Source organism: Rhinatrema bivittatum, chromosome 1, assembly GCF_901001135.1.
Source record: "Rhinatrema bivittatum chromosome 1, aRhiBiv1.1, whole genome shotgun sequence".
NCBI classification, from domain to species: domain Eukaryota; kingdom Metazoa; phylum Chordata; class Amphibia; order Gymnophiona; family Rhinatrematidae; genus Rhinatrema; species Rhinatrema bivittatum.
In genome coordinates, this window is record NC_042615.1 from 824,031,276 (window position 1) to 824,165,113 (window position 133,838).

General features: G+C 45.6%; 1 protein-coding gene across 1 annotated transcript; it reads right to left on the minus strand.

Annotated features, from left to right (window-relative positions):
* Positions 1–16,199: 16,199 nt before the first annotated feature.
* Positions 16,200–77,594, minus strand: LOC115082480 (killer cell lectin-like receptor subfamily B member 1B allele A). The gene is made up of 7 exons (XM_029586706.1): positions 77,461–77,594; positions 77,258–77,371; positions 43,250–43,348; positions 41,063–41,155; positions 35,537–35,685; positions 25,226–25,317; positions 16,200–16,723 (listed from the first exon to the last, which is right to left on the minus strand). The coding sequence occupies exons 1-7, from the start codon at positions 77,537–77,539 to the stop codon at positions 16,522–16,524; spliced, it is 828 nt and encodes a 275-aa protein (XP_029442566.1). The 5' UTR covers positions 77,540–77,594; the 3' UTR covers positions 16,200–16,521.
* Between the last annotated feature and the right edge of the window lie 56,244 nt (positions 77,595–133,838).

Below are 133,838 nucleotides of genomic sequence, written 5' to 3' on the forward strand. Positions count from 1 at the left end.
TGATCATCTCACATCATACCCCTTTCCAGATCATTTATAAATATATTAAAAAGCACTGATTCAAGTACAAATGCCTAAGGCACGCCACTGTTTAACTTTTTCCACTGTGAAAACTGACCATTTAATCCTACTCTCTGTTTCCTGTCTTTTAACCATCTTGCAATCCACAAAAGTACATTGCCTCCCATCCCATAACAGTTTCCATGATTTTTCACAGCACTGAAGTCAGGATCACAGGTCTATAGTTTCCCAGATTACCATTACCCAGTGTAATCCCGATATTTAACATTACCCATGTTAAATATCGGGATTACACTGGCCACCTTCCAGTCTTCAGGTACAAGGAATGATTGTAATGTTAGGTTACAAATTAATTGAAATAGGTCTGAAATTTCATTTTTTATTTCTTTCAGAACTCTGGGGTGTACACCATCTAGTCCAGGTGATTTTCTATACTTTGGTTTGACAATCTGGCCTACCACATCTTCCAGGGTCACCATGATTTAGTTCGGTCCATCTGAATCATTACCCTTGAAAATCATCTCCAGATCAGGTATCTCCCCACCATCCTCTTCAGTAAAGACCATAGCAAAGAATTTGTTTAAACTTTAGTGATGGCCTTATCTTCTCTCCCTTTAATCCTTCGATCAGACTCTCTGCTTTGGATATATTATAAAAAGTATTTATTATGAGTTTTTGATTCTACGGCCAACTTATTTTCAAATTCTCTCTTAGCCTGTCTTATCAATGTCTTACAGTTAACTTGCCAATGCTTATGCTTTAACCTATTTTCTTCTAAAAGATACTTCTTCCAATATTTGAATGAATATCTTTTTGCTAAAATAGCCTCTTTCATCTCACCTTTTAACCATGCCAGTAAACATTTTGCCTTCTTTCCACCTTTTGCCTTCTTTCTACCTTTCTTAATGTGTGGAATACATCTGGACTCTGCTTCTAGAATGGTATTTTTTAAATAATGAACATGCCTCTTGCACATTTTTAACCTTTGTAGCTGCTCCTTTCAGTTTTTTTCTAACTAATTTTCTCATTTTATCAAAGTTTCCCTTTTGAAAGTTTAGCACTAGAGCCAAGGATTTGCTTATTGTCCGCCTTCCAGTCATTAATTCAAATTTGATCATATTATGATCACTATTGCCAAGCGACCCCACCACCGTTACCTCTCTCATCAAATCCTGTACTCCACTGAGAATTAAATCTAAAATTGCTCCCTCTCTCATTGTTCCTGAACCAATTGCTCCATTTATTCCATCTGGGAACTTTATCTCTCTAGCATGTTCTGATGACACATTTACCCAGTCAATATTGGGGTAATTAAAATCTACAACAATAATCAACAGAGTCGTAAGGTTACCCAAGCAGAAATATATCAATCAAAAAATGGGAACACAAAAGTCAATTTTTCAAATAGCCTCAATGAAGGTGTCAGCAAGCCTGTCGTTGTATTTCTATCGAAACCAACCGGTCTTCTCAATCATTCACCTTCAATAGCATTTTATTCTATATACTTTTTTTGGATTTTTTTTATCTATAGAATTTTTGTAAAAAGAGTGTTTAACCACAGTCCAGGAATTTTTCAAGTGCTTGAAATGGATAGCACCGGCCATCCTTTGCTCCTACCATGTGACAGGGGCCGACCAATGGCACTGGTAGCCCCTGTGACATAGTAAGGTCAAAGGCTATCGGCGGCATTTTGAATACCGGCAGCTGACGGTGCGAGTGGGGGAGATTGATCCAGGACCCCCTCTGGACCACCAGGGACTTTAGGCAAGTCTTGGGAGGTCAGGAGGGTGGGAGTTTATTCATTCAGGATTCATTGCATTCGTGGGGGTTCGCCATACGTTTCGCGAACTCAAGAATGCAACGAATAGGGACCTATATGTTGCAGATTGTGCATTCGTTCACAATGAATGCACATCCCTAATCGCTATACTCTTCTCCAACACACAAGGGATTTCTACCCATAAAGATTCAATTGTGCATTTAATCTCTTGCAAGTTTTTTATCCTGTTAGACTCTATGCCAAACTGAACATAAAGCACCACTCCACCACCAACTTGCTCCTCTCTATCATTGCAATATCATTTATACCGTGGTATGGAACTATCCTATTGGTTATCCTCGTTCCACCATGTCTCTCAGTTGCCAATTAAGTTTATGTCATCATTCAGTGCTATACACTCTAACTCACAATCTTAGACTTTTGGCATTAGCATACAAACATTTCAAAGTGTGTTTTTTGTTTGTATTAACATACTTCTTTTCAGTTGACAAGGATAAATTTGAATCTTTTAGCTCAGGTGAGTCTTGAATATAGGCCCTTGGACTACTTTTCTTATTACTGAAATCTCTCCGTTGGGATGCCCTAACTCTAATGCTTCATTAGTATCCTTCAGATACCTCTTTCCGATCCATGCACTGCTGAATGACTGTTGGCTTTCCCCTTTGATTTAGTTTAAAAGTTGCTCTATCTCCATTTTAAAGTTTAGCGCAAGCGGCCTGGTTCCACCCTGGTTAAAGTGGAGCCCATCCCTTCAACAAAGATTCCCCCTTCCCAAAAGGTTATCCAGGTTCCTTAAAAAACTGAATCTGTCTTCCCTGCACCATCGTCTCATCAACACATTGAAACTCCAGAGCTCTACCTGCCTCTGGGGTCTTGAGAGTGGAACAGGGAGCATTTCAGAGAATCCTACTGTGGAAGTTTTGGATTTCAGCTTTCTACCTAAGAGCCTAAATTTGGCTTCCATAAGCTCCCGCATACATTTTCTTATGTCATTGGTGCCCATGTGTACCACAACAGCTGTCTCCTCCCCAGCACTGTCTAAAATCCTATCTAGCATGAGGTCTACCACCTTGGCACCAGGTAGGCATGCTTACCAGGTGATCCTCAGGCCCACCAGCCACCAAGTTGTCTATATTCCTATTAATCGAATCACCAACTATGATGGCCAACCTAACACTTCCCTGCTGGGCAGTAGCTCTTGGAGACACATTCTCAGTGTGAGACGACAATGCATCACCTGGAGAGCTGGTCTTTCCTACAGAATCATTTCTTGCTGTACCTGGTTGATGTCTGACCAGGAGACCTTCCTCCTTCAAAGCACCAGGTTGCAGGACTGGAGTTGGGACTTGGCTACTATGTCCCTGAAGGAATCTTCTATATAACTCTCTGTCTGTCTCAGATCCTCCAGGTCTGCCACTCTAGCCTCCAGAGATTGGACTCATTCTCTGAGAGAAATGAGGTCTTTTCACTGTGAGCACACATACAACCACTTTTTTACTGTGGGTAAAAAATCATACATTTGACACTCAATGCAAAAGATTGGGAGGCCCCTCTCTTGCTGCTGGACTGCTTCCTTCATCTTAAATTTGTTCAGTTCCTAGTTAAGTTTGGGTTGCTGTGGAAGTAGGAATGCTTAGTGTATTAGTGTGTTCATTATTTATCTGGTAGTGACCTACAAGGAAATGATTAAACTCTTGATAAGGCATGGGGAATTTCTGAATTTAAGTTAAAAGGCTGATTATTATAATTGGGGTTTTTTTTAGTGTGAACGTGTCACCTGCCCATAAATTAAAGGATGAGCTAGGAGTGAGGGCTGGGCAGGGAAATCAAAACACATAAACCCCTGGTTTTTGCCTTTCCTTTGACCTGCTATTTAATACAGACAAAACTTTTAATTTCTAAAATTTCCCCAAGCAATACTTTCCGGCTCTTTTCAGCCACCAGCAAGGTGATCCTCTCCTCTCAGTGCTTCCTCTGGATTGTGAAGTTTATTTCATCCACTGTATCGTTCTGATGAAGACAATTTCAAAGTAAAAGTGTCTCCAAAACAACAGGGACACTTTAAAAGTACTGAACTTCATTCACAACATACGACAGCGATTCAGAATGATATCCAAAGTCACGCCTGTATTTTATAAAACCCGCAGCGGGAGCCGCACAGTTTATAAATGTCCACGTGTCACCACCCTGATAATGTATGCGTGTATTTCAGTACATGAATATTTTTATAACAAAGTGATCCGCATAGTTTGCACACTGGTTTTATAAAAGTATACACATATATTATTTGTCTTAAATATAATTATAACATATCTGCATAATAAGCCTCAGTTTATGCGAGGCAATAGCTATTTTGTAACATTGGCTGATGCATGCTCGTACCTTACATATTACTCACTTGTGCACATATTTCCAAGCACCAGTTCTCCAAGACCTCTTCTAGTTGACCTGTAATACAGGCATCCAGGACGTCACTCACTCTCATCCGCCCTTTCACATCCAAATTATAACAACGACAACTACTATTGGGTTAACAGGGCCGCAGCTTTATTACAACCCGGAGGCCCGAGCCTCAATTAATTAACATTACAACTTTTCCACCACCATTGTAACCGTCCGCCGCTTATCCAGCAAGAAGGTCCTTTCCAGCCACGCGGCTCGACCAATTGTGGCCCCCGCACCAAGTTCAGACTCCCACCACCTGCCAGCAAAGGAGCCAACCCGGTGGGCCACCGCCGCCACCAGCAAGTAGCCAGGCCTGTCAGCTGACCCCCGCCGCCTGCCAGCAAGGAGTCCGCAACCAACAACTCCACGTTGTCCAGTATTCCCCAATAGCCAGGTAACTCCATACAAACATGTAACCAGTGTATAAGCAGCACTGGCTCGGGCCATCCGCTGCGACAAAACACATCACACACAACAATAACCAAAATAAGGGCGGGTGGGAGGGAAACTGCTGCCTCTCTCCCCGGAGCAGCGCGCCGCAGTCCCTATCGCGCCTCGCTGCACGAACCCCGGCCGTTAGCCCAGCCCTCCCCTGGTTGCAGCCGACCAATCCTGGCCAGCCATCTCCACGAGGACTCCAACTAACAGCCAATCCCCCCTCACCTCCGCTACTAGCTGCCCCCCCTCCTCTCTCTCCGACTCCTCTCGAACCTTTCACCTTAACCTGACCTCACTCGCCTCTAGGACCCCCTCCATCCTCAGGATGCCCTTCCCGGACGTGGCCAGCTCCCGAGTGTGCCTGGGCCTGCATTACTTTGGCCTGCAGGCTATTACAGCCCACAGACCTCTCCATCTTCACCAGTTTGTCCATACTTTCCATGAGTTCACTCACATCTTCCACCCCTTGCTGCAGACTGGAGCAGCAGTGAGCTGCTCCAGGCAGTGAGCATGAATATGATTTACTCTCTGCTGGGGCTTGCCTGACACTTGGATTGGGTTGGTTTGGGACTGGGAGGCTAAGTTCACCACACTAACGCCAGGGTCAGGGTAGGCGGTAAAGTAGCAGGTTAAAGACACGGCAAGATAGCAGGTAAAAAAGGAGATAATCAGGGCGCACATTACTGTATGGGAGGGAATAGCTAATCCAATCGTTTACATATCATATACATGCTGTGGGCGGAAAGAGATACGTGTCGAGTTCAAAAAGCGGTAAGGATCGGTAAAAAAGGATAGTGAATCGCGGGTTAGACTTACACGGCTAAATTGTGAGTACACAGCGGGTTAGAAATGGGGTAACTGTGGCAGCGCTTTACTGTATCGGCCTAACAGAGAGGAGATACTCTCCCGCAATAGAAACAGAGGCACACGTCCTCCCTATCCAGCTCCAAACACCATCTACTATGCCATTCCGGCCACTCCTACAGGGTAATTATAGCAAATGGCTCAGTCCACTCACTACTTAAGCAAGCAAACTATGTCCTGCTTTGCAAGGAGCTTCGACCTTAGTAAAAGTGTCAATAGCATCTTCCTGCAGAAATTATGATGGGCTAAAGGCAGGTCGGATGAGGAGATTACTTAATGAGTTCCATCATCTTTCTGAGAAGCATCAGGAGAACCTATCCAAAAATGTTCTTCAGATACAGTAGATAGGGATGTGCAGTCCCAAAATTTTCCTTTTTTCGTTTCAGGTTTTATTTTTCATTTAGATTTGGTTTGATTCATATTCCAAACTAAAAAAATACATAAACTGGGACCCTCCCTCCACCCCCCAAAAAAACTGGTTTCTGGTGGCACTCGATAGTCATTCTGGGCCAAAAATAGGTCTCAGGCATAGCACCAAGGCTTGATCCTGGCACTGAAGCCAGATATGATCTTAACGTCCCGGCTCTTGAAAAAGGACGCTTTGCACTTTAAGGATGTCACCGGAGTGACATAACTTTGGTGCCTTCCACTGGTGCAGCTGGTAGCATTCTGCTGTATGGATGTACATTTCTACTTTAGTAGTCATATATTTCTTTTACCATATATCATAATAAGAACATAAAACATAGGAAATTGCCATACTGGGTCAGACCAAAGTCCATAAAGCCCAGCATCCTGTTTCCAGGCTAATCCAGGCTACAAGTATCTGGAAAGTACCCAAAAACTAAGTATATCCCACGCTACTGAAGCTGCTAATAGCAGTGGCTATTTTCTAAGTCAACCACATTAATAGCAGGTAATGCATACAATGAACCAGTGGCACCATGCTTCAGGTGGACAACATCATTTTTCAAGTACCAGAACACAAAGAAGACCTCTGGAGGACAGGATCTAGGCCTTGGTGCCAGAACCGGACCTCAGGGCCAGGAACCAATTCCAGACTTGAGCCTCAGCAATGAGGTCAGGCCTCAGGGCCTAGCCCCACCACCAAGCTTAGGCCTCAGTAACAGGACCAGGGACCAGGCTTCAAGGCCAAGCCCTAGCAGTGGATAGAGGCTTCAGAACCAGGATAGGGCATCAGAGCTGGGCCCTGGCACCCAGCCAGGACCAGGCCTAGGCCTCAGCTTGAGACCAGCCTCAGGGTTGGACCCCAAATCCAGGCCTAGGTTCTGGGCAGGACTGAGCCTAGGCTTTGCAACCATAATCAAGCCTCTGGGCCTAGACAGACTTTGGTGCTGTCTGACACCAAAGTCTGACACCAGTGCATGTCTGACACCAATGTGAGACATGTTCTTAGTAAATCCTTGTATCCAGTTATGAAATTAGTATTATTCTAGCACCTATTTTGACATCAATGTGAGACATGTTCTTAGTAAATCTTTGTATCCAGTTATGAAATTAGTATTGTTCTAGCACCTGTTTTGTTAATGAACTCTCTGAACTTCATTAACCGTTTGTGGATATTCCTATGCATTGAAACTCAGACAACATCATTTGCATCCCATGAATCCTGTGTCTATGAGAGGTGGTGACATCCAATCAAGATCGATCTTGTACCTTACTGAACTGAATATTCAACGAGTTTTGAGTCGGAGAAAAGGGACTAATTTATTTATTTATTTATTTATTTATTTAACAGTTTTTTATACCGACCTTCATAGTAAATTACCATATCGGATCGGTTTACAGTTTAACAAAGGGAAAAAACAAGAGTAACAAATTCACGTAAACGAAAGATAACAATAAGTAGGAATAAGTCAAAGTTACAATCAACAGGGGGAGAGAAACTTGGAAGCTTGCAACAAGCTGGAAAGAAGATAGGCCGGTAAAAGAAATTTTACCATAGAGTGTACAAGTTAAAAACTTAAGGATGGTGCTTTAACCTTAATGTCTCAGAGTCCATTTATTTTTTCTTTGAGAAATGAAGTGCCAGACCGGGTAGGAATGAAGACCAACTAGTGATTGTCTGGAGGTTCAGGGAAGGCTTGTTGAAAGAGCCAGGTCTTAAGTCCTTTTCTGAAAGTTAAAAGGCATGGCTCCAGTCTGAGGTTTGATGGGATACTGTTCCAGATCGATGGGCCTGCTATCGAAAAGGCTCTGTCTTTGGTCGTAGCGAGGCGTGTGGCTTTAGTGGGGGGAACATTAAGAGTGCCTTTGTAAATGTCTCTAGTTGGTCTGATAGAGGAGTAGAGTTTGAAAGGTATTTCCAGGTCAAGTTGAAGTTGATGATGGATAGTTTTATGGATTAAGGTGATTGATTTGTATAGAATTCTGTAATTTACTGGTAACCAGTGTAGGTTCCTGAGAATTGGTGATATGTGATCGTAGCGGCTGGTACTGGTTAACAATCTTGCTGCCGCATTTTGAATCATCTGCAGAGGTTTAGTAGAGGATTTGGGAAGTCCTAGTAGAAGGGCGCTGCAGTAGTCTATTTTGGCGAACAGTAGCGCTTGGAGGACTGTCCTGAAATCGTGGAAGAATAAGAGAGGTTTAAGTCGTTTTAGGACCTGTAATCTGTAAAAGCAATCTTTCGTTGTTGTATTGACCATTTTCCTGAGGTTTAGTCGGTTGTCTAGAATCACCCCAAGATCTCTAACCTGCTTACATGTGATGTGAGAGTTGAGTGGTGTTGGTTGGTGGATATTGTTATTAGGGATGTGAATCGTGTCCTCGATCGTCTTAACGATCGATTTCAGCTGGGAGGGGGAGGGAATCGTATTGTTGCCGTTTGGGGGGGTAAAATATCGTGAAAAATCGTGAAAAATCGTGAAAAATCTAAAAATCGTAAAAACGCAAAACCGGCACATTAAAACCCCCTAAAACCCACCCCCGACCCTTTAAATTAAATCCCCCACCCTCCCGAACCCCCCCCCAAATGAGTTAAATAACCTGCGAGTCCAGCGGTGGTCCGGAACGGCAGCGGTCCGGAATGGGCTCCTGCTCCTGAATCTTGTTGTGTTCAGCCGGCGCCATTTTCCAAAATGGCGCCGAAAAATGGCGGCGGCCATAGACGACCACGATTGGACAGCAGGAGGTCCTTCCGGACCCCCGCTGGACTTTTGGCAAGTCTTGTGGGGGTCAGGAGGCCCCCCACAAGCTGGCCAAAAGTTCCTGGAGGTCCAGCGGGGGTCAGGGAGCGATTTCCCGCCGCGAATCATTTTCGTACGGAAAATGGCGCCGGCAGGAGATCGACTGCAGGAGGTCGTTCAGCGAGGGTTCCGGCGCCTCGCTGAACGACCTCCTGCAGTCGATCTCCTGCCGGCGCCATTTTCCATACGAAAATGATTCGCGGCGGGAAATCGCTCCCTGACCCCCGCTGGACCTCCAGGAACTTTTGGCCAGCTTGTGGGGGGCCTCCTGACCCCCACAAGACTTGCCAAAAGTCCAGCGGGGGTCCGGAAGGACCTCCTGCCGTCCAATCGTGTTCGTCTATGGCCGCCGCCATTTTTCGGCGCCATTTTGGAAAATGGCGCCGGCTGAACACAACAAGATTCAGGAGCAGGAGCCCGTTCCGGACCGCTGCCGTTCCGGACCGCCGCTGGACTCGCAGGTTATTTAACTCATTTGGGAGGGGTTCGGGGGGGTTCGGGTTTTAATTTAAAGGGTCGGGGGTGGGTTTTAGGGGGTTTTAATGTGCCGGCTCACGATTCTAACGATTTATAATGATAAATCGTTAGAATCTCTATTGTATTGTGTTCCATAACGGTTTAAGACGATATTAAAATTATCGGACGATAATTTTAATCGTCCTAAAATGATTCACATCCCTAATTGTTATCTTTTGAGGAGATGAGGAGAAGCTCTGTCTTAGAAGTGTTAAGGACCAAGTTTAAGCTGTTGAGTAGATTGGTGATGGAAAGTAGGCAGTTATTCCAATGGGTGAGCGCTTTTGAGATTGATTCTGTTATGGGGACTAAATTACCCAGATGGACTTTGAGTCAGACATTATCTGAATGAATATTATCTGAAATAGCCTTTGCTAATGGTTTTTCCCTATGGCTTTTCCACACATTCCCCAAGCTCTTCCAAGAGAGCTTTGCTAACATAACTTATTAGGGATGTGAATCGTTTTTTGACGATTTAAAATATCGTCCGATATATTTAAAATTGTCAAAAAATCGTTAGGGCCACGATACAATACCAATTCCCCCGATTTATCGTAAAAAAATCGTAAATCGGGGGAAGGGGGAGGGCAGGAAAACTGGCACACTAAAACCCCCTAAAACCCACCCCCGACCCTTTAAATTAAATCCCCCACCCTCCCGAACCTCCCCCCAATGCTTTAAATTACCTGAAGATCCGGCGGTGGTCCAGAACGGCGGCGGTCCGGAACGGCCCCCTCAATAGAATCGTGTTGTCTTCAGCTGGCGCCATTTTTCAAAATGGCCGCCGCAAAATGGCGGCGGCCATAGACAAAAACGATTCAACGGAGGAGGTCGTTCCGGACCCCCGCTGGACTTTTGGCAAGTCTTGTGGGGGTCAGGAGGCCCCCCCAAGCTGGCCAAAAGTTTCCTGGGAGTCCAGCGGGGTTCCGGGAGCGATTTCTTGCCGCGAATCGTTTTCGTACGGAAAATGGCTCCGGCAGGAGATCAAGTGCAAAATGATTTTCCGTTCATCTTATAGATGAGAGTAGTGCAATGGAAAATTGATAAATCAGGGGGTCATTTCTCAAGTCACAATATTTTATCACAGGAGTAATAGGCTCCTCCACAGAAAAATATTGTGGACATTTCCCCAGTGCGATAAAATATATCATGTGGAAAAAGTGTGAAAATCCATGATAGTGGCCCGCTTTGCAAGGGGACTGCAATCTTCTAAAAGAACCAGAATCAGTCCTACCCTGAGCCCCACCCAATGTGCAAAAAACGTACTTGGAGTTCTTCGAAGACTCCCACCACCTCTAACAATGGCATAAAATCAGAAACATAAAAAAGAAGTTTATGATTTTTTAGTGAAGTCTCACCCCCTAACCAAACCCTCCCCTTTCTGAATCAAGCCCCAGCATGTTACAAACCCCACCCTCAGTTCCAACCCCCCAATGTCCCAGACACCCCTCAGACTCCACCCCAGCAGTAGAAATGATCCCTGGTAGTCTGGTGGAGAATGGAACAGCCTCCAGGTTCCAGACTGGTGGTCAGCGCTATCTTTAAATAGGGTATGGACTGGCCTTTGCCCCTATCATATGATGAGGTAAAGATTGTCCAGTGCTGTTTCGAAAGATGGCATTGGCAGACCCAGAGAGTAGGGACTTAGCTGGGCCCACTAAATGCCAAGGACTACTTCTAAATATATGAGGGGGTCTGGGGATAGGGTGGGTCACTGGACTACCAAGCACTACTAATGGTGTGGGTGGCCATGAGGGGGTGGAGGGATCGATTGCCTTGGGGGATGAACCTGGGAGGGATCCATTCAAAAGGGGAGGGGCTTGGGGAAGGGCGGGGCACAACTGCATAATTTTAAACTTATATTTTTGTATTATTTTCTTCTAGGCCACCTCTAGGGGGTTGGGCAGGGGTCTTTCAGGATGGGTTTGCTCATTGGTGGGAGCTGGGTTAGGGCCAATTCTTCCCTTTTAGAAGCATCCCTGGGGCATCGGGATGTGCATTAACATCCCAATGCCCCCTGGGAGATCCGTCAGCTACACCTCCTGTAAAGGGCGCTAAAATAACATAGCCTCCTATTTCCCGGCAAGCTGCATTGTTTTTATTTGCATAGGTTACATAGGCATTAGCCAGGGCTTAATTAGTAGATAAAAATGAAGTGAAAGTGTGAAGGGTGAGATGGATAGGGCCAGGGCCGGGTGTGAATTCTCTCTCACACACCCACCCATTCCTGAGCAGATTTATCACACCCTGAACATGCACCATGAGCACTGGTAGGGAAGGATGGGTGAGGGTGGTATGGAGGAGAAAGCAGATAGGGAAAATGGGGCTCTCTCTCTCTCTCTCTAATCCCCCCCCCTCCCCGTGATCCTGATCCTCCATCCCCAGCTCCCCCAAAAATGTCCTTGTGGTCCTTTTTTTCCATCCTCCCCCTCCCGGAGGTCCTAAAGCCCCGAAAATCAAACCCCTAACCCTGATGATCCCTGAGCTCCTCCTCTGCCTGGAAAATCACCCTCAGCAAACTCTTCTTCTCTCCTTCCTTGGCCAGTAAAGTACAGACCTCCCCTCCCAGCCCGAATCCCCTGCCTCACCCTTGCTTTGGGGGGCAGGAGCAGACTGGTGTGCACGCTCTGCTGACCTCGATGTCCGCTTCCCATATCTGCTTCATCTTCCTGGTGTCGGTAGCCACAGGGCTTCCATACTGAGCTCACATCCAATGGCCCATTTGGTGGGTCAAGGTAGCATTTACTCCACCTGAGGGCGGGATCCAGGTCTTTTTTTTTCACTTGGATGTTTTACCTTTTTCTGCAATTTTGCTACCATTGCTCGCGATGGCTGCGACCGGAGCGGGTTTGGTTGCTCCGGTACTTTCTTGCTCGCTGCTTTCGCAGCCTCTTCTTTTCTTACTTTTTTGCTGTGAACCAAGTTCGATATTTTCTCTTTCTCCCTGGCTTCGGAGGGGAAAGATTTGTTTTGTTCCTGACACAAGTTCCCGCTCTGTTTAAACAATGGGGGTGGAGCCCAGCATGGCTGGCGTTGATCTCCAGTACCCCCTTGGGGTATTTTGATGGAGGGTGGGGGCACTAGGGGTGTGCATTCGGATTGACCGCATTAGTAAAACGCAACTCATATTTTTTTTTTACTTAAAAAATTGATTCGACATAAACGATCGGATTTCCCACATATCGAACATAGATATGTTCGATATGTGGGAAATCGCGATTGTTGAGCCAAAATAAAAATATAAACCCCCTCACCCTCCTTAATCCCCCCCCCCCCCCGACTTACCACAACTCCCTGGTGATGGAGCGAGGAGTGAGGACGCCATTTCTGCAATCCTTGGCGAGAAGCATGTGACGTCGGCGGCACGTCGAGTGACGCCGGCGTCACGTGATTCCGGCGAGTTCGCGCCGGACGGCTCGTTCGGCCCAAAAAGAACTTTTGGCCAGCTTGGGGGGGTCAGGAGGCCCCCCCAAGCTGGCCAAAAGTTCTTTTTGGGCCAGGAGGCCCAAAGGTCAGGAGGCCCCCCCAAGCTGGCCAAAAGTTCTTTTGGGCCGAACGAGCCGTCCGGCGCGAACGAGCCGGGAATCACGTGGCGCCGCGTCACTCAGACGCGACGTCACGTGATTCCCGGCAAGTTCGCGCCGGACGGCTCGTTCGGCCCAAAAAGAACTTTTGGCCAGCTTGAGGGGGTCAGGAGGCCCCCCCCAAGCTGGCCAAAAGTTCTTTTTGGGCCGAACGAGCCGTCCGGCGCGAACTCGCCGGGAATCACGTGATGCCGCGTCACTCGACGTGCCACCGACGTCACATGCTTCTCGCCAAGGATTGCAGAAATGACGTCCTCACTCCTCGCTCCATCACCAGGGAGTTGTGGTAAGTCTGGGGGGGGGATTAAGGAGGGTGAGGGGGTTTAAATTTTTTTTTTGCACATATGTACATATACCCAACTCATTGGATTTTTTTTATGTCCATATTGGCCGCAAGTGGGACCCCCTTTCGGACATAAAAAATATGAACATAAAATTTTGCTCTGCACATCCCTAGGGGGCACTGCTCATCTTTTCTCTGTTAAACTGTGTAGCTACCTTGTTTTTTTTATCTCTGGTCAGCGTTCACACACTCGTCTCTTCGCCTGTTGAAAGGGAGGGCCCCAGCTGGGAGGGCCTGTTAGTTATTGCTGAGTAATGGGCCACAATTAACCGGATACCTTTGTCACTCAATGGTGCTTTGGGTGTCCACCCCTGGGTGTCTCAGTCTGTCTAAGGGTCTTGCTGGGTGTTGCTCGCTGTCTCTGTTCTGGCGCACTTGTTAATAAGGCAAACCATAAATCAAGGTTTACTATTTTTCATAAGACCGTACATAAAATACAAAAAGTTTAATCACCTACTCAATACCATCTTAATAATGGTGAAGACCCAAATCCATAAGTAAGTTAGTGACATCTATTGAAGGGAGAAGCTTTCAGAGGCTAAGGGGTCCGTTTTTACAAGGCCGCGTGGGCGTCCATGTCCGCGCAATTCCCGGCACGCGCTTATGGAAATCCAATTCTATAACATGCGCACCTCACTGCATGCATCTTATAAAATTCGATACCCACGCGCACATGTGCACCCAATTTTATGTCAAGGGCGCGTAAATGCACGCAGGTCCCTGCTCACATGTGCAAGGGGGAGTATTTTATAAAAAACGCACGGTGAAGAGATAAAGGAGTGGACTGAAAGGGAACTTTCCTGTCTGCCTAACTCACCTTCCTCCCTTTTCCCCTCTCCTCCCTGACTCCTAAACCCGGCCTACCTACCCTAATTTATTTTGTTTTACACCTTATCTGCTCCTCCGAGCAGAAGTAAGTTGTGTGCGCTGGCCAGCTGCCGGCACGTGTTTCACCAGGACAGCACAAAATGGCAATGTCCTGGCTGGACCCCTTCCCACTCCTGCCCTACAAAGACCCTGATCCTGGCCCCCTTTTAAATGCTGGACACTTCCGTGTGTACAGGGCTGCTATGAAAATGCGCTTGGCATGATTGCAGCCCAGCCACACACATATCTGCTGGTATTACATAGAAACAGAAACTTAGAAATGACGGCAGAAGAAGACCAAACGGCTCATCCAGTCTGCCCAGCAAGTTTCACACTTTTTTTTTCTCATACTTATCTGTTACTCTTGGCTCTTAGTAACCTTTTGGTTCTATTTCCCTTCCACCCCCACCATTAATGTAGAGAGCAGTGTTGGAACTGCATCTAAGTGAAATATCTAGCTTAATTAGTTAGGGGCAGTTACCACCGCAATAAGCAAGCTACACCCATGCTTATTTGTTTACCCAGACTATGTAATTCAGTCTTTGTTGGTTGTGGTCTGTATATAGATCCACTTTTCTTCATTCCCCCTGCTGTTGAAGCAGAGATTTATGCTGGATATGCATTGAAAGTGAAGTATCAGACTTTCTCTCCTGCCATTGAAGCAGAGAGCTATGCTGGATATGCATGAAGTATCAGACTTTCTCCCCTGCCGTTGAAGCAGAGAGCTATGCTGGATATGTGTGAAGTATCAGTTTTTCTTCTCCCCTGCCGTTGAAGCAGAGAGCTATGCTGGATATGCGTGAAGTATCAGTTTTTCTTCTCCCCTGCCATTGAAGCAGAGAGCTATGCTGGATATGCATTGAAAGTGAAGTATCAGGCTTATTTGGTTTGGGGTAGTAACCGCCGTAACAAGCCAGCTACTCCCCGCTTTGTGAGTGTGAATCCTTTTTTCTTCTCCCCTGCTGTTGAAGCAGAGAGCTATGCTGGATATGTGTGAAGTATCAGTTTTCTTCTCCCCTGCCGTTGAAGCAGGGAGCTATGCTGGATATGCGTGAAGTATCAGTTTTTCTTCTCCCCTGCCGTTGAAGCAGGGAGCTATGCTGGATATGTGTGAAGTATCAGTTTTTCTTCTCCCCTGCCATTGAAGCAGAGAGCTATGCTGGATATGCATTGAAAGTGAAGTATCAGGCTTATTTGGTTTGGGGTAGTGTGACGGGGTCACTATGCTAGACTAAGATAGGAAGAATAAAGCTAGGAACCAAAGATTCAAGGGAAAGGGGGGGGAGGAAAGGAAAATACAGCAACACCAGGCTAGAGACGTCCCTTGGTTCCTTCCCCCAGAGGTTGTAGGTCCAGAGGAGCCACAGGTGTGGGAAATTAAGGGTGGAGCTGGTGAGGCCAATCCATGGTTTCAGGGGGAGGGCCAAAGTAAGGAGGGGCCGTTCCGAGTAAAATGTAAGGGTTGGGGTGTTGTTTTTTTTCCCGATTCGCAGTTTTTTTCCTGATTTGTGGCTTGTTTTTTTTATTCGTTTTTCCGGTTTCGGGTTCAGGTTCCAGTTTCGTTTTTGGAAGAAAACAATCCGTGGGAAAATGAAGCGCCCGAACTGAAACTCGACCCGAGCCAGAAAAAAGAAGCTCATCGCTACCAAATATGCATCTGGGTATTTTCTGCAAGCTCCTGATCTTTGTCCTTCCACTTCCCCCAGAAAATGAATTGACACAACATCAATAGGCCTCAAGTCCTTAAGTAAAGTAAAGGCCTCAAAGATATATGCTGCCTCTTCTTTCCTACGATGGGTGAGAATTCAGTTTACCTATAGCTCCATAGAATAGGCACACCCAGGACTGACCAAAACCACAGGGGGGAGACCAGGGAATGGAGCTTAATATGACATGACGTCATAAAAATGATGAAAAGGAATATTGATGGGGTGTTCATAGCCTTATCACAGAGGGAGTGAAGCCAGATACTAGAAATAGTGTATAAACAGGAAAAAAACTGATCCACAGGGTTACAGGCCAAAGCCAAGCTGAGACAGCAGCTAGGAGCAGGCCCTGAGATAACATTTACCTACAAAGCAAGGGTTAATGTACAAGCAGAGTGAGAGCAAATCCACACCTGGTCATGCACATTAGTTGTTTATAGTAGAAAGGCAACCATAGAAATTTTGACAATTATGTAACCGAGTTTAGGGGTTGGAAATGTACAAGTAAAAGAACCTTATAATGTCTCATTATCAGTGAAAATCATTTGAGAGAGCGATTTATGCTGGAGCTTTGCATAGCACTGTCTCTCCTCTCCATAAGACATACTTTATCATGAAATATTCAAAAAGAGAACATTTATTCCACAGGAGTTAGCTCTGAGCATCTATTTCGGTGTGATTGAGATTTATCTGTATCTGGTGCACGGAGAGCTCACATGATATCCAGTTCCTGCCCTCAGACCCTCTGCTAGGTTTGCACTTTCACTTTAGTTACATTAACGAGTTTTACACCATTAATCATTATCACTGTAAGATTATAATCCTGCTCCACTTGCAGCTCGAGAGCAGGTTTCTCGCAGATCCAGCGCAGTTCATCGTCACAGTCTCGAGGTTGCAGTGCGTTGGTAGCCACAGCCTCACAAGGAGAGGAGGAAACTCCAGTGGGTTTTCTGGTGTGAAAGATTTAAAAACACAATTCAGTGTTTGCATTTCTGCTTCCTGCAGAGCACTGGGGAGATAACAGGAAAGCCTCTGGGTCCCTGATTGGGGCCCCTCTTCTTTTTAAAAGATAAGGGTGAGGACTAGGGATGTGCAGAGCAAAATTTTATGTTCATATTTTTTATGTCCGAAAGGGGGTCCCACTTGCGGCCAATATGGACATAAAAAAAATCCAATGAGTTGGGTATATGTACATATGTGCAAAAAAAAAAATTAAAACCCCCTCACCCTCCTTAATCCCCCCCCCAGACTTACCACAACTCCCTGGTGATCGAGCGAGGAGTGAGGACGTCATTTCTGCAATCCTTGGCGAGAAGCATGTGACGTCGGCGGCACGTCGAGTGACGCCGGCGTCACGTGATTCCCAGCTCGTTCGCGCCGGACGGCTCGTTCGGCCCAAAAAGAACTTTGGGCCAGCTTGGGGGGGGCCTCCTGACCCCCTCAAGCTGGCCAAAAGTTCTTTTTGGGCCGAACGAGCCGTCCGGCGCGAACTTGCCGGGAATCACGTGACGTCGCGTCTGAGTGACGCGGCGCCACGTGATTCCCGGCTCGTTCGCGCCGGACGGCTCGTTCGGCCCAAAAAGAACTTTTGGCCAGCTTGGGGGGGTCAGGAGGCCCCCCCAAGCTGGCCAAAAGTTCTTTTTGGGCCGAACGAGCCGTCCGGCGCGAACGAGCCGGGAATCACGTGACGCCGGCGTCACTCGACGTGCCGCCGACGTCACATGCTTCTCGCCAAGGATTGCAGAAATGGCGTCCTCACTCCTCGCTCCATCACCAGGGAGTTGTGGTAAGTCGGGGGGGGGGATTAAGGAGGGTGAGGGGGGTTTATATTTTATTTTGGCTCAACAATCGCGATTTCCCACATATCGAACATATCTATGTTCGATATGTGGGAAATCCGATCGTTTATGTCGAATCAATTTTTTAAGTAAAAAAAAAATATGAGTTGCGTTTTACTAATGCGGTCAATCCGAATGCACACCCCTAGTGAGGACCCCTGGGGGCCCTTCAGAGAGTTTCTCTGTAGAGAAATTCCTCCTGCTGACAGCTCCCCTCAGGCTCTGGGGCTGGGAGTCTGCTCGGACGGGGATGTCATTCTGGAGCTGAAGGAAGATTCTCATTCAGTCCTGATTTCTGACATCTCCTCCTGATTTATCATGACATTTGCAGTCCTGTGTCTTCCGTTTGTACTCAGTACCGTAAGCAGTGCCATGCACCATGAGAGGAGGTCAAGAAGCCAGGACTCTGCCTAAAAACTGGGTCCCATCACAGCCCTGACTATCAGGGGTGAAGGAATGCGAGTCCCACTGCCTCCTGCTCCTGCAGAGATTCTGCCCATAAAGCATAGGCTCATCTCTGGGGCACATCAGACCCCTAGCAGTGGGTTATGGAAAAAGCTGTAATTGTGTTTGTTTTAAGAAATATATAAAGGTTGCTGCTTCCTGGGGCTCCCTTTATAGTGGAAAGAGGGTCCTGGACACGGGAGAGATGCACTGTCATTAGAAGCACATTGCTATGACAGCACCTGGGGCACTCTGCACTAAAGCTCAGCATGCATATTATATATATAAGAAGGTTGCTGCTTCCTGGGGCTCCCTTTCTCTTCTCTCTATAGTGGAAAGAGGGTCCTGGACATGGGAGAGATGCACTGACATTAGAAGCACATTGCTATGACAGCACCTAGGGCACTCTGCACTAAAGCTCAGCATGCATATTATATATATAAGAAGGTTGCTGCTTCCTGGGGCTCCCTTTCTCTTCTCTCTATACTGGAAAGAGGGTCCTGGACACGGGAGAGATGCACTGTCATTAGAAGCACATTGCTATGACAGCACCTGGGGCACTCTGCACTACAGCTCAGCATGCATATTATATATATAAGAAGGTTGCTGCTTCCTGGGGCTCCCTTTCTCTTCTCTCTATAGTGGAAAGAGGGTCCTGGACATGGGAGAGATGCACTGACATTAGAAGCACATTGCTATGACAGCACCTAGGGCACTCTGCACTAAAGCTCAGCATGCATATTATATATATAAGAAGGTTGCTGCTTCCTGGGGCTCCCTTTCTCTTCTCTCTATAGTGGAAAGAGGGTCCTGGACACGGGAGAGATGCACTGACATTAGAAGCACATTGCTATGACAGCACCTGGGGCACTCTGCACTAAAGCTCAGCATGCATATTATATATATAAGAAGGTTGCTGCTTCCTGGGGCTCCCTTTCTCTTCTCTCTATAGTGGAAAGAGGGTCCTGGACACGGGAGAGATGCACTGACATTAGAAGCACATTGCTATGACAGCACCTGGGGCACTCTGCACTACAGCTCAGCATGCATATTATATATATAAGAAGGTTGCTGCTTCCTGGGGGCTCCCTTTATAGTGGAAAGAGGGTCCTGGACATGGGAGAGATGCACTGACATTAGAAGCACATTGCTATGACAGCACCTGGGGCACTCTGCACTAAAGCTCAGCATGCATATTATATATATAAGAAGGTTGCTGCTTCCTGGGGCTCCCTTTCTCTTATCTCTATAGTGGAAAGAGGGTCCTGGACACGGGAGAGATGCACTGACATTAGAAGCACATTGCTATGACAGCACCTGGGGCACTCTGCACTAAAGCTCAGCATGCATATTATATATATAAGAAGGCTGCTGCTTCCTGGGGCTCCCTTTCTCTTCTCTCTATAGTAGAAAGAGGGTCCTGGACATGGGAGAGATGCACTGACATTAGAAGCACATTGCTATGACAGCACCTAGGGCACTCTGCACTAAAGCTCAGCATGCATATTATATATATAAGAAGGTTGCTGCTTCCTGGGGCTCCCTTTCTCTTCTCTCTATAGTGGAAAGAGGGTCCTGGACATGGGAGAGATGCACTGACATTAGAAGCACATTGCTATGACAGCACCTAGGGCACTCTGCACTAAAGCTCAGCATGCATATTATATATATAAGAAGGTTGCTGCTTCCTGGGGCTCCCTTTCTCTTCTCTCTATACTGGAAAGAGGGTCCTGGACACGGGAGAGATGCACTGTCATTAGAAGCACATTGCTATGACAGCACCTGGGGCACTCTGCACTACAGCTCAGCATGCATATTATATATATAAGAAGGTTGCTGCTTCCTGGGGCTCCCTTTCTCTTCTCTCTATAGTGGAAAGAGGGTCCTGGACATGGGAGAGATGCACTGACATTAGAAGCACATTGCTATGACAGCACCTAGGGCACTCTGCACTAAAGCTCAGCATGCATATTATATATATAAGAAGGTTGCTGCTTCCTGGGGCTCCCTTTCTCTTCTCTCTATAGTGGAAAGAGGGTCCTGGACACGGGAGAGATGCACTGACATTAGAAGCACATTGCTATGACAGCACCTGGGGCACTCTGCACTAAAGCTCAGCATGCATATTATATATATAAGAAGGTTGCTGCTTCCTGGGGCTCCCTTTCTCTTCTCTCTATAGTGGAAAGAGGGTCCTGGACACGGGAGAGATGCACTGACATTAGAAGCACATTGCTATGACAGCACCTGGGGCACTCTGCACTACAGCTCAGCATGCATATTATATATATAAGAAGGTTGCTGCTTCCTGGGGCTCCCTTTATAGTGGAAAGAGGGTCCTGGACATGGGAGAGATGCACTGACATTAGAAGCACATTGCTATGACAGCACCTGGGGCACTCTGCACTAAAGCTCAGCATGCATATTATATATATAAGAAGGTTGCTGCTTCCTGGGGCTCCCTTTCTCTTATCTCTATAGTGGAAAGAGGGTCCTGGACACGGGAGAGATGCACTGACATTAGAAGCACATTGCTATGACAGCACCTGGGGCACTCTGCACTACAGCTCAGCATGCATATTATATATATAAGAAGGTTGCTGCTTCCTGGGGCTCCCTTTATAGTGGAAAGAGGGTCCTGGACACGGGAGAGATGCACTGACATTAGAAGCACATTGCTATGACAACACCTAGGGCACTCTGCACTAAAGCTCAGCATGCATATTATATATATAAGAAGGTTGCTGCTTCCTGGGGCTCCCTTTCTCTTATCTCTATAGTGGAAAGAGGGTCCTGGACACGGGAGAGATGCACTGACATTAGAAGCACATTGCTATGACAGCACCTGGGGCACTCTGCACTACAGCTCAGCATGCATATTATATATATAAGAAGGTTGCTGCTTCCTGGGGCTCCCTTTATAGTGGAAAGAGGGTCCTGGACACGGGAGAGATGCACTGACATTAGAAGCACATTGCTATGACAGCACCTGGGGCACTCTGCACTAAAGCTCAGCATGCATATTATATATATAAGAAGGTTGCTGCTTCCTGGGGCTCCCTTTCTCTTATCTCTATAGTGGAAAGAGGGTCCTGGACACGGGAGAGATGCACTGACATTAGAAGCACATTGCTATGACAGCACCTGGGGCACTCTGCTCTAAAGCTCAGCATGCGTATTATATATATAAGAAGGTTGCTGCTTCCTGGGGCTCCCTTTATAGTGGAAAGAGGGTCCTGGACACGGGAGAGATGCACTGTCATTAGAAGCACATTGCTATGACAGCACCTGGGGCACTCTGCACTAAAGCTCAGCATGCATATTATATATATAAGAAGGCTGCTGCTTCCTGGGGCTCCCTTTCTCTTATCTCTACAGTAGAAAGAGGGTCCTGGACGTGGGAGAGATGCACTGACATTAGAAGCACATTGCTATGACAACACCTGGGGCACTCTGCACTAAAGCTCAGCATGCATATTATATATATAAGAAGGTTGCTGCTTCCTGGGGCTCCCTTTCTCTTATCTCTATAGTGGAAAGAGGGTCCTGGACACGGGAGAGATGCACTGACATTAGAAGCACATTGCTATGACAGCACCTGGGGCACTCTGCACTAAAGCTCAGCATGCATATTATATATATAAGAAGGTTGCTGCTTCCTGGGGCTCCCTTTCTCTTATCTCTATAGTGGAAAGAGGGTCCTGGACACGGGAGAGATGCACTGACATTAGAAGCACATTGCTATGACAGCACCTGGGGCACTCTGCACTAAAGCTCAGCATGCATATTATATATATAAGAAGGTTGCTGCTTCCTGGGGCTCCCTTTCTCTTATCTCTACAGTAGAAAGAGGGTCCTGGACATGGGAGAGATGCACTGACATTAGAAGCACATTGCTATGACAACACCTAGGGCACTCTGCACTAAAGCTCAGCATGCATATTATATATATAAGAAGGTTGCTGCTTCCTGGGGCTCCCTTTCTCTTCTCTCTATAGTGGAAAGAGGGTCCTGGACTTGGGAGAGATGCACTGACATTAGAAGCACATTGCTATGACAGCACCTAGGGCACTCTGCTCTAAAGCTCAGCATGCGTATTATATATATAAGAAGGCTGCTGCTTCCTGGGGCTCCCTTTATAGTGGAAAGAGGGTCCTGGACACGGGAGAGATGCACTGACATTAGAAGCACATTGCTATGACAGCACCTGGGGCACTCTGCACTAAAGCTCAGCATGCGTATTATATATATAAGAAGGTTGCTGCTTCCTGGGGCTCCCTTTCTCTTATCTCTATAGTGGAAAGAGGGTCCTGGACATGGGAGAGATGCACTGACATTAGAAGCACATTGCTATGACAGCACCTGGGGCACTCTGCTCTAAAGCTCAGCATGCATATTATATATATAAGAAGGCTGCTGCTTCCTGGGGCTCCCTTTCTCTTATCTCTATAGTGGAAAGAGGGTCCTGGACACGGGAGAGATGCACTGACATTAGAAGCACATTGCTATGACAACACCTGGGGCACTCTGCACTAAAGCTCAGCATGCATATTATATATATAAGAAGGTTGCTGCTTCCTGGGGCTCCCTTTATAGTGGAAAGAGGGTCCTGGACACGGGAGAGATGCACTGACATTAGAAGCACATTGCTATGACAGCACCTGGGGCACTCTGCTCTAACGCTCAGCATGCATATTATATATATAAGAAGGTTGCTGCTTCCTGGGGCTCCCTTTATAGTGGAAAGAGGGTCCTGGACATGGGAGAGATGCACTGACATTAGAAGCACATTGCTATGACAGCACCTGGGGCACTCTGCTCTAACGCTCAGCATGCATATTATATATATAAGAAGGTTGCTGCTTCCTGGGGCTCCCTTTCTCTTATCTCTACAGTAGAAAGAGGGTCCTGGACACGGGAGAGATGCACTGACATTAGAAGCACATTGCTATGACAGCACCTGGGGCACTCTGCTCTAAAGCTCAGCATGCATATTATATATATAAGAAGGCTGCTGCTTCCTGGGGCTCCCTTTCTCTTATCTCTATAGTGGAAAGAGGGTCCTGGACGTGGGAGAGATGCACTGACATTAGAAGCACATTGCTATGACAGCACCTGGGGCACTCTGCTCTAAAGCTCAGCATGCATATTATATATATAAGAAGGTTGCTGCTTCCTGGGGCTCCCTTTCTCTTCTCTCTATACTGGAAAGAGGGTCCTGGAAATGGGAGAGATGCACTGACATTAGAAGCACATTGCTGTGACAGCACCTAGGGCACTCTGCACTAAAGCTCAGCATGCATATTATATATATAAGAAGGTTGCTGCTTCCTGGGGCTCCCTTTCTCTGCACTAAAGCTCAGCATGCATGTTATATGACATGCTATGAAGACACCACAACGTGCATGCTCATTGGATTGCTGAAGAAATTAGTAGGGATGTGCAGAGGGAATGCATACATTACATTCGGTATTCGTATTTGTCGGGGGCAGATACGTTGCATTCGGAAAAGGGGGCCCCCGATCCTTCATGCGTTCCATTCTTATTTGTTTCCCGGCTAACATTTAATTAACTACAACCCCCCCCCCCACCCTCCTGAACACCCCCCCCCCCCAAGACTTGCCAAAACTCCCTGGTGGTCCAGCGGGGGTCCGGGAGCCATCTACTGCACTCACGCCGTCGGCTGCCGATATTCAAAATGGTGCCGATAGCTTTTGCCTTTACTATGTCACCTTACTATGTCACAGGTCGGCCCCTGTGACATAGTAAGGGCAAAGGCTATTGACGCCATTTTGAATACTGGCAGCCGACGGCCCGAGTGCAGGAGATCACTCCAGGACCCCCGCTGGATCACCAGGGAGTTTTGGCAAGTCTTGGGGGGTCAGGAGGGTGGGGGGTTTGTTTAAATTTGCTCCTTTAGACGGCCGGATATAATGAATGTGGCCCTATACGTTGCGGATTGCCAATACATTGCAACCAAAAGCACACCTATGCAGAAAGCCTAAATAGGTTCAGACTCATCAGCTTGACAAAGGGAAGACTGGCAAGAGATAGGATAGAGGTTTATGAAGTCACAAATGTGTAGGGGAACAGGGAAATAGGGAATGAACATTAACCCTGTCAGTTAACTAGGGAACACTCCATGAAACAAATCAGAGAACGTATTTTTTTCACTCACTGCACTATCAAGCTGTGGAATTTGTTGCTGGAGTCATTGATCAAGGCATATGTCAGAGATGGGTTTGAAAATAATTTGGACAAGAACCTGGAAGAGAAGTCCATAAACCGTTATTCGCCAGGTGGATTTGGGAAAGTCACTGCCTATCCCTGCATGAGATCTGCGGGGTACGTGGGACCTGGATTGGCTACTGCTGGAGGCAGGATGTTGTTGGGTTGGTTGTTTGGTCTGACCCAGCACGTCACATCTTATATTCTTATCTGTATGTAAATGATCTACATCTGATACAAATTACATTTTACTGGGTACATGTTTGTTTATAGCATGGTCTGCTGTCCTCCAGGCTCTATTTATTTACCACTGCTTGTTAAGACATAAAATGTACCAGCTTCTCAGAATGGGTGTTACATGATAGGATGCCCACAGGGCCAGCACAATAACATCTAACACTGGTGGGGAGGCCATGCTGTCAGGTCCTCTCCCCAGCACACATTCCCCTCTAACTCACAACATCTACCCCCAACCTAAGCCACAAGGGACATTGGTGCCTCCCAAACCTCTCCCTAAGTATAGAATTCAGGGTCCCCTCTACCCCCACTCCTTTACACCTGGTGTCCTGGTGACTCCCCCACCACCCATGTAAAACCAAGGCCCTTTGGGGCTCCCTCATTACATTGAGAGCAGAATCAAGGGGCCTCAGGGCGGGAGGGAGTTAGGTACTGTCCTGCCCCATCTTCTCATCAATGACTGGGGGGGGGGGGGGGAAAGGCAGCAGAGGGAGCCTGCTATGAGGAGGAAGGGTCCCAGGGGTGGGGGAGGCAGAGAGGTCACGTGATTCTATACTCAGGGATAGGGGGAAAGGTGGCACCGAGGCTTCTTAGTCCATGAGTTATGGGGAGTTTGGAAGGGCACATGCTGCTCTTACAAGGCATTATTTTAGCAGGTGTTAAAAAAAATTGTTGTTGGATAAGCCACCTAGTGCATAAACTTACCTTGACTTTGCTCCATTCAACCAAAACCATTTGTTATCTTTCCACCTCAGAGCAATCCAGTAATAATCAGGGGCTGAAATATTTATGGTTTCCTGTAAATAAAAAACACATCTCAATGAACCTTCATTCCTTGCACCTCCCTGTGAATAATGATGACATAGGTAGTGGTGGTGAGGAGGGAGCACATGTGCCAGCTACTGCACCACCCAAAAGCCCCTGGAGATGATTAACCAGGGTGTGGCCTAGGGTTATATCTCCCAGAGTAAAGAAAGAAGTGCCATGGACTACATTTCCCAGCTTCCATAGCAACCTGGATACATGGGATTCTGGGGAGGAGAAGGGGGACTACACATTCACAGGTATGAACTGCAGAGAGTTTGAATCTCAAGGGAGGGGGGGAAAGGGACTGCAATCATTGTTTGCAGATGAGCTAGAAGTGGAGAAATCTACTCCTGAACCCATGGAAGTGAAAGCGGCAACATTTCCAGATGTGCAGGAAGAGATGGCGGTAGGCTGAAGTTGCGCTGGTTCACAGTGCGCTTCATTTATTGTTGGGGTGAGATACAACTGCAGTGGCTGTTTGGGTTTATGAATAGGGTTTAATCTGAGAAAAGCTGAGAGGAAAATGCTTATTTTTGTTCTCCCACTTTTGCTGTAGAAAGGGATGGTTCAATGACTGTGACTGTGATTATGAGCAGTCCTTAATGTAAGTATTTCAGGGTTTATTTGCGAGAGCAGCGCTGAGGGAAAAGCCTCATATTCTAAATCACTGTACACTTTTAATGCAGGAGGGGGGCAGGGTAAGTGCAGTGACTGGGGACAAAGGCTGTTGCAAACCACTGCAGAGCTTACCTAGAAAAGCAGTGCTAAACGAAACAAGTTTTTACTTTTTGTTGCAGAATGAAAGGCCTTGTTCAAGTTCATGTGCCCGTAGCCTCAGAAAGAACTTGGGTGACTCAATAGTCTGATTAATATGAAAAGCTGAGACTACTTTCGGTAGAAACTTTGGGTGGGTGACGGGCATTGCTCTATTGTGGAAGAATTGCATATAAGGTGAGTAGTGAACCAAAGCCTGAAGCTCACTGACTGTGCTGGCGGAAGTGATTACAACAAGGAATTATACTTCCCATGTGAGAAATCGGAGAGAAGACAACTCCAAAGATTCAAAAAGCAGCTTCTTAAGTTAGTGTAGAACTACATTAAGGTGGCTTGAGAAATGGAGGTTTCATATACTCTAAGCCTTTCATAAACTTGGAAATCAAGGGATGAGTGGAGATTTGCCAAACGTCAACTTAAACATGGGAAGTGGCTATGACACTAAGATGTACTCTCACTGATGAGGAAGAAAGAAACAACACATATTGGAGGAGTTCTCTTGGCTCACAAGCAAATGGGTCCAGAGGTTTGATGGCACCAGGATGAGATGCATCTCCATTTAAAGCTGTAAGATCTTCTAGTAGGAGATTTTCTGGTGAACACTAGTACATTATCTGTTTCTTTGGGTAGGAAAAATGGGACAATCAGTGAGTGCTCAAAATCCAGGCTGTTGATTTACAGAGGGCAGGTTTGGATGACATAATAGGCCACTTTCCTGATTCAATAAGGATGGGTCAGTCCCTAGAGAGACTGGAGAGTAATGGACAGTTGGAATAGTGGGAACCATACTTATCTGGGCCTTGCTGAAGCAATAAGTATCAGATGGGACCGATCTTTTAGTACTTTTTGTACTCTCTTGCCTATCAGTGGAATTGGTGGGAAAGCATACATGATATTGGTATAACGTAGACTTACCGCCTAATCGGATTTCCTCTATGACTTTTCCCTCTTACCAGCCCCTCCCCCTCCCCGCTCCCTCCCACCACTAGTGCCTCCTACCCCCTCCCCCCACTCCATTCCTCCCCAGAACTTTTGCACATTTGAACTCCCTCAGCATACGAACTCCATTGATAAAGATAATGATGTATAGAACGTACAAAGTTCTTATTCTGCCCTTTCTGCCTTTTGCTTTGCTTTCAATATCTGATATATAATGCCTCATACTATGTACATAGTTCCTCCTTTACAATGACTACGATATGGTATTTTTTTGTTTATTGTATTTCTTCCTTTCAGTTCAATGTAAGCCAGTATGATGTGCCTTACGAATGTCGGCAAAGCCTATAAATAATAAATAAATAAATAAAATCAAATTGAGCTGAAATATGTCCTGAGCAGATCTGTGTTAACTGGGAAGAAGGGACCAGAATTTTCCCAGTTCTCTTTCATCATGAAGAGGTTGATGGAGGGTTGTCCCCAAAGGTTGAACAAATTGTTGGCTATTGACTGTTGGCTTATTGTTGATCCTCAGGAGGTAGGTTGCGTTAAGAACCACTCGATGATTGCACACCCATTCCCATATATTTATTGCCTCTTGACATAGGGACCATAAGACTCTGCTTCCTGGTTTGTTGACATAGAAACATAGAAATGATAGCAGAAAAGGACCAAATGGTCCATCCAATCTTCCCAGAAAGTGTTTTGAGGTAGTAACTGCCACTTTCTCTTAAGGGTAGCAACTGCCGCTCTATCCCCAAGTCCATAAAAATTGCAGCTAGCAACATTTTTTACTCAGTGATGAGCTTCTTGAAAATTCAGACAGTGCTGCTTGCTTGATGTGCTTTGCTTATGGACCTGGTAATAGAAGCAGGCCTGTGTCTTTTTCCCTTATGTACGCATAGCAGTCCCCCTGACCATAGAAGTCTGGACCCTCTTGGTTGTTGTCTGAATCCAATTCCCCTTTTCCCCTGCCACTGAAGCGGGGAGCAGAGTTGCAGTTGCTTTAAAAACATCAAGGCTTATTGGTTAAATTTAGTAATCTCCACGCCTTCTGCTAAGGATTGTAACTGCCACACCAGCAAGTTACCTCCATGCTTGCTTTCTTCATTTCCTTTAGGACTTGGCTGTCAAAGCAGTATTATGCTTTTTCCCGTAATTCTGTGTATCAGTATCCCACACCACGGAAGCTGGGGCCCTTGGTTGTATTCTGAATCCAATTCCTATTTCCGGCTAAGTGTGGGACAATGTTGCAGTGGCATTAAAAATATCAAGACATATTGGTTATGTCTTCTGCTAAGCGAAGTAACTGCTGCACCAGAAAGTTAATCCCCTGCATGTTTTCCTCATTCCCATCCTCTAGCCTTTAGAGATCCACAATGTTTATCCCATGCCCCTTTGAATTCTTTGACTGTTTTCATCTTCACTACTTTCTCTGGATGGATAACCCATGCATCCACCACCCTCTCCGTGAAGAAATATTTACATAAGAACATAAGAAATTGCCATGCTGGGTCAGACCAAGGGTCCATCAAGCCCAGCATCCTGTTTCCAACAGAGGCCAAAACCAGGCCACAAGAACCTGGCAATTACCCAAACACTAAGAAGATCCCATGCTACTGATGCAGTTAATAGCAGTGGCTATTCCCTAAGTATAATTGATTAATAGCCATTAATGGACTTCTCCTCCAAGAACTTATCCAAACCTTTTTTTGAACCCAGCTACACTAACTGCACTAACCACATCCTCTGGCAACATATTCCAGAGCTTCATTGTGCGTTGAGTGAAAAAGAATTTTCTCCGATTAGTCTTAAATGTGCTACTTGCTAACTTCATGGAATGCCCCCTAGTCCTTCTATTATTCGAAAGTGTAAATAACCAAGTCACATCTACTCGTTCAAGACCTCTCATGATCTTAAAGACCTCTATTATATTCCCCCTCAGCCGTCTCTTCTCCAAGCTGAACAGCCCTAAACTCTTCAGCCTTGCCTCATAGGGGAGCTGTTCCATCCCGTTTAACATTTTGGTTGCCCTTCTCTGTACCTTCTCCATCGCAACTAATGTTGGTTCTGAGTCATCCCCCCTAGAGTTTCATTTTGTGACCCCCCCCCCCCCTAGTTGTATTGTTTTTCTTTCCAATGGAAAAGACCATGGTTACTTGATTGTCATTTTATTTATTTATTTAATTTATTTATTTATAGCTTTTTTATACCAACGTTCATTTGCACATCACATCGGTTTACAAGGAACAAATAGATAAACATTGTGAAAGAATAAGAAATTAAGAATAAGATAAGAGAGTCACAAATTAAGGGTGGTTAAGTTGTAGACAGAGGAGGTTAAGGGTGCGCAGAGTGTGATTAAACATTTAAATTGCATTTTTATATACATTGTGTGTTGCGGTCTCCACCGCTTCCCCTCTGTCTGCTGTGTTTGATACTCACCTCCAACGGGGGAAACGCCGCTCCCGCGGCTCCGCTAGGCCCCAGGGCGTCCGCCATTGCCAGATCATCTCGCTGCTGCCACGCGCGTGCGCAAGCACGCACGTTATGGACGCACGGTCGCCAGAAGTCTGGCCCCGCCTGGGTTAACGAAGCCAAGCCCCAAGCCTGATTTAACCAGCGTTCGCCTGCCTTCTCATTGCCTTGCAACGAGGGTCACTACTGTTAGTAGTTCTTAGTTGCGCTTCTCCAGTTCTGCTTTCCGTTTGACCTCAGCTTGTTCCTGACTCCGCTTCTGCCTGCCGCCCGCCATTGACCTCAGCTTGTTCCTGACTCCGCTTCTGCCTGCCGCCCGCCATTGACCTCAGCTTGTTCCTGACTCCGCTTCTGCCTGCCGCCCGCCATTGACCTCAGCTTGTTCCTGACTCCGCTTCTGCCTGCCGCCCGCCATTGACCTCAGCTTGCTCCTGACTCCGCTTCTGCCTGCCGCCTGCCATTGACCTCAGCTTGTGCCCGACTCCGCTTCTGCTTGCAGCCAGCCTCCGACCTTTGCCTGTTCCTGAGACTGCTTCTACTGGCTGCCAGCCTGACTTGGTTCGTCTCCGTTCCTACTCACCACCCGTTCCAGTTCCATTGCACGTTACTGACTCCAGTCCTGCCTCCTGCTGGCCTCAGTTCACCATACGCTGCAAACTCTGTTCCTGTTATCTATCTGCTCCGCTCCACGGCAAACTACAGACCCCGGGCCTGTTCACAGACTACTGCTATTTCACAAGCCAGAGACTCTATCTGACCACCCCGCTCTGCTGGGCCTTCCTGCTTCCTGGTTACTGACTCTGTGGTTACTCCTTGCCCAGGCATTCTTCTATAGAGACTGTATCTGTGCTCCTAAGTCCCAAGGTTCTAGGACCCTACGGGCTCCTCCTGGGGGGTTCCTGGTTCCCGGGTGAAGACCTTGGCCTGTGGCTCCGCCTCCCGACCTACTCTGCCTTCAGGGTAGTTCGGCTCAAGGGTTCACATCTAGTCTGCAGTTCCCAGACTGCAAGTTTGCAAGGCCATGGACTCGGCGGAGTCTCCCAGTCTGCAGGCTATCCCTGGGATGGCGCAGCGCCTTCAGCAGCAGCAACATTGTATTGACACTCTCGCTGCCACTGTGGACCAATTGGTCTCTCATCTAGAAGCTTCTACTCGTCAAGGGCCTTCAGTACCAGTCGCTGTTTCCAATACCCAGTTGCCAGCTCCCAGCAAGTACGCTGGGGACAGTAAGTCCTGCCGTGGGTTCTTGAACCAGTGTCAAGTACGGTTCACTCTGTTACCTTCCCAGTTTCCTACAGAAGCAGCTAAAGTGGCCTATATTTTTTCTTTATTGGATGGCAAAGCGCTTGAATGGGCTTCACCCTTGTGGGAGCGCTCCGATCCTCTGCTACAGAATCTTCAGGAATTCCTTCTTCAGTTTCGCCTGGCCTTTGATGATCCTGCACGCCAGTCCACAGCGGCTTCAGAACTCCTGCATCTCCGACAAGGCACGCATCCGGTAGCAGAGTACATTATCAACTTTCGAACCCTGGCCATGGAACTGGCTTGGCAGGATGATTGCTTAAAAGGGATTTTTCTTGAAGGCTTAGCTGGGCGGATTAAAGATGAACTGGCAGGACGGGAGATTCCTGAGGAGTTGAATGACTTAATGGACATTGCGGGCAAGGATGACCGCCGTCTTCAACAGCGGGACAGAGAGACTCGGTCGGCTAATAGGAGTCAGCCGCGCCTACACGTCTCCTCCAGGTCTCCTCTGCAAAGGGCTTCCCCTGCTGCCAGCCCTGCTTCTGAACCCATGCAGCTGGGCCGGTCACCACTTACTCCGGAAGAGAGGAGCCATCGGCGCTCCTTAGGCCTCTGCATATATTGTGGAGGTAAAGGACATTTCCTGTCATCATGCACTGAGCATCCGGGAAACGGCCGTGCCTAGGTTATACCGAGGAGCTACACCTAGGCGCTACCGGATCTGCTCCTCTCTGTACTCTTCCTGTCACCCTCAAATACCCCGGTGGGGAGATCCAGATTTGGGCCTTTGTCGATTCTGGAGCTGAGGGGAACTTTATTGTGGCCGAGCTGGTGACACAACTAGGCCTGCCTACGGAACCAAGGAATCCTCCTCTACACATCTCTTCGATCCGAGAGACCTTGCTGCCTGGAGTTATCTCCCGTTCCATGAGACCAGTGACTTTTCAAACAGGTCTATTTCACTCCGAGGATATTTCTCTACTCATCCTGGAACGAGCCGTGCATCCACTGGTGCTGGGACTTCCGTGGCTTCGTCAGCACTCTCCCGTCATCAGATGGGATGACTTCCAGCTGGTCAGCTGGGGTTCCGCTTCCTCGTCCGCTTCCTCGTCCTCCCAACTCTCTGCATCTCTGTTCCTCGCACCTCCTGCCAGAGGCCTACCAAAGTTTCCAAGATGTCTTCTCCAAGGAGATGGCGGAGATCCTTCCGGAACATAGACCTTTTGACTGTCCCATTGATCTGGTTCCCGGTACCACACCGCCTCGTGGGCATGTATATCCTCTCTCATTGCCAGAGACTAAGGCAATGTCCCAATACATCTCTGAGAACCTAGCCAAGGGATTTATTCGTCCCTCCCGGTCACCGGCAGGTGCTGGATTCTTTTTCGTGGGTAAGAAGGATGGTTCGCTACGGTCTCAACGCCATTACCAAGCGGGACCGCTATCCACTCCCACTTATCCCGGAACTGCTGGATCGCCTCCAAGGGGCTCGCATCTTTACCAAGTTGGACATCAGAGGGGCCTATAACCTCGTCCGTATTCGCCCAGGGGATGAGTGGAAGACGGCATTCAACACACGTGATGGGCATTACGAGTACCTCGTGATGCCCTTTGGGCATTGTAATGCCCCCGACGTCTTCCAGCACCTCATGAACGAGGTGCATCGAGAGATGCTCCATTCCCATGTAATAGTCTACTTGGATGATGTCCTCATATATTCCAAAGACATTGACTCTCACCGCCAGCACGTTTGCCAGGTTCTCCAGGCCCTCCGGGCCAATCATCTATATACCAAACTTGAGAAATGCGTTTTTGAAGCCGAATCTCTACCTTTCCTGGGATATATTATCTCTGCATCTGGCTTCTGTATGGAGCCAGAAAAGGTAGCCGCCATCACTAAATGGCCCCAGCCCAGGGTCTCAAAGCCCTCCAGCGCTTCCTGGGTTTTGTGAACTTTTATCGCCATTTCATCCCATGTTACTCTCACCGTGTGGCTCCTCTTACAGCCTCCTGACCCCCCCAAGCTGGCCAAAAGTTCCTTTTGGGTCCAACCAGGGTCCCGGAGCGAACCCGCGGGGAATCACGTGACGCCGACGTCACGTGCTCCTCGCAAAGGAGTTCAGAAATGGCGTCCTGACTCCCCGCTGGACCACCAGGGAGTTGTGGTAAGTCTTGGGGGGCGGATTAAGGAGGGTGAGGGGTTTAAATTTTTATTTAGGATCAACAATCGCGATTTCCAACGTATTCAACATAGCTATGTTGAATAAGTTGGAAATCCGATCGTTTTCGCCTCATCACTTTTTTAAGTTAAAAAAAAAATAAGTTGCGTTTTACATTTAAGTTCAAAACGAATGCACACCCCTAGCGGTATTGGCGGCAGCCCTGCTGCGAAGGTGGAAGAGAAGGCATGCTGCAAGAGCGGCTTTGTGCCGCGAAGAAGAGACTTCCGCCGGTGGTTCTAGGACCACAGGGAAGCCCGGAGCATCGTGGCTCGGCCTGCCATGGGACAGTGTAGGCAGCGGCGTTGCTGGCCGCGTTCAGAGTAAAGGTAGGAGGGGGGCTGGCAGGCTCACAATACACAGCCCATTGCATCATTGAAGGAGGGATCATTATTAGTGTTGAGGCTCAATGCATCAAGGCAGGAGATTGATATATCAATGACACCAGAATCCGGTGCATCAACAGTGCTGGGACTGATGCATTGATGGTGCTGAGGATAGATGTTTCAAGTGTCAATGGCTCCAACGGTGGCAGAGCTTGATGAACTGATAGCAACAAGTCATGCATTAAAGGCACTGGGACTCAATGTGTTGAAAGTGTTTGGGCTAGATGTGCCGGCTGCATCATCAGCGTCAAGGCTTGATACTTTTTCAATGCAGAATGTGATGCCAGCTCCAAGGAGCACTTTTGCTTTTTAAAAGACAATTGTAAGCTCTCTGGGGATAGGGAAATATCTACAGAACCTGAATGTAAACTGATGTGATATCTCAGATCAAATGTTGGTATATAATAAATAAATTAAATCCAGTGAGGGGGGAATGCTTAGCTCAATTTGATGCCCCGGGGAGATTGACAATGCTCTACTCTGGGAGGAGGAGCAACTGTGGCTTCTGAGAGACATACAGAGTTCCTCCATCTTCCAGGCCCTGGATTTTTGAGAAAGTGGAGACATTCTGCCACAATGGTCACTGTTAGACTGGTCATGATCTGGATCTAGACACTGTTAGCAGATGTCATGTCCTTCGGTAATGAACATTCTCCTACTGCATATGCATCCATGAAGCTACTGATAGTCTTCTTTCCTGGCATTTTGAAATAATTTTTTTTAGCACTGAAAAGTGCTGTTTGTGGGCACTGCTGAGGCAGCAAGTCAACAAAAATAGTTGAAAATCTGTATAAAAAAATGAGAAATAGGGTTCACATCCTTGCTGAAACTTGGACGTAAAACGACAGAGGGGCTCATGAGGCAACTCCCATGTGGGAACTTTTACACATGCGCAATAGAGCAAAATCTCTATGAGCTAAGAGAGGAGTGTATTCAACACCATCAGATGACATCATCCACAAATCATGGCTAATTCAGCCCTGCTTATCGATAAAGAACGGCAGTTAACATGGGTTTAAAAAAAGGCTCGGAGAAGTTACTGGAGGAGATGTCCATAAACTATTATTAACCAAGTAGTCTTAAGAAATAGACCCTTCTTATCACAGCATGATAGCAGAATGGGATCTATTTACTGTTTGGGATCTTGCAGGGTATTTGAAACCTGGACTGGCCACTGTTGGAGACAGGATATTGGGCTTGATGGACCCTTGTATGGAAAATCATATGTTCTTATAAATCCCAGGAGTTCCAATTCTCACACATAATCACTTTATAGTCCCTTCTTGAATGCACATCACATGTGGGGCTTATTGTCAGGAATATTAAATTGTGTTAAATTGCAGGAGAACCTTGCAAGACTGGAAGACTGGGCTTCCAAATGGTAGATGAAATTTAACAAGTGCAAAGTGATGCATATAGGAAAAAAATAACCCTTACTGTAGATACACAATGTTAGGTTCTACCTTAGGAGTTACCACCCAGGAAAGAGATCTAGGCATCATAGTGGATAATACATTGACATTGTCAATTCAATGTGCTGTGGCAGTCAAAAAAGCAAACAATATTAGGAATTATTAGGAAGGGAATGGAAAATAAAACTATGGTTGTCATAATGCCTCTGCAGAGAAGGGTGACCAATATGATAAGGGGAATGGAACAGCTTCCCTATGAGGGAAAGCTAAGGAAGTTAAGGCTGTTCATATTGGAGAAGAGATGACTGAGGGGAGATATGATAGAGGCCTACAAAATCATGAAAAGACTTGAACAAGTTAAGGTAAATTGGTTATTTACTGTCTCAGATAATAGAAGGACTAGGGGGCACTCCATGAAGTTACCAAGTAGTTCATTTAAAGCAAACCAAAGAAAATTATTTTTCATTCTGCACATAGTTAAGCTCTAGAATTCATTGCCAGACAATGTGGTTACAGCAGTTGGTGTTACTGGGTTTAAAAAAGGTTTGGATAAGTTTCTAGAGGAAAAATCCATAAACTGCTATTAATTAATAAGCAATAGTAGCTTGTGATCTGTGTAATGTTTGGATACTTGTCAGAAACTTATGACTTGGATTGGCCACTGTTGGAAACAGATTACTGGGCTTGATGGACCCTTGGTCTGACCCCTTATGAAATATCTTATGTTCTTTTGTTCTTATTAAAGGAATTAATTTTTACCAGATCTTGTGGCTGCTTGATGAAAGCCAGTTGAGCTCCCCGGGTACCACAGTCTGCCAGGCTGGAGCTCCAGTTTTTGATCTCTGTAGATACAAAGTAGCACTTTCCTTTCCCAGGCCTCCATCCCTCCGGACAGTACTCATACCGGCCTGTGTAAAAAAGAACATACAAGGAGAGAAAGACATTAGGGAATCCATTTATAAAAGCTTTCAGCAGCTACCTTTGGTAGTTAGCCAGGTAAATCTAACCAGTTAAAAAATGTCCAACTTCTGACTGTATAGACTTTTCCTGCAAGGCACACAAATTAAGCCAGGCAAGAGAAGGGGCAGCTTCGGAGGCGTTCCCGGGGCAGATTTGCAATTTAGAGGGTCAGTGTGAATTTGCAGTCATCCCAGGGGAGGATATGGAATTGGCTGAAACTAGGAACAGGACCTTTTCTTGTCTGATCCCATTCAGACAGCTGCCACCTTAAGCATTCCTTTTAGCCCCAAGTGTTTTAATGGGCTGCTTGTACTCCGGTTTACCTAATCCATCAGAGGGGTAAATTTCAGAGCATGCACATCCTGCAGGAAGCTGTTACCAGCAGGCTTCAAAGCAAAAATACACGGGGACTTTCACTGTGAAAATTATCCTTAATAACCTGCAAAAGCTCACCCAGAAAAAGTTACACCTGCTGTTTGCAGTGCACAACGTGTGTGTGTGTGTTTGTGAATTTACGCACATGCTTTTTAAAATCAGAAGTAATCTCGTGAATGCAAACGCTGCCCAGACACCGCCCTTCCCCGAAATGCCTGTTTCATCTGTACATAAAAGCGCATGCAGAATTTCATTATTTACAGGCTTGTACCCGCACAAACCCAGGGCAATTTATAACGAGGTATGTAGACACATAAAGCAATGCTTTATACGTAAAAGTGCATGCAGAATTTCATTATTTACAGGCTTGTACCCGCACAAACCCAGGGCAATTTATAACGAGGTATGTAGACACTTAAAGCAATGCTTTATACGTAAAAGTGCATGCAGAATTTCATTATTTACAGGCTTGTACCCGCACAAACCCAGGGCAATTTATAACGAGGTATGTAGACACATAAAGCAATGCTTTATACGTAAAAATGCATGCAGTACTGCATTATTTACAGGCTTGTACCCGCACAAACCCAGGGCAATTTATAACAAGGTATGTAGACACATAAAGCAATGCTTTATGCATAAAAGTGGCTTTGAAAATCAGGTCCAATGAGGACAGTTTTCAAAAGCCATTTATATATGGAAATTAAGTTGAATATATATATTTAGGGGTACATTTTAAAAAAAAAAGGTCGAGCGCGTACTTTTATTCTCGCACCAGGCGCAAACAAAAGTACGCCGGATTTCAATAGATACGTGCGTAGCCGCGCATATCTTTTGAAATCCAGGGTCTGCGCGCACATTTGTGCACCTTGCATGCGCCGAGACCTGCGCGCGCTGCCCGGTCCCTCCGAGGCTGCTCCGAAATCAGAGCGGCCTTGGAGGGAATTTTCCTTCCACCTCCCTCCACCTTCCCCTCCCTTCCCCTACCTAACCCACCCCCTCAGCCCTATCTAAACCCCCCTACCTTTATCGCACAAGTTACGCCTGCTCAAGGCAGGCGTAACTCGCGCGTGCCAGTTGCCCTCTTCTGGGCCATCACCCGACCCGGGGACTGGTCCGGAGGCCTTCGGCCATGCCCCCTGGACTGCCCCCCGTAATGCCCCGAACGTCGCACCGCTCCCGACACGCCTCCCCTAGCAAAGCCCTGGGACTTACGCACATCCCTTGCAAAATAGGCTCGGCACACGCAGGGCGGGGGTTTAAGGGTTATGCGCTTAACTTATGCGCGTAACCCTTTTAGAATCCAGCCCTTAATTATATTCCACATTTTACTTGGATTACAGAACTGAGTCGATTCCGACAAGATCAACAATCCTATTACACAAAAAGTGAAGGCAGTGGACGATATACAATTCATAAATCAAAACAAAATTACAATAAAATATGCTTTAAAATGCAGACTCCACCCTCACCATGACCACCCCCAAAGCCACAGACCTCCCAGGAATTATCAAGAAAACTCCAATTCTGCCCCCTCCACCCAAGCCACTCGCTTGGGTAGAAGGGGCTCCTCATTAAAGCAAAGGTCGGCTCTTTGAAAACAACCAATTTTTGCCAACTCTCAATTGCATGGTATTTTTTTTTCCTCTGGCAAAATTTGTATCCTCAGAAAAAGCTTGTGGGAAAAATATCCACAAGGAAAAAAGGTGAGTGTGTGTTCTAGGGGTGAGTGTGTGTTCTAGGGGTGAGTGTGTGTTCTTGGGGTGAGTGTGTGTTTTTGGGGTGAGTGTGTGTTCTTGGGCAATGCTCAGAGGTAAAGCCCCTGCTCACTTTCCTGTGAAAACTCCTGCAGCATCCAGGGAGGAAAGGACCCCAGGCTCATCACCTGCCTGCTCAGTTACGGAAAATTTTCCCATGAGATTTCATGGTCGCTTTAGAAAAGTTGTTTGAAGGATGTCGCCAGCAAATTTTAGAAATGGGAATAATTTTCAAAGCCTTTCACGCACTTAAACCATGTTAAGTGCAGAAAGTAACCCGAGGCTCAGTGCACATAAAACTACTCGCATAATCCAGCTTCGTGTGCTCTTTTATGTGCCCTGTGGAGAGCTGTTCCGGAAGGTGGCGCTGGGGCAGAGCTGGAACTTCTTTTTATTTCCAAAACCTTGCGCTCAAGTTAGCGTGCACAGCTAACGCCTTCTGAAAGGCAGGTTTAACGTCGTCAGACTTATTCTGTGCACCTACTGGTCGCAAAATTGTGTGCATAAAGCTTGCTATGAAAATTTGGGGCACGCTCTGTGCGTTAAAGGTATCTGCAGACTTTATTTAAACAATCAGTTCTCAAATCACTCGTCTCCTTTGCTGAGGGAATTCTATTGAAGTAATTTTAGAATGTCAGAATTAGTTTTACATGTTTAGATGTTTACTGTTTAGAGAGGTGTATTGTTTTTTTTATCGTAGCGTATTTGTCTCGGTTTTTACCGTGGCAAATTTAGGCCAGGATTCATCAAGCTGCCAGCTTTCGCACCGAACAGCGCAAACGTGAAAAGTGGTGCTAATTGGTGCACTACTGCCGATGATAATGTTAGTAAGATTATCGCCGGCAGCAAGGACACAGCCAACTCTGCCCCTCCCCGTCCCGACTCCTACTTAGCCTTTGATAAATAACCCCCTTAGTTTTTTTTAATGGTTCGGGGACTTTTTTTTCGAGTTTGGTTTATTTCATGTTAGTGCGCACTGCTTATAGTTAGCTCGCACTAATATGAAATTCTAATTTCCCCAAAATTTGGGGGATTTTTCTTCATTTTGGGGCACTCCCGAAACAAGATGAATTAGATGAATTAGACAATTTAATTTCTTTGCTTCGGTGTTTACTGAAGAGGATGTTGGGGAGGTACCCGTAATGGAGAAGGTTTTCATGGGTAATGATTCAGATGGGCTGAATCAAATCATGGTGAACCTAGAAGATGTGATAGATCTGATTGACTACTCAGTAAATCACCTGGACCGGATGGTATACACCCCAGAGTTCTGAAGGAACTAAAAAATGAAATTTCAGACCTATTAGTAAAAATTTGTAACCTATCATTAAAATCATCCATTGTACCAGAAGACTGGAGGATAGCAAATGTAACCCCAATATTTAAAAAGGGCTCCAGGGGCGATCCGGGAAACTACAGACCGGTTAGCCTGACTTCAGTGCCAGGAAAAATAGTGGAAAGTATTTTAAACATCAAAATCACAGAACATATAGAAAGACATGGTTTAATGTAACAAAGTCAGCATGGCTTTACCCAAGGCAAGTCTTACCTCACAAATCTGCTTCACTTTTTTGAAGGAGTTAATAAACATGTGGATAAAGGCGAACCCGTAGATGTATTATATTTGGATATTCAGAAGGCATTTGACAAAGTTCCTCATGAGAGGCTTCTAGGAAAAGTAAAAAGTCATGGGATAGGAGGTGATATCCTTTCGTGGATTACAAATTGGCTAAAAGACAGGAAACAGAGAGTAGGATTAAATGGACAATTTTCTCAGTGGAAGGGAGTGGACAGTGGAGTGCCTCAGGGACCTGTATTGTGACCCATACTTTTCAATATATTTATAAATGATCTGGAAAGAAATGCGACAAGTGAGGTAATCAAATTTGCAGATGATACAAAATTGTTCAGAGTAGTTAAATCACAAGCAGATTGTGATAAATTGCAGGAAGACCTTCTGAGACTGGAAAATTGGGCATCAAAATGGCAGATGAAATTTAATGTGGATAAGTGCAAGGTGATGCATATAGGGGAAAAATAACCCATGCTATAGTTACACAATGTTAGTTGCCAGGTTCTTATGGCCTGGATTGGCCACTGTTGGAATCAGGATGCTGGGCTTGATGGATCCTTGTTCTGACCCAGTATGGCATGTTCTTATGTTCTTAACTCTACAAAAGATAATGTATGGGAAGAGCTAGGAAAACTGAGAGTGGACAAGGCAAAGTGGCTGGATGAGGTTCATCCCAGGATACTGAGGGAGCTCAGAGATGTGCTGGTGGGTCCGCTGCATGATCTGGTTAATAGATTCCTGGAAAGGCAAGAGGAGAGATGCCTGACCCACTGAGGGATGCAGTCTGCCTGGCACTGTGGAAGAAGGCAGATTCGTGGACTGGAAGAAGAGCCAGGGGAAGTAAGATGGGCTGGCCTGGTCTGACCTCGCCTGGTATGGCCTGGCCTGGGGAAGGCCAGGGGGACATGGGATTGTGGGTAGAGGAGAGCTGCAGAGTTGCCAGCCATGCACCGTCTGGGTATTAAGTATAAAGAACTGTGAAGGAAGGAAGTGCCCCTGCCAGCACTGTAAGAGAAGGGGCCTGGGACCAGACTTTAATAATGAAATATCTTTCTCTTCGGTTCTTTTGTTATAACAAAAGTGCAAGAATTCAACCCTATCCTGTCTTTGGGTGCAAAGATGTAACTCCCCAGCACTTGGACTAGGCAGATCTGTCACACTGCGGCCGATGTACTCATGTATGAAGATGAGGCATTGTGTGCAGGAAAGTACGGAAACTTCTGACTTCCAGGGCTTATGTCTGTTTCAGAGCAGGAAGACCCCTTTTGCAAATGTTTTTTCACAGAACATTGTTCGCTATGCACAAAAATGTGTTTATATTCAGATTTAATGAGCTGCTCTTATGCAATATCATGCAAAGAGGATCATCTATTTTGAATTTATTGAAAAGCTCTTCACATGCCAGTTCTTGCAAAAAGATAACTTCACATCAGTGAGGTGCAAGACCAAAGGCAGTGTTTCCTCAGAGAAGAATACTTCTCTATTATGCCAGCTAATTTCCACATTAACGTTTACTTCAGAGGTAACTATGAATTCAGAGCAAAGTTTCCTGTGAACAGACCACTAATATCCAGGAAATCCCAGGACTTACTAAATTGGCTCCATTAACAAAACATGTACCTCTCAGGATCCCCCTTTTCTGTAACTTCTCCATCGTGTCCTCTAAATCCGATCTTGTTTGGTTCACCTGATGATCATTCAGACACAAGTGATCTGTAAAACGAGGGAAGACAAGGAAATAACTATCAATTGTAAACAATAGAAGCTCAATGCTAGTGCTAGGGGAGAGAGACAGACAGATACAGGAAGATCTGGGATACGTATGTGATAGATGGTCAGATGGCACACAGTGTCCAGTTACTGTATGGGTTAGGTGTGATTATAACACAGGAGAATGGTGTATTATACTTACAGAGATCCCCGGGGTTACTGTATGGGTTAGGTGTGATTATAATACAGGGGAATGGTGTATTATACTTACAGAGATCCCTGGGGTTACTGTATGGGTTAGGTATGATTATAACACAGGAGAATGGTGTGTTATACTTACTAGGGGTGTGCATTCGGATTGACCGCATTAGTAAAACGCAACTCATATTTTTTTTTTACTTAAAAAATTGATTCGACATAAACGATCGGATTTCCCACATATCGAACATAGATATGTTCGATATGTGGGAAATCGCGATTGTTGAGCCAAAATAAAAATATAAACCCCCTCACCCTCCTTAATCCCCCCCCCCCCCCGACTTACCACAACTCCCTGGTGATGGAGCGAGGAGTGAGGACGCCATTTCTGCAATCCTTGGCGAGAAGCATGTGACGTCGGCGGCACGTCGAGTGACACCGGCGTCACGTGATTCCCGGCTCGTTCGCGCCGGACGGCTCGTTCGGCCCAAAAAGAACTTTTGGCCAGCTTGGGGGGGTCCCCCCCAAGCTGGCCAAAAGTTCTTTTTGGGCCGAACGAGCCGTCCGGCGCGAACGAGCTGGGAATCACGTGGCGCCGCGTCACTGAGACGCGGCGTCACGTGATTCCCGGCAAGTTCGCGCCGGACGGCTCGTTCGGCCCAAAAAGAACTTTTGGCCAGCTTGGGGGGGTCAGGAGGCCCCCCCAAGCTGGCCAAAAGTTCTTTTTGGGCCGAACGAGCCGTCCGGCGCGAACGAGCCGGGAATCACGTGACGCCGCGTCACTCGACGTGCCACCGACGTCACATGCTTCTCGCCAAGGATTGCAGAAATGACGTCCTCACTCCTCGCTCGATCACCAGGGAGTTGTGGTAAGTCTGGGGGGGGGATTAAGGAGGGTGAGGGGGTTTAAATTTTTTTTTTGCACATATGTACATATACCCAACTCATTGGATTTTTTTTATGTCCATATTGGCCGCAAGTGGGACCCCCTTTCGGACATAAAAAATATGAACATAAAATTTTGCTCTGCACATCCCTAATACTTACAGAGATCCCTGGGGTTACTGTATGGGTTAGGTATGATTATAATACAGGAGAATGGTGTATTATACTTACAGAGATCCCTGGGGTTACTGTATGGGTTAGTTATGATTATAACACAGGAGAATGATATATTATGCTTACTAGGGGTGTGCATTCGGTCCCTACGTATTGGCAATCCACAACGGATGTGTCAATATTCATTGTATTCTTGGGGAAGCGAAACGTATCACGATTCCCCACGAATACAACGAATTTTCGCTGAATTATTCGACCGCCAATTTAAACAACCCTCCCCACCCTCCTGACCACCCCAAGACTTACCAAAACTCCCTGGTGGTCCAGCGGGGGGTCCGGCACCCTTCCCCTGTACTCTCACACCCTCGATACTACTTCAAAATGGCGCCGGATAGCCTTTGACCTACTATGTCACAGGGGCTACTGGTGCCATTGGTCAACCCCTGTCACATGGCCATTGGCGCCATCTTGTGCTCCTACCATGTGACAGGGGCTGACCAATGGCACCGGTAGCCCCTGTGACATAGTAAGGGCAAGGCTATCGGCGCCATTTTGATTCCTGGCACCCGACGGCACGAGTGCAGGAGATCACTCCTGGACCCCCGCTGGACCCCCAGGGACTTTTGGCCAGCTTGGGGGGGCCTCCTGACCCCACAAGACTTGCCAAAAGTCCAGCGGGGGTCCGGGAACGACCTCCTGCAATCAGGCCGTTTTGCCAGTATTCAAAATGGCACCGGCGCTACCTTTGCCCTCACTATGTCACAGGGGCCGACGTCGTTAAGACGATCGATCACACGATTCACATCCCTATAACACAGGAGAATGGTGTATTATACTTACAGAGAACTCCCAGGATTATTGGCAATGTCAGTAGAAGAAGACAGAGAATCAGGAGGAAAAGTGCCGCATAGAACCAGAGGGAAGATTGAGATCGCTGGGCTGCAGACATGACATAGATAGTAGGAATTAATTTTATTTTTTTTTGTTCCTATTAATCAGAGAAAGCTCAAAACTCAGTTTTGCATGAAATTTGCTCAATAGGGATGCACAGGGGAAAATAATTTATTTTTGTTTTAGGTTTGTTTTCAGGAGGTTTCGTTTTCCAGCGAATTCTGGTTCATGGATTGTTTGATTTGTTTCATTTGTGAGAAAAAAACAAATCAAACAATAACCCCCTCTCCCCCCAGAAATGGCCAAAAGCAGAAAATAAGGCTTCCCTGGGGCTCTTGTCAGCTCGCCGATAAGCATGCCTGGCCCAGATCCCTCCCGGCTTCTTACTCGGTATGGTGGGGATCCATTGGCAAGGCATAGGTCCAGGCAAAGCCTTGGCCTTGCGTAGGCCAAGGGAGCCTATATCACCATGACTTCAGCCTATTCAAGGCCGATGCCATGTTGGGATCCAGGTGTATGTAGTATTATGCACTGACTGTCTGAGGCACCTCTTTCTGCTGTATACTAGTTTTTAGACAAAGAAATCAGAGGACCCTGACTATGTGCTTGAATGCAATGAGCCAACACCATAGACCCATTTGCTGATTGGTCTAAAACATACTCATATCAAATGTACTGCACTTTTCTAGAAACAACACTCTGAATATGCTCTGATTGGTCAGTATGAAGGGTATATAATGTTATGCACATTGCTGTAAAAATTGGGTTACTGGGTGATAATACAATTGTATAGACCTATGTTGCTCCCCGGAACAAATTATTTCCTCATGCTTTATTCCGGTCCCTGTTCCTTTATCTCTGTCTTTCTCTAATTAAAGTCTCAGATTACAAACTGCTGCAGTAGTTTCTCTAGAATAAACATTTTGGTAGTAGAGGACGGGGTTTTCGTCTGCAGCTGTGATTTGATTCTCCCTGACTGAACTGACCAGTCAATCGACCACTTCACGGCTCTTCATGCTGGGGCTGATTGGCAGACCGGACGTGGGTTGCCGGCATTCAGATTGGTACGTCTGATGGACATCGTCGAGTGCCAAGACTCATATAGGCAGTCCGGCTGGGACTTCATCACGAGTATAATTGTTACATCTTCGGGTCAGTTCCCTCAAAGGGGAGGGGGCCACTTCAGAAGGTAAGCTGCCAGAGATTAGCTTCACTGTTTTTTGTTTTGTTTAAGCAGGCTGTCTAAGTCACTTTGCTTGAAGCCCCACAGTCACCTTTCACTGCAATGGAGTTAAAACACCAGGAGTACAGCTTGGTGTGAGATTCATCCAGGTAAGAATATCTTCTCCTTCTTATAAGGGAGAATTATTAAATTTTATTATATTTACCCATTGGTAAATTGTTATTATGTCTAAATTCTGGTCTGGAAAGTTAAGAGATAGAAAACATGCTGTAGAGGTTAATTTGACAAGTCCATTAGAACGAGTTATCTCTTTGCACAAGCCAGATGAGAAATGAATTAGACTTTGCCATTCTAAATAGGTGGCTTGGGCTAAGGAGGCCAATAGATGGCTCCTTTGATCCACCTATGCTTTTGCAGTTGATGACTTTTATGGAGACCAAATATAGCAAAACTAATGCCAACTCCCTTTAAAAAATTGGCTGATCATGTGCAAGTTCATAGTTGGTTTGTTATGACTCGGGTATATTTGGAAAAGGAACTTGAGTCTAATCAATCCCCACCCCCGTACACCGTTGTTACTGACCCCCAGTATGCTCGACGGTGTTTAATGCAGAGTACAAAGCCCTCACCTTTAGAGGAAACCCCAAACTCAGAGAACACCCTAGATACAGAAGCAAAGACAGTGTTTATGGCCACCAAAGCCATTCATGCTCCAGCAGATAATGTTGCAAGAGGGGTCTCTCCGCTCGCTCCGCCCCCTCTTTCACTGACTCCTGAGCTATAAAAAAAAAAAAGCCCCAATCCCTTGCATGGCTGGACACTTACTTTAAGCACACAAATGAGAGTCTATTCCCTGGAAGGATCCCTGACCACAAACAACTTTATTACAGACATTAAAGCCATGAACAATAACCCTGGCATTTCGTTGTTACAGCATTAACCCCGACAGCAGTGGAACTTGGGCAAGCCACTGTGTAACCGTACATTAAAGATATTTTGTATGGCTTGTTATCCTGTAAGAGTCTTCTTCCCTTTACCCCTTCTTTTTGTGTTATCCTCAGTTCCTAAGATTCTAAAAAAAACCAATATTTGTTTGTCTGTCTATCCTGCGGTACCGTTTTTTTCTTATCTTTTTCTCACATCTTAATTAAGGTGATCACCATGCGCTAGCGTTCTTTAATCTTCTTTGTTGCTTCTTCTATATTTTGCTTTCAGTAAACGTTTCCAGAGATGGATGGCAAATTGCAGGCATTGTTTTGTGTGTCTTGTTTTGTTTCAAGTTCTTGACAAAAGCATTTCCTGGTGTTAGTGCTTTAAAATTCTAATGACACTGGTAATTAAGGGTTAATTGAGCAGACTCTTAGAAAAAAAAAAAAAGGGAGGAGGGGTTGAATCAGCGTGTGGGCTTCCTTCAGGGCAGGCAACAGGAGAGAAAGAAAAATGTAGGTTTTGTTTGTTTAACCAAAAAGGAGCATTCCTATTGAAGGCATGCATATATGAATAACGATGGCAGTTTGGCATGGTTATGCTAATTAGATTGTTTTGAAAGTACAGAGTGACACTGACATAGTTAAGATTCTTTGAGTACAGAGAGATGCTGAAATAGTTAAGATTCTTTGGCGTGCAATCACTAGTGGGGGTTGGTACAAGCATTCAAAGTACATTTAAAGCACTCCCTAGGCTTGTTTTCTTGCAAATCCAAATTGATTTAATTAAATAGTATATATGAATTGCCCTAACAATGTTTTCCCCAGCAATGTTGGTGGAGATATCTTTGTAGCTCAGTGTTCAGCAGACTGAATTTATTCTCCAAGGTTGAACTCTAAAAATTGGTCTTATTCCACAAAGCAGCTTGTGATAGAGCCTCCTAGTGGATGCATGATATCTCTCTTTTTATTCCTTTTTTGTATGCTAGCTTTTATTTTTCAGGTCAACGACCTTCCTGTCATGAAATAATTAATGCCGATATTTTATTTTTCTAAATTTTTTCAATTTTATTTTCTTTTTCCATTTTTAAACAGAATTCTGGTTTTTGTTTTTCTGGCATTTTCCAGGCACTTTTCAAACACCTTTTTGGTTTACTTTTACTTTTGTTTTCATTTTTGAGCTCAAAATATGTGTTAACTGTTGTCTGTCTTGATGTTATGAAGACATCATATGAATATTTGTGAAATAAATGGATATGTGTCGGTCTTGTGAAACATATGTTCTATGTAGTGTCTGTCGTACCTGAGTTGTCTTTGGTTCTGTTTATTACATTTGACTTCTGTTGCATCAATTTGAATTTGTGTTGCTCCATTCCACACACTCATGTTCCATAAACACACATATTTAACTTAGGCCTTGATTAGCGAAAGATCAATACAACCTACTGAATAAAATGAATATTCCATTGATTGTCAGAATTCAGAGCTCGTCTTGGTCAGCCAGCCCAACATTATATCATTATATGACCTGAGTTATCTACTCATTTGGCCTGATTTCTTCTTTGTTTTAATGTTTCGTTACTCTTTACCCTGATGTAGTTTTCTTGATCATATGAATCAATGTACCTTGATCTGCCATCTAGTTATTATGCCTTTTTGCAAGTGCCATGATTTAGATTTCCTAAATCAATGATATAATTTGAGGTTATGCAATTTTTACACTTGTAGAAATCTCTAGTCCTAAAATTTCTATTATGTGATTACTTGAAATGCTTTTCTATCTCTATCTATCAGCTAGTTTGTTTCCATTTGGGATTCCAGAGGGGAATATATTATTTTTCCTTATTTCTGGTTTTTTTTTTTTTTTTTACTACATTTCTTCCTTTTCCTGTGCAAAGACTCACACTGATGGTTTAGCAACCCTGCAAACTACTTTATTTTGTTTTAGAAAACATAGCATGCTAAAGACTTTCTTACAGAGTCAGCTGTTACTTGTTTCTTTGATTATCCCCAATTACACTCAGACACACCATTGACTTAAGAGGGGTATTATCCTCCATTTCCCCAGAAGCACCCAAAGACGAAGCAGTACAACTAGCCTCAACTATATTATCAGCATATAGCCCTTGACCAAAACTCATTTAGATGCCTTCCCATCCACAGCTGGGTCACCTCTTGGACAGGTGACTGCCACAGTTGAATTAGGAATGTCCATACAGCGATTGCTTTCACTGCTACATGTTGTTGTCATAGAACTAAATACCACCATCAATACCCTGCAGGACCAGCAGGATGTACTGGACTTTTGCTATGCCTTTGCCTACCATGCATATGCCTCTGCCTTCGATGATTTAGATCTTCCATCGCTGCAGCCATGCCCAAGATGCCCAGACTGAAAATTATGGTCAACTCTTCATCTGCAGTGCAAGATTAAGTAACTACTATCCGTCAGCGCTTAATGATGGACATGCATGAGCTTCCCCATGAATCAGATGGGTAGGGAAAAACAGTGGGCTTAGCCAAGGACGGGTAAGATTTCTTCACCTAAGGCTAGCTTAGGATGTAAGGGACAACCTAACAGGCCGATTCAGTACAGTCCGCGGGAGAGCGAACAAATGCCCATTCTCCCTGCGCGTGCACCGGCCCCTCGCCGGTGCGCGCAATTCAGTATTCAAATTAGGTGGTGCGGTAGAAACGGGGAAAAAGAGGCGCTAGGGACACTAGCGCATCCATAGCGCCTCCTTTTAGCCCGGAGCGGCGGCTGTCAGCGGGTTTGACAGTCGACGCTCAATTTTGCTGGCGTCGGTTCTCAAGCCCGCTGACAGCCACGGGCTCGGAAACCAGACGCCGGCAAAATTGAGCATCCGGTTTTCGGCTCGACAGCCGCTGGTCCAATTTAAAATTTTTTCTTTTCTTTTTTTTACTTTTTACACCCTTCGGGACCTCTGACTTAATATCGCCATGATATTAAGTCGGAGGATGCACAGAAAAGCAGTTTTTATTGCCGGAAGAAACTAGCACCTACCTTTGGGTAGGCACTAATTTCTTAGAGTAAAATGTGAGGCTTGGCTGCACATTTTACTTACTGTATCCCGCACGTATACCTAATACAGCCAGCAACATGCATTTGCATGTTGAGGGAGCTATTAGGTGCCGCGGGTGGGACACACATTTTCCTTCCCTTACTGAATAAGGGGTAAGGGAAAACGTGTGTCCAAGAACAGACTAACAGTGTGCTACATCGGAGCGCACTGTACTGTATCGGACTGTAAGACAGGCACCAATGGCCCCACCCATATGTGAAGGGTTTCTAGGAGTAACCCTTCAAGAGGGGGATGTATGTAGTATTATGCACTGACTATCTGAGGCACCTCGTTCTGCTATATACTAGTTTTTAGACAAAGAAAGCAGAGGACCCTGACTATGTGCTGGAATGCAATGAGCCAACACCCCAGACCTATTTGCTGATTGGTCTAAAACATACCACCCTATTCTTTTAGTTATCTGGAAACCGATGTGATATCTCGATTGAATGTCGGTATATAAAATAAATAGATAAATAAATAAATAAATACTAAAATCAAATGTACTGCACTTATCTAGAAACAACACTCTGAATATGCTCAGATTGGTCAGTATGAAGGGTATATAATGTTATGCACATTGCTGTAAAAATTGGGTAACTGGGTGACAATACAATTGTAAAGACCTATGTTGCTCCCCGGATCAAATTATTTCCTCATGCTTTGTTCCAGTCCCTGTCCCTTTGTCTCTGTCTTTCTCTAATTAAAGTCTCAGATTACAAACTGCTGCAGTAGTTTCTCTAGAATAAACCAAGCCTAAAGCTTGGACCTCAGCCTAGGCCGAATTCTGGTCCAGGCCCAACCACACAACACAATGCAGAAGCTGGGTCCCAAAATCTGGGCCTCGGCCTAGGTTGAGCTTGGACCCCAGCTTGTTACCATGATCCAGCTTGTAGACTGGGTCCTGACACTGGAAACGTGGCCCAGATCCAGGCCAGCCACACGACCCTTCTCGGAGGCCGGTTCCCGATACCTGGGCCTTGAAATAGGCCAGAGTCTGGTCCCAGGCTCAATGCCACAACCCAGCCTGGATACCGGGTCCCAAAACCGGAATCTTGGCCCACATCCAGGCCCAATGCTGTGAATCAACCTGGAGGCCAAAACTCAGGCCAGACACCATGACCCAGCCCAAAGGCTGGGTCCCTTCACCAGACCCAGGCACAACACTGCAAGCCTAATTGGGGGCCAGGTCCTGATGTCAAGGCCTCTGCCTTAACCCAAGCTCGAAGCTGGGGCCTGATATGGAGGCTGTGCCCTGACACCTGGGCCTCAGTCCGGCCTCACAGCTGCTCTTGCTTCATCTTCTTCATCTGTTCTGATGCCATTCTCTTTGGTTGCACCAGAGTTAATGAAGTCCGGTGCATTCACACAAGCAGATGGCTCCATTTTGATGTTGTACATCAACATGGTGCCGTCCACTGGGGTGAGTGTGCCTCTGTGCCGAGTCGTGGTGTCAGGCCTGGATCACGGAATTGGATTTGGGTCTGGGCCCCAGCATCAGGCCCTGGCGTCCAGGTTGGGTTGCTGCATTGGCCTATGTCCAGGCTGAGGCCCAGCCTTGCCATTGGATACCTGAAGGATCTGGTAAGACCTTTCTTGGGTCTCAATTGATGCCCTGGTGTAGAGCTTGGCTTAGGCAAAAATGGAGGCACCACACTCGGGCCCTAGCCATGGCTCATATTTTGGGCCTTGGCCTATGCTTTAGGTGAGGCCCCAGCTTCAGACATAGGCTTAGGCCTGATGAATTATTTTTCAAATGAATGGAAAAAATAAGATTTGTTTCATTCTAAGGGGTCCTCAATTCAGTTTAGGGACCTTGAATGAAACAAATTGCCCATATTTACCGGTGTGATATGTATATTATACAGGAACATCGGTATATAAAAAATAAAAATAAATAAATAAATACATATTTGTCATGTTTTTGAAATTCATTTGAAATTAATGCACATTCCTATTGCTGAGCACAGATTTTTCAAATCAAATTATTGCCCCTGGATTAGAAGGCCTCAGATGTTGCCTGAAAGAAAATATTAAGCCCAGGAGCCACATTCTACTGTTCTGAGGTCACTACTGACACCCAACTAGAGCATCTCATTCCTGAGCTTACCGAAGAAGGGAGTGATGATAACCACGCAATTTTTCCTGTGTTATGAATATGAAATCCTACATTTTATGATTTTTATTCTTATATAACTCTCTAATATTTATTCTTGTGAGTAGTGTGGTTTAATATAAGAGGAAAGAGGGCTCATACAAGTGTCAGAATCCTCAACCAACTCTTCCAACATTGATAACATGGGGGAACACCGAAGCCCATCAATGGGCAATCAGCACTCTGGCAAGCATGGAGTGGAGGACACCCCCCCCCCCCCCCCCCCCCCCCACATCTTCTAAAATGACTTGGCCTACGGGCATGTCCATCTGGGATGGGGTACCCAGAGTCCAGTGGGTTCTTAGAGCTCCAGAATGGTCCTGCTGTTATATTATTGGGGCAACTTTGAGAAAAACACAGTGCTGGTGAGTCACCTTGCAGGCATTTGCAGATGCCCTTAATTATATTGGTATGAAGTATTTAATATTTATGTATTTGTAACCCCTTTTTTGGAAGATGGTTACAAATACATAAATATTAAATACTTCATACCAATATAATTAAGGGCATCTGAAAATGCCTGCAAGGTGATCCTTAGGCACACGATTAATTTATCTCTTAAAGGCTGCTTCGGTTAACCATTCCATCCCAAGCTGACTCTCAATACCTGGAGGGGGGACTCTTCTTATGGGGGGAACACTCGCTTATGGTCCAGATGATGAGAAAAGAAACTTCACTGTGTTTAAGAACTGTAGGTGCTTCTCATGGGGTGAGAGGCTAAAATGATTCAGATAGGACCAGGTCTGGGTGATACAATAAAGTTTGCTGATATATAATAATAATTTAAAGCCCAGAAGATGTGTTAAGTGAAATGGAACATATTAATGAAAATATCGATTTCTCAGATGCTAAGCATGCCATGCAGTCATGGATTGATACTCTGAATGACAGCGCAGATAAGTTAAACCCTGTACTAACTAAAACAGTAAAAACCTTGCAAAGCAATCATAAACCTTGGCACAATATAGAAATTAGAGCAGTTAAAAAAAACAAACCTTGAGAAAAAAATACTGGAGGAAATCTCCTACCATCCCCAATTTATCAGCATATAGAAGCTGTTTAGCTTATTATAAAACGTTGATCAACAATACAAAAAAACAGTTTTACAGCAAAAAAAAAATAATCCAGAATTACCTGCATAACACATGAACACTTTTTACTACTATTAAAACACTGACTAATGGGGGTGGAGTCAAGGTGGCGCCCTGAATGAATGCATTGAACACTTTTTCCCTCGTTAGCTGCTTTCCTGAAGGAAATTGCTCCCAAATGCAAAGGAAGGCTGAGAACTTACCCTTCTGTCTCAGCAGTTCCGGCAGGGCAGAAGACGATCGATCAATGCGTTCCAAAATCGGAAGACAAAGAGCTGAGAGGTCCGGCAGTCGGGTCACAGAGGGGAGAATGTGACCCGACCTTGGAAGAGGTTTTCCTCAGCCCACCGGGCAACAGACTACCACCGGCTGCGCGTACCACTTTGACACCGCGGCTCTCCAAGTACCCCGAAGTGGATATTCTTGTGCAGCAGCTTGAAGGGGCGATGCCACTAGAAGGACTACCGCAGACCTCCATGGTATATGGAGAAAACTCCCTCGGTGAGAGTGAACATGGAAGAAGAGAGGAATAACAGAACCCAGGAGGTGGAAGTCAGGGGCAGGAGCCTCTTCCCTTCACCGATGGTGAGATAACTTTTAAAAAGCCAGAAGTAGTCACTTTGGACTGCCTATGGAAAATGTCATCGGCAATGGCAAAATTAATAGCTGATTGTTCGACAAAGATAAATACTGTTTCCTGCCAATTGGATACACTGAATAAGAACGTTGAGGGATACAAGTTGGAGATGACTGAGAAACTTACAAGTTTGGAAAGTGATATAAAACAAGTAAAAGAAGTGCAATCTACATTGATTCAAGATTGTGGTGCAGTGAAAAGAAAAATTGAAAACATAGAAAATATGCTGAGGCATCTAAATTTGTTGTTGGAGAATTCCCTAGAATGACCGTGAAGCGGTATTTTCAAGATGTTTCGGAGATTTCCCCTGAAAAGTCTCCACCCCTAGGAAAGGTTTATTTTCTACCAACGAAGAGAAATCAGCATACAATCATCTCCCAATGTGTTGGAAAATATAACGGACGTCTTAGAATCTTCAACATATGAGATTGCCGAGAAAGCAACATTATTAATATCTTTCCATAATGAAAATGATATGGGAGAAATAATGCGTGCTTACTTTAAAAAAATCAACGTTCCCTTTATGGGATCTGGTATTAGAATCTTTCCAGATATAACTAAAGAGACGCAGCAAAAAAGGAAAAGTTTTTTGGCCTTAAAGCAGGATGTTCTAGCAGTGGGTGCCTCTTTCATACTGAGGTTCCCGTGTAAATGTGTTCTTAAGTATGGGAGAGACAATTATATTTTTTTTCCTCCAGACCAGCTAAAAAGTTTTGGAAGTCTATATGGTAAGAATCCGATATACATGGCACCTAATTTCCAAATTCCTAGTATATTTGTTTTCTTAGATTCTCCCTTGGTATTGCAGTTACATCACCCCCCACACCACTGTCTGAGGTATAATGGGTGTAGTTAATTTCAAATTGTGATATGTTGAGAATATTATTTCTGTTTATTGATTGCTATTGATGTGACATACCATTTTTCTTTAACAAAGTTATGCTTTGTATATTATTATGAAAAATTTAATAAAGAGAAAATTAAAAAAAAAACACTTACTAATAATCCTGACCACGCTAACAGTACTTTGCCTGAATCTAAATGCAACCATATAGCTCAATTTTTCAAGCAAAAGGTAGTAAATCTAACTAAAGGAATAGATACTACTAGTAACTGCTCAATTAATATGAGCACCAGGGATTCTACTAAATGGACACATTTTGATACTGTTTCTCTAGCAGAAATTAATAAACTCATAAAAAATATGAACCTGGCATCACATCCCATTGATAATATTCCCATCAACACTTTAAAACTGTGGTTGACGTTATTGTGACCCCTATCTCAAAAATTATTAAATTATCGCTTTGAGAGGGTAACTATCCTCAACTACTAAAAAGTGCAATCGTAAAACCAATTCTGAAAAAAACAACGCTCGAGCCCTAGAACTTAATAATTACAGACCGATATCCAACCTCTCTTTTTTAGCAAAACTCACAGGAAAAATAGTGCAAAAACAACTCTTGGATCATCTTAAAAACAATAACATTTTATATCCCACACAGTTTGGCTTTAGAAAGCACTAGAGTATGGAGACACTTTTGCTTGCTTTAAATGACACAATTTTAAGAGGATTCGACAATGGACAAAATTATTCGTTAGTTCTGCTAGATTTATCAGCAGGGTTTGACACAGTGAACCATTCCATCCTTCTAGACAGACTTAGAGAAATCGGGATAAATAACTTAAATGGTTCAAATCATACATTACAAAACAGTTCTTTCAGACTAAAATTAATAATACTATTTCCGAAAAAATAGAATTGGATATGAGAGTCCCACAGGGTTTCTCACTGTCAGCTACTCTTTTTAATGTTTACATGATTCCCGTCTGCCATTTTCTCAGTGGACTTGGTCTCATGCATTGGGGTAGATTTTAAAAGGGTTACGTGCATAAGTTATGAGCGTAACCCTTTTAAAAAAAACCCTGCGCGCGCTGAGCCTATTTTGCATAGGCTCGGCGACGCGCGCAAGCCCGGGGACGTGCGTAAGTCCTGGGGATTCACTAGGGGGAGTGTTGGGGGTGTGCCAGGACCAACGTGACATTCAGGGTGTTCCAGGGGGCGTGTCTGGGGCGTGGTGCTGGCCCGGGGGCATTTCAGGTGCATACCTGAGGCCTCCGAAACAGGTCCTGGCCCGGGGAATCACGCGCCAGCAGCCCGCTAGCGCGTGTGAGTTACGCCTGCCTCTGGCAGGCGTAACTTTTAAAACACAGATGGGCGGGGGGTTTAGATAGGGCCGGGCGGGTGGGTTAGGTAGGGGAAGGGAGGGGAAGGTGCAGGGGGGTGGAAGGAAAGTTCCCTCCGAAGCCGCTCCTATTTCGGAGCGGCCTCGGTGGGAACGGGCAGCGCGTGCAGGGCTCTGCGAGTGCAAAGTGCACAAATGTGCACCCCCTTGCGCGCCCCGACCCCAGATTTTATAAGATACGCGCGTATCTTATAAAATCACACATACTTTTGTTTGCGACTGGTGCGCGAACAAAAGTTCTCGCGGGCGTAGATTTATAAAATCTACCCCATTACGTTTATGCTGATGATGAGCAAATTCTAATTCCCATTAAGAATTCAAAAGACGAAACACTTAAACTGACAGCGATGTATCTAGCATTGATTAAACAGCTATTAAATAGTATGAAATTGAGTCTAAATGTTGAGGAAACTGAAGTCATATTTTTAGATCGGAGAACCAGCAATATCAAACCCTCATTTCTGACCTTAGAAGATAGCAAGACGAGTATTGAAATTAGAAGTAATGCACGAAATTTATGAGTGATAATTGATTCTGAACTCAGTCTAGACAAACATATTGGGGCAGATTTTAAAATGTACATGTGCGGCGTACATTTGTGCACACTTGCCCGGTGCGCACAAATGTACGCCCAATTTTATAACAAGCGCGCGCAGCTGTGTGCATGTTATAAAATCAAGGGTCGGAGCGCGCAGGGGGGGTGCACACGTGTGCAACTTACACACGCCGAGCCCTCGGGGATACCAGCTGGCTTTCCCTGTTCCCTCTCTCCCCAGCTTCCCCTCCCTTCCCCTACCTGTCCCGCCCCCCCCCAGCCTGAAACCACCCCCTTACCTTGGTTGTGGAAGTTACGCCTGCCAGAGGCAGGCGTAACTTGCACACGCCAACCGAGTGCTGGTACACGATCCCCCTGCCCAGTGGCCAAGGAGAGGCCTCTGGCCAAGCCCCCACCCCGCTCCCAGACCTCCCCACCCCTGACCCGCCCCCGGATCGCCCATTTTTCCAAGCCCCGGGACTTACACACGTCCCGAGGCTTTATGCGCGCCGCTGAGCCTTGAAAATCTGCCCCATTAATTTGAAACTTAAAGAAGATTACAATAAACTACAAACTCTCAAACATTTAAAACCATTACTTGATCACAATAACTTTAGAACCGTTTTACTGTTCTTTAGTATAGACTACTAGCGGTACCCGGCCACGCGTTGCAGTGGCAGAGTCAGGTTCTTTACCCTCCCTTCCCCTTCCCCTTGCTCATTTACCTCAGTCACTCATCCTCCTCCCCCTTGGTCACTCACCCCCCCTTCCCTCCCCTGTCCCCACTCCAACTTTCTCCCCTCACACTCACCTCTCCCCTCATTCTCCCTCCCCTGACACTCACCTCCCCCCTCATTCTCCCTCCCCTCACTGTCACCTCCCCCCGCCTACTGCCCGCCCTTCAGATCAGAAAACCTTTGTCTTTCTATTTCTGTGGGAACCCCTCCACCCCAAAAAAAACCCCAATCCCAACCCTTTAAATCAAATAATAACCCCTACCCTCCTGCCCCCTCCCAAGACCTGGGAAATTAAAATTGTTGGTGCTACATGTGTTCTGTCCCTGGGTGTCTGTGCGCATTATGTAGCCAAATAGGGAGTGCCTAACCAAATTTGCACTCCCAAATTTGTTTTGTAGTCTGGGGAGGGCTATTTTGGTGCGCTCCCGAGATCGTGCAAGTTTTGTGTATGTATTTGTGTGTGAAGCTCCCCCTTCCCCCAAAAAAAAACCCTATGAGAAACTAACCACCCCACACTCTCCTGCTCCCCCTCCCCCAGCCCTGTGAAAAACAGTAGCCCCCCCTGCCCCCCCGCTAGAGTTGCCGAATGAATGAAACCTGCCCCACCCCTCGTGACCCCACCCCAAGATGTTCGCAATAAATTCATTACCACCCCCTACCCTCCAGACCCCCCGAGACCTGATAAAAATGTCAGTCGGTGAAGCGGGCGTACAGGAGTGGTCCGGGAGCGATGTATTGGCATTGGTCCAGTGGCTGCGAGCACTGAAACGGCCATTTGCCCTTACTATGTCAGTGGGGTGGAGCAATGGCAGCGGTAGGTCCTCTGACATAGTAAGGGCAAAGGGCCGCCAGCTGCCAGTCCCAAAAATGGCGCCGAGGGGCCCTCGCCCTTACTATGTCACATGGGCTACCACCATTGGTGTCCCCGAGTGGCATAGTAAGGGAAAGGGCCGTCGGCGCCATGTTGAGTGCTGGCAGCCGACGACTGTAGTGCAGGAGATGTGTCCCGGACCAGTCCTGGCCCCCTGCTGGAGCCTCCCGGACTTCTGTCAGGTTTTGTGTGTGTTGTGAGGGTCTGGGAAGTAAACAAATTTGGCATGTGTGTGGGGGGTGTGAGGAGGGTGGTTTTGTGTGTGTTGGGAGGCTGTGGGAAGTAAATTAATTTGGCATGTGTGTGGGGGGTGTGAGGAGGGTGCTGGGTGTATTTTATCTGTAAAGGAAATAGTTATCTTCCGGCAAAAAAAGTGCGCAAATGTGTTAAAATGGAAGTGAAACGTGGACCTGGACTGGCGAAATGATTAGTGTAGAGTGTGTTAGTGTAAGGTGTAACAGATGGCGCTTACGTCCAGCAGATGTCGCTGTTTTCTCGAAAAAAAATTTAAACCTATTTTACCTGTCACAGGTGTGACATATCTGTAATGTAAGTACAGAAGAACCTTCCTGTATGCGAAATGAAGGTTGTGTCCAAATTTGAAAGCAATCGGTTCAGTGGTTTCTGAGATTAGCGATTTTGTCCAAACTATTTAACATTTTTATTTATATAGATTGTAATGCCCTATTCTTAGGACTACCACAATCTACAATCCGACCATTACAAGTATTTCAAAACACTGCAGCATGTATACTAACCAATACAAAAACATATGATCATATCACATCGGTTTTGATCTGGCTACATTGGCTCCCGATACAATATCGCATAGAATACAATACCCTCTGCATCCTACACAGAACAATCTATGGTGAAGGCACTGAATGGCTAAATGCCTCTATCAGATTACATACCCCCTAAAGAAATCTAAGAGCAAGTAATAAGGCTCTCCTATCCATTCCCTCCGTAAAATCAGCACAGTTAACGCAGGTCAGAAATAGAGCCCTCTTGGAACGCGCTACCTGACAACCTTAGAATGCAGCAAAATGAAAAAACGTTTGAAAAAGATCTGAAAACATGGCTTTTCTGCAAAGCCTACAATGAACACAACCAGCAGAACCAGAAGGTTTAGCCAGCTTTAATTGTTTATTAATTATTTTATTTTTTTTATTTTTTTGTATTTTATACCTATTTTATTTTTTACTTTTTGATGCACTGTTATTTGTAGATATATTATTAACCTATTTAAATGTCTTACCTTTGATTTGAAGTATAACTTAATCGTTAATATCTGTTTCTTAAAGTTTTTTACTTTTGTTGTACTGATTTTAAGTTTATTATCATGATATTTGTAAACCGTTGTGATGGAATATCTCTAAACGATGGTATATACAATTTTATAAATAAAATAAAATAAATAACATTATCCAGCAATGTGAATTTACATCTGCCTGCTGGTTCATTAATGATTTTCCTCTGTAGGTTGGTGTGTCCTTATTACGGGTAGAGCCCATGGTGATCATAATAGTGCTAACTCTCCCTGCGGCTGCATGGGAATCTTATTAAAGAGGTCCCCACTTCACTTCAAAAATCTTCCTTTGGTCACCTTCTGCTCAGACATCCAGCCTGTCCTGGTCCCTTGGATGGTAGAGATTCGATGGGGAACTTCGACTGGTGTCTTCCTTCATACTTTAGCAGTTATGTCAGGGGAAATATCTTCAGGATCAGGCTGGTTTTCAACTCTGCAATCCCAGGGGGTAAGGGGGATCCAAAAACCTCCCCACGCTATCTCAAGTCCAAAACATAGTTCCAAAAGTTAAATTGGATTATCTTCTCTGCCCTCACTGTCCCTCGCAGCAGGATCCGTCATGGTTTCTTGCCTAGCTAGGGTTTAGAGAAAGCTCATAGGTCTTTGGTCCCCTGTAGAGAGCCCCTTTGCCCCTAAAAGGTATCAGGTTTAAAAGTCTATCTCTCTGTAAATTATAAGAAGGACTCTCTGGCAGGGAGTGAGCTGGGAGAATAAATAAAGGCCATCAGAAGTCTGCCGCAGGTTTCTTACATCATTTCCCATGCTATTATGTCTGAATCAAGCTTGATGACGGAGCGCTGTCCAGATATATATATTTCTGTGAGAATTTTCACTATTGCAGGTAAATGTGTACTGTCATGGTACATTTCTAGGGGTGGGTCTCCTCTGAATTATGTTAAGTAATTCAATATATCTCTCAATGCCAAGGGCTGTGTTTCTTCAAGGATTCCCCTAAGATTTGATATGCACTAGTGAAAAATCCCTAAACTAATTCACAAGACAGTGCACATTCATGACGGCCAAGGGCCTCATTTTCTAAAGTATCGCAGGCCTGCGATTCTTTAGAAAATCGCACTAACGGGGGGGGGGGGGGGGGGGGGGCAGTCCGGCAGGTACCTGGACCCCCACTGGACCACCACTGGACCACGGGTACCTGTAAAAAGTTTTTGGGAGGGTGGGGGAAGCTAAGGGATTAGTTTTAAAGGGTCGGGGTGGGTTTAGGGGTTATTTTTGTGTGCCATTTTTCCCACCCTCCCCCAAAACGATAAGAGAACCCCCACAAACTATATCGTGGGGTTTTCCTATCGTTTTGGGGGAGCACCCGATTTCTGACGATTTTGAAAATATCAGCGATATTTTCAATCGTCCGAAGGCCAATTCACATCCCTAATTTCCTATGCTACTATGTCTGATTCATGGCAAATTTTAATCACTTCGGGCCTCATTTTCTAAGTGGCTCGCACGCGATAAGGGACGTTTCGCTCGCGAAAAGTCCCTTATCGCGTGCGATACCAGGATGGGGGTGGAGTCGGGATGGAGTCGGCCCTGGAAGAGAAGGAGTCGGGGAGTCACTGGGACCGACTCTGTGCCGACGCCGCGGACAGCGAAAAGGTAAGGGCCTTTTCGCTGCCGGCATTGCGCCCAATAACTACACCATAGAAGGTGTAGTTATTGGGCGCAAAATAGGCCCCTGTCACATGGTGGGAGCACTAGATGGCCCGTGCCATTTTTAAAGATGGTGACGGCCATCCAGTGCTTCCTCCATGTGACAGGGGCCGGCCAATAGCACGGATACCCTGTCACATAGTAAGGGCAAAGGCCATCGGTGCCATTTTTATTAGTGGCAGCCGACGGCCCGGGAGCGGGAGATCGCTCCCGGGACCCCCACTGGACCACCAGGTACCTATAAATGTTTTGGGGGGGGTTGGGAGGGGGGGAAGCTAAGGGGTTAGTTTAAAAGGATCAGGGTGGGTTTTTTGTTTATCGGCTCAGGTGCAGCCGATAAACAAAACCGCGATCGGGCTGGACGGAAAAAAAACCACGATGTGAATCGGAACCGGAATCCAAGCCGATTCCGGTTCTGATTCACATCTCTATAGAAAATTATGTAAGCTGCCTGCAGCAGACTTCTGATGGTCTTTATTTATTCATTTACAATCATCTGCTGTAATATATTTACATTGCTTGAAATTGGCGAGTGATTACTTTTCTCTTAATCTGAAAGTAACCGGGCCATGTAATTATGTATTGTGCAATTATGCATGCCATCATCTAATATTTATGTAATTGATAACGGTTGTCCACTCCTATTAGCCACTCTGCATCCTTTTTCAGAAACAGGGAGGGTATAATAATGAAGTACTAATAACAAATACAGATTTTTGCAGACAGTAAAAAGCAGAAACAAAGTGAAATGAAATCAACAAATATGCATATAGTAGGGTTGTACCAGTAAGTGTCCCTGAGTGACAGGAAAGATGTTGATGAGGTCAGAGACCCGGTGTGTGCCGGTGACTCAGACACTTCCCACCAGGGGCGGTGTTAGAGAGAGAGAGAGAGAGAGAGAGAGAGAAGTTTCTGTATCACAGAAGAGCCCCGAAGGATCTCCGTTCTTTCTCATATAACCTGGCTGGGGCTCAAGAGTGGAGCCCCTGCGCCTTTGGGAAGAGGGAGCAGAGCTTGGAGTCCAGGAGGATTCTGAGTGAAAGAATCGAGAGGAGGAGTTAGTGAAAGGGACAACATCCTATACTCCTGAAGTCCATTTACAGTAACACAACGAGTGGACCGGATGTCTTGTCCTGGAGATTTATAAAGTTAGAAGAGAAAGAACTGAATATCCCCAGTTCAAGTTACCCAGCCTCCTCTAGCCATAAAACTGTCTACCTAACCAACTTTTGAATATTACCAGTTAGGTTAGAAGTTATCTGGCCTTGTGTGCTCAAAAGAGCATAGCCGGTTATGTGTTGAGTTGCTGGTTAAAGAAAAATTAAACGCTGTGGGCCTAGTGGTCCTATCACTGCCTCCCCCCCCCCCCCCCCCCCAAACATTTATTTATTTATTTATTTATTTATTTATTGTTTTTGTTATACCGAGTTTCATGACTGGCATCACATCAACCCGGTTTACAATTAACAATGTGTGAAAAGCATAAGGTAACGTGATAACAATATTCCCAATAGAACTGTGAACTTTAAATACAGAGAATCAATTGAAGGGTGAGAAAGTTACAATAAAACAATAAAACAGGGAAAATTAACTTGGAGCTGGAAGAGGGGAGAGATTGAACAATGCAATATTTACATTTCAGCCAATTAGTGTAGTAGTATAGCGGAGTGAATAAATAAGCCTATGTGAATAAATGGGACAGTACATAAATATGAAACGGTAAAATAAGTAACCAAGAGAATAAATATGACACAGTAGTGAATGATAATAATATGATAAAACTCCGCAGGTAATGATGTGCGTAAGTTTATGGTAGTTGGATTCTTATTTAGATCCAGTTATTGCATGCGAGTTTGTGTTGAAGAGTGGAGGTTTTATTCAAGGCTTGGAAATGCTTTTTTGAAAAGCCAAGTTTTTAGTCTTTTTCTAAATGTTAGAGAGCATGGTTCCTGTCTCAAATCCGGTGGGATAGAGTTCCAAAGAGATGGACCCTGCTGAAGAGAAGGCTCTGAGACTCAAGGATTTATGTTGGAAGGTTTTGGCATTTGGAATTTGGAGTGACTCTTTGTAGTATTCCCTGATGGGTCTGGCGGAAGTGTATTTTTTAAGTGGTATTTGTAGATCGAGTTGTGTGTGTTGGTTAATGGTCTTGTATATGATGTTGATGGATTTGTACATGATTCTATAGTGGATAGGTAACCAATGGAGGTTTTTGAGGATGGGGGAGATGTGGTCAATTTTCCTGGAATTTGTAAGCACTCTGGCTGCAGAGTTCTGAACCATTTGAAGGGGTTTGGTATAAGAAGCTGGGAGGCCTAGTAGTAATGAGTTGCAATAATCTAGTTTAGAAAAGATTATTGCTTGCAAGATTGTTCTAAAGTCTTGAGCGTGGAAAAGTGGTTTAATTCTTTTCAGAATATGTAATTTGTAGAAGCAATCTTTGGTGGTTTGGTTAATGAATGTTTTGAGGTTGAGACGATTGTCTAAGATAGCTCCTAGATCTCTTACGTGGGTTGTTTGAAGGAGTGTGGGTGGTTTTGGAAGTGAGTTATTGTTTTCCGGTGATATGAGCAGGAATTCCGTTTTCGAAGCATTGAGTACGAGGTTTAGGCTGGTGAGGAGAAGTTTAATTTCTAATAAGCAACTGTCCCAGAATTCCATTGTTTTTAAGATTGTTTCTTTTATGGGAATCACGATCTGTACATCGTCTGCGAACAGGAAGTGTTTCAGGCTTAATTTTGTAAGAAGTTGACATAGTGGTAACAGGTAGACATTAAAGAGCGTGGGTGAAAGTGATGAACCTTGCGGCACTCCTCTGTTAGAAGGGTGGTATTGGGATTCTTTATTGTGGATTTTGACTCTATATCCTCTGTTTTCTAGGAATGTTTTGAACCAGTTTAGTGTAGCACCTGTCAATCCAATGTTTGCCAGTTGTTTTAGAAGAAGGGCGTGATTGACGGTGTCGAAGGCCGCCGAGAAACATCGACGGTGTCGAAGGCCGCCGAGAAACATCTTCACAAAGTTAATTTTAAAGGGCTAGTGCAGCCTCTCCATGCCCCCCATCTGCTCCACCATCGAGCCAAAAATAAGCCAGAAATTGCCTTCTCTAGGATTTTCAAAAGTCGGCATTTAGCTGATAACTCACAAGCTATCCTGCTAAACATCTTTGACTATTGATCTCAGTGGGTTTGTGATCAGTTACAATTTTCAAAACCGCATGCATTGTTTTGCCTCCTTGCCATTGCCTCCAGAAACTGCCTGTGCAAACTACGAGAGTAATCTTACTGTAGCAAATTTTCAAAGATGCATACCTGGCTACTTTCCACTGAAAATGAGGTATAACGTGTATGTGATAAAACCATCTGCAGCTGTGCTGCTTGTTTCAGTGTCAACCCTAAAGGTGCATCTTTTAATCCTCACTTTTACTAGACTTTTTCAATGTTTCAAGCAGAAATAAAGACAGAACTGATAATTCTGCCCTTCAACATTACAGGTCATAGGATGGCTTGGAGGCTATAACGTCTCAGAAACCAAATGGAGAGATGCCAGCAGGTTGGCGGTGGCTGGGCACTGTCTGGGAAGGTCACTACATTTTCTCCTTATCAGCTCCACATGTAGTTCAAGCTTCTCTTACTCATCGACAAATTCATTCACATTGCAGTCCTCATTGCCTATTTTCACTCTCCCTGCAGCCTTCCTCATGTACTCTATTTACTGGCAAGATGCTGTTATCTGTCCCCTTCTCCTTCACCATTAACTTCCCGACTCTACGCTTTCCACCTCACTGTGCCGAACGACTGGAGCAGATGTCTGGAATCCATGCATCATGCTCCCTTTCAGTCCATATTCAAATCCAGTCCAAAACTCATATTCTTATTCAGATTTAAATCATAATGAGTTCTCTATAATAAATACACTTCCCACAGACTCTTAATTGTCACGTTATGTTTGTCTAGAGCAGATTGTAAGCTCTGTGGTGCAGGGACTGTCTCATGTGTATCTGTACTGCACTGCGTATGACTTGTAATGCTATGGACGTGATAAGTAGAAGTGCTGAAAGTAAGGCTGCAGTATTGGTAGCTATGTAGATTATTATAAAGCTTGATGATAAAACATCAGGGGCTGAGTAAGACATGGAAACATGTACCCCAAAAGGTAGAAAACCAAAGAACTGACTTGGTTAAGCAGAGGTATCCTAAAAGCAGTCCAGATTCCATGGCTGTCAGCGGGAATATATCCTTATTTGTATAAATTTGAGAAACTGGGCAGGCTGCTTGGATCAATTGGAGGTCCATATTCAGAGGAATTAATTAATTTATTTTTATTTTATTTTATTTATTTAGATGTTGTATATACCATCATTCGAAAAGAAGATCACACTGGTTTACAAAGTTAACTTTTAGAATTCTTGGTCAGCATTCACATCTTTGTCATCTTTAATATTCTAGGTCATCACAACATAAAAATCATATTCTCATTCATATTCATACATATTCTAGGTGAACACATCAGCAAATATATAATCTAGGGCATATTCATACATTTTCTAGGTTGACACCACAGCAACTACAGACTCTGGTTTTAATAGCAATATATTTTACGTAGTCCGGCCTTTATTGCTTACTTTTGCATTGACATTGCAGTTATCTGCATTTTGGGATTTTATGTTAAATCGTATGTCTTTCTAAAAAGCTATGTTTTTAGCTCATGCATGAAACTCTTTATTTCAGCTATTTGATGTAATAACTCTGGAAGACTTGTCATATAACTTGGGCCCACTATTGAAACATTCATTCTCTAATTTGCGTTTGATGTGTATTCCGAATTGATAGCACCTTTAGAAGTCCTTTGTTTTGTGATCTTAGGGCTCTCTGATGTGTGTAATGTTTAAGTTACCCTCCTAATAAGCATGAATTATTATTGTTGATGATATTGAAAATAAGAGTTAATACTTAATAATGAATTCTGGATTGTACAGGAAGCTATCAGCGAGGGGGTGATATAGTCAAATTTCCTTGTCCCTAGTAAGAGTCTAGCAGAGGCATTTTGAAGTAATTGTAGTGGTTTTAGAAGGCCTAGTAATATGGCATTGCAGTAGTCTAAGTTAGAAAATATTAAAGTTTGTGTATTGTTAGTAGAAGTTTCAGCCAATATAATATTCTCAGCTTGGAGTATCCTATTTTCATTAATTTGCTTATATGCTTTTTCACAGTGAAGTTCTCAACGATCTGTATTCCTAGGTTCCATACTTGATCTGAGGACATAATGTTGATGACTCCTAGGTCTAGGGTTGGAGATTTGATTATCATGTTATCTATCCTTAATCACATGATTTCAGTTTTTTGGGAGTTTAGAGTTAGTTTCAGTTGAGAAAGTTTTTGTTGTATTGCCTTCATGTGTATTGCCAAAGACAATGTAAGTTTTTCAAATGTTTTGTTGAAAGGGATGTATAATTGAATGTCATCTGCATATAGGAGGAATTTGATTACTAGATTTTCTAGTAGTGCGCATATAGGCAGCTAAAAAAGGTTGAATAGAGTAGCTGAGATTGCTAATCGTTGGGAGACACCTGTAACAATTGGGAAAGAGTCAGAAATTTGATTGCCCAGCTTGACTTGTATTGTTCTATCTTTAAGGAAAGAGGAGAACCATTTGATAACCTTTCCATCTATTACAATTTCTCTCAGCTGGTGACATAGGAAGATATAGTCAACTGTATTGGATGCTGCTGCTGTTAGATCAAATAGAGCCAGGATATAAAATTCATTGTGGTCAAACCCTTGTAGTACAGTGTCAGCTAAGGAAATAAGGGTTTTGCCGAGGGATTTTTTTTCTGAATCCGGCTTGGTTTGGATATAGTATATTATTGTCTTCTAGGTGGTTCTCTAGTTGTGAGAACACTGCTTTTTTGAGGATTTTAGCAATGAAAGTAAGGTTGGAAATTGGTCGATAGTTGTTCCAATCACTGATTCTGCCAGTTTTATTTTTTAGGTTTGCTTTACTCACAGCTTGTTTTGCTCTAGTTGGGACCAGTCCTTCTGCTAGCAATTGGTTTATTAGGGTTTTGAATATTAGAGTTATGATGCTTTTTACTGTTTTTAGTGTCCAGGGGGTGGATGCATTGCAAGCTTGATTTTAGTGATGATTTGGTTTATTTCAAGTTTAGAAACTGGATGAAATTAGTTCCATTTTGCTTGACCATAATTTTCTTTTGGTGCTTTTGTTGGAAAGCAAATGGAGAGCTATGGGGAAGATTTTATAACGTGCGCACACATGTACGCCTGATTTTATAATATGCGCATGCAGGCAAGTTGCGTGCACCGGCAGGCTGCCGGCATGCGATCCCTTGACACAGCGGCAATGGTCGCTGTGTTGCAGGCCTCTGGCCCCGCCCCGGACCTTCCCACCCACATCCTGCCCCTTTTGTAAAGCCCAGGGACTTACATGCGTCCCGGGGCTTTATGCGCGCCGCTGGGCCTTTTAAAAAGAGGCCCGGCGCACATAAGATCATTTATGCACGTAACCTTTTGAAAATTCAGCCTTGTGTTTTTAGATTATTTAATTTGTTAATCAATGAGGCAGCATACTCGTTGCATGAGTTCTTTGTGAATATGTGGTTATATCATGTTGAGGAGGAAGGGTCCTTGGTTAGGTTTTTAAATGTTTTGAAGAGTAATGTGCAAATAAATATTATGCTATGAATCTGTTTAGCATAGTAGTCTTCTTTTGCTTTTTTGATTTGTTTGTGGTATTTTGTTAAAAGGGATTTGTATTTTTCTAGGGATTTCATAGATTTGCATTTCTGAATTTGCTTTTCAGATTTTCTTAGGGACAGTTTAGTGTGTCTAAGCTCTTCGCTGTACCAAGGATTCTTTTGTTTGGTTGTGTTGCCTTCATTTTTAAATGATTTTTTTCCAGTAGGGCATAGAGTATATGCTATTTCATTGACAAAATTTTGCCTGGAGTCAAAAGATCAGGAGGCATTATTGTGATCGAATTCTGATGTTTTATTTTTAATTGTTTCTTCAAGTATTTCTAATTCAATATTTTTTTCTGGTTAAAAAGTGAGGTGAAAGAGGCTATTTTAGCCAAAAAAAAATCCTTCAAAAATTGGAAGAAGGGAGGAGGGGGCGCTCTAGCGCTGAGACAAGATGGCTGCCTGATCTCTCCGCTCCGACAAGCCTCCTTATTATTCGCTATACAGAGCATTTCTTGCTAGGATTACGTTCTCTCTAATAACAGATATCTGCTTTATATGATGGCCACGTCCAAAACGGGCAAAATTGAAGCGGCTTTTGCGGCTGGATCTGGTACAAAAAGGGCTAAACAGGATCCGCCCACGCCGGACAAGGCCTCAACACCGAAAACTATGGCGTCGGCTGAATTAGTATTGATCGAACTTAAACAAGTAAAAGATATGATCCAATTAAATATTGATTCAACGGCGGCCATTCGAGCGGATTTGCAAGCGGTAACAGCCCAAATGGGATCCTTTAAATTAAAATTGGAAGATCTGGAAACCCAAACGTCCACCCTTTTGGTAACCACTGCACCACTACCCCGAGTAATGAAAGAGGTAGAAAAGTTACAACAGGACTTGGAAGACCTGTCCAACCGTAATCGCCGAAGTAATGTCCGCATTTTGGGGATACCGGAGGGCGTGGAAGGAACGGACATGATTGCTTTTCTCCAAAAATGCGTTCCAGATTTGCTGCGCATTACTTTTGACCAACCTTTTGAAATAGAACGCGCACATCGCGTTCCCTCCCGGTCTCCACGATCCTCACGGTTCCCCAGACCCATCATTTTTAAGACCTTGCGATTTCCTCAAGCTTTGGCGATTCTCACCACTGCTCGTACCAAAGCACCTCTTACCTTCCAAGGTTCTTCGGTATTATTCGTTCCGGATCTCGCCAAGACGACGGCGGAGAGGCGCAAGGCCTTTCTTACCATGCGACCTAGATTGCAAGCACTAGGAGCAAAATATGGGATCCTGTATCCGGCACAGCTAAAGGTAACCTTCAACAACCAAACGAAGTTATTTCAATCTGTGGCAGATGCTGAGTGTTTTCTATCCCAGCATGAAGGAGCCGCTGAAATGGTTACCTGAAAGACATTAGCTACTATAACTGGTGCTTGTTTTTCTTTTTCTGATGGCCCCGTCGGATTGGGTGGCTTTTGCCTGTATCCCCAGCGACGTCTTTATCATATTTTTGCTCTTGTTGCCTTTCAGGCCTGTTTACGACCATGTTGCTGATATAAGCATTTATTTTTTTTCCACGTATAGTGGCAGATCAACGCTCAGACGCATCTGGATCCTTATTATGGCGTTTTAATTTTTGTTTAATTTCACACGACTCAGGTCTCTAGACTTTGCATTTTAGTGGCGAAGAGAGCTATTTTTTTTGAGACCTGGCCCTCATGGATGAACATTCAATTTTGTTATTATTATTCTTATGTTGTTCTGTATTGGCGAATCAGATATTTCAGCTCAGAATCTCTAGTAGCGGAGGTCGAGGAGTCATCTGTCCACCTAGAGGCTCATCATTTACCACTTTATTGCCTACAGTGCATTACTGTTTGGCTCTCACTTTTTGGTCTATCTCCTAGTTACTGAACTCTGCTTTCTACTCTTTCTGGGAATGTTTAGAGGCTCTTCTCCTCATAGGTTCTTCCTTTTCTTTCCCCTTTTTCTTCTCTGTCTTTTCTCTGGTATGCTCTTTTTTCAGATTTTTGGAATACATCAAGATTGGGAATCGTCCTGGTTATCTAAAATATTGCTATCATGGCTTCTACTATATCTAATTTTACCATAACCTCGCTCAACGTCAACGGCTTCACACATCAGATTAAGAGGAAAAAAATTCTCACGTATTTGCAATCCTTGCGCACGGACATCGCCCTAATACAAGAGACTCATCTGAACGCAGTGGAATCTCTCAAACTTAAGCAACAGTGGGTTGGACAAGTTCTCTTCAGTGCGGCCCTAAAGAAGAAAAGGGGTACGGCCATACTACTCCATAAAAGCTTGGGGGTGCAGGTCCTTCATCAAGCAGCGGACTCCGAAGGCCGTTGGAACATAGTGCAGCTATTGCTACAAAATGAGAAATATACAATTCTTAATATCTACGCACCCAATCACGATGATCCGGTTTTCTTTCAGACAGTGCTCGCACAATTGTTATTGCTCGATCCTGCACAATATATAATTGGGGGAGATTTTAACCAACCAATGGATGCTATTTTGGACAGACGAACTACGGCTAAACCTTTTCTTTCAAAAGCTACGCAGACCTTGAATCACCTAGTGCAAACCTATGGCCTTTCTGACCCGTGGAGGCTTATTAATCCTACTACGCTTGATTATACTTTTTACTCTTTTTCTCATGCATCATACTCCAGGATCGACTTTTTCCTGGTCTCTCATGCACTAATTTCCAAGATCCGCTCTTCTAAAATACATCCGATTTTGATCTCTGACCATGCAGCTGTCACTTTAACCTGTGCCTTTCAGACGCCGATCCAAACAGACCGTCAGTGGCGATTTAACTCGTCTCTACTCTCCGATGAGGATTTCACATCTACGCTCCCTGCAAAGGTTGAGGAGTTTTTTCGCATCAATGTCTCACCGGAGATACCACTACCCACTGTTTGGGCAGCTTTCAAGGCCACCATTAGAGGTGAAATTATTAGCTATTCTATCCATAAACATAAATCTCAAAAAGCTAAATTGAACCAATTACAGCAAGCAGTGGAAGATCTTGAACAAATTCATATAAAGAGCCCTTCGCCACAAACGTTAACTCCACTATTGAAAGCTAGATTTCAATACAATCAGGCTCTTAGTGATCAAGTGGAACTCCATCTATTTCAAAACAAGGCTAGGTATTACGCTGAAAATAACAAATGTGGACATCTTCTTTCTTCCTTATTGAAAAAAAGAGCGGACAAAAAGAAGATAGTGAAAATTCAATCTCCCATCCATGAACTTCTGACTTCAGATCAGGATATCTTGCAAACTTTCCGTGATTTCTACGCACATCTTTATCAAAGTGAAGCTTCCCCATCGGCAACTTGTATACACGAATTCCTCTCATCTCTACCTCATTGTACACTAACAGACATTCAGAGCCTTCAACTGGATGCCCCGATTCAGCTGGCTGAAATCTCTGCTGCTATATCATCTCTACAACCGGGAAAGGCTCCCGGACCAGACGGTTTTACATCCGATTTCTTCCAAGCGTTTCAAGGAACATTATGTCCATATTTGCAATCTTACTTTGCTTCTCTTTTGCTGAACCCACAGGCTTCTTCTGATTTTACTGAAGCATGTGTGGTGGTCCTACCAAAACCTGGAAGGGATGATTCTCTCCCTTCTAATTATCGCCCAATATCCCTTCTCAATACTGATTATAAAATCTTTGCTAAAATATTAGCCACTAGGCTGTCCCATCTAATGCCACTCCTCATTCATCCAGATCAATCTGGATTTATTAAGGGCCGCTTAATTACCAATAACTCTCGTCTGTTTATGCATTTAAGTACCATACAATTTAATACTGTTGAACCGACTGTTGCTATATCTCTTGATGTGGAAAAGGCCTTCGACCGTGTCGAATGGCCTTTTCTTTTTCATGTATTACAGTGGTTTGGCCTTGGGCCTGTTTTTCTTTCTTGGATAAAACATATTTATCTCTCTCCCTCTGCTTATCTTTACATCAACAATCAGAAATCCACCAGATTCCCACTTTTTAGAGGAACAAGGCAGGGGTGTCCCCTCTCCCCCTTGCTTTTCAATTTGGCGTTGGAACCCCTTTTAATAGCTATCCGCACTAATTCTACTGTAACTGGTGTAACCGTGGGTATGGACACCTTCAAATTGTCCGCCTATGCTGATGATGTTCTGCTTTTTCTTACTCAGCCTTCCTCTTCCCTGTCTGCTCTTTTCTCTCTCATCTCTCAATACTCTTCGCTATCTGGCTACAAAATCAATTGGCATAAAACTGAGCTTCTCCCACTTAACTATAGTGGCTCACTTTTGGATCTCTCCCACTACCAAATACAGAAGGTGAAAAAGGGCCTTAAATACCTAGGCATCTACTTCCATACTGATCCTAGTGATACTGTCACCCAATGTGAGGCAACGATCCTGCAACAACTCCGAGACGCCACTCTTAAATGGTCTCCTCTCCATTTAACGTGGTGGGGAAGACTGGAAACTATTAAAATGGTGCTAGCCCCAAAGATCACATATATTCTCGCTATGGTCCCAATTTTTTTTTCAACTGATTTTTACTCCTATGTTGATCGGCTGTTAACCACCTTCCTCTGGAACCACAAGACTCCGAGGATAGCTTTACGCAAATTGAAAGCTGCTAAGCAGCATGGGGGGGTAAATTTTCCTGATTTTTATAAATATCACCATGCTTTTATTTTACAATCTGGCTATTTTTACTTCTCCCACTTTCTCGATATTGGGCACCTCCCGAGATGGTTGGGGTTGGAAACCACGTTAATTTCCCCGTTGCCTATATACTTATTCCCAGGGGTTATTTTATCTCCCCGATTGGCTTCCAATCCTATTCTACGATCTCTACATAGAGCGTTCGTGGAACTGGAAAATTTCCGCCCTTCCTCCACGTTTTCGTGGAAGTCTTCGAAATATGGTCCACTCTGGGGAAATTCTTTGCTACGCATTGATACGCGTCCCATTTTTTGGTCAATTTGGAAGCAGATGCGCATCTGGTCACTTTCAGATGTTTTTGATGCTCATGGCTATTGCTCCTTCTCCGTATTGCAGGATCGTTTCTCTCTCCCCAGGTCACAATTTTACTCCTGGCTACAACTTAGAGATGTTTTTCACGCTGTTTGTGGACAGACTGTCTTCCCCGATCAATCCCCTTACCTGCTTGAGGTCTATCAGGAATACGGTCCTCGGGGTCACTTGGCTTCTCACCTATACAAGCTGATCTCCCGCCTTTCTCATAAGTCTTCTAGCTCCCCGCTGTCTACTATTTGGTCTGAGGAATTGTCTATTCCAATCTCCTCTGACTGTTGGGTATATGTATGGAATGTTATGATGTGCATCTCACTGTCCTCTAGCCTTACTCAGTCTATGTTTTTTGTATTACATAGAGCACTGTGGACCCCTTGGAAACTTCATAGGGCTGGAGTTCTTTCCTCGCATACTTGTTGGTCCTGTGATGGCCCTAATGCCACATTACAGCATATGTTATTTTCGTGCCCTTATACATTCCAATTCTGGACAAAAGTGTGGAAAATAGTAACTGAGATTTTCCAGTTCACTATACCTCTATCCTACGCCGTTACTATTTTGAAAGGTGCCCATCCCTCCATATCTGCCCCTCAATGCAAATTGTTAGATTTTCTTCTTCTAATTGCTCAACATAACATTCTATCCAACTGGAAAAGTAGTGATTTGCTATCTGAACATCTTTGGTGGAACTCTGTATGTCTATATGTGAAATATGAAAAGGCCATGGCTATAAAGTTCCGGAGGTTGGCTGCCTGGGCACAAGTGTGGAAACCGCTTGACGTTTATTTACAGATGTCTCACTAATTTACCTGTGTATCTTGTTGTATTCCATGCCAGATCATATGCATATTTCTTTCCTCGATGCATACCCTTTCTCTTTATTGTACGCTCTCTGCTTTTTCCTTTTCCCTCCATATGCTCTTTCTCTCTTTTCTTCTCTACTTTCTATCTTCTTCTTTTTCTCTTTTCCTTTTTGTCGTATTTATTCTCTCTCTTCCTTTCTCATTGCTCTCCTCTTTCCTAGCTTTTCAATGGCTATTGTCAGGATATGGTATCTGTATATTAGGACTGTTCATATATGCTTCTGATTGAAGTCTTATTATTGGTTGCAGTACCCATTATGTATTATCTGTGAGCGATGATTTGTTTTCTTTGTTTCTTTTGCAAAAAATTTAATAAAATAATTCAACACAAAAAAAAAAAAAAATTGGAAGAAGGATCCATCTGAAGAAAATTGGAAAAAGCATAAACATTGTCAAGTTAAGTGTAAAACATTGATAAGACAGGTGAAGAGAGAATTTGAAATGAAGTTGGCTATAGAGGCAAAAACTCATAATAAAAACTTTTAAAAATATATCCGAAGCAAGTAACCTGTGAGGGAGTCGGTTGGACCATTAGATGACCGAGGGGTTAAAGGGGCTCTTAGGGAAGATAAGGCCATTGCAGAAAGACTAAATGAATTCTTTGCCTCCGTGTTTACTAATGAGGATGTTGGGGAGATACAAGTTCCAGAGATGGTTTTCAAGGGTGCTGAGTCAGATGAACTGAACCAAATCACTGTAAACCTGGAAGATATAGTAGGCCAGATTGACAAACTAAAGAGTAGCAAATCACCTGGACCGGATGGTATGCATCTTAGGGTACTGAAGGAACTAAAAAATCAAATTTCTGAACTATTAGTTAAAATTTATAACCTATCATAAAAATCATCCATTGTACCTGAAGACCGGAGGGTGGCCAATGTATCCACAATATTTAAAAAGAGCTCCAGGGGTGACCTAGGAAATTATAGACTAGTGAGCATGACTTCACTACAGGGAAAAATAGTGGAAACTATTCTAAATATCAAAATCACATAACATATAGAAAGACATGGTTTAATGGAACACAGTCAATATGGATTTACCCAAGGGAAGTCTTGCCTAACAAATCTGCTTCATTTTTGAAGGGGTTAATAAACATGTGGATAAAGGTGAACCGGTAGATATAGTATACTTGGATTTTCAGAAGGCGTTTGACAAAGTCCCTCATGAGAGGCTTCTAAGAAAACTAAAAAGTCATGGGAAAGGAGGCAATGTCCTCTCATGGATTACAATCTGGTTAAAAGACAGGAAACAGTAGGATTAAATGGTCAATTTTCTCAGTGGAAAAGGGTAAACAGTGGAGTGCCTCAGGGATCTGTACTTGGACTTGTGCTTTTCAATATATTTATAAATGATCTGGAAAGGAATATGCGGATGATACAAAATTATTCAGATTAGTTAAATCACAAGCAGTTTGAGTCGAGATACATTACAGGACGACCTTGCAAGCCTGGAAGAATGGGCATCTAAATGGCAGATGAAATTTAATGTGGACAAGTGCAAGGTGTTGCAGATAGGGAAAAATAAACCATGCTATAGTTACACAATGTTAGGTTCCATATTAGGAGTTAGCACCCAGGAAAAAGATCTAGGCATCACAGTGAATAATACTTTAAAATCATTGGTTCAGTGTGCTGCAGCAGCCATAAAATCAAACAGGATGTTAGGAATTATTAGGAAGGGAATGGTTAATAGAACGGAAAATGTCATAATGCCTCTGTATCGCTCCATGGCGAGACCACACCTTGAATACTGTGTACAATTCTGGTCGCCACATCTCAAAAAAGATATAATTGCGATGGAGAAGGTACAGAGAAGGGAAACCAAAATGATAAAGGGGATGGAACAGCTCCCCTATGAGGAAAGGCTGAAGAGGTTAGGGCTGTTCAGCTTGGAGAAGAGACGGCTGAGGGGGGATATGATAGAGGTCTTTAAGATCATGAGAGGTCTTGAACGAGTAGATGTGAATCAGTTATTTACACATTCAGATAATAGAAGGACTAAGGGGCACTCCATAAAGTTAGCAAGAAGCACATTTAAGACGAATCAGAGAAATTTATTTTTCACTCAATGCACAGTTAAGCTCTGGAATTTGTTGCCAGGGGATGTAGTTAGTGCAGTTAGTGTAACTGATTTTAGAAAAGGTTTGTATAAGTTCTTGGAGAAGTCCATTACCTGCTGCTATTAATTAAGTTGACTTAGAAAATAGCCACTACTGTTACTAGCATCAGTAGCATGGGATAAACTTAGTTTTGGGGTACTTGCCAGGATCTTATAACCTGGATTGTGGCCACTGATAGAAACAGGATGCTGGGCTTGATGGATACTTGGTCTGACCCAATATGGCATGTTCTTATGTTCTTATTTTCTTATGCTTGTGTTTAGTTGTTCTTTGATGATTTCCATAGTTTCTTCTTCCTGTGATGGTTTCATTGAGGTGTTCTGGTTCCATTTTATGATGTGTATGTTTAAGGCAAAATAATTCTTTTTTAATTTACCGTGGTCAGCATCTTGGGTGCACATGAAGGTGTGCACAAAGGGGCAGGATCCATTGTTGTGCTCCTTCTTGTGAGTGCCAAAGGCACAGGCCAGTTGGCACAGGTGCCTATAGAGTTGCAGTCGCACAGATCTGAACACCGGTGTAGGGGATGGGCAGGAAACGGGTGATTGGTGGGCAGAGGGAGGAACAATTCTGCTGGCACCAGTTCTCACCAGGGCGGGGCAGGTGTTGCATTCTGGATGACGCTGCTCCCTGGTGTCGGTGGGTGGAACAAGATAACTCACAAATTATGCACCTAAATGCAGTCTTTGGAAATGTTTGGGCACTTAAACTGCCAGATAACTTAGGGGCATCCTGGGACATTTCTGGCTGGAATTAGGTTAGCCAGATAAGTTATTGCTAACTCTGCTCGTATTGTTCACCGGATAAACATATTCTGTTATCATTAAAATACCTGTCTATACTCAGTAGTGTGGCTGCACCACTTGAATATTGCTCTGAAGTTGGCTGGATAGGTTTAAATTACTAACAATGCAATCCAGCCAGTGATTGAATATTGAGCTTTTGGTTTTCATCTGCTGTCATCTACAATGCTACAAGTTATGAAGGCTGATTTTCCCATTTACCATCTATTCATACACCTGACAAATATCCCAAGAAGCCTGCACTATCAGTACGTATAGAGTACAAAAGATTAGACTCAGGGGACAGAATTTAGCATGTTAGCAAAAAAAAGAAAAATACTATATACAACTATGACTTCTCTCTCACAGCATAAAGTATGGTACAATGAGACAAAAAGGATAGAAATGATGGGGGATGATCTTTACTCCCTATAATGAGCGAGAGTGAGATAGAAGGGGTAAAAATGCCTTGGTGTGGTCTTTATTCCCTGCAGTGTGTGATACAGTGATAGAAGGGATAGCAATGCATGGGGATGGTCTTTATTCCCTGCAGTGTGTGATACAGTGAGATAGAAGAGATAGAAATTCCTGGGATGGGCTTTATTCCCTGCAGTGTGTGATACAGTGAGGTAGAAGGGATAGAAATGCTTGGGGATGGTCTTTATTCTCTGCAGTGTGTGATACAGTGAGATAGAAGGGATAGAAATGCTTGGGGATGGTCTTTTTTCCCTGCAGTGTGTGATACAGTGAGATAGAAGGGATAGAAATGCTTGGGGATGGTCTTTATTCCCTGCAGTGTGTGATACAGTGAGATAGAAGGGATAGAAATGCTTGGGGATGGTCTTTATTCTCTGCAGTGTGTGATACAGTGAGATAGAAGGGATAGAAATGCTTGGGGATGGTCTTTATTCCCTGCAGTGTGTGATACAGTGAGATAGAAGGGACAGAAATGCCTGGCCATGGTCTTTATTCCCTGCAGTATGTGATACAGTGAGATAAAAGGGATAGAAATGCCTGGGGATGGTCTTTATTCCCTGCAGTGTGTGATACAATGAGATAGAAGGGATAGAAATGCCCTGGGATGGTCTTTATTTCCTGCAGTGTGTGATACAGTGAGATAGAAGGGATAGAAATGCCTGGGGATAATCTTTATTCCCTGCAGTGTGTGATATAGTGAGATAGAAGGTATAGAAATGCCTGGGGATGGTCTTTATTCCCTGCAGTGTGTGATACTGTGAGATAGAAAGGATAGAAATGCCTGGGGATGGTCTTTATTCCCTGCAGTGTGTGATACAGTGAGATAGAAGGGATAGAAATGCCTGGGGATGATCTTTATTCCCTGCAGTGTGTGATACAGTGAGATAGAAGGGATAGAAATGCCTGGGAATGGTCTTTATTCCCTGCAGTGTGTGATACAGTGAGATAGAAGGGATAGAAATGCCTGGGGATGATCTTTATTGCCTGCAGTGTGTGATACAGTGAGATAGAAGGGATAGAAATGCCTGGGGATGGTTTTTATTGCCTGCAGTGTGTGATACAGTGAGATAGAAGGGATACAAATGCCTGGGGTTGGTCTTTATTCCCTGCAGTGTGTGATACAATGAGATAGAAGGGATAGAAATTCCTGGGGATGATCTTTATTCCCTGCAGTGTGTGATACAGTGAGATAGAAGGGATATAAGTCCCTGGGGATGGTCTTTATTCCCTGCAGTGTGTGATACAGTGAGATAGAAGGGATAGAAATGCCTGGGAATGGTCCTTATTTCCTGCAGTGTGATAGAGCTACACAAAAGGGATAGAAACACCTGTGGCTGATCATAGTTCCTTTTGTACATTTTGCTTTAAAGAGATATTGACTAAGAAATTAGTCTCTCATAATATATCTGTGTAATTTTGGTAAAATATAAGTATCCACCAGAAGAAGGCTCACCCCTTCAACAAAAGCTATAGAAAATATATATATATCTGTGATTTACCTTTCCGTTGTCTTTCTGTCCTTGGAGATTGAGGGTTGATGTTCTCCTCGGATGCCTCTGTGACCCTTAGGGCAGCGTAGGTGACCTGCGCATCCTCCTGCAGCACTGAAGAACCTTCCATGCAATTATTCACAGATTAGAAACACGAACTATACCCGGTATTGAGAAATCCATCAGCCCAGCCAACATCCAAATCCTTTTACCTGTGGGGTGAGATTGAGAGGATTTGGGTTTCTTTTGTTTTCCAAATCGTATAGTGGAGTAGATCATGGTCTCAGGCATTGTGGACGCCTCTCTCTGCGACCTGCTCTCTTGGGGAGATAAAGCTACACTGCAGGAGAACAGGAAGTCTGATGGCTCTTACAGTAAGAAACAAACCTAGATAAAGGCGGCGAAGAATATTTTGATGTGCGATGTCACCATCGGGACCCAAGAATTGTGTCCAATCAAACAGCCCATCAGTACTGCACATTTCCTGCCCACGGATGGCATGGTGGGCTCTCAAGGGCAAACCCTGTTGGAAAAATGTTACTTTTATTATTACTCAGGTACTGCTGGGTGCACTGATGAATGGGGAGATAAAACAAGGACCCACAATTTCACACAGTGTTAAGTCTCTGGGGAAGGAGTTTTGTGATCATGTGATTTTTATCTGCAGGATATGTGTGCAGGGAAAACAATAATGGGTTTAAATTTTTTTGTTTGTTTTCAGGAGGTTATTTTCCGTGAGTTTCGTTTCATGGAATGTTTGATTTGTTTCATTTATATGAAAAATACAAATCAAACAAAACCAAAAAAAAAAGATCAGAGAAAAAAACTGAAATTGGGATCTCCCATATCCTCCCAGATACCTGAAAAAAAATGCCAGGGCCAGTAACACCCCCCCCGGCACCCACTTATCTGTTGGTTTGGTGAGGCCTAGGCCCAGGCTGAAGCCTCAGCCTTTACATAGGCGACGTCTATGGTAGATCACTACAACTTCAGCCTATACCAGAGGACAGGTCAAAAGGCTGGGTCCCATTGTCGAGGCCTGTACCCAGACTGAAGCCCAACACTAGGGCCTTGACCAGGACACAGGCCGACAGGCCGAGTCCTGATGCCAGGGCCTCAGCCCGGAATGAGGCTCAACACCATGGCCTGACCCAGAGGCTGGGTCTCAACAGCTAGGCCTCAGCCTATGCCGGAACCTGTGCCCAGTCCCAATGCCTCGTACCGGCCCAGAGGCTGGGTCTCAACAGCTAGGCCTCAGCCTATGCCGGAACCTGTGCCCAGTCCCAATGCCTCGTACCGGCCCAGAGGCTGGGTCCCGACACCTCAGTGCAGCTCTGACGCATCCGACTTTCTTTTCATCTTCAATCAATGCCGTCAGCCGGGATTGTGCTGGAGTTCATTCTGACGCATTCATCCCACTGAATGGCACAATTTTGATGTACAGCATTGCGGTACTTTGCTCTACATCAAAATGGCACGGTCCACTGGGGTGAATGCACTGGAGTTAATTAACTCCGGTGCATTCACCTCAGCGGACGGCATCGGTTGCAAAAGAAAAGAAGAGGACGCTGGATGGGTCGGGGCTGCTCTGAGGCCTGGGCTCTGGGACTGGGCCTGATCCTAGGCCCCGCTCCAGGCATCAGGAGCCAGCATGGCCACTTCCGCAGACACCCGATGGATCCGGTAAGTTTGTTCTGGGGGTCTCATCCAAGGCCCCATTAGCCTAGGCTAAGGCTGAGATCCCAGCACTGTGCTTGGCCCTATGCCATAGTCCCTGCTTTTGGCCTTGGCCTGTACCCTAGGCGAGGATCCGACTTTGGGCCTAGGCCTAGGCTGAGATGCCGGAGTCACACTCGGGCATAGGCTGCGGCCCCTGCTTTGGCCCTTGGACTATGCCCAAATGAGGTCCCTGCTTTAACCCTTGGCTCATGCCTTAGGCGAGGCCCCAGCTTTGGGCCTTGGCCTATGACCTAGGAAAGATCCCGGCTTATGGCCTAGACCTAGACCCAAGGCAATCATTAAATATTAATGCAATAAATAAGGTTTGTTACATTAGTTCTTATTTGTGGTGTTTTGTGTATTCATTTTAAATGAATACACATTCCTAGATCTGTACACTGACTGCTTTCTTCAGGAAGATAAAACAGGTCCCCACTGACCAGGGATATGTCTCTGGGTGATACATCATACAGAGAGTCCTTATCACTCCAGTCTGTATGTCACCATTAAAATCCAGGAACAATTGCCAAGGATTTCTGGATAATCTGAGAATTCTTTGTGGTCCGAGAATAAATGGAAAAGGATCCTGGGAACAAGCACAGCCAATGTCAGATTACACAGGGCAGGAAAAGAGAAAACACAGATCAGTGGGAGGAAAGAGAAAAGCATAAACCACAAAATAATATCACCAACTCAGGTGAATAATCTCTGATCTCTCCAAAATTCCAAAATCATTGCAAAGATTCGCTATAGTTAATTCCAGTGCAATGTTTTTGCTTCACACTTCAGTCATCACAGTTCAAGTGATGAGAGAGCCCAGGAATTGATCAAAATAATGTACAAAATGAATAAAATATTTGAAAAATCCACCATACTAAGGGCTGGATTTAAAAAAGGTTGCACGTGCTGGGCTGGAGTGCCCCCTAGTCTTTCTATTATCCGAAAGTGTAAATAACCGATTCACATCTACCCGTTCTAGACCTCTCATGATTTAAACACCTCTATCATATCCCCCCTCAGCCGTCTCTTCTACAAACTGAAAAGTCCTAACCTCTTTAGTCTTTCCTCATAGGGGAGCTGTTCCATTCCCCTTATCATTTTGGTAGCTCCTCTCTGTACCTTCTCCAACACAGCTATATATTTTTTGAGATGCGGCGACCAGAATTGTACACAGTATTCAAGGTGCGGTCTCACCATGGAGCGATACAGAGGCATTCTGACATTTTCCGTTTTATTAAGCATTCCAGTCCTAATAATTCCTAACATTCTGTTTGTTTTTTGACTGCTGCAGCACACTGGCAAGACAATTTTAAAGTATTATCCACTATGATGCCTAGATCTTTTTCCTGGGTGGTAGCTCTTAATATGGAACCTAACATCGTGTAACTACAGCAAGGGTTATTTTTCCATATATGCAACACCTTGCACTTCTACACATTAAATTTCATCTAACATTTGGATGCCCAATCTTCCAGTCTTGCAAGGTCTTCCTCTAATGTATCACAATCTGCTTGTGATTTAACTATTCTGAATAATTTTGTATTGTCTGCAAATTTGATAACCTTACTCGTATTCCTTTCCAGATCATATATATATATATATATATATATATATATATATAAACATCAGTCCAAGTACAGATCCCTGAGGCACTCCACTGTTTACCCTTTTCCACTGAGAAAATTGACCATTTAATCCTACTCTCTGTTTCCTGTCTTTTAACCAATTTGTAATCCACAAAAGGACATCACCTCCTATCCCATGACTTTTTAGTTTTCGTAGAAGCCTCTCATGAGGGACTTTGTCAAATGCCTCCTGAAAATCCAAATACACTACATCTACCGGTTCACCTTTACCCACATGTTTATTAACCCCTTCAAAAGAATGAAGTAGATTTGTTAGGCAAGACTTCCCTTGGGTAAATCCATGTTGACTGTGTTCCATTAATCCATGCCTTTCTATATGCTCCATGATTTTGATCCTTACAGTTCCAACTGCTCCCATTCGGCTTAGGTGACAACCTCTTGTTGGCTGGACTGGAGGATGACCTTCTACTCTCAGTCCCCCAAAGTAACTTACAGTTCTGTTGATCTTAAAATGGGTCGCTTGCATCAGGCACTTCTGCCTGTTGAGCTAAATAGGGCATAATTGTGAGGAGAGAATGCTCCCTCAGTCATTATTGCTGAAATATAGACTGGATTTTTCAGTGTGGTGCTGGTGGAGATTGAGACTCTTTACAGGTTGTGCTACTTTTTAAAGAATGAACAACAAAGATCTTGTAATACTGGAACTAGAGATGTGAATCGTGTGATCGATCGTCTTAACGATCGATTTTGGCTGGGGGGGGGAGGGAATCAAATTGACGCGGTTTTGTTTTTTTAAATATTGTGTAAATCGTAAATCGGGGGAGGGCGGGAAAACCGGCACACTAAAACAACCCTAAAACCCACCCCGACCCTTTAAAATAAATCCCCCACCCTCCTAAACCCCCCCAAAATGTCTTAAATTACCTGGGGTCCAGTGGAGAGTCCCGGCGTGATCTTCCACTCTCGGTCCACGGGTGCGTTGATAGAAATGGTGCCGGCGCTACCTTTGCCCTGTCATATGACAGGGCAAAGGTAGCACCGGCGCCATTTTGGTTCCTGTCCCCTGAATTCACGAGTGTAGGAGATCGCTCCCGGACCCCCGCTGGACCTCCAGGGACTTTTGGCCAGCTTGGGGGGGCCTCCTGACCCCCACAAGACTTGCCAAAAGTACAGCGGGGGTCCAGGAACGACCTCCTGCACTCAAATCGTGTTGCCGTACGGCCGGCGCCATTTTGCAAAATGGCGCCGGCCATATGGCCATTTTGCAATACTGCAACACGATTCGAGTGCAGGAGGTCGTTCCCGGACCCCCGCTGGACTTTTGGCAAGTCTTGTGGGGGTCAGGAGGCCCCCCCCAAGCTGGCAAAAAGTCCCTGGGGGTCCAGCGGGGGTCCGGGAGCGATCTCCTACGCTCGTGACGTCGGGGGACAGGAACCAAAATGGCGCCGGCGCCATTTCTATCAACGCAGCCGTGGACCGAGAGTGGAAGATCACACCGGGACCCTCCACTGGACCCCAGGTAATTTAAGACATTTTGGGGGGGTTCGGGAGGGTGGGGGATTTATTTTAAAGGGTCGGGTGGGTTTTAGGGTTGTTTTAGTGTGCCGGTTTTCCTGCCCTCCCCCTTCCCCTGATTTACGATTTTGATGATAAATCGGGGGAATTCCTATTATATATCACCTCTAACGATTTTTGACGATTTAAAATATATCGGACGATATTTTAAATCGTCAAAAAACGATTCACATCCCTAACTGGAACAACAGTGCTGCAAGAGCATCTGACTTCCAGGAAGGTTGGGGTGACCTGCATGGAGAGACCATGTTAAAACCCAGATTTCAGTGAACATGGAGAGGCTCAATAGCCTTGGTTGCTGTGGAGATTATTACAAGACTTGGCAATGGGACATCAAGGGTGGTCTGGGTGTTGACTTAAGTATTGGTCACATAAGAATCGGAGTAGAAGATGGCAAGGCGTGAAATGTCCTACCAGTGGAGGTGGTTCAGGACAGCACTTGGGCTTGCTTGGGACAGAAGTGGAAGGCAGTAGTAGGAAGAGAGTTGAGACACAGTGGGGGGAGGGGGAAGTTGGCTTTGGGTTGCTCATCGGAATTTATATGCCCATCTATCCTCAGTGGATAGATTTCATTTGGGCAGCTGGATGGTTCATTGTGGCCTTTATCTGCCATCATTTACCTTTCTGCTGTGCTACTATGAGCATTTAAATGTATCTGTTGAGATAAATGTTGTATATTGCTTTGAAGAAACAATATACCTTGGACTTAAAAAGGTGAGAATAAATATCAAAAACCTATACCAAAAAAGGAACTTAAACATTCTCTCTTACAGACTAAGAGCTGGCATTCATAAAAACATGGCAAACATAGAAACATAGAAATGACGGCAGAAGAAGACCAAACGGCCCATCCAGTCTGCCCAGCAAGCTTCACACATTTTTTCTCTCATACTTATCTGTTTCTCTTAGCTCTTGGTTCTATTTCCCTTCCACCCCCACCATTAATGTAGAGAGCAGTGATGGAGCTGCATCCAAGTGAAATATCTAGCTTGATTAGTTAGGGGTAGTAGGGCTAGTAACCGCCGCAATAAGCAAGCTACACCCATGCTTATTTGTTTTACCCAGACTATGTTATACAGCCCTTATTGGTTGTTTTTTCTTCTCCCCTGCCTTTGAAGCAGGGAGCTATGCTGGATATGTGTGAAGTATCAGTTTTTCTTCTCCCCTGCCATTGAAGCAGAGAGCTATGCTGGATATGCGTGAAGTATCAGTTTTTTTTTTCTCCCCTGCCGTAGAAGCAGAGAGCTTTGCTGGATATGCGTGAAGTATCAGTTTTTCTTCTCTCCTGCCATTGAAGCAGAGAGTTATGCTGGATATGCGTGAAGTATCAGTCTTTCTCCCATGCCGTTGAAGCAGAGAGCCATGCTGGATATGCATTGAAAGTGAAGTATCAGGCACATTTGGTTTGGGGTAGTAACCGCCGTAACAAGCCAGCTACTCCCCACTTTGTGATTGCGAATCCTTTTTTCTTCTCCGCTGCCGTTGAAGCAGAGAGCTATGCTGTATATGCATTGAAAGTGAAGTATCAGGCTTATTTGGTTTGGGGTAGTAACCGCCATAACAAGCCAGCTACTCCCCGCTTTGTGAGTGCGAATCCTTTTTTCTTCTCCCCTGCTGTTGAAGCAGAGAGCTATGCTGGATATGCGTGAAGCATCAGTTTTTCTTTTCCCCTGCTGTTGAAGCAGAGAGCTATGCTGGAAATGCGTGATGTGTCAGTCTTTCTCCCATGCCGTTGAAGCAGAGAGCCATGCTGGATATGCATCGAAAGTGAAGTATCAGGCACATTTGGTTTGGGGTAGTAACCGCCGTAACAAGCCAGCTACTCCCCTCTTTGTGAGTGCAAACCCTTTTTTCTTCTCCCCTGCCGTTGAAGCAGAGAGCTATGCTGTATATGCATTGAAAGTGAAGTATCAGGCTTATTTGGTTTGGGGTAGTAACCGCCATAACAAGCCAGCTACTCCCCTCTTTGTGAGTGCAAATCCTTTTTTCCACATTTCCTCTTGCTGTTGAAGCTTAGAGCGATGTTGGAGTCACAGTAAGCATGTGTATGTTTATTGAATAAACATACACAAACGTCTGTCAGGATACAACTGTCCTCTCCTAGAGAGCCGTTAATTTATAGTCATAGCCCAGCTCATTTTTATCACAGTTTTACATTTTTCAGATTTTATGTGTGGCCATCTCAATATTTAAGTTCCTTACTGTAATCCAGAAAGACTTTGCATGCTTAAAAAACTTTGTATCACAAAATATGTGTCCCTGACTTATATTTTTCAATACCGTAGTCCAGATGACACACTGGGTGTTGCGATCCCCCCTGCTGCTGCGCTGCAGGAGGTCTCTTACCTTCCTCCAGAGGCCGCTCTGAAGCCAGGGCCTCGCCTGCGCATCATCCAGGACTTGCTCCAGGGCCTGAGAGGCCTAGCTGTGCCGGTGGCTTGCAGCCTCAGTGTTTGGACTTCCTGTTGGGCGACGCCCTTCCCTAGGGGCTGGCCCGCAGCTCTCTACCCTAGTTATAGGACCAGCGGTGGGCGGTCCTGGCAAGCTCCTCCCAGGGAGTTGCCCTCTACCTCCAGTATTTAAGGACTTTCTGTTCACTGTGTCTTGGCCTTCGGATCGGGCTCTACAGTAGTCTGTAACCCTGCCGATCCAGGTCCTCCGTGGCTCCGACTCCTGCTTGTTGTCAGCCTGCCTTGACTCCGGTCCGTGACTCCGACTCCTGCTTGTCTTCAGCCTGCCTTGACTCTGGTCTGTGACTCCGACTCCTGCTTGTCTTCAGCCTGCCTTGACTCCGGTCCGTGACTCCGACTCCTGCTTGTCTTCAGCCTGCCTTGACTCCGGTCCGTGACTCCGACTCCTGTTTGTCTTCAGCCTTCGGATTGGGTTACACAGTTGCCTGTGGCCTCTCCCGATCCAGGTCCTCCGTGACTCCGACTCCTGCTTGTCCTCAGCATGCCTTGACTCCGGTCCGTGACTCCGACTCCTGCTTGTCTTCAGCCTGCCTTGACTCCGGTCCGTGACTCCGACTCCTGCTTGTCTTCAGCCTGCCTTGACTCCGGTCCGTGACTCTGACTCCTGCTTGTCTTCAGCCTGCCTTGACTCCGGTCCGTGACTCTGACTCCTGCTTGTCTTCAGCCTGCCTTGACTCCGGTCCGTGACTATGACTCCTGCTTGTCTTCAGCCTGCCTTGACTCCGGTCCGTGACTCCGACTCCTGCTTGTCTTCGGCCTGGGATCTGTGCATTACAGTTGTCTGTAACCTTGCCGGTCCAGGTCCTCCATGTTTCCTGATGTCTGCCTAGACGTGTTTCCTGATGTCTGCCTTGACGTGTGCCTGTTGTCTGCTCCTGTTCCTGCCAGCCAAAAGGGCTTCGGATGTGAGTATCCCAGCATCGGAGTTCCTGTTCGCCTGGGTCTTCCCCGCGCCCTCCTTCTCAGCGTGGTCCGCGACCAGCCTCCCAGGGCTGTGTAGGGCGCGTCTGGGACAGGGTGGTCCGTGACTCAGTCCCACGGGCGGGCTGAGTAGGGCGCCCTGATGGACAGTGCAATGTTCCCGTCCAGCCTTGTCTTCAGTGTCTGCTTCAGCCCTTGTCCGGATGTCTACCTGTCTCTGCCTTGACCTGGTTCCTGAGCCTTCTGTCCTGTTGGGCCCTGGAGTGGCCAACAGGAGGGATTCGTCCCACGGGCTCTTGAGCTTCTGCCAGCCGAGGGGGCTTCGGATGTGAGTATCCCAGCATCGGAGTTCCTGCTCGCCTGGGCCTTTCCTGTGTCTCGCTTCAGCCCTTGTCCTGATGTCTTCGTCTTGCTTCTGCCCCGTCTGATGTCTTCAGTTTAAGGACTCTGTCTGCCCTCGCCTCTGTCCGGCCTGCTGCCCATTGCCGTTCCCTGCGGCGGGTCCGAAAGGGCCGGGAACAGTCGGAGGACCGTTCACTAGTCAACTTCCCCGTGTTGGCTACCATGGGCATGCAGGTCAGGCTGAGGGCCGGACTCCCTGCTTCTGTTCCTGCCTGCCTGGCTCACCATGCCTGCTCAGCTCACCTCCCACGGTGTGGCCTTGGGCTCCTCCTGGGGTCCTGCCGTGGCCCAAGGGCTCACCACCCGCCCGAGACGACCGCGCCCGCGCGCGCTCGTAACACTGGGATGCCTTCACGTGTTAAAGACTTGATGCAGCTGCATTTCGGCAATAAGGCTCGCCTGTCTTGGGGGCTGCAACTCCGTTTAATCCTGCACAGTTTTCTTACACTGAAAAAGGAATCATCCTTAAGTAATGGCAACTGAATACAAAACCAAATTTCTAGGGAGGTGCAAGGAAAGTAGTGAAGCGGATGGTGTGCTCAAAGCCTTTATAAACCCCTGACGCCACCTTAGGGCGTGGATATTTCTGTTGACTTTTCGGTTAGAGGGCGGCATCTCTTTTGCTGTTCCAATGTCATTACTTTCTGGGTCAGGCCTTTGGGGATCTCTTCACATGCAGGCTTGGGACAAGAGAACATAAGAACATAAGAAAATGCCATACTGGGTCAGACCAAGGGTCCATATCAAGCTCAGCATCCTGTTTCCAACAGTGACCAATCCAGGCCATAAGAACCTGGCAAGTACTCAAAAACCAAGTCTATTCCATGTAACCATTGCTAATGGCAGTGGCTATTCTCTAAGTGAACTTATCCCAGAGAGATCTAACCCTTAGAGACAGAGAGCCTTCTCCCCATAGTGTTTGTCCATTTTATTTTTGGCAACTTTCCAGAGGAGGAAGCCTTTGTCCCCTCTTCCTACCTCTTGTTGAGTTTTTGGGTATGTTTGAGTTCCTGAGCACCCTAGGGCCCATGGGGCTCAGCTGCTGCTGGTCTGAGGAGAGAAGTCTTTCCTTTCAGAAGGCTAGGAAAGGAAGAAGTGCCTTTGGGGAAGCATGGGCCACTATCCATTTCCAGGAAGAAGGAGCTGAGCAATGGGGTATGAATTGTGTTTAGTCTCAGGGATAAGCACCAGAGAAGTCTTGTGTGATAAAGGTACCGCATACGAAGAACTGGAGAAATAGGACATGAGAACTTGTGCTGCAGATGCAAGTGAGAGTAAAAATTCCAGTGCCCCAGTGGTGCCATGGAGTGAGAAGTGAGAAACAGAGACTTGAGGATTAGGGAGGACTATGGGACTGGTGTGAGAACTAAGACTTTGTTGTGATTTCTGGAAGAGCAAAGTATAAATTAAGGAGAAACAGAGAGTCAAATTACTCAAGGAACTGGCTGAAATAATTGAAGAGCTGGTAGTTAGAGAAACAAAGTCACAAATATATTGTAACTCAGCTTGTGATAATCAATTGAACTATTTTCAGTTTTGAATTAGTAAAGAAATCTTTATTTCACTTTTGCAACCTATAAGTAAAATTGAGTTGGAATCTAGTTTCCAGCCTAGTTATTGCTGTTGCTAAACGAAGAAATCATCAGTGCTGTTTAGTGTTTACAGGATGTATGAAGAAAGACTGGGATGTGACTAACACAAATGGTCTTGAAGTTTATCTTCCCCCATAGGAGATCCTGGACTCTGAGATGATTTGGTGAAGGAGTGGAAACTGATGCTAATAGGGTCCACCCTTCAAGTTCAGGACCTCTCGGGTTCAGAATAGGGTTTTTCTTCCCAGGGGTTACAATAGTATTGATCAATAAGATTTAAACTCCATTCCTCTTCGCCTTCATTTTGTCAATGAAACTTTCACATGATCAAAAGCAGCCAGTCAAATATGAAGAATGATGACATCAAGCATCATGTTAATATAATAAAAAAAACTCATAACAAGGTTTAACACTCCATATCGAGATTAAGAACTTGCAGCTGTTCTATAAGAGAGATTTGGGAATTTCCTTTTTGGATAAAGCATTTTGATATTTATTCCCACTTTTTGAGTGCCTGCAATATTCCTTCCTGAATTAGTATTCCACGCATTAAGAAAAGTGGAAAGAAGGCAAAACGATTACTATCATGGTTAAAAGGTGAGGTGAAAGAGCCAAAAAAACATCCTTCAAAAATTGGAAGAAGGATCCATCTGAAGAAAATAGGATAAAACATAAGCATTGTCAAGTTAAGCGTAAAACACTGATAAGACAGGCGAAGAGAGAATTTGAAATGAAGTTGGCCATAGAGGCAAAAACTCATAATAAAAACTTTTTAAAATATATCCAAATCAAGAAACCTGTAAGGGAGTCGGTTGGACCATTAGATGACTGAGGGGTTAAAGGAGCTCTTAGGGAAGATAAGACCATTGGAGAAAGACTAAATTAATTCTTTGCTTCCGTGTTTACTAATGAGTATGTTGGAGAGATACCAGTTCCGGAGATGGTTTTCAAGAGTGATGAGTCAGATGAAGTGAACCAAATCACTGTGAACCTGGAAGATGTAGTAGGCCAAATTAACAAACTAAAGAGTAGCAAATCACCTGGACCGGATGGTATGGATCCTAGGGTACTGAAGGAACTAAAAAATGAAATTTCTGATCTATTAGTTAAAATTTGTAATCTATTATTAAATTCATCCATTGCACCTGAAGACTGGAGGGTGGCCAATGTAACCTCAGTATTTAAAAAGGGCTCCATGGGTGATCCGGGTAACTATGGGCCAGTGAGCCTGACTTCAGTGCCGGGAAAAATAGTGGAAACTATTCTAAAGATGAATGGAGGAGGGAGGGAGAAAGCCTATTCCCCTCCCATTAATACATGTCAATTTGAGCAGGGAGGAGAGAAAATTTGCACATAGACCTCCAATCTGACCTCCCCCTTGACCCCTCCCCCACTAAAGCAGTCATACGTCAGCTACGATGGAAGCCCATTGCTTGAACTAGCACAAGGATATGTGATATTGCAGCCAACAAAGCTGTGTGAGATCCATTCCTTCACACTATGGGAGCAGTGGGAAAAGTGACTTGTTTTCCAGAAGTAATATGATAAAAAGCAAACCCATGAAAGGTTAACTCATTAAAACTGAAGTAGGCACACCCAGAGGTCAGAGGTCCTTGAGTTTAACACCAACTGACTGTGGGAGAATGAAGTGCAGTGCATTGGGATGAAGTATGGCTGATTAACCAAGGCTGATTACCTTCCACAGCTCTTCATCAAGGTTGTCAGTCCATCAATTCAGTGACTCACATTTTGGCACTTTAACTGAATACATTGCCAGTAAACAGTTTCAAAACAATTGAATTGTTTTCTTTGCAATGGAAAATTAACACATAAGGGACGGAAATAGATGAGTTAAAAATAAAAGTACAGGGGACCACAAGAGCTGAGACCTCAGCAAACAGTACATCCTTGTTCAGAAGTGTTAACAGATGTGACGATTTTAGAGACTTCTGCAGATTCCGTTTGCTTCTCTCCTCTGGGGGTGTCTCTTCATCCTCACACAGTGTGCTGGGGATACCATGAAAGCCTAGAGGGTCAGTCTCCAGCCATCCCTGGTTACAGTAGGGTTTGCATAAGTAGCAATCAAGACAAAGGATCCTCTTTATTTCAGGTTTCTCACATTAGCAGGTCCCTCAAAGTTACAGCACATGCAGAGGATCCTGGTAACTGAACAACATGTCCAGATTACATGGGATCAGGAACCCTTTATCCCAGGTGAGACGAGGACAACAATCAACCTGGGGTGGCTTTAATTTGCTCTCTCATAGAACTGCAACAAGGCAACGCAGAATATGAGGTCAGGTACAGATCACATAAGAACATAAGAAAATGCCATACTGGGTCAGACCAAGGGTCCATCAAGCCCAGCATCCTGTTTCCAACAGTGGCCAATCCAGGCCATAAGAACCTGGCAAGTACCCAAAAACTAAGTCTATTCCATGTAACCATTGCTAATGGCAGTGGCTATTCTCTAAGTGAACTTAATAGCAGGTAATGGACTTCTCCTCCAAGAACTTATCCAATCCTTTTTTAAACACAGCTATTCTAACTGCATGAACCACATCCTCTGGCAACAAATTCCAGAGTTTAATTGTGCGTTGAGTAAAAAAGAACTTTCTCCGATTAGTTTTAAATGTGCCCCATGCTAACTTCATGGAGTGCCCCCTAGTCTTTCTACTATCCGAAAGAGTAAATGACCGATTCACATCTACCCGTTCTAGACCTCTCATGATTTTAAACACCTCTATCATATCCCCCCTCAGTCGTCTCTTCTCCAAGCTGAAAAGTCCTAACCTCTTTAGTCTTTCCTCATAGGGGAGTTGTTCCATTCCCCTTATCATTTTGGTAGCCCTTCTCTGTACCTTCTCCATCGCAATTATATCTTTTTTGAGATGCGGTGACCAGAATTGTACACAGTATTCAAGGTGCGGTCTCACCATGGAGCGATACAGAGGCATTATGACATTTTCCGTTTTATTCACCATTCCTTTTCTAATAATTCCCAACATTCTGTTTGCTTTTTTGACTGCCGCAGCACACTGAACCGACGATTTCAATGTGTTATCCACTATGACACCTAGATCTCTTTCTTGGGTTGTAGCACCTAATATGGAACCCAACATCGTGTAATTATAGCATGGGTTATTTTTCCCTATATTTTATTTATTTATTTATTTATTTATTTATTTAACGGCTTTTAATATACCGGTGTTCGTGCGGGCACATCACGCCGGTTTACAATAAACTTGCGAAAGGAGGAAATTACAATAAACAGGGAGAGGGGGATGGAGCAGGTTCGAGAAAAAGGGGGGGGGAGAGGGGAGAAAGTAAAGGAGGAGGAAGATAGCAGCTGGGAAATTGAAAGGAACGTAACATTATTTACATGAGAGGCAATAAAATGAGGGTTAGTACAGTCACAAAGTTACAGCGGACATTGTCACAAAGTTACAGCGGATAATGAGGAAATATGGATTGCATGGAGTACATCTGTGGAGGCTTATTTGCGGTAGTTATGTTAAGTTATGAGACACATATATATATATATGCTTTTTTACAGCAGATAAGGCAGGTGAGGAGACAATTCGTTTTGACTTTTACTATGCAGAAAAGAACAGGTTGTGAGGTAGATGTGGGAGGGGGGGGGTTAGGGTGGGAGGGTGGTGGGCGGTACCGTGACTGGGGGGTTTGGGGGGGGGTAGACTACGAGGGATTGGGTTCGGGGTAGGCCTGTCTGAAGAGCCAGGTCTTGATGCCTTTTTTGAAATTGGGTAGTGAGGGTTCAAGACGGAGGTGTGCGGGGAGGGAGTTCCAGAGGGCGGGGCCTGCAATGGTGAAGGCTCTTTCTCTGGTGGTGGAGAGGCGTGCTGTTTTAAGGGGCGGGGTGTGGAGGGTGCCTGTAGATGTGGATCTTGTCTGGCGGGTTGAGAGGTGGAAGTGGGGCATTTCCTTAAGCCAGGGGGAGTTGTTTTTGTAGAGAGTGTTGTGTAGAATAGTTAGGGTCTTATATTGAGCGCGGAATTGGATGGGCAGCCAGTGAAGGTCTGCTAGGATAGGTGTAATATGCTCTCTTCTACGTGTGTTTGTGAGGATTCGTGCCATGGCATTCTGAAGAGTTTGAAGTGGTTTGATGGTGGAGTATGGAAGGCCTAGTAGAAGGGCGTTGCAGTAGTCCACTTTGGAGAAAATAGTGGACTGTAGGACTAATCTGAAATCTTGGGTATGGAGTAAAGGCTTGAGCTTCTTGAGGACCTGGAGTTTGTAGAAGCCTGCTTTAAGGAGGGACTTGATGTGTGGCTTGAAGTTCAGGTGTTGGTCGAGTGTGACTCCCAGGTCTCTTACGGAGAGGGGTAGTGTGGGAGAGATGAGGGGGGGCGGTGGTGTGGTGGAGGAGTCGTGTTCAGGTTGCTTGGATATAAAGAGGAGCTCGGTTTTGGTTGTATTGAGAGCAAGGTGAAGGTCGGTTAGTAGGGAGTTGATGCTGACTAGGCAAGATTCCCAGAAAAGGATGGTTTCATTGAGTGTTTTCTGAATGGGTATGAGTACTTGTACATCATCAGCGTATAGGAAGAAGTCCAGGCCTAGGTTTGATAATAAGTTGCAGAGGGGGAGGAGGTATATATTGAAGAGGGTGGAGGATAGGGAAGATCCCTGTGGTACGCCTTGTCTGAGGGGAATGTGACAGGATTCATGGTTATCTAGTTTTATGAGGTATTCTCTGTTTGTGAGGTAGGAGGTGAGCCAGTCTAGTGCTGTGTCGGTAATGCCTATCTCTGTCAAGCGTGTGATAAGGATTTGATGATTGACAGTGTCAAAGGCTGCCGATACATCTAGTAGGGCCAGTAAGAAGGATTTTCCTTGGTCTAGTCCAATGAGTATGGTGTCAGTAATGGCTAAGAGGAGATTCTCGGTATTTCGGCCTTTCCGAAATCCGAATTGTGAGGGGTGAAGGAGGCTGTGGTCCTCGAGGTAGTCGGTGAGCTGGGAATTGACTACTTTCTCGAGGACTTTCGCAAGGAAGGGAAGGTTGGATATGGGCCGATAGTTTGCCGGGTCAGAGGGGTCAAGGGAGGGTTTTTTTAGGAGGGGTTTCACAACGGCAAGTTTGAGGGGATCTGGGACTTTGCCGAAGGTGAGGGAGCAGTTGATGATGTTAGCTAAGGGTTTGGCGATAGTGGTGGGAATGGATAGGAGGGTTTTGGAGGGGATTGCGTCAGAGAAGTGCGTGGCCGGTTTCATTTTTTTGAGGATTGACTCAATTTCTAGGGTAGAGGTGGGGTCGAAAGATCTGATGCAGGTGCTAGTGTGCTTTGGGGAGGGGGAGGTGGTCGTGGGGTTGTGGGGGAAACGTAGGAGGATATTGGAAATTTTGTGCTGGAAGTGTTTGGCCAGATCCTCGCATCTTTCCTTAGAGTTTTCTTCAATGGTAATGGGGTGTGAGGTCTTGGTGAGTTCAGTGACGTAGGAGAAGAGGGCGTTGGCATTGAATTGTAGGTCGTGTATTTTTGATGCGTGATAGTCCCTTTTGGCAATGATGGTGGCTTGCCGGTATTTGTGCAGTGATTGTTTATAAATTGCTTTGTGTTGGGGGGAGGGATGGCAGCGCCAGGTACGTTCTTTTGATCTGAGGTCCTGTTTCAGGATTTGAAGTTCGTTGGAGTACCATGGTTTTTTTTTGTTTTGTAAGGGGGGGATTTCTTTATGTATCATGGGGCAAAGTTTGTTGGCTATAGATTTGGTAATATGGTTCCATGAATGGAGGGCTGCGTCTGGATTTGAGAGGTCCAGGTTCTCTACAGCTTTGTCGAGTGCTGTAGTTATGCTTTCTGATGAGCAGGGTTTGTGGAAGGATATCGTTTTTTTTTGGGTTGAGGATGTCTTGGTGGGGGAGGTGAGATGGATTTGGGTATTGATGATAAAGTGGTCGGACCAGGGTATGGGGGTTGTTGAGGGGGTGTAGGGTGCAGATAGATGGGAGTTGATAAATAGGAGGTCAAGGGTGTGCCCTGCCTTATGGGTGGGGGAAGTGATGAGCTGTTTGAAGCCTAGGGCTTCGAGAGTGGTTAGGAGGGTTTCGCAGGCCGGGGTACGAGGAGTCGAGTCCACATGGAGATTAAAGTCTCCGAGGATCACTGTGGGGGAGTCTGTTTTGAGGTTGTCTACGATAAATTCAATGAGGGGTGAGGGGTCTTGTTCGAGGAGGTTGGGAGGGGCGTAAATGAGGCATATCTGAAGGGAGGGTGATTTGAAGAGACCGATTTCTAGCATCACCTTGCACTTATCCACATTAAATTTCATCTGCCATTTGGATGCCCAATTTTCCAGTCTCACAAGGTCTTCCTGCAATTTATCACAATCTGCTTGTGATTTAACTACTCTGAACAATTTTGTGTCATCTGCAAATTTGATTATCTCACTCGTCGTATTTCTTTCCAGATCATTTATAAATATATTGAACAGTAAGGGTCCCAATACAGATCCCTGAGGCACATTAGGTCTGCCCGGTTTCCTGTCCTGCTGCAATTCCGCAGATCCCATTTGATCTCTGGCTCCAGCGTATCTTACTCTCAGCTAAGCCATTACTCTTCTAGCCCCCACCACCACAACTGGAAGGCTCTTCCCTGCATCCACCACCAGGAATGAATGATGGCCGTCTTGTCAGGCTGAGGAGGAAGCAGGGTAATTGCCATTTCAGTCCTCTTGAATGCATAGAAATATGATCATTAGAGAACAATAATACCTTTTTATTGGAGTAACGATACATTTCTGGACTCGTTTTTGGAAGCTTACAGGAGGTTTAGTGCGTACGGGGAGAGGGATAGTGGTGTAGGTGGGGGGTGTGTGTGTGTTGGGGAGGAGGTGTTGGTGTAGCAGGGGTGCGATGGAGCACTGTTTGTGTGTGCATTCGTTCTTCCTTCTACTCGACACTGTAACCCTTTCCTCACCAGCCCTGTGAGTGTGGGGGGGGAGGGGGTGTGTATGCCCTTTCTATCCCTCCCCCTTCACACTTTTCCCCCATTTCCTTACCCCTGGCTGTGTGTGGATGTTGGATGATCATTTGTCTGGTGGGGGGGGGGGGGAGGGGCAGCGTAGATGGAGATGTGTTGGGGATGGTGTGAGGTATGTGTCTGTGTATGAACTCTTCCCCCCAATCACTTTGCACACCTACTCCGTCTGCCACCCCATTTTGCAGCCCTACTGCTCTCACTTATTCCTCCCTTCCCTTCCCTCCTTTTCCTGCACTCCTCTTAGTCGACCCTCCCTCCCAACTCTCTGCTTTCATCTCTCACTCTCTCTCTCCTCTGTCACTCTTTTCACTCACTGCCCCTCCTTAGGACACGTCCTGCCACTGGTGGGGCCTGGGAAGCCACCGCAGCATTTCCGCCACCTCTGCATGCACATCTGTTCTTCTGCTGCCACCACCTCCTCACCTGTCTGCTGGTGAGGCCAGGGAAACCCCATCAGGCCTCTGCACTGCCAGTGCCACCAGCACCTCCTCTCATCTGGCTCTGCCACTCAGTACGGATCTGGTTTTGTCACCTGCTGTGGTCCGTTCCCCAGCTAAGGGGAAGGGGGTGAGCACTGCAACACTGCACAAGCACAGACGTGAATGATGCTCGCCAGGAGCCCTAACATTTTTATAATATTTAGAAAGCAAAAAGAACCATTCAAATAAAACAAAACTAAATACATCCCTAGGCAGGGAAACCAGACAAAGGAGTCAGCCAAATTCTCCTTATTTGTTGACATCTACAATGTTACTAATATCATAAGGGTTTGTCCATCACATGATGGAATTACTCAGGGCAGGAGGGACTTCCAGACCTAACTCATTGTTATTCCATCTTCTGGTTACACAAAACCTCCCTTTACTCATGAGTGATGAGCATAAACCCTTTGTCTATTGCACAACCATCATATATATTTACTCAGCTGCCCTTGTCTAAGCCCTCTCTTATCCTACTGGTAAAGCTATAGAAAGAGGAAACGTCTCCATATAGACATGGAAGAGCATTGATATTACACAGTGGCAGTTAAGAGTTGCTCTAAGTCACTCAGATCAGGCCTCATGCACACTCACCCTGTCAGAACACTTTTATTTAGCCTCAGTTCTACAAAATTCCTGAGCTCCCTCCAATGACTGAATATCTTGGAAGTATTCATCTATTTTGCAGAGTGAAAAAGGCCCTTCTTGGTCATTAACACTCAACATCCATGGCCGCTCTGTCAATTAAAATGTAAAATTCATAATCACGCTGTTCTGGCCACATCCCTTATCGTCTCTTAAAAATGGCCACAGCATCATTTTTGTTTTTAAATCACAAAAGAAGGGAACTCAACAGGGATGAATCTTCTGTATGGAAGAAAAGGTTTAATAATGAAATTGCATTTTCGGGGGACATTATTCAAAGCCCTCCTCAATCTGGTTAAACATACCTGCAAGCTTTTCTGACTCCCAAAATATCATAAATCTTTTAAATTGTATGTAGTGTTGAACTAGATAATTCACATTGTGCTGCCTCATAACTCATACAATTTAGGTTTAAGCAGAGGGGGGAGGATAAGTGAGTTCCTCCAGGTCTCAAAGAAGAATTTTCCACAAATGTTGGCATCAGTTCTTGAAGGTATCAGGAGGTGGGACAATGTCTTGAAGAGAAGGTGGGGAAGGATATTCTATCTCTAGATATAGATATAATGAGCTCGACGAGCAGAGGGGAACAATTGTGGGGCAAGAGACCCAGGGGAGAGTAGATGAGAAAAGTTAAAATCTGTTACAGGTTAGAAGCATCACTTCATGTGGTAAGGGTATGTCCGTATCACCCAAAACCACAGATGGTAGGGACGATCATGCTGGGAAGAAACGGTAGTCAGGAGCTGCAGAGAAATGGAAGATAGAGGGGCACAACTGTGCGGATGAAGGGGTGCACAAAGCGGAAAAGCTCCTTTGTCTGCTCCCTCATGCATACAAGGGAGGCGTGCGCCCCTCTGGAGCCGGTGCCTCCAGCACCCTCGACAGCAATCTAAGGGCCGGCACCCTCTGATGACATCACAGGAGGGGCAGGACAAGCAGACTCCGGACAGAAAGGCCAGGACTGGGACCAGCGACTCGGCAAAAACTCCTGTGAAGCCCTGAGGTTGTGCTGGGGCTCCGGGAGCAAGGACAGCGACAGGCAGCAGGTAAGCGGGTGATACTGAGTCCTCCGGCATCCTTGATGGTGACTGAGAGGCCGGCGCCCTCTGATTACATCACTGGGAGTGTGGTAGGCCATCACTATCCTTTATTCCTAGGATAGAACAGGTTAAGTGCCAATGCTATGTTTGTTTAAAATAAAAAAAGATTGCAGTGTGGATCAGCTGGCCCAATTCTCCCTCCAGTCTAGTGAAATGGAGAATATGCCTCCTAATGGTTGATCCCCCACTCCTCCAATCCTCCCCCTCCTCCCCCCAAAAAAGCATTGTTAGTGAGCCTAGACTAAAGGCCCATCCTCCTCTTCCCTACTCCCCCCCCCCCCCCCCGGAAAGTGAACATAAGTGGGGTTTTTTCTCAGATAAGCCCGGCTTCCATTCTCCCCCACCCTGAGCCCTCCATGCCCTGTACTGCCTGCAGGAGCTGGGAATCAGTGCCCATCTCCCCCCATGCCCGGCGTTGCTTTGACATCAGCGCTGCTCACCTAAGCTGCCAGAATCGCTGCCAAAGCATCGCCGGATGTGCGGGCAGCTGGGTGCACACCGACGCGGCTTCTGCCACCTCTCTACCCTTTGCCGTTCTTATTCATGACTAATATCTGTCTTCTGTGGCGCTCCCTGACCCGGTTCTGTGCGCTGGCATGCAGAAGCAGCCCGGGCACTAAAGGGAGTTGCTGCCGAGGCAGTGGTTAATATATTCCTGAGGTGGAGACTGCTTGAGACAACCAAATGCAAAACCCGAGCTCTGTGCTCCAAGGCTTCTTGTGGCCAAGGTTCTGTAAAAAAAAGTCGTTGTGGCACAGAGCCACAGGTTAACAGAGAATATCTCTAAGGAACGATGTCACCGGTAATTATAATTTCTGTAAATTCAATCACATGTTTATGTTTAATAACAGAAATGTATTTAGAATAGACACTTTCTCTTTATATTCTGACTTGCAGTGAAAGACATCAGGCATTAACGTAAATCCAAGGCTTAATAAAGACTTTTCACGAGCTAAGTAGAACATAAGAAATTGCCATGCTGGGTCAGACCAAGGGTCCATCAAGCCCAGCATCCTGTTTCCAACAGAGGCCAAACCAGACCATAAGAACCTGACAAGTTTCCAAACACTAAGAAGATCCCATGCTACTGATGTAATTAATAGCAGTGGCTATTCCCTAAGTAAACCTGATTAATAGCCATTAATGGACTTCTCCTCCAAGAACTTATCCAAACCTTTTTTGAACCCAGCTACACTGACTGCACTAACCACATCCTCTGACAACAAATTCCAGAGCTTAATTGTGCGTTGAGTGAAAAATAATTTTCTCCGATTAGTCTTAAATGTGCTACTTGCTAACTTCATGAAATGACCCCTAGTCCTTCTATTATTCGAAAGTGTAAATAACCGAGTCACATTTAAGTATGTGATTTTGGTAAAGTTCACCTCTCTCAGCTACAAAAATAAGCAACACACTCTTTAGTAAAAGGAAATAATTTTTTTTGATACCCACTAAAATTCATACCTAGTTAGGGCATTTCCAATTAGCATTTATTTTGTTACATCAATTAGGGATGTGAATCGTTTTTTGACGATTTAAAATATAGTCCGATATATTTTAAATCGTCAAAAATCGTTAGGGCCACGATACAATACCAATTCCCCCGATTTATCGTTAAAAAATCGTAAATCGGGGGAAGGGGGAGGGCAGGAACTTACTTACTTGCCCTAAACCAATGGCAGGAAAACCGGCACATTAAAATCCCCTAAAACCCACCCCCGACCCTTTAAATTAAATCCCCCACCCTCCCGAACCCCCCCCAAATGCCTTAAATTACTTGGGGGTCCAGCGGCGGTCCGGAACGGGCTCCTGCAATTGAATTGTGTTGTCTTCAGCCGGCGCCATTTTGCAAAATGGCGGCCGCAAAATGGCGGCGGCCATAGACCAACACGATTCGACTGCAGGAGGTCGTTCCGGACCCCCGCTGGACTTTTGGCAAGTCTTGTGGGGGTCAGGAGGCCCCCCCAAGCTGGCCAAAAGTCCCTGGGGGTCCAGCTGGGGTCCGGGAGCGATCTCCTGCCGCGAATCGTTTTCCGTACGGAAAATGGCGCCGGCAGGAGATCGACTGCAGGAGGTCGTTCAGCGGGGGTTCCGGACCCCCGCTGAACGACCTCCTGCAGTCCCGAACCCCCCCCAAATGCCTTAAATTACCTGGGGGTCCAGCGGCGGTCCGGAACGACCTCCTGCAGTCGATCTCCTGCCGGCGCCATTTTCCGTACGGAAAACGATTCACGGCAGGAAATCGCTCCCGGACCCCCGCTGGACCCCCAGGGACTTTTGGCCAGCTTGGGGGGGGCCTCCTGACCCCCACAAGACTTGCCAAAAGTCCAGCGGGGGTCCGGAATGACCTCCTGCAGTCGAATCGTGTTGGTCTATGGTCGCCGCCATTTTGCGGCCGCCATTTTGCAAAATGGCACCGGCTGAAGACAACACAATTCAATTGCAGGAGCCCGTTCCGGACCGCCGCTGGAGCCCCAGGTAATTTAAGGCATTTGGGGGGGGGGGGGGTTCGGGAGGGTGGGGGATTTAATTTAAAGGGTCGGGGGTGGGTTTTAGGGGGTTTTAGTGTGCCGGTTTTCCTGCCATTGGTTTAGGGCAAGTAAGTACTTCCCTCCCAAAGTTGATGAAGTATTAAGGCATTTGGGGTGGGGGATTTAATTTAAAGGGTCGGGGGTGGGTTTTAGGGGGTTTTAGTGTGCCGGCTCACGATTTTAACGATTTTCACGATATTTTAAACACCCAAATGGCAACAATACGATTCCCTCCCCCTCCCAGCCGAAATCGATCGTTAAGACGATCGAGGACACGATTCACATCTCTAACATCAATACTTCAGATTCACCAAGTTGAACACACATTACATTGAGGGAACACAAATATTCAGCTTGAAGAAATTATCAATGGTGAAAGAGAGTCAGTCTCTCTTTTTGTCTTTCTTTAAGAGACAGGTAAAAGGATAAAACGTCTGTGAGGCGCCCTAGAAACCCACTCAAAACGGACATTGAGGCAATGTAAAAGTAAAAGTTAAGTGTGTACTCACAGAAAATCACATGCAGGCCTACTTCGGGAAAATGACAAAAAGATATACAAGAAAGGAAAACAAATTCAAAAAAAGGGGAAGGACTTACCTTAAGATTGTTCATCTTGCATGTATTCTTTGCGCAACTAGAAAAGAAAAGATAAAAACAGAACACAAGGTATCGTTTCTAATGACTACATTTAAATACTGAAAGTAAATATATAAAAAGTGAAAGTAGAAGCAATACTTATCTGACTTAGGGCTGGATTTTCCAACAGCGCAGCGCTTACAGAATCCCGCAGTAATGGGGGGGGCGGGGGGCAAAGCGGGGGACGGACCTGCGAAAGCCGGCAGCCTTCGCACCACCACGGTGTTATCACTGCCGACTCTCACACCCAATAGCACCCACTGTGAAAGGTGGCGCTATTGGGCGCACTACTGGCGGCGATAACGGGTCTTACCGTATCACAACCAGCAAAGTTTCCGCAGCGTCCTCCCCGACGTCGCCCCGACTCTTCCTCTTCAGGTGCCGACTCCACCCCTATCTAGCTATCGCGAGCGAAAAGTCCCTTTTCGCATGTGATAGGCTTAGAAAGTGACCCCCCCTAGTGACTTTGTTATGGGCATGGACCCTTGGACTGAGCTAGAGTTGGCACAACCTGCAGGGTGGAGCCCTACAGTTCCCCACCATTGGCTGGCAGAAATGGGGGATGCAAAGGCGCAGCTTGTGCTTCATCTATACCAGCCCTCATTCCCCTTAAGTTGAGACCTCTGGTGCCGGGGCCAGCAGGTCTTAGGTAGGGACCTCCGCTGACAAACTATAGATCCGAAGATAAGGCTGTGTAGCAGGCCAGGTCTGAGGCAAGTGGAGAGCAGACATAGTCAGAAAGCAGGCAGTGTTCAGTGGCAGGTGGAGGTCAAGCAAAGTCCAAGGTAGGCTGAAGTCAGAACCAGAGATCAATGGCGTAGCCATGGGTGGGCATGGGTGGGACATGGCCCTCACATTTTGGGCTCAGGCCCACCCAATCAGGGCTGGCCAACACCAAACGAGGCCTAAAGAATGGCCATCACTGACTCCATCATCGCAGTGGCTGAAGAAGGAGCGAGTCCACTGAAGTAAGGCCACCACGAGAGCCTATTTCTGGGGTGGCGAAGACGTCCTCCTGCCGAAGCAAGGCCGCCATGGGAGCCCATCCCCATGGCAGTGGAAGAAGAAGGCCCGCTGGAGTAAAGCCATGGCATGAGCCCGTTCCAGCTGTAGCAAAAGAGAGGGCCCGCCGTGGTAAAGCCGCAGCAGGAGCCCATTCCCGCAGCAGTGGAAGAAGGGGTTTGGCAGTGAGGCTTGGTGCTTGTGCGTGAGAATGGGAGCTTGGGTGTTTGTATGTGAGAATGGGAGCTTGTCTCTGTCCTAGGCTCTCTTTTAGACCTCACATCAAAAGCAGAATGAGGACAGGTTTCTTTAAATTGTGTGTACATTGTGGCCTTAAGCATCTGCTTGTTCCTCCTGATTTCAGGACAGTTGTACAGGCCTCAGTTCTTCCTATGGTGGATTACTGCAATTCTATTCTTTTGGGCTTGCCCACAGCTATTTTGCTACCCCTACAGTTACTGATTAATGCTGCTGCTCGTCTGATTGCTGGCACAGATAAGACGAGCCCACATTAACCCTTAATTGAGGTTCATTGGCTGCCCATCACCAAACTTATTAAATATGCTCTGGCGGAGCGCACTGTTAACCCGCATTTGGACGCGCGTTTTTGACACGCTAGCTTTACCTCTTATTCAGTAAGGGGTTGAAAATGCACGTCCAACCCCCCCGAAACTAATAGCGCCCGCAATATGCAAATGCATGTTGATGGCCCTATTAGTTATGCCCGCGAAATTAGCACCTACCCAAATGTAGGCATTAATTTCTCTCGGCACCGGGAAAGTGCACAGAAAAGCAGTAAAAACTGCTTTTCGGATCCAAGATGGCTACCGGATGAGTGTGTGTGTGTTGAGCGTCCTCGCGAATTTCTAATAGAAATATTTTCCTGCGATTTTATTCCTCTAAAATGGGAAGGAAGCGTAAACCAAGGGCTTCTTACCCCGCAGAACCATTGGCGAGCGCTCCGACCGGCCCGATGGACGCCCATGTCACACACAGTGCCAGAGAACCGGGAGACCAGCTGTTGCAGAGTGGGGGAGGGGAAGTTGAGCTCCCCTCTCTGCCAGGCTCACTTTCACCTTTGAGTCCCGGTGAGAGGATTCCACCGATTAATCCAGCTGCCGGGAGAGAGGCGTTCTACCCTGGGGAAGGAATTTCCAACCTAAGTGTGCAGGGAATTTCTCCAGCGAGGCCGGGAGAAGCCCCGACGGCAGCTTCTAGCCCCATAGAAGTGCTGGGGCAAGTCAGTGAGGAAAATGACGCCACGAGAGGAGAAGTTACAGCTGCGACTGCTACTATTCCCGCAATAGAGATACCATCCTTGGTAAGACCGCATGTGTTTTCTTTCGAGACTTTGTGGGAAGCCATAAATGAGATGAGAACAAATGTTTTACAACAACTTATGCCGGTAACAGAACAGATAAAAGGGCATGAAAAGAAACTGGAAGTGCTTGAAAAGGCAAATGTGGAGTGGGACCAACAAACTGCAACTATTCGAACTGAGATAAAAATAATTCAACAAACACAATCAATGTTGATGAGAGACAATAAGATTATTGTTTCAAAGATAGAAAATTTGGAAAACTATGCAAAGAGCCGGAATTTAAGATACATAAACTTTCCTCAACTACCTATGAGATCACCTAAGGAAGTTCTAAATAAATATATGATGGAAATACTGAAAATTCCAGAGGACCAAGTACCATCGGTTATAAAGATATTTTATTTGCTAAAAAAAGATGCAGTAATTCCAGAAGGAGAAGTTGAAAACATGGCACCTATTGTCGATCAACCTTTGAATATAACTGCACTCCTAGAAACATCAGATACGGAGATGGCTGTTCCTGCAACCTTAATTGTGACTTTTTCCTCAGAGATAGACAGGGAAAAGATTCTGAAATTAAGTATTAAACATAGAAATGTAAGATTTTTGGGGCTTATGGTCAGAGCCTTCCCTGATCTTTCTCGTGAAACACAAAGGAGAAGAAAGGCTTTTGTACTCCTGAGACCGCAGGTTTTGTTAATTGGGGCAAGATATTTCCTAATATACCCTTGCAAGTGCATGGTAAAACACTCACAAAATACATATGTTTTCTTTGATCCACCCCAGTTAACCCAATTCCTAGTTGGAAAGTCCCTGGTAACAGCTGAAACACCTCATGAAGAGGCTCTAAGTCCTCCTTAAAAATGTACTAGCACTGTATTATCTGGTAATACTTACTTAGTTAATTATATTTTCCTTGAGTTCGGATGATCCTCCCCCTCCATTTTGTGGATCTCAAGAGGAACCGTAAAAAGAATTTTTTGTGGGACATGGTTTAGTTATGAAAAAAAATTGTATTTTGATACAGTTTGTATAATTGTACGGTTATCCTTTTTTCTGTACAATATTTAAGTTCTTGAATTATTGTAAAAATTGCATAAATATAAAATTAAAAAAAAAAAAAAAACTGCTTTTCTGTGCACCCTCCGACTTAATATCATGGCGATATTAAGTCGGAGGTCCCGAAAGTTAAAAAAAGTGAAAACAAAAAAAAGAAATTTTAAATTGGCTCGCGGGTTTGAAAACCAGCCGCTCAATTTTGCCGGCGTCCGGTTTCCGAACCCGTGGCTGTCAGCGGGTTTGAGAACCGATGCCGGCAAAATTGAGCGTCGGCTGTCAAACCCGCTGACAGCTGCTGCTCCTGTCAAAAAAGAGGCGCTAGGGACGCGCTAGTGTCTCTAGCGCCTCTTTTTACCGTGGGCCCTAATTTAAATAAATTAATTTACTGAATCACGCGTACAGGAGAGTGGCCTGTGCGTGAGCCACGATTTTTACTGTATCGGCCTGAAAGTGATTATATCTGCCAGTTCTCCCTGGGGCAATGCACTTTTGTGTCTCTGCTGTCCTACTCGGCAGTTATGCCCTTCTCAAATGGGCTTATTAGACATACGTAGGCCTCTGCAAGCCAGGCTGTGTAATCCCAGAGATTGTGCTTACTCAGGGGCGACGCCCGTTCTCTGGAACTCATTTCCTATAGCACTGAGGCAGGCAGATAGCATGAAGACTTTCAAAAGAGCTCTAAAAACACGGTTCTTTCAGCAGCCATTTTACTGGTCCTCCAAGTTTAATCGCATTTTGTTTTAAGATATGTTCTGATTTTACTGTTGCTTTTAGGTTTTAATTTGTTTTGCATTAAACATATAATGTTTCAGTTTTACTATATGTTTTGTATTGTGTATATGGTTTTATGCATGTTTTAGGTTCTCTTTATGGATCCTTTGTACATCACCTAGTGTATAAGCAATAAATACATTTTAAATAAAGATAAAGATAAAAGATATGTATGTATGTGAGAATGGGAGCCTGGGTGTGTGTGAGAGAATGGGAGCCTGGGTATGTGTATATGTGTGTGAGAGAATGGGAGCCTGGGTGTGTGTATGAGAAAGGGAGCTTGGGTATGTGTGAATGTATGTGAGAATGGGAGCCTGTCTGTGTGTGTATATGTGTGTGTGTGAGAATGGGAGCCTGCCCTTGTGTGTATATATGTGTGTGAGAATGGGAGCTGGGTATGTGTTTGAGAATGGGAGCCTGTTTGTGTGTATATGTGTGTGTGAGAATGAAAGCCTGGGTGTGTGTTTGAGAATGGGAGCCTGGATGTGTGCATATGTATCTGAGAATGGGAGCTGGGGTATGTTTATATGTGTGTGAAGGAGTGGGAGCCTGAGTATGGATGTGTGTGTGTGTGTGTGAGTGAGTGTGTGTGTGTGTGAAGGAATGGGAACCTGAGTGTGGATGTTAGTGTCCGTGAAAGAAAGTGAGACTGAGTGTATGTGTGTGTATATGTGTGTTTGTGTGCAAAAAAAGCAATATACTTCAGAAAACAGTGTCCAACAGAAGACATTATCAATGCACTATCAGATGATCTCAAAAATAAATTAGACTTCATAGATGCCGAAACAGCTACCTCATCATGGCTCCAAATTACAAGCAACATAGCAGAGAAACTCTGCCCCATACAAACCAAAGAAACCAATACCGAAAAGATAAACAAAAACCTTGGTATACACCTGAATCAAAATCAATGAAGACTGAGCTCCGCAAAACGGAAAAGGAATGGCGCAGAAACCAAAACCCAACAACATTATTGAAATTCAAATTGCTGCTACACAACTACCGCCAAACCACGGATAAAGTGAAAAAAGACTACTATGCTACGAGAATCCACCAATACCAATTCAACCCACGCGCACTCTTCCAGTACGTCAAAAGCCTCGTTACTGCTCCAGTCCACACAAGCTCAAACAACGAGGACAAATCAAAATGTGAGGAACTAGCCGCATACTTCAACAACAAAGTACAATCTATTTTAACACGATTCCTGACACCTAATGTGTCTAACTCAACTTCAAACCCCAACAACACCCACAACAACAATTTCCAACACACTACTACATCTACACATACCTATCAATCAGCACCAGCCACTCAAAAAAAAAATTTCGAAATAAAGCTTACAAATCTTGAGAATACTTCTTTTTTAGAAGTGGAGTCAATACCAAAGAAAATGAAACCAGCGTTCCACCCCACGGATATGATGCCCACAAAACCTCTACTATCAATACGCTCTACAATAGCAAAACCCATTGCCAAAATACTCAACAAATCCATCACAACTGGCAAAGTTCCTTCTCAACTCAAACATGCAATTATTTATTTAATTTATTTATTTATTTAATTCTTTTATATACCGACCTTCATGACGGGTGTCATATCAAATCGGTTTACATGGAATGAAGGGGTAAACATTCTTATCAATTATAACACCTACTATCAAAAAACCTAACCTGGATTCATCGGACCCAGCAAACTATCGTCCAGTCTCGAACCTTCCCTTCCTTTCTAAAATAATGGAAAGAGTCATCAACAAACAACTCACCGAATACCTAGACGAACATCAATTACTATTCCCATCCCAATATGGATTCAGAAAGCTCCACAGTACAGAGACTCTCCTAATATCCCTATCAGAGATGCTTTTAAAAGCCCTAGACTCTGGTCACTCATACATCCTCGCCCTCCTAGATATATCGGCTGCCTTCGACACGGTTAATCACAACACTCTCATCGCTCGCCTCACTGAATTTGGAATTGACGGCACCGCGCTACTCTGGTTCCAATCATACCGGAGTAACAGGACCTACAGTGCTAAAAGTGATCGATGTGAATCCAAACCAAGAAGTCTCACACAAGGGGTCCCCCAAGGATCTTCACTCTCCTCAACCCTGTTCAATATCTATCTCACACCCCTCTGCCGGCTACTTGCAAAAATGGGCCTTCAACACTTCATTTACGCAGATGATATACAGATCATCATTCCTATAACGAGTTCTCTTGCAAATGCCCTGAACACCTGGAACGCAGCCCTCTCAGAAATTAAAAAAATACTCACGGACAACTATTTGGCTATCAACACCAACAAAACTGAGCTACTCCTAATCACACCTCCAAAAAAACACCACACTGAACAAGTCTATACTATCACAAGCCAGCCCTCTTATGGCATAGCAAGTATGCAGCCTTGGCATCATCATCGATAGCAATCTCACGTTCAAAAAATTCATCTCTGAAACGGTTAAAAACGGATTCTTCAAGCTCCACACCCTAAAACATATCAAGCCGCTCTTACACCCATATGACTTCCGCACAGTACTACAAGCAACTATACTATCAAAGCTCGACTACTGTAATGCACTGCTACTAGGCTTACCAAAAACCACACTACAACCATTGCAAATATTACAAAATGCAGCGGCCCACATTATTACTGACACACGTCATCACGAACACATCACTCCTGCACTTCAGTTTATACACTGGCTTCCCGTTTCATCCAGGATAATATACAAAACCATAACGCTAATGCATAAAGCCATCCACAACAGAAATATGCTTTGGTTCTCTGAACACCTACACTTCAAAGAGTCAAACCGACCAACCAGACCCCAGCATCTAGCCAGACTGCTGATCCCCTCTCCTAAAATGACCAAACTTGCCTCTACAAAAGATCGATCTTTCATCATAGCTGGTTCCACAATATGGAACATCATGCCCTCGGATCTACACCAGGAAGATTGCCACAAAAAATTTAAGCAAAACCTAAAAACCTGGTTGTTTCAAAAAGCATACTATTAACTAACTGTCTTCTATTACCCAATTATGTCGCCGTCACCCCCTCCCCATTCCCCCCTCCTCCCCCCCCTCTCACCTAGAAACTCTCCCTCTTGTTAATTATTACTCTATGTATTTTTTAGTTTACCTAGTTTACGGGTAAACCTTGTTGCCTATTATATCAGTTAACATGTTGTATTGTAAAGCGCCTTGCTGAATTATTGTTATCTGTAAACCGAGGTGATGTGACACACGTGCCGAGGTATATAAAAATCTTTAAATAAATAAAAATAAATAAATGTAAGAATGGTAGCCTGGATGTTTTGTATTTGTGTGTGAGAATGGGAGCCTGGGTGTGTGAGTGAGAGCTTGTGTATGTGTGTGTGTGGTAGAACATGTGAGAGTGAGAACTTATGTGTGTGTAAGGGAATCTGTGAGAGAAAACATAAACCTTTGTGTGTGTGAGAGAGAGAGGAAGGGAAGAAGATAGGAGAGAGAAAAAACAGAAAAAGAAGAGTGACACTGGAGAAAGAGTTAGGAAAAGACTAACAAGGTGAAAAGTGGAAAAAAGAGACCGGGACCAACTGATTTGAAAAATAAAAAAATAAGACAACAATTTGAATATGCTATCTGGGAATGTGCATTTCTTATAATTTTGTATTTTGCTCTTTAGCGTTCCACTGTTCAGAGTCTGGTTTCTCAGGCTTTCTATTCGGATTTACTTTGCATGTTTCTATTTCTAATTTGTTGGGCCTTATTTCCGTATTAGATGAGGGTCAGTCTGTGTTCTGCCTGTGTGTGATTGGGGTGCAGTATTGCTGCTCACGTGTAGTTTCTCTGTAGGGTTTTGTAGCAGTCTGGTTTGTTCTGTTATCCCAGTAGGTGGTATATTAATGTTCCAGGGCCTGGTGTAGTATTTACATTGATTCTTTTTCATAAGGTTGCTATTATTTGAGTCCTGAGACTCAGTACTGTTTGATATGATATGGCAAGGTTCTAAGCGCCTTTTTTTTGCAGGGATTTGTATTATTTCACAAAATGTTTAGCAGTGGGGGGAGTCTTTATTTATGTATTTATTTATTTATTTTTGCTGAGGTGACTCCAGTATTTGAAAATAGTTTTTTTTTCCATGGTGGGTTGTAATGTAGACTGTTGTAGTTCTACTCTGCACCCATTCTTATGATTATTGCTATTTTATTGTAGTTATGGTGATCTCAGCTTTTGTGGAAAGAGGATTCGAGAAAGAATACATTGATATTTGTTTTATAACATAATTAATTGTATCTGATGTTTGTGTTCTTTGCTTTTTATCTGATATTCTTATTTATTTAATTAATTGCAATAAATATAAATAAATTAATACAGATTATTAAGGAATTTTTAATGTTGGTAAGTGCTTGAAATAATAGAGTTAAAATATTCTAAAAAGTTTCACTAATGATGCATGATCGCTATTGTAGACTACTTAGGAACCCATTGTAAGGTGCATGCTTAAGCATTATTTATCAATGTGAATACAACTAGTAGGGTTCAGACCTGTATGCCTACAGCCTAACATAGTTAACCTTGGGCCCACCCAAAAAATCAGATTTGGCTACACCACTGTCAGAGATCCATCCAAGGGAAGGTGGGACAGATAGGCAGGTAGGGAGGCAAGGGACATTGCAGACAGGACAGCAAGAAGACAGAAGAACTGAAGACTGACACAAGGAAGACAAAGACCAGGATCTGAAGAGACAAAGGCCAGGAACTGAAGAGACGAAGACAAGGAACTGAAGAGACAAATGCCAGGAACTAAAGAGACGAAGACAAGGAACCGAAGAGACAAAGACGAGGAGCTGAAGAGATGAAGGCAAGGAACTGAAGGGATGAAGACCAGGAGCTGAAGAAATGGAGACCAGGATCTGAAGAAATGGAGACCAGGATCTGAAGAGACAAAGGCCAGGATCTGAAGAGACGAAGACAAGGAACTGAAGAGATGAAGACAAGGAGCTGAAGAGACGAAGACAAGGAACTGAAGAGATGAAAGACAGGAACTGAAGAGACGAAGGCCAAGAACTGAAGAGACGAAGATCAGGAGCTGAAGAGACGAAGACAAGGAACTGAAGAGATGAAGACAAGGAACTGAAGAGATGAAGGCCAGGAACTGAAAAGACGAAGGCCAGGAACTGAAGAGATGAAGAACAGGAGCTGAAGGGAAGAAGACCAGGAGCTGAAGAGATGAAGGCAAGAAACTGAAGGGATGAAGGCCAGGAACACAGGCAGAGATGCTGAGGCAGCTCGCTTTACTTACAATAATGGACCTATTGCTGAGGCATGGATTGCAGGGAAAAAGGACCTTTTATGTCCAAAGCAATTGGTGCAGTAGTTTCTGAGATTATCGATTATGTACAAACTATTTTACATTTTTATTTATATAGATGGAAGGTATTGTCCCCCTGACGCAGCCCTGATGTGAAACACGGCCGTGTCGGGGTCCTTGCTTATACACTACAATTGAATTGCGTGTCTAGATAAGAAACAGGCACAACTGATGTGTGCTAACGGTTATTGACCGGTATATTGTTTGCCACACATTGTTTTTGTTGTAAGTTTGAACTGATGGCAGAACCCAAAGCACAGGTTGCAAGAACCTTGCTTGAGGGACGGCCTCATGACTCTCAGTCCTTACCTAGTGCTCCTGATCAGATGATTCTTTGAGAACTGGTACAGGACAGACTCTCCCCTTATCTTCCCACAGTAAATACTGATGGAAGCAGGCAGGGTGAGGGAGGCAGGTGCTTTGAGGGCTTTGCAATGGAGCAGGTTGATCCCAATGAGCAAACAATTATTCAGAGGCAGTTTTCCTGTGGCTCTGCTTCAGCACAATACTGAGAGCTGGCAGCCTTTGTAGCCACCTGCAGCACTTCCAGGAGTCACATCTTTTTTTTAAATTCTTTATTTATCATTTTTACTTTACAAATTGGATATATAATCTAGGGATGTGAATCGTTTTCCATATCGTCTTAACGATAGAAATCGTGTGGCAGGGCAAGAAAATCGTCTTAGGCACGATTTTTTAGTTAAAAAATCGTTAAAAATCGTTTTTTCCGATTAGTGCGCACTAACTCGAGTTAGTGCGCACTAACTGGGAGTTAGTGTGCACTAACTGAAAATGATACAATTTGACACTTTTCAGGTCAGTTAAGGTCAGTTTAGGAATGAATATGTATTCCTATTGGCTGCCCTCTTATTTATTCATGTTACCAAGTTTCCTACTGACAGTATATGGGGGATGGGAAATGGAAACAGTTGGTAGCTTGACAAAACAAGTAATGTGATCAGTCAATGTGACTAGAACTTGTGCCCTAACCCTGATACCAGGGGTATTGTGATCTTCCTGCACACAGTGCCCTATCCCTATTAATACCAGGAGTGTTGTGATCTTCCTGCACACAGTGCCCTATCCCTAATACCAGGGGTGTTGTGATCTTCCTGCACACAGTGCCCTATTCCTGATACTGGGGGTGTTGTGATCTTCCTGCACACAGTGCCCTATTCCTGATACCGGGGGTGTTGTGATCTTCTTGCACACATCCCGGTATCAGGGATAGGGCACTGCATGCAGGAAGATCACAACACTCCTGGTATTAATAGGGATAGGGCACTGCATGCAGGAAGATCACAACACTCCTGGTATTAATAGGGATAGGGCACTGCATGCAGGAAGATCACAACACCCCTGGTATCAGGGATAGGGCACTGTGTGCAGGAAGATCACAATACCCCGGAGGAGTGAGGGTCAGGCAGCTCCCCCCTGTCTGTGAAGCCAGCCTCTCACTAGTAATGCAGGGAGGGAGCTGTCTCAGACTTCACCATCCTCCCCCCCCCCCACTCACCCACACACCATTCACTAGCTGGGACATGGGGGAAGTCAGGAGTGAGGGTCAGGCAGCTCCCCCCTGTCTGTGAAGCCAGCCTCTCACTAGTAATGCAGGGAGGGGGCTGTCTCAGACTTCACCATCCTCCCCCCCCCCCCCCTCACCCACACACCATTCACTAGCTGGGACATGGGGGAAGTCAGGAGTGAGGGTCAGGCAGCTCCCCCCTGTCTGTGAAGCCAGCCTCTCACTAGTAATGCAGGGAGGGAGCTGTCTCAGACTTCACCATCCTCCCCCCCCCCCCCTCACCCACACACCATTCACTAGCTGGGACATGGGGGAAGTCAGGAGTGAGGGTCAGGCAGCTCCCCCCTGTCTGTGAAGCCAGCCTCTCACTAGTAATGCAGGGAGGGAGCTGTCTCAGACTTCACCATCCTCCCCCCCCCCTCACCCACACACCATTCACTAGCTGGGACATGGGGGAAGTCAGGAGTGAGGGTCAGGCAGCTCCCCCCTGTCTGTGAAGCCAGCCTCTCACTAGTAATGCAGGGAGGGAGCTGTCTCAGACTTCACCATCCTCCCCCCCCCCCTCACCCACACACCATTCACTAGCTGGGACATGGGGGAAGTCAGGAGTGAGGGTCAGGCAGCTCCCCCCTGTCTGTGAAGCCAGCCTCTCACTAGTAATGCAGGGAGGGAGCTGTCTCAGACTGGTATCAGGGTTAGGGCACTGTGTGCAGGAAGATCACAACACTCCTGGTATTAATAGGGATAGGGCACTGTAAGAGATGACTGTAGTAGATTGAATAAAGATATGATGTTTCTGCTCTCCTCACACCAAACAAAAACAACACACAAGCAGAGAAGCCCTTCTTACAAAGCTGAGCTAGTGAGTTAAGTAGGAGGAAAAGTAAACATACTGGTGCCAGTGTGGCTACTTAAAAAATACACTTACCAACAATCAATTACATATATTTGAACTGTGTACAGTTCCAGCCAGGACCACCTTTCTAAAATGCACAGTGATTGGCAAATTCAACATGCACTAGCATTTCAGGTGCCTGCTAACAAAATAATAAACAAACAAGTTCTAGTCACGTGAGTGCTGATCATTACATTACTTTTTTTGTCAAGCTTCCAACTGTTTCCATTTCACATCCCCCCAACCATATTGGTAACATCAATAGATAAGAGCACAGCCAGCCAATAGGAATACATACATACATATTCATTCCTAAGTGACCTTTACTGACCTGGGAAGTGTGAACACTTTGTTTCATTTTCTGTTGGTGTTCGTTAGTTTCCAGTTCCATTTCCCATCCCCCCAACCATCACCTCAGTGGTAACCTTGGTAACATCAATAGATAAGAGGGCAGCCAGCCAATAGGAACACATATTCATTCCTAACTGACCTTCAGTGACCTGGAAAGTGTTTATTTGTATCATTTTCAGTTAGTGCGCACTAAATCGAGTTAGTGCGCACTAACGGGGAGTTAGTGCGCACTAACTCCCGTTAGTGCGCACTAACACGATTTAACGATTTTTAATGATAAATCGTTAGAATTTCTATTGTATCGTGTTCTATAACGATTTAAGACGATATAAACATTATCGGACGATAATTTTAATCGTTGAAAAACGATTCACATCCCTAATATAATCCATTATCACAATTAGATAAATCATGTAATCCTTACAATATACATTCCTGTTCAAGAAACAGAGAAACGCTCATTTCAAATTTATCCAATTTGTACTTTTGAAACAATAATAAAAGGAAATAAGAAAGCAGTGAGAGGACAAGGGAAAATCAAAGGAGAAAAACAGGACTTTTTCCAACCTTTTAGGGCACTAACATAGATTGAACCCTGTACACTTTATAGTTAAGACCTCCCTCCATATTGAGGTATTAGTGAAGAGGTGGTCGGTTTACGAGCTTCAACAAACCGCCGAACTTGCTCTGATTGTAGAGGACTCTTCCCCCCTTTTTATCGTAAGGTAGAAGAGAAACCCAATGAAATAATAACTTTGTCTTAAAGATAGAAATTCCTTCCTCCTGATCTGCGTCACTTGGGCCAGGTCAGGACAGATTCTAACTGGCTGAGCACAGAACATTACAGGAAATTTCGTTAAAAAAAGGAGCTCATAACATTATTAACATCTTGGAGAGCGATAAAGGATAACAACAAAACATTTCTGTCTAATATATCCATATTAGAATTTCCTAGGAGACTGCTCTGATTTGCAGGAATAGAAACAGCAGCAACAGTTCCTGTAGCACAAGGCTCTCCTATTTAGTAAGTAAGAAGTATTTACTGAGGGGACGTTATCTTGAGGAAATCCAAGTGCTTCTGTCAGGAACCGCTTCAAAGTGGAGGAAGGGATTTCCCCCGCCACTTTAGGGAAATTTAAAATCCTCACATTTAGGTGCCCAATATTGTTCTCCAACACCTCCAGATGCCTTGAACAGGACAGTTGCTGTGGGAGGATGTCAGTGTCTGAACGGCATGCCAAGCCTAGGATTGAGACAGTCTTGGACTGATTGAGGGGCACATGGTCTGGTCATCAATTGGTCAATGTCATGGGGCATGGGGCCACCTCATGGCACTTGGGCAATGAGCACTAATGTCAGGTCCAGGGAGTGGGCCTGGATGTATCAATGGATGGACATGTATGTGAGGGGCTCTGGAAGTGCCTGCTGCATGGTGGCCTCCCCGGGACCCTTTTGCTGAAGGTGATCATGACACCTGTAGGGGTGCTCATGGGAAGAGAGGTCCTCAGTCCCATTTGGGCAGAGAAAATCTGAGAAATCCTGCCTGGGTGGAAAGAATCTTAGGAATTGACACCTATCGACCTTGCCCTGTGGCTACAGCTGTTAAAGGTACAAAAAAGTACAGCTGCATCCGTGACTCTGTGCATGACCTTATGCCCCAAAGAGGGTGGATATGACTATGTCATTGACCTTATGCCCAGAAGGGAATGGCTTGTTCAATTTTCAAGAAAACTTTGGTGAAGGCCAGGCACTCTCTCATTCCACACTGGAGCTGCCTCTGGTGCTGATACTGCTGGTCTCCCACATCCACCACTCTGTGCTTGGCCATGAATGATGAATGTCAGGCCCAGGGATTCGGCCGTAATGGATTGATGGCTAGGACCATTTGAGAGGGGCTCCGATGGGGCCTGCTGTGTGACGACATTCCCATGACCACTCCTGTGATAGCAGTCAGGTCGACTGTCTGGGGGCTCGCAGGGAGCAAGACCTCCTCAGTTCCGCTTGGACTTTTTAGGTTTACACTTTGGTGGCCATGATTTGGGAAGCAGTGTTGGCCTCGTGCTGCTGAACGTGAGCAAGGACGATTTGAGCTGCATTGTCTCAGTATGGCTGTCTTCAAAAATCTGCTGGTCCGAATTTATACCCTGGTGGAAACTTGTAGGCCTTGGATGGTAAAGAATATACTGCACCAAATTCAATATGCAGATAGACAAGGCCATTCCGTGCTTGGGAGGATATCATAAAAAGCATGAGTGGGTTCATGTGCATAGGGCAGAATTGTATGCCATGGACGGATAGCATGTTTGTCAAATATGGGATAAACTTGTTTCTACAGGCTTTGCAATGGTTTAATGCAAGAGCCATAGACGTTTGGTATTGGGGAAACTCTTCCCATGTGGGCGGAAGGGTACTTCCTGGCCAACGCATGACAGGATCCTTCTGGCGGCAGCAACCGAGTCCTGGAAAGATTATTGTAATGCTGGAGGTTGAGAACAAAGCAGGGTGGTGCTGGTAAGGAAGAGAGGGGCCTTGGGACCATAACTCGATGATGCCACGGATGAAGAATACCAGGCCCGGGATTGAGGCTTGACGAATCGATGGCCAAGCATGTTTGTGAGGGGCTGTGGTGGGGCCTGCTGTGTGGTGACTCCCCTGGACCCATTGGTGATGGCGCTCCACTGCCAGTCGGGGGCTCGGGGGAAGTGAGACCACCCCTCCTTACTTCCACTTGGGCAAGAATGAAACGAAGATATAGGCACCTGCCCGTTGTTGAAATTAGGCAGTGGCAGCAAGACTTGGTGCCTAAATTAGACTACCCAGTTAGGGTATGTAATAAACGGCTGCGGCCATCTGCATCCCCGTTTTGTCTCATATTTTACATGGGTGCGAGTAATGTTGGGCGTCTGGCAGGTATGGGTGTCTCACATTTTACATGTGTGTGAGTAATGTTGGGTGTCTGGCAGGTATGGGTGCCTCACATTTTACATGTGTGCGAGTAATGTTGGGTGTCTGGCAGGTTTGGTTGTCTCACATTTTACATGTGTGCGAGTAATGTTGGACGTCTGGCAGGTATGAGTGTCTCACAATCTACATGTGTGTGAGTAATGTTGGGTGTCTGGCAGGTTTGGTTATCTCACATGTTACATGTGTGCGAGTAATGTTGGGTGTCTGGCAGGTATGGGTGTCTCCCATGTTACATGTGTGCGAGTAATGTTGGGTGTCTGGCAGGTATGGGTGTCTCACATTTTACATGTGTGCGAGTAATGTTGGGTGTCTGGAAGGTATGGGTCTCACATTTTACATGTGTGTGAGTAATGTTAGGCGTCTGGCAGGTATGAGTGTCTCACAATTTACATGTGTGCGAGTAATGTTGGGTGTCTGGCAGGTATGGCTGTCTCACATTTTACATGTGTGTGAGTAATGTTGGGTGTCTGGCAGGTATGGGTGTCTCACATTTTACATGTGTGCGAGTAATGTTGGGTGTCTGGCAGGTATGGATGTCTCACATTTTACATGTGTGTGAGTAATGTTGGGTGTCTGGCAGGTATGGATGTCTCACAGTTTACATGTGTGTGAGTAATGTTGGGCGTCTGGCAGGTATGGGTGTCTCACATTTTACATGTGTGCGAGTAATGTTGGGTGTCTGGCAGGTATGGGTGTCTCACATTTTACATGTGTGTGAGTAATGTTGGGCGTCTGGCAGGTATGGATGTCTCACATTTTACATGTGTGCGAGTAATGTTGGGCATCTGGAAGGTATGGGTGTCTCACATGTTACATGTGTGTGAGTAATGTTGGGCGTCTGGAAGGTATGGGTGTCTCACATGTTACATGTGTGTGAGTAATGTTGGGCGTCTGGCAGGTATGGGTGCCTCACATTTTACATGTGTGCGAGTAATGTTGGGCGTCTGGCAGGTATGAGTGTCTCACAATTTACATGTGTGCGAGTAATGTTGGGTGTCTGGCAGGTATGGGTGTCTCACATTTTACATGTGTGCGAGCAATGTTGGGTGTCTGGCAGGTATGGGTGCCTCACATTTTACATGTGTGCGAGTAATGTTGGGCGTCTGGCAGGTATGAGTGTCTCACATTTTACATGTGTGCGAGTAATGTTGGCCGTCTGGCAGGTATGGATGTCTCACATTTTACATGTGTGCGAGTAATGTTGGGTGTCTGGCAAGTATGGGTGCCTCACATTTTACATGTGTGCGAGTAATGTTGGGTGTCTGGCAGGTATGGATGCCTCACATTTTACATGTGTGCGAGTAATGTTGGGTGTCTGGCAGGTATGGGTGTCTGGACTGCGTGGTTATGCATGGTCTGTTGTTCCCCCAAGCTTACAAAGATTCTCTATTTTTCATATTTATGCATGAAGCCCTCTCACATGTGTCTTGCAGAGGAAACGTAATTCAATATGTAGATGATATTTTAATTCAGTGGGAGAGTGAATTTGCACACTGATCTGATGTGAGAGAGATTTTGAAAGCTGGACTTAAAGTTCTCCCTGTCACAGTCCAGCTGCATAAAACGCAAGTTCCTTTCTGGAGTTACCATTGGCCAGAATGATAACTCTGTATGGTCCCAGAGAGCTGATACAGAAACTGCCTCTCGCCATGGATCAGAAACCTCCCCTGTCATGTTTGGGACTTGCTGGGTTCTGCCATGAATGCAGAAGTTGGAGCCCCGCTATACTCCCTGTGGATGTACAAAGATTGCATTTGGGAGAAGCAATGCACAGAAGCTATGACTAAGCTGAAATACATTTTGTCTTCTGCCCCTGTGCTGGCACATCCAGATCAAACACAAGATTTTCTCTGTACCCTCTGGATGGAGGAAACAGTGTAAATGCAGCACTCAAACAGCATTCAGGAGGAAAACGCTTTCTTTTCGAGTTCTCACCCCTCCTGAACAGAAAATGCAAATCTGTGAAAAGCATGTGCTGGCATCTTATACTGCAATGCATAGTAATCGGTGCTCAGACCACACATATTGGCAGCCACCACATCCCACTTGAACTCCTCGGGGAGGGAAAGTTATCAAGTAGTCCATGATAAGCCTAATTCTACAGATCCAGGATGTAAAGTTATTGACCGGTATATTGTTTGCCTCACATTGTTTTTGTTGTACGTTTGAATTGATGACAGAACCCAAAGCACAGGTTGCAGGGATCTTGCTTGAGGGACGGCCTCATGACTCTCAGTCCTTTCCTAGTGCTCCTGATCGGGTGATTCTTTGAGAACTGGTACAGGACAGACTCTCCCCTTATCTTCCCACAGTAAATACTGATGGAAGCAGGCCCTGTGAGGGAAGCAGATGCTTGAGGGCTTTGCAATGGAGCAGGTTGATCCCAATGAGCAAACAATTATTCAGAGGCAGTTTTCCTGTGGCTCTGCTTCAGCACAATACTGAGAGCTGGCAGCCTTTGTAGCCACCTGCAGCACTTCCAGGAGTCACATCCTGAAATACAGATCATGTGCTGTTATGATTTCAGAGGTATCATTGCTTTGCTGCCCTGGTGGTTAGTTAATAGCTTTAAATCCAAAAATGATAACACAGTAAAATCTTCATCACTTTGCATGATGACAAAAAAGCTAATAGAGAGAGGCATTGAGCAGCATTAGTGTAGTAATGTGTGATAATGCAGCATTAGCACATGATGCTTATCACACCATACATTACTAATAAAATATGCAAAAGACAATTCATATTATTGAAAATTATGCAACTAAAGGAGTCCATGCACTTTCATTGCAAACTTGCAGTAGATGGACAGATTTAATGCTAAAAACAATAACATGTTTTCAGTTTGCGGTGGAATAAAAAAAAAAAAAAGAAATATCATATGCGATAGAAGAAAATATTGCACCATACACAGGCCTGAAGAATCAATAGAAAAGAGTTTTGCTAGCTGCCCTGACTTCCTATAGGAAGAATATTAAGAACATAAGAACATGCCATACTGGATCAGACCAAGGGTCCATCAAGCCCAGCATCCTGTCTCAAACAGTGGCCAATCCAGGTCATATGAACCTGGCAAGTTCCCAAACACTAAGTGTATTCCATGTTACTGTTGCTAGTAATAGCAGTGGCTATTTTCTAAGTCAACTTAATTAATAGCAGGTAATGGACTTCTCCTCCAGGAACGTATCCAATGCTTTTTTAAACCCAGTTACACTAACTGCATTAACCACATCCCCTGGCAACAAATTCCAGAGGTTAATAGTGCGTTGAGTCATAAAGAACTTTTTCCAATTAGTTTTAAATGTGCTACATGCTAACTTCATGGAGTGCCCCCTAGACTTTCTATTATCCGAAAGAGTAAATATAAATAACCGATTCACATCTACCCGTTTTAGACATTTTCCTAGGATTTCCTAGGATTGGGACATTGGATGCTTAAGGCTGATCAACAACAGGACCAACAGGGAAGGGAGGGTCAAAAATCTCCTAGGGAATACCCACACTGGATCCTGAGCTGGAACACCAATAGGGAAGGGAGCCTCAAACATCTCTTAGGGAGATACCCACACTGGAGCCTGAGCTGGAACACCAACAGGGAAGGGAGGCTCAACCATCTCCCAAGGAAATACCCACACTGGAGCCTGAGCTGGAACACAAACATGGAAGGGATGCTCAAAGATCTCCTAGGGAAATACCCACACTGGAGCCTGAGCTGGAACACCAACAGGGAAGGGAGGCTCAAACATCTCCTAGGGAAATACCCACACTGGACCCTGAGCTGGAACACCAATAGGGAAGGGAGGCTCAAACATCTCCTAGGGAAATACCCACACTGGAGCCTGAGCTGGAACACAAACATGGAAGGGATGCTCAAAGATCTCCTAGGGAAATACCCACACTGGAGCCTGAGCTGGAACACCAACAGGGAAGGGAGGCTCAACCATCTCCTAAGGAAATACCCACACTGGAGCCTGAGCTGGAACACAAACATGGAAGGGATGCTCAAAGATCTCCTAGGGAAATACCCACACTGGAGCCTGAGCTGGAACACCAATAGGGAAGTGAGGCTCAAACATCTCCTAGGGAAATACCCACACTGGAGCCTGAGCTGGAACACCAACAGGGAAGGGAGGCTCAACCATCTCCTAAGGAAATACCCACACTGGAGCCTGAGCTGGAACACCAACAAGGAAAGGAGGCTCAATTTTCTCCAAGGGGAATACCCACACTGGAGCCTGAGCTGGAACACCAACAGGAAAGGGAGGCTCAATCATCTCCTAGGGAAATACCCACACTGGAGCCTGAGCTGGAACACCAACAAGGAAAGGAGGCTCAATTTTCTCCAAGGGGAATACCCACACTGGAGCCTGAGCTGGAACACCAACAGGAAAGGGAGGCTCAATCATCTCCTAGGGAAATACCCACACTGGAGCCTGAGCTGAACACCAACAGAGAAGGGAGGCTCAATCATCTCCTAGGGAAATACCCACACTGGATCCTGAGCTGATACACCAATAGGGAAGGGTGGTTCAAACATCTCCTATGGAGATACCCACACTGGAGCCTGAGCTGGAACACCAACAGGAAAGGGAGGCTCAAACGCCTCCTAGGGAAATACCCACACTGGAGCCTGAGCTGGAACACCAACAGGGGAGAGAGGCTCAAATATCTCCTAGGGAAATATCCACACTGGAGCCTGAGCTGGAACACCAATAGGGAAGAGAGGTTCAATCATCTCCTAGGGAAATACCCACACTGGAGACTGAGCTGAACACCAAAAGGGAAGGGAGGCTCAATCATCTCCTAGGGAAATACCCACAATGGATCCTGAGCTGAAACACCAATTGGGAAGGGAGGTTCAAACATCTCCTAGGGAGATACCCACACTGGAGCCTGAGCTGGAACACCAACAGGGAAGGGAGGCTCAAACGCCTCCTAGGGAAATACCCACACTGGAGCCTGAGCTGGAACACCAACAGGGGAGAGAGGCTCAAACATCTCCTGTGGAAATACCCATGCTGGAGCCTGAGCTGGAACACCAACAGGGAAGGGAGGCTGAAACATTTCCTATGGAAAAACCCTCACTGGAGCCTGAGCTGGAACACCAACAGGGTGTTATCAATCTGGTATATTTCTGCTGCTGGACACCTGCAGTGGGAGGAGCCAGCAGTCTGCTACCAATCTACTGCTTGTAGTAGCAATCTGATAGAAGTGTCGCTCCAGAAAAGGAGGAGTAGCAATCAGTTGGAATCTGCTCCCCAGGGAGGCAGAGCCAGCAATTGTAACAGATCACCCCGCCAAGGTGAGGAGTTGGCAATATGATTTATGGCCACTAGGGAGTATAGCAATTGGTTATGGATTCCCCTGCCAAGGGGAAGAGCTGACAATTGTAGTACTCTGTAGGCGGAGTTCAAGTAGTGTAAGGAATGGACACTAATGTAAATTGGTGAATCACTGGGCCGATGGCAAATGACAGTGCCCCCAGGTGGATATCATGAGAGGCTTCTGGAATAGATAAGAGTCTTTGGAGGGTTTTAGGAACATAGGCCCTCGTGGAGCGACTACCGGTTCCTATCTGTAATTATAATAGTAATGCACAAGATATAGATGTGGTAGCTTCTGAAATAGAAGAGAGTTGAGAAGGGTTTTAGGAACATGGGCCCTCTGTAATCTGAAATAATGTCTCAAGATCTACATACCTGCGATAACGTCTTAGACAGAAGGGAGTCTTCGGAGAGTAGGCCCTCATGGAGCGAGTACCGATTCCTATCTGTAGTAAAACTCACAGTGTTCACATCTGCAATCGCTTCCAGGTAGTGAGGAGTCTTCTGAGCATTCAGGGACTTAGACCCTTGTGGAGCGAGTACCGGATCCCGTCTTAGCAATCTGAAATCAAAAAGAGAGAGCAGGGCATCAGAGTAGTGGGTACCCCTTGGTAAGTTGTGGAGGCAGAGCAGCGGAGAAAGAATTCCCCTTGCTAACTCGATTCATGGTAGCAAGCAAAGACCTCTTATGTTGGAAGCGGATGATGTCACTATGGGGGGACACCCTCGAGGTTCGCGCCCTTGCCGGTACAAACTCTGGAGCGCGCACACGCGCCTTTATGTCATCGGGAACATGGCGGATCCGCAGCGTCAGGTCAGCCCGGGGATTCCAGGAAGATCAGCGAGAAGAAGTCGATGCAGCAACTGTCCATCTGACCTGAAGGGAGTCACCTCTAAGGTAGAGAGGGTGGAGCGAGGACGAGAACAGGCACAAACGCAACAGTACCCCCCTTCAAAGGGCGGTCTCTTCGAGTACCAGGTTAAGTACCAAGCATGCGCAAGATGAAACTGATGAAGCATCTCTTATCCAATAGGTCTGAAGCTCCCAAAGATGGATTCGGGCCAAAGCCCTTTCAGGCAAACAAAACTCAGCCTCTTGTTCAACATCCAAGATCTCTAAATTCTTGAGTTCAAGTAGTATCTTCACAAAAATAGATGTAGATTAGAGAATCTAGCAGAATGTATAATGAAGTCAGGAGCAATGAGAGGGCTGCCGTGGACGTCACTGAGGTTTCAGTTGAAGTGGTGATGTAGAAACTTGTCCAAAATCCACTTCTGATTGGCTCTTTCACAGGATGCTGGAAGATATATGATGGCAATACCAGCGAAACGATCAGGCTGATGGATGGAGATATCTTCATCCCAGGAATCAACAGTGCTGAAAACATCCAGCACGACTTCCGAGTAAACCAAACGTAAAGTTGATGGTCAGAGATATCTTCTTCTTAAGAATCAACAGTGCCATAGGCTTCAGGGCACAACTTCCGAGTAATCCAAACACAAAGTTGAGGGTCAGAGATATCTTCTTCTTCAGAATCAATAGTGCCATAGGCTTCAGGGCACGACTTCCGAATAATCCAAACGTAAAGTTAAAAGTTGGAGATATCTTCTTCTTGGAATCAAAAGTGCCATAGGTTGTTAGGCACGACTTCCGAATGAACTAAATGTGAAAGCTGGTAGCTAGTGATATCTTCTTCTTTGGAACTCATGGTAGCACCAGCAGACAACCAGGCTGGTAGTTAGAGATATCTTCTTCTTCTTCGGAATCACCAGTGCTGTACTCCTTCAGCATGACTTCCGAGTGGGTAGAATGTAACAGATATCACAAAATTGTAGTCCAGGAAGACATTAAAGATGTAGAGTGCCACCTAGCTATGGCACACGTAGCAAACACTAAGAAAATAGCAGGTAATAGAAAAACTACTAATGGTGGTGTTGATAAGATCCTCAAAAGAAGTGGTGGTAAAAACATTCGTCCAAGGTCCACTTCAAATTGTGATACAATAGTGGATCTTCAAATTTGCTGAATGGACTCCTCAGATTTTCCACAAAATATCTGAGATTAAAGTTGCCTCAGGGTCCTGAGTCCTTCAGGGCAGAGGTTTGAACCATCACTGGTTCAGGAATCACAGAGACTGAACGAGAGAGTGGAAGAGATATTGGTGTACAGACCAAGAACAGTCCTCCCACGGGACTCAGGCTTGTCCGTTTCCCGGACGAATAGGGCAGTCAGAAACACCATGGCCGGGCTGACCACACCATGCACAGGCCATTCTTCCTCCTAAATCTTCTCTCTTTAGAAGTCAGGTGACCGTGACCAGGTTCCTTCGGTCCCTTCTTCTCCACAGCAGGAGGTGCTGTACCCCCTTCGCAGTGCAGGACTACTGGTTTGTTTCAACCCAGTTGACACCTTAGGCCGGAGTTCCTTTACTTTGTCTCGGAGCCACCAGGCTATTAATTCTTTCAGTGAGTCAGGTGTCTGATGAGCAGCCAGCTCGTCCTCTATGTGGGTGTCCAGGCCTCTGCAAAAGATTGTCTTCTAGGGATGTGCAGACAAAAAGTTTATGTTCATAAGTCCATAAGTCGAAAAGGGGGGTCAATTTCGGTCAATATGGACATATGGAGAATTCCATAAGTTGAGTCTATGTCCATACGTGCACCGGTTCCCTAAATAAAAATTTAAACCCCTCACTCTCCTTAATCCCCCCCCAAGACTTACCAAAATTCCCTGGTGGTCCAGCGGGGAGTCAGGAAGCCATTCCTCTATTCCTTTGCGAGGAGCACGTGACGTCCGCGTCATGTCGGAGTGACGCGGCCGTCACGTGGTGACGCGGCCGTCACGTGGTCCACCTGGATTGGGAATAAAGGTGGTGCTGGATGCAGGTTTGAGAGGATACAGGGAGGGGAATAAAGGTGGTGCTGGATGCAGGTTTGAGAGGATACAGGGAGGGGGAATAAAGCTGGTGCTGGTTTGAGAGGATACAGGGAGGGGGAATAAAGCTGGTGCTGGATGCAGGTTTGAGAGGATACAGGGAGGGGGAATAAAGGTGGTGCTGGATGCAGGTTTGAGAGGATACAGGGAGGAGGAATAAAGGTGGTGCTGGATGCAGCATTGAGAGGATAAAGGGAAGGGGCATAAAGGTGGTGCTGGATGCAGGTTTGAGAGGATACAGGGAGGAGAATAAAGGTGGTGCTGGATGCAGCATTGAGAGGATAAAGGGAGGGGGAATAAAGGTGGTGCTGGATGCAGGTTTGAGAGGATACAGGGAGGGGGAATAAAGGTGGTGCTGGATGCAGCATTGAGAGGATACAGGGAGGGGGAACAAAGGTGGTGCTGGATGCAGGTTTGAGAGGATACAGGGAGGGGGAATAAAGGTGGTGCTGGATGCAGGTTTGAGAGGATACAGGGAGGGGGAATAAAGGTGGTGCTGGATGCAGCATTGAGAGGATAAAGGGACGGGAAATAAAGCTGGTGCTGGATGCAGGTTTGAGAGGATACAGAGAGGGGGAATAAAGGTGGTGCTGGATGCAGCATTGAGAGGATAAAGGGACGGGGAATAAAGCTGGTGCTGGATGCAGGTTTGAGAGGATACAGGGAGGGGGAATAAAGCTGATGCTGGATGTTGCGGTCTGCTCCGCGACCCTCGTGTCCCGGCCCTTACCTCAATGTTAAAGCTGGGCCACTCGCTACTCGAACCAGCTCTGTGGGCATCTCCGGGGGGAGACCCCATTACCCTGGCCTCTCTAGGCACGTGCGCGCGCCGTCACGGCTCTGGTATAGCCTGTTTCCCGCCAGAGCGCGCTCCACCTCACTTCTGACGTCAGACGCACAGCCTTATTGAAATCCCCGCGGAACCCACTACGATGCCTTGCAACCGGGTCCCTTGCGGTGCCCAGTTGCCCAGAGCCTCAGTGTGTGACTTCCTTGCACGCCGTTCCTGCTTGCCTGCCTGCCTGGTCTACTTAGTGACTTGCTCGCATTCTATCTCCTAAGTTCCTGTCCATTACAGTACCTGTCCAGGTTCCTGCCTGGTTCTGCTCTGCCTGTTTTCAGCCCGCTGCAGTTCCTGCCTGGTACCTTTCTGCCTGATTCCTGCTCGCTGCAGTTCCAGCCTGGTACCATTCTGCCTGATTCTAGCTCGCTGCAGTTCCTGCCTGATTCAGCGGTGGCTGACTTCTGCTTGCCACAGTCCCTGCCAGACCACCTTCATCTATTCCAGCTCCAGCTCATCAAGATCCAGACCTGAGATCGCCTAAGTCCCAGTGGCCGGGTTCCTATGGGCTCCTCCCGGGGGAGCACCAGCTTCCGGGTGAAACCTACTGTCTACAACTGCCTGGTCTGCCTCCCGGCCTGCTGCCCAGAGACCATAGTCCAACTATTCCAGGTCTTCCGCAGGCCAGCCTAAGGGTCCACTGTCTAGCTAGTTCGCAACAGAACAACAGCTGAATGCAGGTTTGAGAGTATACACGGAGGGGGAATAAAGGTGGTGCTGGATGCAGGTTTGAGAGGATACAGGGAGGGGGAATAAAGGTGGTGCTGGATGCAGGTTTGAGAGGATACAGGGAGGGGGAATAAAGGAGGTGCTGGATGCAGGTTTGAGAGGATACAGGGAGGAGGAATAAAGGAGGTGCTGGATGCAGGTTTGAGAGGATACAGGGAGGGGGAATAAAGGAGGTGCTGGATGCAGGTTTGAGAGGATACAGGGAGGAGGAATAAAGGTGGCGCTGGATACAGGTCTGAGAGGATACAGGAAGGGGGAATAATGGAGGTGCTGGATGCAGGTTTGAGAGGATACAGGGAGGGGAATAAAGGAGGTGCTGGATACAGGTTTGAGAGGATACAGGGAGGAGGAATAAAGGTGGCGCTGGATACAGGTCTGAGAGGATACAGGGAGGGGGAATAAAGGTGGCGCTGGATGCAGGTTTGAGAGGATACAGGGAGGGGAATAAAGGTGGTGCTGGATGCAGGTCTGAGAGGATACAGGGAGGGGGAATAAAGGTGGTGCTGGATGCAGGTTTGAGAGGATACAGGGAGGGGGAATAAAGCAGGTGCTGGATGCAGGTTTGAGAGGATACAGGGAGGGGGAATAAAGGTGGTGCTGGATGCAGGTTTGGGAGGATACAGGGAGGGGAATAAAGGTGGTGCTGGATGCAGGTTTGAGAGGATACAGGGAGGGGGAATAAAGGTGGTGCTGGATGCAGGTTTGAGAGGATACAGGGAGGGGGAATAAAGGTGGTGCTGGATGCAGGTTTGAGAGGATACAGGGAGGGGGAATAAAGGAGGTGCTGGATGCAGGTTTGAGAGGATACAGGGAGGGGAATAAAGGTGGTGCTCGATGCAGGTTTGAGAGGATACAAGGAGGAGGAATAAAGGTGGTGCTGGATGCAGGTTTGAGAGGATACAGGGAGGGGGAATAATGGAGGTGCTGGATGCAGGTTTGAGAGGATACAGGGAGGGAATAAAGGAGGTGCTGGATACAGGTTTGAGAGGATACAGAGAGGGGAATAAAGGTGGTGCTGGATGCAGGTTTGAGAGGATACAGGGAGGGGGAATAAAGGAGGTGCTGGATGCAGGTTTGAGAGGATACAGGGAGGAGGAATAAAGGTGGTGCTGGATGCAGGTCTGAGAGGATACAGGGAGGGGGAATAAAGGTGGTGCTGGATGCAGGTTTGAGAGGATACAGGGAGGGGGAATAAAGCTGGTGCTGGAGCAGGTTTGAGAGGATACAGGGAGAGGGAATAAAGGTGGTGCTGGATGCAGATTTGAGAGGATACAGGGAGGGGAATAAAGGAGGTGCTGGATGCAGGTTTGAGAGGATTCAGGGAGGGGGAATAAAGGTGGTGCTGGATGCAGGTTTGAGAGGATACAGGGAGGGGGAATAAAGGTTGTGCTGGATGCAGGTTTGAGAGGATACAGGGAGGGGGAATAAAGCTGGTGCTGGAGCAGGTTTGAGAGGATACAGGGAGGGGGAATAAAGCTGGTGCTGGATGCAGGTTTGAGAGGATACAGGGAGGGGGAATAAAGGTGGTGCTGGATGCAGGTTTGACAGGATACAGGGAGGGGGAATAAAGGAGGTGCTGGATGCAGGTTTGAGAGGATACAGGGAGGGGGAATAAAGCTGGTGCTGGATGCAGGTTTGAGAGGATACAGGGAGGGGGAATAAAGGTGGTGCTGGATGCAGGTTTGAGAGGATACAGGGAGGGGGAATAAAGGTGGTGCTGGATGCAGGTTTGAGAGGATACAGGCAGGGGAATAAAGGTGGTGCTGGATGCAGGTTTGAGAGGATACAGGGAGAGGGAATAAAGGTGGTGCTGGATGCAGGTTTGAGAGGATACAGGGAGGGGGAATAAAGGTTGTGCTGGATGCAGGTTTGAGAGGATACAGGGAGGGGGAATAAAGCTGGTGCTGGAGCAGGTTTGAGAGGATACAGGGAGGGGGAATAAAGCTGGTGCTGGATGCAGGTTTGAGAGGATACAGGGAGGGGGAATAAAGGTGGTGCTGGATGCAGGTTTGACAGGATACAGGGAGGGGGAATAAAGGAGGTGCTGGATGCAGGTTTGAGAGGATACAGGGAGGGGGAATAAAGCTGGTGCTGGATGCAGGTTTGAGAGGATACAGGGAGGGGAATAAAGGTGGTGCTGGATGCAGGTTTAAGAGGATACAGGGAGGGGGAATAAAGGTGGTGCTGGATGCAGGTTTGAGAGGATACAGGGAGGGGAATAAAGGTGGTGCTGGATGCAGGTTTGAGAGGATACAGGGAGGAGAATAAAGGTGGTGCTGGATGCAGGTTTGAGAGGATACAGGGAGGGGGAATAAAGGAGGTGCTGGATGCAGGTTTGAGAGGATACAGGGAGGGGGAATAAAGGTGGTGCTGGATGCAGGTTTGAGAGGATACAGGGAGGGGGAATAAAGGAGGTGCTGGATGCAGGTTTGAGAGGATACAGGGAGGGGGAATAAAGGTGGTGCTGGATGCAGGTTTGAGAGGATACAGGGAGGGGGAATAAAGGTGGTGCTGGATGCAGGTTTGAGAGGATACAGGGAGGGGAATAAAGGAGGTGCTGGATGCAGGTTTGAGAGGATACAGGGAGGGGGAATAAAGGTGGTGCTGGATGCAGGTTTGAGAGGATACAGGGAGGGGAATAAAGATGGAGTTGGATGCAGGTTTGAGAGGATACAGGGAGGGGGAATAAAGGTGGTGCTGGATGCAGGTTTGAGAGGATACAGGGAGGGGAATAAAGATGGAGTTGGATGCAGGTTTGAGAGGCTACAGGGAGGAGGAATAAAGGTTGTGCTGGATGCAGGTTTGAAAGGATACAGAGAGGGGGAATAAAGGTGGTGCTGGATGCAGGTTTGAGAGGATACAGGGAGGGGGAATAAAGGTGGTGCTGGATGCAGGTTTGAGAGGATACAGAGAGGGGGAATAAAGGTGGTGCTGGATGCAGGTTTGAGAGGATACAGAGAGGGGGAATAAAGGTGGTGCTGGATGCAGGTTTGAGAGGATACAGGGAGGGGAATAAAGGTGGTGCTGGATGCAGGTTTGAGAGGATACAGGGAGGGGGAATAAAGGTGGTGCTGGATGCAGGTTTGAGAGTATATAGGGAGGGGAATAAAGTTGGTGCTGGATGCAGGTTTGAGAGGATACAGGGAGGAGGAATAAAGGTGGTGCTGGATGCAGGTTTGAGAGGATACAGGGAGGGGAATAAAGATGGAGTTGGATGCAGGTTTGAGAGGATACAGGGAGGGGAATAAAGGTGGTGCTGGATGCAGGTTTGAGAGGATACAGGGAGGGGGAATAAAGGTGGTGCTGGATGCAGCATTGAGAGGATAAAGGGACGGGAAATAAAGCTGGTGCTGGATGCAGGTTTGAGAGGATACAGAGAGGGGGAATAAAGGTGGTGCTGGATGCAGCATTGAGAGGATAAAGGGACGGGGAATAAAGCTGGTGCTGGATGCAGGTTTGAGAGGATACAGGGAGGGGGAATAAAGCTGATGCTGGATGTTGCGGTCTGCTCCGCGACCCTCGTGTCCCGGCCCTTACCTCAATGTTAAAGCTGGGCCACTCGCTACTCGAACCAGCTCTGTGGGCATCTCCGGGGGGAGACCCCATTACCCTGGCCTCTCTAGGCACGTGCGCGCGCCGTCACGGCTCTGGTATAGCCTGTTTCCCGCCAGAGCGCGCTCCACCTCACTTCTCACGTCAGACGCACAGCCTTATTGAAATCCCCGCAGAACCCACTACGATGCCTTGCAACCGGGTCCCTTGCGGTGCCCAGTTGCCCAGAGCCTCAGTGTGTGACTTCCTTGCACGCCGTTCCTGCTTGCCTGCCTGCCTGGTCTACTTAGTGACTTGCTCGCATTCTATCTCCTAAGTTCCTGTCCATTACAGTACCTGTCCAGGTTCCTGCCTGGTTCTGCTCTGCCTGTTTTCAGCCCGCTGCAGTTCCTGCCTGGTACCTTTCTGCCTGATTCCTGCTCGCTGCAGTTCCAGCCTGGTACCATTCTGCCTGATTCTAGCTCGCTGCAGTTCCTGCCTGATTCAGCGGTGGCTGACTTCTGCTTGCCACAGTCCCTGCCAGTCCACCTTCATCTATTCCAGCTCCAGCTCATCAAGATCCAGACCTGAGATCGCCTAAGTCCCAGTGGCCGGGTTCCTATGGGCTCCTCCCGGGGGAGCACCAGCTTCCGGGTGAAACCTACTGTCTACAACTGCCTGGTCTGCCTCCCGGCCTGCTGCCCAGAGACCATAGTCCAACTATTCCAGGTCTTCCGCAGGCCAGCCTAAGGGTCCACTGTCTAGCTAGTTCGCAACAGAACAACAGCTGAATGCAGGTTTGAGAGTATACACGGAGGGGGAATAAAGGTGGTGCTGGATGCAGGTTTGAGAGGATACAGGGAGGGGGAATAAAGGTGGTGCTGGATGCAGGTTTGAGAGGATACAGGGAGGGGGAATAAAGGAGGTGCTGGATGCAGGTTTGAGAGGATACAGGGAGGGGGAATAAAGGAGGTGCTGGATGCAGGTTTGAGAGGATACAGGGAGGGGGAATAAAGGAGGTGCTGGATGCAGGTTTGAGAGGATACAGGGAGGAGGAATAAAGGTGGCGCTGGATACAGGTCTGAGAGGATACAGGAAGGGGGAATAATGGAGGTGCTGGATGCAGGTTTGAGAGGATACAGGGAGGGGAATAAAGGAGGTGCTGGATACAGGTTTGAGAGGATACAGGGAGGAGGAATAAAGGTGGCGCTGGATACAGGTCTGAGAGGATACAGGGAGGGGGAATAAAGGTGGCGCTGGATGCAGGTTTGAGAGGATACAGGGAGGGGAATAAAGGTGGTGCTGGATGCAGGTCTGAGAGGATACAGGGAGGGGGAATAAAGGTGGTGCTGGATGCAGGTTTGAGAGGATACAGGGAGGGGGAATAAAGCAGGTGCTGGATGCAGGTTTGAGAGGATACAGGGAGGGGGAATAAAGCTGGTGCTGGATGCAGGTTTGAGAGGATACAGGGAGGGGGAATAAAGGTGGTGCTGGATGCAGGTTTGAGAGGATACAGGGAGGGGAATAAAGGAGGTGCTGGATGCAGGTTTGAGAGGATACAGGGAGGGGGAATAAAGGTGGTGCTGGAGCAGGTTTGAGAGGATACAGGGAGAGGGAATAAAGGTGGTGCTGGATGCAGGTTTGAGAGGATACAGGGAGGGGAATAAAGGAGGTGCTGGATGCAGGTTTAAGAGGATACAGGGAGGGGGAATAAAGGTGGTGCTGGATGCAGGTTTGAGAGGATACAGGGAGGGGGAATAAAGGTGGTGCTGGATGCAGGTTTGAGAGGATACAGGGAGGGGGAATAAAGGTGGTGCTGGATGCAGGTTTGAGAGGATACAGGGAGGGGGAATAAAGGTGGTGCTGGATGCAGATTTAAGAGGGCAGCACAGAGCAATTCAAGCAGGGAGAGGAAAGGTACAGGTACTCAGTACCAGTATTTACCCCTGAGAAAAGCCCTGATGCTTGGGCGTGAAACACACTGTAATATGTAGAGTACATGTAGGAGACTGTAACATTGATAGAAAAGGAACAGTGAGGTAAATGAATAATGATCGTGGGGAAAGCAGATTTACAGACTCAGGTCCCAGTGTCAGAAATCAGGGGTTTTAGGTGTATTAATCTTGTCTTGGTAGGTCAGGGGGCAGTTGTAAAAATGCACAGAGCCCTTTCACAGTTACCCTTGACAAAGGGCTCTCTGCTGAAACTCTTGTCAGGTGTCCTTTTCTAAGAGATCCTCATTGAGATTCAGATGATTTCCATTTCTGGATCACTCAGTATTCCTGTTGCTTATCTGTAATAAAATAACCTGGGGCTCTGTCTGAGTAAACATACACATGCAACTCTGAAAAGTATTCTGGTTGGAGATTTTGGATTTACACATAAACGTTTTGATTTTTTAAAGCTTGCATGTAAATCCGTATGCACAGGTTACTCCCTGCTTGGAGCAGGTGTATCTGTGTGCAGTGTAACTTGTGCCTGTGCTCAGTCAGTGACTCAAGGATCTAGGAGCACTAAACAAGAGATCATGTATTTTCACAGCGGCTGAATATCTTACCCCATGTTCTTTGCAACACCTTTTGTAGTGGAATAGGTTTATTTTCATTCAGGTCACTACAGTAAAGTGTGGCCGCGGTTACTCTGCTGGATACATTTTAATGTGTTTTGGCTTTTCTCTGCTAGTGAAACTTCTCTTTTGATGGATCCTCTGGGGTTTTCATAAGAGAAGGCATGGGATTACTACCATTAATCAATAAGCCTTGATGCTTTGGACACAGCTGTAATGCTGCTCTTCGTTTCAAAAGTGGAAGGAATGGAAATTTGATTCCAGTGACAGCCAACACAGGCCCTGACTTTTACAGTCTGGGGGTTACTGATATGCAGATATAAGAGAAAACACATAGGATTGCTTCTATGGGCAAATCCATATGCAAAGCACGTTAAGCAGACCTGCCTGAATTTTCAAGATGACTCACTCATTAAAAATCTTGCTAGCAGTACATTTTTAGGGGTTATCTAAGGTTTGGGGATAACTTTACAGACCTAAGGAGTTTGCTGGGCAGATTGCATGGACTATTTGATCCTTCTCTGCCGTCATTACTGTGTTTCTGTAATACAGCCTCTGTCATCTTTTGCATGAATGTAGGATGTGTCACATCTTGAGTGGGCAGATTACTTCTTACAGACTCTGCTGATGGGACATTTCTCATTTCTTTAAGCACATCGAGCCCTGGGCTATTTTATGAGAGCTTTCTACCTGTATAAACCCTAGAAACCAGGGGAAAGGGGAAAGACTGAGTTATCAGACCCCCAAAGGACCCATTTCCCTGCTGGGAAAAGAGCAACAAATTAGTGGAATCAGGAATGTGAATGCTTTTGATTTATTGAAGAAGCGATACAAGGGAGAGCAGAATCATGAGAAGTCTCTGGAGGAGAAGATGCTTCGTGTGCCAGCAGAAAAGGAAGAAGATCCCTTGTACTGAGCAGGAAGGAGCACAGAGGATTCAGCCGTCAGCCATCACTTTGCAGATCCATCGGCTGATATTCAGGTATGGACCAGGACTCCCTGAAAGAGAGAATAAGAGCAATAAATACAGAGCAGGGTCAGCTTGAGACAGAAAAATACAAAATCTTCTGAGGGGATCAGTGAGAGTGGATCTCTATTAATGAGGGGGATGATCCAAGGGCACCATGGGGAGAAGCTAACTCGCTGCTCGTTTCCTCTGGTTGCACTATGGGAGAGTCATGATTACTTATTGGCTCTGATTGCACTGCAGAAGCTTTCTGATTGGCTGCTTATTGGCACTGACTGTACCTGCTTATTAACTTCTATTGCTCTGCTTTGATACTTTCTATATTTCCATGCTCCCTTTCATCCATGCAATATTTCTGTAAAGAACTCCGGTCCCGTTCCTGCTCTCTGATTAATAAAACAGAAAACGTACAGGACTCCAGGTGTAAGGAAGGAGGTTGCAGGTATTTGCTGGAGTAATAACCACGTTTGCTCCCCTCCCCAATCTTTCCCCACAGGAAACAGCTCTCACCCCCTCCACAGCAATCACAGAGCATAAGAACATAAGAACATGCCATACTGGGTCAGACCAAAGGTCCATCAAGCCCAGTATCCTGTTTCCAACAGTGGCCAATCCAGGTCACAAGTACCTAGCAGGATCCCGAAAGGTCAATAGATCCCAAGCTGCATATCCCATGGATAAGCAGTGGATTTCCCCAAGTCCACCTTAATAATGGTTTATGGATTTCTCTTCCAGGAACTTGTCTAAACCTTTTTTAAACCCAGCTATACCAACAGCTTTCACCAGTCCTCTGGCAACGAATTCCAGAGTTTAATTATGTTTTGAGTAAAATAATATTTTCTCCTATTTGTCTTAAATGTATCACTGAGTAATTTCATTGAATGCCCCCTAGTCTTTGTAAACAGCCGAACAAAGCAGAACACCACTTTTATAGGTAAAGTAGGATGAGTGGAGATGCAGATTTTATGGAAAGGCTTGACTGAACAGCAAGGTTGTGCTTTCTTTTCAAAAGGAAGAGTAGCAGGTTTCTGTGCACAAGTCCAGTGAGATACTCTTCTACAAGTAGGATACTAAGCAACTGAATGCACAAAGTCTTGTGCAGGCTAACCTTGCTGTAGTTAATGCGGGGGTAGATAAAAGGACCTGTTGGGAGGACTGAAATTTCCTTATTGAGGTTGAATGTGGATAAGAGTTAAGTATGCTAGCACTTTTTGATTTATATCCTTTAAAATATCAAAATGTTTTGTCATTTCTCTGCTACTCCAAATTATACATATTCAGTTCTTAAATTGCATCTCCTGACCTAGAGCTTATAGCGAACAGAACCAGAAAACTGGGAAACAATGGCTCAGGCCCTGGATAAAGTCAATCAAGTATTGTATGGAGAAACTCTGCATCTACTTATTAGACAAACAGTCCCACGTTACATACAGACCTTATCGTAGACAGCTAACAATCTGGTCTTAAAGAACTAGACAGACAGTTCTACTTTAAAAGCTTAATTATATTATTTTCCTCTGATTACAAAGCACCCAATGACATACTGTAATGATTGGGAAATTAAGCCTTCCCTGTTGTATTGTCACATTATGCCATTCTAATTAATATTCATATTTAGAAATAAACTAATAAGCCTTGAGCGAATATATGAATTAAAAACATAAGAACATAAGAAAATGCCATACTGGGTCAGACCAAGGGTCCATCAAGCCCTATATCCTGTCTCCAACAGTGGCCAATCCAAGTTACAAGTGCCTAGCACATCTCCAAACATTAAATAGATCCCATGCAACTA

What these genes read in the sequence shown, in the direction of transcription:
- LOC115082480 (XM_029586706.1), bottom strand. Translation starts at nt 77,539, where the DNA reads ATGCCTGAGACCATGATCTACTCCACTATACGATTTGGAAAACAAAAG. An exon ending in CTCTCAATCTCACCCCACAG is followed by an intron (nt 77,372 to 77,460) that starts GTAAAAGGATTT and finishes ATTGCATGGAAG; the next exon opens with GTTCTTCAGTGCTGCAGGAG. An exon ending in GACAGAAAGACAACGGAAAG is followed by an intron (nt 43,349 to 77,257) that starts GTAAATCACAGA and finishes TCATGTCTGCAG; the next exon opens with CCCAGCGATCTCAATCTTCC.